Consider the following 144179-nt stretch of genomic DNA (forward strand, 5'->3'; position numbering starts at 1 on the left):
GGAATTTAGGCTTCCAGGGTGTGCTGCTCCTGCTCTCTGTCTGCTGCAGAAGTCCCCTAAATTCCCTTTGTGGGAAACCTTGCTTGTTTTTTGTCATGGAAAACTATCATAGTGGACATACAGTTACACCCTGACCTGAAAGAGTTGTAAGAAAATGAAAGGACATCCTACTGCTACGGATACCAGCTGCTTACTGTATATAGCGCCTTTAATCTGAAGATCTGAAAGTGCTTATCAATAATGGACTAACCCCCCTGCGAGGTAGGTAAGTAGTAGGATCCCTATTTTACAGATGGGGAAACTGAGGCATTAGAGAGGCGAAGTGACTTGCCCAAGGTCACGGGTGAATCGGTGGCAGAGCAGGGATGAGGCCTCTGCAGTCCTGTTCTCTGAGCCCTGTGCCTGCTTCCTCTGGAATCAAGAGTGCACAGACTGAACTGGGGAGTGGTGCCAGATGCAGTCACCCAAACAAGCTGCAGATGTGTCAGGTAATTTCTTGTTTCTTGAACAACTGCTCTAATCTCTGACCTGAGTACAAACACCTCCCAGCTCTGTGAGATGTTCTCAGCTCTGGAGACAGTGTTCCCTCTTGGCTTGGTGATCACATGTTGGTGCTGCTTTAAAAAGCCAGGTGAAAATGACACCAGGGATGGGAGGTGAGAGATAAAGCAACTGCAGGAAACCTAGAGAAAGGGCGATTGAGATGTCTGTTACCCCTCTTTCCTTACTTGTGTATAAGGAGTATCACTGAAGCCACCAAAGAAGGGCTGGTGTGTACCAGCTGGAGCACAGCTGCGTGTCTTCAACCAGAGCCAGGGAGGAGCCCGAAGGGTCCCACCAGCTCCTGCTCTGAGCGGCTGCACAGACAGCACAGGGGCAGCTCACTCACTTCTCTGAAGGGAAGAGCTACTTTCACTCAAACACGGTTTCCTTTTGAGCAATTAAACACGGAAAAGTGCTAGTGAAATCCCAGATCCTGTGACTGCCAGTGAATCTAAAAACCCCCAACAGCCAGGTTTTGCTATCAAATGTGTTTTTCACAAGATGCTTCAATTTCCCTCCCCTGAAGCTCCTGTTTTAGCATAACAATAATAATTCACCAGCTGCTATAAAGTCTATTGCTACCAGAGGGGGTGCATAGATACAGTCACACCGACTTTTGCCTTTTGGGGGACCAGTCTGACAGTTTTGCCCACTCCTGGACACAGCTGTTCATCACCTATTTGTGTTACGTTCTGAAGTCGTGTCCGAGTCGTGAAATGAATCCCAGGGACACCCCAGCCAAGCAGCCATGTGAGGTACCTCACACCTTACAGGTAACTTTATCAAGAGGTTTTGCAGTGTGGCAGTTCCTCCCACTGTGCCTTCAGGGCACAGAAAGGGAACAATGCAGCTTGTGCTGCCTGCACAGGAGGGATTTGTACTTCCCAGTGTCACCTGTACATTTTGGGGGGACATGGCTGCAGAGTTAATTGAGTTTCATCCTGATCTCTGTACCTGTGGATGCAGTGCTGCCTGTGATGACACAATATCCTTGCCAGCAGCGTGATTGCTCTTGCGGAAACCCTCAAAGCCTTTCTCCTGTCCATGGGTACACATCCTGGCTCTGTCCCTGTGGTCTGCATAAACCATACCTGGATTGTTTTCATTCTTTCTTGTTATGCAGGAAATACCCTAAAGCTCTGCTGGCCCCACGGCACGTAGAGTTCATGAACTGCAGTGTGGTTAGGTGAGGTGTAGAGTGGTTCAGACCCTTTCCTTCACCCCCTGTGGCAGCTCTCATTAACACTGATCCTTCTGGAAACATGCCCAGTTTGGCACACTGAGCTGTCAGGCTTTTCCTGGAGCTGCTTTGAGCATCGCTTTCCACGCCTGCCTACCCATGGATTGGCCCTGAAAGGACAGGGCTACTGGGTTTCTTCATCAATGATCAGCAACCTGCCTCTGACCCTCAGGCTTTGCAAGTCTTCTTGTGTAGTGCCCATGTCAGTTTGCTCAGCCTTTCCTAAAGAAGGAAGAGATGCAGCTTTAAAAGATTACTCTGACCCTGCAATCAGCATGGAAGCCTGGAATCTGTTGATAGGAAAAACACTGCCAGGGGCTTAAATGTTTTGGGCTCAGTACTATGACTGGTGTCACTTATAAGCAAGGAATGGGGGTCTGTGCTCCCAGCTGCTGTTTTTTCTGGATGCCAGAGCTGGCCTACAGCTGTGGTGCCCACCTTGTGCTCTCTATCAAGAAGAGCTTCCATGGTGTATTGGCACCTGCAGCTCCTGGAGCTGGCTGTGTCCTTCATGCCCTTCTCTGCTATAGGTGTGCTCTGTCCTGGCCTTTAGCTCATGCTGCCTAGAGGGAAAACCCAACAAGGTGGCTTTTCCCTACCAAGGGAGGGAGCCAGGTTTGCTCAGGCAGAGCATCCCGCTGTGGGGATCCCAGCACTGCTTCCGTGGGGAGCGGCTGCAGTGAGAAATCCCTCCTGCCCCTTGTCCTGCCACGGGAGCAGCTCCTGCCCCACACCAGTGGTAGGTGTTGATCTCCCAGCACTATGCTTTTACAAATGCAGTTCCTAACCCAGCTGACAGTTTTGGCAGCTGCCCTTGGGCTGCGCTCCAGCTCCCATCACCTCTCCTGGGAGCAGAGCCGCACGCGTGCCTGCACGAGCGCAGCAATGAAGCTCTGTCCCAGGGAAAGGCTATTCCCGAGCTCCCAGTCTGGACTTGCTTCCTACAAGACAGCAGCTGACTAATGGCATCTCTGAGGTGGTGGTAAGTAAGTGCCAATCATCTCTGTTTCTTAGCAACACTGCAGAGGAAAGTTCAAGTATCACATTGTTAAGAAAAAAAGAAAATCACTTTAAAATATAACCATTTCACCCTCACTGGGCTGGGGTTGCCTTCTCCCCTCGCTAATGCACCTTAGGACAGGAGGTGTGATGTTGCTAGGTCCTGCCCAGACACTACTGCACCTGGGAAACACACAAGCCAACATCTGCTGCACTGCTTTTTGCTGTGCCTTAGAAAGGGAACCGCAGAGCCTTCGCGGGCTGCCAGATGCAGTTCGAGCTGCTGTTGCTTAGGTTGCTTTTCAGAACTGCAGCTCGCAGGCCCAGGGAATTGGATCTCTCTCTCTACTTGCCAACCATGGGGTTGGTTTCCTTCCTAACGCCTGGCATCCATCAGAGAGGCAGCAAAAAGCCGAATGCAGCGGTGGAAGTAAGATTAAGAGTTTTGAAGCGCAGAGACAGCTCGAGGGGTGGGGTGTAAGGGGAAGGTGCAGGGTTGAGTTTTGGGTTAGCCCATCAGGAACAGGAGAACCACACTGAGGTTTGGGTTTCAAGCAGCCACAGCCAGTTTTGGGTCAGTTCATCTGCACACAAGTCAGTAGCAAGGCCAGGCACTGGCTTCTGCTGTCAGCCTCATGGGAAGGTCATTCTGCTCCCTACAGGCAAACTTCTTACAGGAATTGGGTAAATAAGCAAATCTTAATGAGTTCTAGGTGGATGATCAAAGGGGGATCTTATTCAGTAACAATTTACAATATTATTATTATATTAAACCACCTGAAAAAAGACACAACCAAAAGAATCCGAGGTCGTATTGCTGGAAGGAAACAGAAAGCCGGTTACAAGTCGAAACCCTTTCTGGAAAGATTTTAAATACGATTCTCAGTGTCCTGCTCACCCACTGGCTGTGCCCATGGGGAGTATGGAGCAGGACACAGAGCCCATCCCGTTGGACAGCAGCAGGGACAACCCAGTGGCGGTGGGACGGCGGGGAGGAGAGAGTGGGAGAACTCCTGTCCTCAGCCACCAGCGTGTCTGGAGTCCGTGGGGTGTGAAGACAGACTGCATCTGAGGGACTCCTGTGGTTTGCAGGGACCTTATGAATGGTGAGACCTTTAGTTTACATCTGAGAGTGTAAAAAACCAAGAAAAAGTAACTGAAAGAGGTGGAGCTGGCTGTAAGTGGGCTGATGTCAGGAGCTTTACACTTTGTTTTTCGGCCCATGGACAGAAAAAGTGATGCTGGATGGGATGAGAGCGCTTACAAATACTGGGCTGAGCTGTCCAGTGAGGGTTACAGCCTTACTTATAGCCGAGTTGTAACGTGATCCTCCTGCCCATCTTTCCACTGGTTTATAAACAAGTCACAAGCCTCTCCCCAGGAATCAAACACATCCTCTGTGGAGTCTATCAGTTTAGAATTAGAGGAACAAATACTGGAAGCACAGTGAAGGGAGCTGGTACAAACCACAGGGCACTCCTTGCTCTGTCCCGTGAGTCTTGTGTTCCCACTGTAATCCACCTCATTGAGGTTAAGTTCACTTTTGGAACAATTCTCTTCCTTTCCTTTATCGATCTGAGAATATTTAATGTCTTTCCACATGTAGTGTGGCTGAATAATCCCATCTGAAATAGTGTACATGGGTTCTGAACTTGGTTCAGGTACGTGGCCATTCATCTTGGAGAAGAGCAGGCCCAGTCTCTTAAAGGACTCCTTCTTGGAGCTGGAAAGCCTCTGGACTCGGTTTCCATTTCGGACAAAGGAGCGCTTGCTGATCCCGTTGCTTTTTGGCTTCTCTTCCACCATATCGATCCCAGACATGGTTTTAATGAGAGCAGACACGTTGAAGTCCTTTTTTTTGTTGGCTACATTGAAAGACACGCTTTTGGCTTTGGATTTTTCTCCAGCAACCTCCTCATTCGCTTCATCCTTTTGGGACACCTCTGTGCTGCTGGTAGAATAACTCCTCCTCTGGGGCTTCCTGTTTCCTAAAAGGTCGAGAACTTCATAGCGGAAACTGGAGATGTCCTGTTTCAGCTCCTAGGGCAAGAGAAGAAAGGAATTAGGCTCAGCTGCTTTACTGGGGACATGAAATGATCACGTTCCCTTGGGAATTCAAAGTTGTGCCTGATGCTGGTAGCAGCTCATACGTACAAGAGCGTTGCCTTCGTCTTCGTTACTCAGTGGCACACCACACACATTGCCAGTGATCCTGAGAGCTGCAGACCTCGAGACCTTTGTCTCCAAAGGCTGTGGGTCTTGGCCCTCTTGACCCACCCAGCCGACCCCAAACCCTCAACAACAGGCAAACAAGACAGTTACTGAGAGGGGAAACGCTGCTAAGATTTAGAAATGGGGCAGGGGTCCTGTGTAGTTCGCCGGCCCAGCTTTAATTTTGGAAGTGTTCTCACACTTACTCTGGCTCCAGGTTAGGATTCGGAATGGCATGTTGACTCAAATCAGATATTTCACTGCTACTGTTTTCCACTGCTTTTGTCTATGTAACATGCTGTATATTAAAATCTGGGAGATGATCATAGAAGACACTCAGATAATAATATCCTTTGCTCAAAAAGCCACCACATTCATGTCTCTCACATTCCCAGCTCCAGTAGCAGTCCTGTTTCCACAGCAGGTTACAAATCATCTTAACGAGTTCCTGTGAACTCAGCAAGTGGCTACTTGAATTAATATAATATATTATTATTATTATTAAGAAACAATAAATTACCTTGAAATTTTCTTCAGTTAAGCCTTCGTTGGTTTTGGAAGTTCTTATCATTGCTGCAACATATCTTTTCACAAGATTTCTTATCACTTCCTGGAATGGGAAACAATAGGAGTGATTCGACTGCTGGCTCAGACCAAACTCTGTTCCTACCACGTCCCTCCTGACAGCAGCTCTCCTGACTCTGCTGTCTAAAGAAACTCTCCTCAGGAACACAATCCTTTCTCTTAAGCAGTGCAAACCTTTGGCAAGGGGTATATACACCTCCTGCCTCGAATGGTAACTACAGCCAGCAGGTATTTGGTATTTGTTTTGTGTGCATAAAAGATGGTGAGAATAAATTCTTGAGGTTCTTAAACCCCTTCAAGCCATTTAATCTCAGCTGCTGAAGGATTTAAGACTGTGTATCCTGACAGGCTGAGATTGCTGTTTGAAGGTTGTGTATCAAGCGTCTGGAAGTGCTGCAGTGCTGCAGCAGTGTCTGCAGCCAGTGCTGGAGGACTGAATCACACCCTTCTCGAAGGGCTTCCCCTCCTCTGCGGCACCCGTGCTGTTCCAGGACAGATCTTTGGTGGGATGAGGTCCCTTTTGCTCTGTTCCTGTGCCTCCCTGTAGGCTTTACATAAGCAAACTGGTACTTTGAACTGTGCCATCCTACGTGAGCTCAATCACTGTCTAGAGAAGAGGCTACTCCAAACCTTCCTTTGCTGCCCCAGTTCACAAATAGGGATAACGAGCCTGAGGAGCACCGAGTAGGAAGATGGTCTCTGCACTGAGGTTTTATTGGCAAGTTTTTTAAGAGATCCTACTGCTGGTACCCATAAGCTGTGCTGTGCTGTCAGAGAGTACCAAAGGTCTGTGGTCAAAGGCGACAGTTGATACCAACTTCAGACAGAAATACTCTCCTAAAAGTAGGAGATATCTTAAGACAAGTTACAAGTGGTTTGGACACAAAGAATTCAGGTGCTGATGCTGGTGTTTTTAACAGTTTCATCCTTTTGTAGGTTGACTTTAAGAAGTTCCTGATGACAGGCAGGCTGAGAATAAACAAACCCAGCAACACTCAACAGAGATACCATTCCTCCTTCCTGAGCTGTCCAAAGTGAAAGACAATCCCAAGCCCCATTTGAGCTGGGGATGCCTTATAAAAAAGAGCAGGAGAGGAACAGTTCATCAGCCTGTAAGAATGCTGCAGAAGCAGTTTTAATCAGGATGGTGTGACAGCCTGATCCCTCTGATGGGAACAGGGACGTCACCTTTGACTGCAGCATCCAGGCTGAAACCTGGCAAGTCTTCCCCTGCTTCAGAGGGGGCGAAAGGCTGGGAGGGATTTACTGAACCATCCCACCTCTAATGAGGAAATGTTTTAATCCACCATAAGCAAACATCCCCTTAGAGGACCTACGCTTAGCAAAATACATTCCAGAAGCAAGGAGGAACCAAGGTATTAGAAATCAGCAGGAAGAGGAGTAAAGCTGTCTCGTGCTCAGGAGTTACCTGGTAATGTTGGTTCTGAATCAGGTTGTCAGCGTGCCGCTCCTGCAGAGAGAAAGGCACACACATTACCCCTTGAGCCCCATCTTTAGAGCCCCTGAGCCTCTTCCCAAGTCACAATCCAGACACCTTCTGCTGCACCAGCAGAGCAGGGGCCCTTGTACCCCTGAACATACACAAGCACCCTCTAAAAATGAAGCACAAAACCGTGTGGCTCCTTACAGTGAACGTCTTGAGGTTTTCATGCCTCTTCTGTTCATTGTCGGAGTCGTTGCCTGGGCACAGCTGATTGTGAATCCACTTGCAGAGGTACCAGATTGACTTAGGACTTGGGACGATGTTAAAAGGAGGAGGCAGAGTGGCACCTTCATCAAAGTAACTCATCCAGAGCTTCGTCCGTGCAAACTTCCACTCGATATCCGCGTGGTCCTGTGAGAGAAGGAGAGAGACTATCACCAGCTTCAGGCAGGCTTTCCTGGGGCAACTGCCCACGGCTGAGAAGGGGACCTGAGAGCAGCAAAGAGTTTCTCCAGCTGCAGGCAGAGCCCTATCGCTCCTTCCATCTCCCTCGGTGGGGGGGAGGTAACAAAAATAATCAGCGTGGACTGGAGCCAGGCTGTAAAAATACCAACCACTAAGAGAAGAGGTGAGAGTGATACTCAGCAAAAAGAATTCCACATGCTAAACCCCAGCTGGTCCTTTGGAAGCTGAGCTGGCTGATGTGCCAACCTGAGAAGACGACGCATTTCTTACTCTGCTCTGTATTAGCCCTTTTATTACCACAGGCTGTTCTTTCTCATGTCCAAATCCAATGAATTCTCACATTCTTCTCTGGAAAAGAGATCTTTTGTAGCACTTTTTGATTTGTTTGGGGTTTTAATAGCATCCATTAATTCAGCTCTTGCAAGGAAGTGACATGTTTTACACGTGCCCTGTTTTCAGTCTTGCCTCTGCATTATCCCTGTGCAGACGGGATCACCGTGCTGCCTTGCTGTGCTCCAGCAGCTTTCATCCCAACAGAGGAAAGGTGGAAAGGTAATGGCACCATTAACTCTCTAGAGCTACCTGAGAGGAGGCTGTGGTGAGCTGGGGTCAGCCTCATCTTGCAGATGAGGGGAGGGAAGGGAAGGGCTACATCTTTCTGCACAGTGGTTGGGTTTTTCATTCTTTCATTTAATTTAAAGATCAGCTTAAGGAGCCAATGTGGGTTTGGCTGGGGCTGAAGGCAGGTGCAGGGCAGCACCGTGACACAGCAGGAGCTCCTCACTGGGGATGTTTTGTAGTTGGTCTGGACAAGTCCCAGTTGATCTGAACGTGTCTGTGGGCAAGGCTGCTGGATGCTGGCTTCAGCCCCACCTGTATTTCCTCCTGCCTAGTCTCAGCCAACAAATGCAGTATGACCTCTCTTAAAAGACAGACCCTCTGTACAAAGCTCAGAGTATCGTTTCTCTCTCTCTCTCTCTCTCTCTGCTGCTGCTGTGAATTCCCCAGGGTTTACAAACTCAGCCTGTCTCAATTACTCACCTTGATGTTTTGAGAACCGGAGCAAATCAGCTGAGAGCTCCTGGCAGCAGTTTTGTGTTGGAAATACACAGCAAAGAGGCATTTCAATTTTCCCAAGAATGTCTCCATGTGCCAGGTACCACCATTTCCTGGGTTAGAGCTCTCTCCAGAGCTGTAAGCAGGGAAATCTGCAGCTTTCCTAACTCTCCTCCTTGTGCTGAGTAGCAGGAGTACAACACTTCAGCAACCCTTTGATGCCCAATTCAAACCTGCAGCGCTCGGCAGCTGCAGCCAGTGCATGAGGCATGGCATGGCCCCTGAGGAACGCTGACCCTAGGGCTTTGTGCACAGGATTTACCTTTTGGAGGGCTGAGCCTGCTCTGCATCTAAGCCAAAGCTACCCCAGTGATGGACGAGCCTGGGCCTTGTGCTGCAGGGAAACAGAGCCCAGGGACAGACAGGGGACACGGATGGGACCCTGGGGGGTTTCCAGAGAGAGGGCACAGGAGGAGGTGTAGGTGCTGTCACACCTCGAATGGAGCTGGGTGGCAGTGGGGAGCTTCAGGCAGACCCACTGCACAGAAAGAACAGGATCTTCATTCTTAGGCAGCAGCTTTCTGGTGACGTTTGTAATGAGCTAAAGAAACGTGCCCCTGGCTCTGTGTGTGACCTTGCTGCTTTAGGGAGTCAAACCCACATCTGGATTTCACTGTCCTTTCTTCTAGCTGCTGCTGCCCTTGTTCTTGTCACTGGTTTCTTTCAAGCACTGCTCCTCATTTCAGCTATCAAACAATCTGCTGCTTAAGGGGGCTGAGTCCTCAGCTCAGAGAACACACGAACCCAAAGAAACCAGCGCTCGGCTTCTCTGGGAGGAAAAAGCCTGTATCACTTACAGTGACAATGCCAATGTGTCACACTGGCCACATAATCCTCTTGCAAATCTCTGCCATTTGAAGTGAGAATTAATCTCCCAGGAAGATTTTCCCCTGGGACTGCTGAAGCCATCTTACTGCAGCAGTTGTGAGGATTTTCTAATTCAGTCAATGTGATGTATCCACAGATGTGCCAGATTTTAAATAATTACCTGCTACACTAATTATCCAGGATAATTCAGGCATTAATCTCCATCTTTATCTCTGTGTAGAGAATCTGTTGTTTACATTTTGCAAAATGTTTTCTGTAAAGATTCCCATCGCTGTCTCCTTGCTGGCCCATATGGTTTGGAACACACTGGGCCGTACAGCAGCCAGCCTCTCAGCTGGTGCCGACCCAGACATGGAAGAACGCTCCCATTCTCTGTATGAGATGGCTACAGCTGCCTCAGTCCCTACACTCCTCAGCCTCTCCATGTGTTTAGTGTTTCAGCTCCTTTGTGGCTGGGAAGCTGATAGAGGGAAACATTGGGATTTTCGCCTTGGCACGTAGGAGCTGAAGCACAGGGCTGTCCTGTGGGAGGCCTGTGACATGTCAGGGCATAGGAGCATGATCCCATGATGCTTGACAGCACTGGAATAGTCCTGGGTTGACATTTGCTCAGGGCTGACAGGCTGGAATGGATTACAGCAGCTCCCTGCGCTATGGTACACAGTGGGTGGCACTGGGTGAGGAGCCCTGGTACAAAGGCCCAGCTAACCCTGAACACTGGGATGATGGTACTGCATGGCAGCCAGGCACTCTGTGGTCTTCAAACTCTTCCACTGAGGAACAGCCACAAGATACTGGTGTGCTGAAGCTCCTGTACACTACACAGGTGCACCATGGCTTCTGCCCCTCCCTCTAAGAGGGAGGATGTTCCTGGGATGCAAATCATCCCCATGCCTGTTTGGAAAGAGTTATGTGTAATGATATCCAGCATCTTTCCAGCTGGCCCAAAAAGGGCTGTGTGCACCTTTCTTGTCTTTCTTTGTGTAACAGTCAATGGGTTAAGCTGGAAATCAGGCTGCTGCCACCTGATGCAGGTGTAAGTACCTGTGAGGATGCCCTCAGGACCTGGCTGGATGGCTGTGGCCAAGCGCCTCAGAGGGAGGCATTCCTGGTTTGGCCTGGAGTGCTGCCAGAAGCCAGTGTGATTTCCACATCAGGAGCAGCAGGATTGCTCTTCACTGCTGTGCCCAGGGTTGTCACCAGCAGCCCCACAAGATAAGGAAGTGCCCAAGCTGTAGTACTTTCCTCTAGGAAGGAGGAGATGCAGCATTCGCCTTTAAAAGGTGCTCGCTGACATATGGTACCCGCAGCCTACTGCCCTGCCTGAGGGCACAGGAACTTCAAAGGTGCTTTTTGGCTGCCTTATGAGGTGTAGGAGAAGTCATTAAAGCACTTAGCCTATCTCTATCTTGTGCATCTCTAGCACTCTGCTGAGCCCAGAGCAGGACATGGCACAGGAGGTGCCTCGGGGATGGCTTTCCAGCAGCCTAGCACAAGAAATACACCCTTGTGTCCCTTGAACAGAAAGCAGTGCAGAAACAAGGTCAGGAGAAAGTTAATCTTTACAGAACCTGACACAGACAACTCTTGTGTGTTTCAAAGCTGTTAATTTTGTAATATGTGTTGGGCAGACCAGTAATAACATCAGCAGAGCTGGGGGGGGGTTTAATGACAAGCTCAGAGAAGCAAGCAGCAAGAATCCAAGCAGGTTATTTGAGGTAAATGGTGCTTAATATTTTCCAAAGAAAAAATATGTCATAGAAAGAAAAAAAAAAAGTCTATGAGAAAAATCAGGGATCTACAAAGGCAATTAATGCATAGGTAATTCAGCTGCAGCTGACGACAAATGACTTTGCTTTCAAAGCTGGGGGTGACACACTGAAGGATAAGAACTTAATAGGATCAATCTGAAAAAAATAATACAAGAAAAATTACTGAAGGAGGACAATCTAGCATTAGAAAAAGCAATTAGAACAGTCAGGGAATGAGATGGCCAGAGAAGAGATGAAAATGGCATCCAGCACAAAATCTCACGCTGCAGGAGGTGAAGCAGACGGAGGCCCAGCCGGAACTGGGCACCCGCACGGGGCAGCACAGCACCCCCACACCAAGCTGAGCAGCCTGTGGCCCAGCCCTTGGGGAGAATGAGCCCTCAGCTGGTGCAACCAGCACACACAGAGCAAAGGAGCGTGAGGGAAATGTGCCTGGAGAGCCATAAAGCAAACCCCAGGCACGGGAACGCCACGCAGGCATACAGGCAGGGGCAAGGCAGGGGCTCTCTGGCTCCAGCCCAGGGAAGGAAAAGGATGGTCATGCAGCAGAGGCAGGTCCTGAAGAAGTACTCATAAATAAATGCCAGCACTGGGGGACAAGAAAAGTGAATTCTTGGGCCAGGACACGGGTAAAGACCTGGCTTTGGAAAGGAGCCATCCTTATCTGGTAAAGAGCAGGAGGCAGCAAGGCGAGGAAATCAAACAGGGAGGAAAAAAACCCAAACTGAAAGTTTTACAGAGCAAACTTTTCAGATAAGCCATCAATGGGATACTTGAAAGCTGGATGAAGATCCCTGTCACAGTAGAGCCCATAAAAGAATGCACTAACAGAGGGATTCAGGAAAAACTCGTGCCATGGCTGAGGTCCATGTCTTCAGACAGCTCGAGGGAATGGCCAGTTCAGCGTCAGGGAGACACGTAGCATGGTGACATCCTTTATAATGGGATGGGCAAAGGACTCCAGAGACAGTATGGAAAGGGGGTAAAGCAAACCACAAGTGGCTTCTGAATACACAGGGTCAGGTCATTGCCTCCTGAGTGACCCCCAGCAGACCCATCAGAGGGGCTGGTGCGTTGGCCATCGCTTCCCCCAAAACAGCTGGCTGAGCTTCCCAGCTCTGGGGAATGAGTTTGTTTGTACTTGGAAGATGTGTGCTTTAACATCTCAGCTTCTCTGCTATTTATATCTTCCTTGCACAGAATATTTTTACCATTAACATCTTTGTTATGGCTGCAGTGCACTGCATTCCACAGTGCATTTAGGTGTTGTGTATCAATTACCTTTCATTTCCCATCGCGAGTTGGATGGAAGCAGCTAATGAGAAGGCCAGGGAATATTGTATTTGAGAAAACAGAGAACTCTGGTTCCTGCTTGCTTTAGTGCAGTTAAATTACTGGAACTGACACCTTTTCTTCAGTCATATTGCAGCACAGTTCAGTTTTTATTTTAATAGTCAAATATATCAGAGCAGTGGGAAGGTCATGCAGACAAACAGCTCTCTGAAAAAGTCTCAGCAGGAAGAAACAATGAGAAAGATATCACTAAGGCTTTGTTCTTCCTGCCATCCTTTCTCTTTCCTTTATTGCTGCCTGATAAGAGCCTCTTTTCATGCTAAAAGTCAGAGAGATAAGGTGTATCTGTGCTGATAATGTTAACTACCTCCAGCCAGGTCAAAACCAAGTAATTCACACATGTCTGCAGAGAAATGGTGGGCTGAGAAGGGATATCTAACTCAAGGAACTTCAGTGCTGATGACTTTCTTAGTACCATGGCAAAAAAAAAAAGGGGGGGGGAAGAGGGGAGCTGTGGCTGGTTTCTACTGGCACTATTTCCAGAATATTATCTTTGATTTTTTCCTGCAGAGCTGGCCAAGATGGGATTTGACTCTTCCAAGAAGGAAGAAATGTCTTCAAATTTATTGCTGGACTGGTGGGAGCTGGATACAAAGGAAAGCCAGGTACTTCTCTGTAGCCCTCTTTATTTCTTTCTTTCTTTATTTTATTTTATTCCCCCAAGAAAAATTAGTCCCAAGAAGAAAAATCACAGTTTGGATCCACACATGAATCAAATCCCAGGAAGTGATTTCGGCTGCGAAAAGTGATGTCAGCTGTGACAAAGGCATTTAAAGGGCTATTTAGGTATTTAACATGCTATTTAGGGCCATTTGTAACTGTTAAACCTGAGCTCTGATGGATGGTCTTTGCCACTGACTCTTGTGCTACAGTAATGTTTCCTAGAATACCTGTTCGCACTGTGCTGCCCAGAAGGGCAGTAACTGTAAATTCATTGCTGGCCTGACCCTGGGAGTTCCTGGAACTTCCCAAGTCAAAGCTCTGAGCCTCACCCTCACATCCTTAGGCTTTGCAGCCTTTTTATGCCCACCCCCACGCCCCTTATATCCCTTCCTTAAGCAACCAAACAAATAAAATACGAATTCCCAGCTCCCACAGTAAGCACCGAAACCACGTACCTGTACTCAGGTACCAAAGGCTTTAGTCTTGTGCTCTCTTATGCCTGTTCATAAGCTGCCCTTCCTCAGCAAAGGAGTGGAGCTGGACTCTTATTACTGAGTCTGTAAAGGTCATACAGCACCAGTGGGAGAAGCGGGTGCCCAGCACCTCTGTAAGTCCATCCACTCGCTTGCACAGCGACACAACATGTGACCTCAGCAGAAAAAACTGCTCAAAAATGAAAAATCCCAGCAAAACACCCCAATCGTTTTGTACGAGGTCCTGGCGAGTCCAGAGAAGGGCAACCAGACGGGGAAGGGGCTGGAGGGCAAATCCTCTGAGGACCAGCTGAGGGAGCTGGGGATGTTCAGCCTGGAGAAGAGGAGGCTGAGGGGAGACCTTATCCACACCTCCACTGCCCTGCCAGGAGAGTGTAGAGAGGTGGGCGATGGTCTCTTCAGCCAGGGGACAGGAGATGGGACAAGGGGCAATGGGCTGAAGCTGCCCCAGGGCAGGGTCAGCTCAAATGTGAGGGGAAAAAAATTCCACTGAAAGAGTTGTCAGGGCCTGGAACAGGCTGCCCAGGGAGGGGGTTGAGTCACCATCCCTGGATGTGTTTAACATCCATATGGGTCAGCACAGGCTGGGAATGGTTGGACTTGATGATCTTTAAGGTCTTTTCCAACCTTGTGATTCTGTGATTCTGTGATTTTCTGTTTCGCTGCACCCTTGAGCCACAAGAAAGGGAACGTTATACGTGTATGAGATGGCTCCAGTATCCAAGGGAATCCTGAGCTGTGCAGACAGCAGTGGGTCCCAGGCCAAAGCCCCTTCCTTCCCCAGGCTCCAGAGGCAGCGTCTGCAGCTGAGGAGCTGCAGGGGACCAGGTGGGAGGACAGAAATGTGGGCAAGGAGGCTGCAGCACAGCATCCAGGTTATTAGACACCTTCCTGCTTAATGAATGAGATGCATGTATCCTCTTTCACCTATGTAATCACCAGCAGCTTATTTGCTAGGCTGTAGCATGCTGGAGAGGAAACCTGTGAAGGCCTGGCATCTAAAGAGTCATTTTTCAGAGGATTCTTAATATAGCTGTTCCCGCTGCTCCATCAGGTGAAGGCTCTTCTTCTATAAACCCCTTTTCGTTTCTCACTGCTTTCTCCTCAGCAATATTTCCCCTTTATCTTTCCCTTTTCCTCTTCTGCCTTTTTAAACCAAGTCCCCTCGATGCAGAAGCACAAGATAATGCTAATTGAGCTTGTCAGGCCTAAATAAAAGATGGGATAATGCAGGGGGCTGTAACCTATGTGGTTCCATCTGGATACTTCAGCTCCTATCATGTAGTAAGAGCAAACCTCACTGTGCTGCTTTGCACGTAACGGGCAGGGAGTTACTGACCTTCATGTGGGGGCACGGGGTGTGCAAACTACACCGAAGGGAAAAGAACCTGCTCCTATGAATGCCAGCAAATTCCCTAGGATATCTTAATTTGGGGTCGATTGCAAGCTCATCTTGGGGTTTTTTTACTTAAATGCAATGTTTCAGCTCCTGTGGATGAGCTGTGGAGTGGCCTGGCCATGGTGGTACATGGGGTTGGATGATGTCTGGGGTTTGGAAGATCACAAACAAGAGGAAAGGATGAACCTTCTGACCCCACTGACAACACTCGTATGAGCCAGGGGTTGCAGGACTGGGCCCTAGGATGGAGAATTAGCTTTGGCAAGTCTGCCAACAGAAGAAAGATGCAGCATGTGAAGTCAGGGCACATCGAGTGCTTCCATTTTAAAGGCTCTGCACACACCAGATGAATATTAACAACTTGATTCCAGTCCACGGGTTATATGTAATTAGGCCAAAGCCAGCAAAAAGACAAACAGTTCTACACCTTCAAATGATACTTTAGCTTGCTAACAAAAAGCAATTAAGCTGCCTGCCAGTCTACAGCAAAGCTCCAGGGCTAATTTCACACACAGGCCTCTCAGCGTCTGGTATCTCACAGTGTGCCACCACTGCCATGCATTTCCCTTCACTTCCAAGTAACAATCTGCTGGGGTCCAGTCACAGGCTCCAGAGAGAGCACCTGGCCTTGGGAATCAATCCCATTCCTTGAAAGACATGCTACAGCTCCATGGGAGGGAACTGGAGAGCAGGAGCCCAGCGTGTCTCCCAGGTGTCACTCAGAGCAAAGTGCAGCAGAGATCGGCCTGTCTGGATGCCCCAAGAGGTACCCAGGCCATTCAGGAGAATTTCCCATTCTGTTAATTATTGCTAATGACCCGGGTGAGCTCGGGGAGCACAGTGATTGAGATTCAAGCAATCACAGCTGTATTGTAGAATGAAGAAGACTCCAGCATACAGCCTGGCACCTGGGCCACAGGGTCTGCCCCTGGGCAGTGGGCAGTGGGATGTGGGGAGGGGTCAGTGGGAGCCCCAGAGGGCCAGAAAACTGGGCGACAAACAGTGGTATTTTGTTCCAGTGGCAAACCAAAGGACTACTGTGTAAGCCCCCTTTCTAGAGCCTAGTTGTTTTGCTACACCATAAAAAGCTTCAAGAGACATTAATCCCAGCTCACATTGGCAACAAGAGCGTAACAAGGGCTTAATTTCATTTCCTGCTCTATGACAGAGTTAAAAAACAAACACATCTCAATTTCTGCTTAAGAAATTCAAATTAATGGTTCTGAAATGGGGCCTGTGAGACGAATGCTTCCTGATGCTTTACAATAGCTTAGATCTGAGTCCAGGCTTTGGAGCTGGCTCTACAGGGGGGATGAGCTGCCTCCCCAAATCTGCCCCGTGCAGGGACTATTCAGCTTGTGGAAACTGTTTGATTTGTAAACTTCTTCCTTTGCAAACCCATGAACCAGTAACTGTGCAGGTCATGTGAGCAAAGGAGGTACAGCGGTTTTTTGAGGGTCCTGAGGGTCAGAGCTCCCAGTGGGGAGGAGAATTTCTGCCGCTGGTGTGAATGAAACTGCATAGTGGTTACTGCTGTGCTGCTGGAGGAGCTTGGCTGGTACAGAAAACCAGAGGAATTCTTGTTCATTGTAGATCAAAAAAAGGTTTGATCCTACCTCCTGGGGGAAATGCAAAGTCATCTCGGAAACAATGTAATGGGGAGCTGAAAAACCTTTCTATTCCCCTCTGCTTTAACTTTTAAGCTCTCTGTTCTGCAAAAATGGAAAAAATTCCACATGTGGCATCCCTACACTTCCATTCAAAACTTCCTGACACTGATCCCTTCTTTTTAGCCCCACAGACCAACTGTTCCTGTTTGCTTACAGCTTTTGTTCAGCCGTGCAGAATGTTTATTACTTTCATTCTTGTCCTCCACAATATGTGCTAATCCACTTGATTTCATCCCTTCCTTTGAAGCTGCACTCCTAGCTTGGTGCCCAAGGCCCAATCTCTCCAGTCAGATGCTGGCAGCTACTTTTCCATTTGGTTGTAGAGTTACAGTTTAAAAGTTAAACCTGCAGCTGTCATGTGCAGTGAGGGCTGCTGGAGGTGAACTGGCTTGAGATAAGATACTAAAAAAGCAACAAGAGGATGCAAAGTACAACACACTCTGTAACCTAGTGTGGTGCTGGAGCAAAGCCAAACTGACACCACGTGTTACGCACAGGAAGGGGCAAGACCTTCGCTTCCATGCACAGTAGTCCAAGTTTTTCTCAGACCTACGTTGGTGTGACGCTGTCCCTGGGGAATAAGGCATCGCTGTACTTCCCTAAAACACCTGAGAGCTGCAAGTGCTGACATCTCTGCTTAGCGTGCCAGCGGGATGCCTGGTGCTGCAGTGCCGCTGTGCGCCGCTTATCACTCTAACTCACCTGGAACTCCGATTATGGAGCTCCCAGCCCTACAGTTTCCCTCCTGTGTGATGGGTTTTAGCTGCTCTACTTCCATCAATCTTGCTTCCTGTTGCTCCTGCGACTGCAGAGTCAGAACTGTTGGTACAGTTCCAGTGACTAATTCCTGCCCGACTTCCCAGGACATCAGGGATGTGTCCGTAAGGAACGTGTTTTCAGAAAGTACATGTAGATTGCTCCTTCCCTGCAAAATGCACCTGTGCCCTGGGACCCACTACCACATTGTTCTGGAAAAATATAAGTGAATTGCAAACTGGCAGAAGGATTTTATAACTTCAGGTGAAGCCAACTTGCAATTCGATGAGAAATGGCCTATCACATAAAGGGTCCTCATTACCCACTCTTACTTTCTGCCACTTAGGAGTGATGGAGCCACCTGGCTACTCTCAGATAAGTTCTGTTGTCCTTCCTGCTGTCATTGTGATGTATTCCTCTCTATTCATCAGGCTGATGGTATTTCTGTTTGGGTCTGGGAAGGCATTGAGCTGAGAGACTGGGCAGTGCATAGTGTCCAGTGCTGCTCATATAGAACGTTCTGATCTTCTTCTCCTGTGTTTGGATTTTGTTTGCTTTGCTGGTGAAAAGGTGTCTCCCATAACAGCTCTTGGCAGAGAAAAAAACCAGACTGCATGAAAAAAAATCAATATTGAAACTGCTTCAGGGCACCCCTAAAAAATGTATCTGCTGGAGTCTGGAAGAGCTTAGTGGAAAACCCCAACAAAATCACGGCAGAACAATTCTACCTCCTGTGAGTCAGGAGTCACTCCAAGCTGTGCAGAGGCTTTACTCTCTGCTTGCCACGCTCTGGCTGGCACAGATGCCCTGGCTTCATGCTGTGTGCCCTCAGCGTTTAACTGGCTCCCAAGCCCCTCACCGGGGAGTCAGGCTGGGGTGAAAGAAGAGCAGCTTAGGTTCTCCTTCCCCCAACCCCATAGCAGCCATTCCTGTATCTGTGAGACAGGGAGAAGAGCTAACCTGGAGAGTAACTGCTACAAACGAGTTATGTGTCCCTGGAAGAAAGGAGGGGAGGATGCAGCAGTGCTGCTAGCTCATTAACGAGTGGAATTAATGAAGATGCCCTGGCCACCCCACCGCACAGAACCCAACAAGCTGAGGTGCACTCTCATCCCCCATCCCTAGCTCATTTTGTTTCTCTGTGGAGTCCTGCACATGGCACAGCACTTCCTATTGATGTATTTGAGAAGAAGACCCCACCCCACTCCAAGGACCTCTAGGTCCTCCCCACCTCCCTGGAATGCTGCCATCCCACGTGTGCTCAATGGAACATAGGTGACTGCAGGAAGGAATACCAGGTTGAGCAACCAGTCTGCTGTGGCTCAGAAAGGGGATAGCCCTGATTTCAGGAGGTTGAAAAGTGACCCACAGCTGTGGGGCTCAACATTCACTAATGAGCTGTTTTTCGCAGGGAAGAGATTAATTTGGGGGGAGGCTGGCTGGAGAGCTGTCAGGCAGAGAAGGACCTGGAGGACTTGAGTGACTGCAGGCTGAACATGGGCCAGCAGTGTGCCCAAGTGACCAGGAAAGCCAATGGCATCCTGTTTTGCATCAAAAATAGTGTGGCCAGTAGGTCTGGGGAGGGAATTGTGCCCCTGTACTGGGCATTGGTGAGGCTGCACCTCAAGTGCTGGGTCCAGTTCTGGGCTCCTCACCATAAGGAGGACATGGAGGTCCTGGAATGAGTCCAGAGAAGGGCAACCAGGCTGGGGAAGGGGCTGGAGGGCAAATCCTATGAGGAGCAGCTGAGGGAGCTGGGGGTGTTCAGTCTGGAGAAGAGGAGGCTGAGGGGAGACCTTATCCCCACCTCCACTGACCTGACAGGAGGGTGCAGAGGGGTGGGCGATGGTCTCTTCAGCCAGGGGACAGGAGATGGGACAAGGGGCAATGGGCTCAAGCTGCCCCAGGACAGGGTCAGAGCAGATGTGAGGGGAAAAAAATTCCACTGAAAGAGTTGTCAGGGCTGCCCAGGGAGGGGTCTGAGTCACTGCCCCTGGGTGTGTTTAACACACAGGTAGATGAGGTGCTCAGGGATATGCTTTAGCACAGGATGGGAACGGTTGGACTCGATGATCTTACAGGTCTTTTCCAATCTTGTGATTCTGGGATTGGTGTTTGCTCTTAGAAGGCGGATGAAGAAAGCTCGTCCCCAGAAGGATGCTGTGAGCCTGCCACAAAAACACTGCTACAGGAGCTGCTCTGGCCTGGCCCCTTCAGCGGGTCGTTAGGACGGGTCTCTGTCTCTGCGGGGCTGGTTCCGGTGTGTCACTGCATCACTCCGGAGAAAAGAACGCTGAGCGTTTGAGCCCAGCGAATAGCCAGTGCTGCTGTTCCCAACGACCCGAGGGTTGGGCTTTGTGTCAGTGACGAGCCTGGATGGCGATGATAAAGGAAGGAGAATGGCAGAAGGTGGCCGAGGAGAGTATCTTTGTTTCCAGCCCCCCCGGAATGCACTGAACAAAGAGGAGGCACTTAAAGCTTGGAGACAAACCGCTTTGGAAGGTCAGTGGAGTTCTGAATGGGATAAAGATCCGATGGGCAAGCGCGTCACCGATCGACTGGCTCTGCTGGGACTGAGGGGACAGCTAAACGGGGGCCGCTGGAGCCGCGGAGGTTCAGGCAGACAGCCCCAGAGCCTCCTCCGGGTGCCTTAGCCAGGGAAGGAGCCCACCCAGAGACTTGCCCAGGAAGCTGGGCATGGAAATAGCAGCAGAGCTGGTGCTCGGCTTTCTTATTGTTGTTGTTGTGGTTATTTTATGGGAGGGGGAAGAGGCTTTAAAATTTTTTTGTTGTTGTTTTGGGGTGTTTTTTTTCCCCCTGCTTTATCCTCCATCTTCCAGAGTAAATCCAAGAGTCATCCCCAGCAGAAAAGGAAGCCTCGTCCCTGCCTGTACTTCTGAGAGACCATCAGGACACAAATGACTTTCCTAACTCTTATCTTCACAGATGATGTAACACTTCGTCACCTCACTGTCTCTAAACCATCATGTTCGGTGTCAGAACTGGAAAGTAAACACCTGCCAGTTTACCTTAGGTAGGGTGCACACAAGGCTTAGCTTCCCTCCTTACAGTTCCTGTGCAGTTTACTTGAAGAGCCTTAGGATGCAGAGCCATGCTGCTTTGGTTTCCAATCTGTTGACAAATTTAATCATCAATGTACAGATTGGTTTTTAGGTACACAGAATGAGATTACAGCAGAGAGACCAGCTTCGAACATTCAAATGAAGATAAAGTTGAGTCTGAACCCAGCTCTGGAGCCAGCCGGCAGCCCCGGGCAGGCTCAGCTCCCACCCAGCCCCCACTGAGGTTACTCGGGACCTTGAGATGATGGGTCTGCAGAGCCAGGAGACTGGCTGGTGTTACAGATGGAGATGATCTAACTTCAGTGGGAAGAGTGGAATAAAAAAAAAATACAGGGCTTGGCTCCTGACACACACTGGTTGCAAAGGAGATAAACCAATATACAACACCCACTGCCCGAGGTAAAACCAGCCATCAGGTAACAGGGGGGAGGCTTCCTTGTGCATCCCCTCTGATACAAAACCAATCAGCTGCTAATGACAAGGTGAGGTTACTCTACAGGAGAAGACAAGGGCAGATCACAGCTGATAAGCCTTTTCCAGCTAAGCAGCATTACAAACAGAGCAAAGCCTCCTCCGCAAGCGTGATTCAGGGTAGTGAGTAGAAATCCCAACTCTCTGCTGTCAGAAACTGGGGGCAGCAGTCTCCAGCATCCCAGAAGATGCACACTTGCTGCGAGCCAAACAGATGAGGCACACAGGGAAAAATCCAAAGCAAAAAGAGAGAGCGAAGGAGATAACTCACGGCAATGAGCTGGTAGGAGTTGTTCATCATGGCTATGAGCATGTTCAGCAGCACAACAAGGGAGATGACATTGTAGGTCCCAAACATTGTGGCTCCAACAAATTCTGTGAACTCGTGTCTGGCTTTCACATTGGTGACGTAGAGATTCAGCAGCCCAAACACTGACCAGAAGAGTGACTGGAGGGTCTCAAAAAGCCTGCAAATAAAAGCAGATTTTTTTACTTGGCTACCTGAGACAGGAGCATGGAAAACAATGTCTGGTTCAGGTGAGGAACACACAGACATCCCCGTGAGATGCAAGGAGCCTAACTGCCTGCTGCCCAAGGTTCCCTTTCCTGCTCTACACAGATGCAAAGAACAGCCACAGTACACTTTCTCTAATTAAAATTGCCATGCTGTCATACCACTGTCACCTGAAGATATAAACTCTCCTGTTTAATCAGTGCCTGCATCATTAACCTGCCTGCAGACTACACATTCAGGGAACCTATCCCCTAGCACAGCAGGACTGTGGCACAGCACAGAGACACCAGGACGTAGAGAATGCAGGAACTCAAGTCCCCTTGCACTTTTTGCTCAGTTATAGGCAGAGGGCTTGCAGTTCCTTGGGCTGCCCAGGAACCAGCCCAACGTGCTATGACCCACTCTGACAGCGATGGATGTGGCCGATCGGTCGCTATGGCTGGTGTGTGCAGCAGCCCCCGCCCAGCACAGCGCGGTGCCCTCGCCTGCTGCAGCAACTGGTCAGGAATGACTCAGATGAAAGAGAGTCATCACATTAATTCAGCTGGAGAGGTTTTCTTCTTTTGAAGCCTTCCTTCCATAGATGAACTAGACCTGACCTCACGGTGCTTTACAGCTGATGAGATCATCCCAGGTCTCTATTTGCTTCAGCCAGAGACAAGCGACCTTTCGCAATCACGTCAAATACATAATCAGCAATCTAAATAATTGCTCTATTTGGGCATCTTTGGTTTGGCTTTCCAAAATATGGCATTTATGTAATCAAAAAATGACATTTATATGCCTGTTTAAGAGTTTCCATTCTGGCCTGAGGTCAGTAGGTATGTTCAAACGCTCCTACTAGAAAAATCAATACAAATAATTCAGATATTTCACTTGGTGCACCAGGAATCTGTGCTCCCAGCCTCTCCAGGTGTCTGCTCCACGTGCACCCCACACCTTATATGAGTATTTAGTTTTGTTATATTTTGTTGACATATCTGTGATTTTCACTGGCCACAACTAAAAAGACTCTTTAAAGCACAAATCCTTCCTCCCAAAAGTCAAGCTGCTTGTTAGATTTACTGAGTGAGGTGCTAAAATAAGGATTAACTGAGGAATGCTAAGCATGTCTCTAGTAAAGCTGGTGGAGTGCAAGCTATCTTTTAACTTAGTTAAAAGGAGTGATTAAGCTGTGGGCTTAGACACAGAGAATGTGGACAGTTTCCCATCATAAAGCTGAAATCAGTCTGGGAGTGAGAATGACACAGCAGGCTGTAAGGTGTGACTTCCTCCATCCCATCCTCTTCTTCCTCTCTCCTTCAGTTGCCAGAGTCACAGCAGTAAACCTATTTTCCAATTGTCTGCCTGAGCAGTAGACACAGCTTTCTAAGGGATGGCGAGGCCAAAGCATAAGCCCTTAAATTATTCATGGCTTCAGCTCATGGCTGTCACAAAGGAATATTACTTTTCCATGATCTGTGTTTGCGATGCAGAAAATTTCCTCCTGGAGAAAAGATTAAACCCATCCTTTGGGAGCAAGAGGGGAAAAACACCCCAGTAAAGAGGTGTCACAGTTCAACCACGCTGTACAAACACCAACGGCGTCCTGCTTCTCCTCCTCTTACAAAATTAGACCTTATTGTGTGACAGCCCAGCAACACCAGTGGGAATCAAAGGGTACTGATTGAAGGCTTTTTACATTCCTTCTGTCATTAGGGATGAACTCTGAGCAGACTGGCGGTACCACCAGCTCTGGCTGGAACAGGCTCCAGCCATCGCTCCCCCCCAGCCCAACAGTGTAATTTCCCCTTCTGCAGGCTGCTCCTCCTCAGCCAGTCGCCCATGCTGTGCTTCTGCTCAGGGGCCAAATGTCAGCTTGTGCCGGGGGTGTTAATAACAACTATTTAAACTTTTAAGAACATGTTAAATAAATTTCTTAAGCAAGTCTCAAACAAAAAGGAGCTGCGGAGCATTCTGTCCCCTGCCAGGAGACCTCAGTCCTAATGGATCCCCTCCCGCTGCGATTTTGTTTTACACAAACCTCTGCCATTAAAGGCTGAGCCCCCTCAATTTCCTTTCTGTGCTGGTTCTCCTTGGCAGGGGGCTCAAACTGAATGTTGGGGTGGGAGAAATTGCGGTCTGTATTTAAGCTGAGCACACTCCTGTTAAGTGGTTCTGTATCATTTCTGGTTCCCAAGGTACCACACCACCTCAGAGGCTTGAGGATGGGCTTTTTGGGGTTTATATTTTTTCCTGCTGACCAAATGCTTTGTTCTTTGGTCAGATCCTGCCCTTGTTTTCTCCTCTCACCTGCTGACAGTGAAATCCATGACACAACTGGTTTGCAATGGGGACAGGCCTACAGCAGAGAGGAGACCTGAATCAGTCTGCTGGCTGCAGCCCCAGGGAAAGGCAGGCTCTAGTCCTCAGCTTTGTGGGCTCGACCCTTCCTGAGCAAGAAGCTGCCCTCAGCAAACCGTGCTGCCAAACATTTGCCCCTCTGGCTGCTGCGTTGGTGTGGCCACAGATCAAGGAGCAGTGTTTGTTATTAGGGGCAGCACAACACATTGCTGGGGCATGTGAAGCAATTAAAATAGAAAAAAAAAAGACAGAAGTCTTTAATTCTGTTTTTCATTAGCGCGGCGCAGCTCCATTCACTTCCTCCAGATAGAGATGGGTTTAATGAGAAAATTAATCAAGCCTGTGGTGTTCCTGCTCTGCAGGGCAGAATGGCAGCACGTCTGGTCTACCAGGTCACGATGCTCTTGTAAGGTTGGACTCCATCCCATGAAATTCCCCAGCTTCATTGAAGGAGGGAGCCCACGGGACAATGGTAGAGCCTTTCCTCTTCCAACACAGCCACGTGGCCTGAGCCATCACCTGCAAATCTGTCAGAAATCCCTTCTTAACCTCCAGCCTTCAGCTGAGGAAGGGTGGAGAATTATTGGGCGTTCTGACAAGTTTTATTTAATTTAGCATGAAGTGGTGGACAACAGTTTAGTTTTGCTTGCTTGCAGGGCGGAGGCCCTTTCCTACACCGTGCTTTATTTATTTCTCTTCCCATTGTGCTCTAAGTACTGTGCAAGCAGCAAGGACAATCGGGTGGGGGCTGATCATTATAATTATTTCCACTATTAGTAATTAAAACAAATACATCAGCAAGACAATTCATGTTATTTTTCAGCATGTGCTCTCTCTTTCAGCCCTGCCAGCTGTCATCACAGCAATTTCCATGCCAACATCTCAGGAAAGGATCAGCATTTCCAGCAGAAAGCGTTTTGCTGGGATTTTAGTCTCACCCCACTGCAAGGAAATCAGAGAAGCCCGTGGCATCATGTATGTGCAAGAATGGCCCACGTGAGATTGTTGTTGTTGCCTTTTTTCATAGATTTACCCCCTGTTTTCTACCTTTTGTTTAGCCTCCCCTCTTTTTCTCCTGAATCAGACAGAACAACCATGCTGGCAGAAGGGCAGTGCCTTTCTCAAACATGCTGAAATTGTATGTAACCACTGTGATATTTCAGTTGTGGGATTGTGTCAGGGGACTCTTTGGTCCAGAACTAAAATGATTGTCTCTCACTTCAGAGCAGTCAGTCTGACAGCAAAGCTCAGCAGAATGTCTGCCCTAGTTTGCTCACACCTTTCCTGCACAGCCAACCACCTCCCCTCCTACTGGGGAATGAATAAATAATGGTGCTTGGAGTGCAGTGACAGACAGCAGGCAATGGCAGGTGAGACAGGGGACTGGGGAAGTCAACCTTAAAACCAGAAGGAAAGGGAGTCTTACGTGGAGAAGGCATTGTTCTGTTTCTCACATCGGATCCCCTTGCAGTTGTTGGGTTCCTCCGAGGCACTGGTCTCGTAATAAAAATAAAGCTGGTTCAGTCCATTGGCAAAAGCCAGAAGCACCAGGCAGTAGATAAAAAGGAATTTAAGGATGTCTAGCAGCATGCGTCCCAGAGAAATCTGCAAGGGTCCCAGGTGTGAATTTGCTGTAAACAGGGATATGAGACGCAAGGAACTTAAAATGTTGGATATTGCAAAGAGAGCTTCTGCAATGAGGGTCGGGTGCCACATTTCCCACTCCTCCCTCGGTCGAGAGCCGTTATACTGAAAGAAATAACAAGGGTAGAAAGGTGAATGGTGGTGGAATTAGTCTGAGGTAACTGAGCAAGTCCCACCTGCTCATGCCGCTGCTTCCCATGGGAATACTGACAGGAATGGGTGGCACAAGCAGCACTTGGAAATGCTGAAGCCTCAGCTACTGTCAAACAGTGGGGATTCAGAACTGACGCTGGCTTGATTAGGGCAGAGACTTCATTTTAATGAGGCCTTCTTATGGACTCTCCCTAGGGGATTATATTAACACCCCGCTCTGCCTCCCTCCACAACCCCCCACCCATCACCCTCCCCCCCAATACGGATAGTTGTGGGACCAGCTTGTCTTTGGAGCCTTCTGGCATGATGGCTGTTCTTAGCCTGAATTTGAAGTCAGGCCTTTTGAATTCTGAATTCGTGGTTTGCATGTTCTTCAGGCCCAGGGGCTCATCACACACCCCCTCTCTCAACATTTAAAGGGCCTCACACTTTACTTTAGCAGGTTCAGGTTGAAAAAAGCTCCATCTACCTTTTTTTCTCCTTTTTCCTCCTAAATAGGACTGTGCTTTCAGAGCACCACACATTCCAGGGAGAACATGAGAGAGGGAGGAGGGAGGGATGACGGGAAGCAGTGAACTATTGAGCCTGAAGTGGATGCTTTCCTTCACTAGTAAGCTCAAAAAAAGTGCCACCAGCCCAGAACCAAAATGCTTTCTTCATATTAATTTTCTTATTAGTTAATTTGTCACGGCAGTTTTCGGAGAGTTGCTAAGCAGAGGTCATAATTACAGCTGAAACACTGGATATGTTTGAGTGCATCAATTATAGTATTAACTTGGTTTGTGATGTAGCTGTAAAAGCAGAAGCATTTCCTGAGGAAAAGAGGCAGCACCAAGGGCTGGCTGTGTAGCTGTGCCCACTCCAGCTTAACGGCACTGGCACCGCACCGTGGGGCAAAGGCACTTCAACATCCAGGAGTAACTGTCCTGTTAACATTTGTCTCCACTCATTTAACATGTATGAAAGGGCAGAAATGTGCTTAGAATAATATAGTAACCGGCATGTTTAGGACTCCAGGAAAAGTCCCAGCAAAGCCTCATTCTCTCCACTGATGAGGAAGTGGGCTTGGATGGAGGTGGCTGCTTGGCAGACATCTGCTCCGAGCAGATCAGTCCCATCCTTTGATACTGTCTGTACCATTTCAAAGGAAACGTGGCTGTCACACTGGCAGACGAGTTTGCAGGACTTTCTATGTCAGTCTGAAGGCCTGACACACAAGCTCACAATGTTTTCAAGGACACACGGCTAGAAGCAAGTTGGTATTTCAGGCTGTCCCTTTGTATGGAGGAGCCAAGACACGATCAAGCCATTTCAGCACAGCCTCTGATCGCTGCTGGCATTTCCACACTGTTCTTTACCCCACAAACATCATGGCCTGTGTCAGTTAACTTGAAGACGTTTACAGACAAGCAGACAAGTTGACTTCCCACCAGCACCCAGCAGTGGGGACGGATGATTGTCACTGGAAAGCTTCTCCTTCCCTTCCTCAAGAGCAGATGAGTCATTTGCAATTGTCTTCTGTGTGCTGGCTGGAGATGGCAGCCCAGGGGTTTTCTGCTAGGGTTTGCAGGTATGGGAAAAGGTCATCTTCAGCTCACAGCTGTTTTTACAGCAGTTTGTTAAGGTCATATATAAGGTCCTTTATAAACTGATGGTAACTACCTGCTTGGAAACCAGCAGTCTCTGGAAAGCAGCCTAGCATCTTAGGTAGGTGATAGCAAAACAGAAGATTCCAGAGGTATCTGATGATGCTGGAGTCATTTGCATTAGGCAGCAGAAGGTGAAAGTGAGACACAGCAGAGATGTATGCAGAATAGTACAAATACCTTAGGCCAAGCAGGCACAGTTACCATTCCTTGTTACACAATCACTCAATGCAGCAAATGGAAACTGATTAAGAAAGGATTTTTACCCTATAATTAGCCTGAAGATTTCATTGGCGTTGGACAACATTAGGGCCAGGTCTAAAACCCAGTCAAATCAAGAAAAAACTCTCCATGAAAAGCAAGGATGGAAACATTACTGACAGTATGTGATTTATTTTTCTGGTACTTGGCAGAAAGTGAAATGTCCCTGTGATCCTTTGAAGTTCTGAGAGCGTTAGAATATGGTGTACTGGCATATATACCAGCCGTCCCCAGCTCGGGGCTCTTCTATTAATAAAACCCCTTTAGAAGTCACAGCGCGAAAGGTTTTGAAGCCGTGATCAACCTTAGAAACCCTCGTGTCTCAGAGCACACCACAACCTCCAAGTGACAGAGGTCAGAAGGGACTCTCAGAGTGCTGTCTCAGAACTATTCCTCTGTAAGATCTCACACGCCTCGCAGAATTGTCCTCATCAGGAGGAGACCTTAGACCAGCCAGGTTTAATCTGAGTGGGCCTGATACACACTCAAACAGCTATATTCCTGTAAGCATTCTTTTGTGTGCTGGTCTATAGGTCTTTGTAAGTCTCTCTAGTTCCTAGAGTGTATACAAACAAAGCCCTGCTTCCTTTGTACCCGGGGTTTGGCTGTGAGGTTAACTCTCAGTGTGTGCCTGTGTAAACCTGTAGCTGCACAGCTCTTCTGGTAATTGGTGTGTGAGAAAGAACGAGATTGTTAACAGTTTAGGATTTATTTGTGAAGTTGATGATTTCCAGCTATTTTTTTTTCCCCTTGTATTGCTCACAGGTTAAAGACCAACCTTTCAAGTCTGTAATTTCCTCACTGGTTCTGAATGTCAGGAGAAGAAAAGACATAATCTGTTCCTGCTTTGATGCCGTTACAGAGCTGCCTCTTCAGGGAGCACCAACTTTCTTCAAGCCTTTCCCTTTGAAAAGCTAACTCACCACTCTGCAGCCTTTTGGATTTTCAAAAGGCCCCGTGGCAGGACTGCTTGCTAAAGAGGTTATTTTATAACAGCTTTGCCATTTTGGAGTCAATGGGCTCTGTGAAATGTTCTCCTCTTTTCCTCTCTGCCTGCCTACGTGCTTGGGTGAGACTTTGGGGAAGTCTTGTCCTGGTTATCAGGAGCTGGGATGAAAGAATCGCTCCCCTTCTACCAGAGCGAGCACAGCACAGCAAACTACAGAGCACAGAAGTGGCCAAGGAGCAGACTCCAGGGACTTGTGTAATTATGCTAACTACAGTGAAGTTACTGCTGATTCATGCCAAGAAAAGAACTGGGCCAAGCATGCAGTGCCAACCCAAGTCAGAGCACCGTTGCATAAGGAGGTTTGCAGGACGCTGGTCGTGTTGTGTCTTTGGAAAAGACAGTCAGAAGGAGAGCACTTCAGGCCATCCTCCAGTGTCCAAACATGTGTGTACGTTAACCTGGAGCATCAAAGGGATGTGGAAGGTGGATCAAAGTGGAAGGTGCTTTTGAGGATGAGCTCTGATGTGCATTCTTGCCATAAACAGAACGTGACAGTAAAGAACCTACTCAGTGTCAAAGCTCCAGAATGATCCTCCATCTAATTTAAAACTATATATTGAAGATAATCACTTGACTCCTTTGTATCAGACTGAAGCCTCCTACTAGCAGGCTTGTTGTACTAGATTTTTCACAATCTTCTGCTTAGTAATCTGCAGGACTACAGATTATAAATCCTAGCTGTAGGTGCTTACAGGTAGCCCTATTCTTGCTTTCCCTTTTCTAGTTTATTTAAAAATCATGTTTCTGCAATGTCTTGCATTGTCAAAAATGTCAGTGTCAGTATGGGAAACAGAATGTGTCTTCAGCAACTGAGCAGCTACAAAAGGCTAACAGCATCCTGGCTTGTATCAAAAATAGCGTGGCCAGTAGGTCTGGGGAGGGGATTTTGCCCCTGTACTGGGCACTGGTGAGGCTGCACCTCAAGTGCTGGGTCCAGTTCTGGGCTCCTAACCATAAGAAGGACACTGAGGTCCTGGAATGAGTCCAGAGAAGGGCAACCAGGCTGGGGAAGGGGCTGGGGGGCAAATCCTATGAGAAGCAGCTGAGGGAGCTGGGGGTATTCAGCCTGGAGAAGAGAAGGTTGAGGGGAGACCTTATCTCCACCTCCACTGACCTGCCAGGAGGATGCAGAGAGGTGGGCGATGGTCTCTTCAGCCAGGGGACAGGAGATGGGACAAGGGGCAATGGGCTCAAGCTGCCCCAGGGCAGGGTCAGAGCAGATGTGGGGGAAAAGTTCTTCCCTGGCAGAGTTGTGGGGCTGTGGCACAGGCTGCCCAGGGAGGGGGCTGAGTCACCTTCCCTGGATGTGTTTAAAAAAAGGGTAGATGAGGTGCTCAGGGATCTGGTTTAGCACAGGATGGGAATGGTTGGACTCGATGATCTTCAAGGTCTTTTCCAACCCTGTGATTCTGTGATTCTGGGAAAACAGCACGCAGGGGAAACTGCTTCCCAAAAAATCCACTTCAGTCTTAATCAGAGAGTCAGAATGAGAAGCACAATCATTCTCCAAACAAATTAGAAGCTTTCCAGGTGACTTTTTAAAGCTAGGCTGCTTGGAAAGCAGCTGCTCACTTTGATCTGTGATTTTTGACTTTGACAGTTTCTCCCCTGTGTGCTGCAAGAGCGCTCACAAGAAGCTGCAAATTCTTTCTCCCAAGTTACTGTACCTTGACGTAGGCAACAATTTTGAGGGAGATAGTTGCAAGATAGAGGGAGTTCATTGCAAAATCCATCAGATTCCACCAGTCGTGTACGTACTCATTGAATCCACCATCCCACATTTCCTTGATTTCTCCCCAGATAAAGCCTGTAGAAAGAAAGAGTTTATTGTCAGGATGAGGCATTATTACTTGCCACTAAAGCACCATGTATATGTGATGTAATAAAAGACAGTTCTAAATTAACAGCTTGGGAAAAATGTCTCATGCCTTCTGCCTTCCACAAAGGGTAATGCTGCTGACTATGCGACATCTTAGAGAGCTGTGGGGAATGCAGTCTGGAGAATGAAAAAGGCCTGGGTTTCCTATGCAGAGCTCCAGATTCACACACAAGGAGACTGCTTGAAACATTCCTAGAGAAGTGAAGGCTGCAGGGGGACCTCATTGCAGCCTTCCAGTCCCTGAAGGGAACATACAAACAGGAGGGGAATCATCCCTGGGGGTGTTCAAGGCAGGGGGGTTGGAACTCTGTGATCCTTGGGGTCCCTTCCAACCCAGACCATTCTATGATTCTATGATTCTGTGATACCTTAATCAGAACTTGTATGAGTGGACTGGCTCAGGTGAAGTTTGTTCTCCATGAAAACTCTGTGATCCTTGGGGTCCCTTCCAACCCAGACCATTCTATGATTCTATGATTCTGTGATACCTTAATCAGAACTTGTATGAGTGGACTGGCTCAGGTGAAGTTTGTTCTCCATGAATAAACTATTTAAGCAACTGTATCTGGTATGGTTCCTAACAGGCCGTCCGCTCTCATGGAAACTGTAAGTAATTCATTGCTCAGTTGAACAACACTGATTTTTCCTGCCTTTCTCTGCAGAACACACACCACCAGCACCAGCTTCTGTGTGCCAGCACAGCTTCTCCCTGACCTGGAAATATCATGCCAAAGAAGGCAGAAATGAATTCAGTCCCTGTGCTCAGTGACTGTATTTACACGTCTCGCTGGACGTAAAGCCCCCAGGGGCTGTTTCTGAGCAGAGACAGGGCTCAGCACAGACAGGGCGCTGCAGCCTGGCACTGCCTGGCTCAGCACTGACTCACCTAACGTCCAGCATGGCTATGGGTTGTGTGAGGTGAAGATTTGTTCCTGAGGACACCGCCAGGGCCCATCATCTCCACTCTGAAATGCCTCCTGGTAATCACTTTTGGCACTTGCTAACATTTACTGTTCCTCCTTGCAGCTGGAGGGGTGAGGGACAGCTCCTGAAGTTCATTACCAGACTGCTAAACTCACCTTGAGTACAGTTCTGATTTGAAGTAATGTGTATGTCCTTTAATGCAGAACTAGTTCAGGTTTTTTGAGAGCCTAAGCCCCCATTAAAAAGCAAACAGTGACTAGACTCCATCACCTCCACGCTTCTGAGAATCATTGAATCATCATGGTTGGAAAAGACCTTCAAGATCATCAAGTCCAACCTTTGAGCTGACAAACAGGAGGGGAATCAATTTTTTAAAAGGCTAGACAATGGCAAGACAAGGGGGGGGATGGATTAAAGCTAAAGGAGGGAAGGTTTAAATTAGATATTAGGGGGAAGTTCTTTGCAGAGAGAGTGGTGAGGGGCTGGAACAGGCTGCAGAGAGGGGGTGGATGCCCCGTCCCTGGAGGTGTTCAAGACCAGGTTGGATGGGGCCCTGGGCAACCTTGTGTAGCTCCAGGCCTGGAGGTTGGTGGCCCTGCCTGTGGCAGGGCGGTTGGAGCTCTGTGATCCTTGGGGTCCCTTCCAACCCAGACCAGTCTGGGATTCCATGGTTCAGTGCTACACCACCATTACCTCTAAACTATCTCCCGAAGTGCCACATCTATCCATTTTTTTGAGCAGCTCCAGGGACAGTGATTCCACCCCCCTCCCAGGGCAGCCTGTCCCAATGCTTCACCACTCTTTCCATGAAGAAATTTTTCTTAATATCCAATCTGAACCTTCCCTGGTGCAACTTGAACCCATTCCCTCTTGTCCTGCCACTAGTTATTAGGGACAAATGCCTTCAGAGCCCCCAGATATTTTGAATTACCCAGTTTATAACGTTACCCTTGGATGAAGGCCTGAAGCTTGCATGAAAAGGAAACCAAACCAAACCAACAAAATACACCTCCAGGCACATTACCAATATAGTTACCCAAATTGCTACCCGTACCTAACCACAGGGTACTGCAGAGGTCACTGAAATGCCACTTTTGACTCAAGGTTCAATCTGCAGAGAAGATAATGTTGAAATGAACTGCTGCAAACATCCAGATATCAATCTTAGCTCTTCAGCTGCCAGCCAGCAGGTCAATGGTCAGGCAAGCATAATGTCAAGGCCAATAAGGTAATTTTATTACAGCTGACTCCAAATCTTTGCATGCCCACAAAAACATAAAATAAAATAAATCAATGGAGAGGAGCCTGTTGAAGAACTCGTACGCTGTATTTATAGTGAGTTATCATTGCTGGTTACTATAGTTACAGCAATGCTGCGTGTGCCTGTTCTTTTATAGTGGAAGATATTTCTTAAATAATAACCTTTAATCTGCTGAAACTGTTCTAATTTCTCCATTTAATAAACAGTCCCACAATATCCCTATTTATCTGAAACAAAGGAACTCAGAAAGAAGAGCAGACAGCTGGAAGAGGTGATTTTGAAAAGGGTTTTTTTCAATGGATTAGCCTTCTTTCATCTGCAAATCAATTTTGCTGAGATGCCTACCATTTCCCTCAATTTTAACCATGAAGTTAAGGATAAAGTGAAGAGATCACCTAAGCTCAGGAAAGACATTTAACCTTCCCAGCTGATTCTGAAGTTTCTACCAACACATGCATTTCAGTGCCATGAATCAGGTTAGTAAGATAATGAGGCTTGAGTTACCATTTGTCAGTTGTGGTAGAGCTATGCAAAGAACAAAGTGCCCTGGGTCATGATGGAAAGAGATTTGTGGACATGCCTGCAACTCTTCCCTTCTTTCCTTGTTTTCCATCAGCAGTTTTTGGGTTGGCATGGGGAACAGCTTAGCTCCATTCGGCACAGGACCAGCCTGATCCTGAGCCACTCCAGAAACAAGGAGCTGGGACCCAGCGTTACCAGGAGAGGAGCCAGCAGGCACAGGAGAGCAAAGGGTGGCCCCAGGAGAAGCATTGAGGAGCCATAAGGGGATCTCCAGAGACTGAGGTTTGTGAGAGGAGTCCTCACAAAGCATCAGTGTAGCTTCCCAGGCCACTGACCCCTGCTGAAGAACAGTAGTTCCCCATTACCAGACCTCAAGGACAGTGCACTGAAATGGCCTGGGCTGTAGGGACAGAGCCCAGAGGAGAGCTCAAAGGTGTGGAAACCACTGTCTGTGAGCTGGCCTCCTAGGAACAGACCTGCTTGCAGGGGTGCTACGTGCCAGCGGGACAGCAGGGCGGATGGGAGCTTAATTAGGAGGAAAGATCACGCTTCTGGTGGAACCCACAGGCGTGCGCTTGTGCTGCAGCTCCCTCTGGAAGGACAAACACTTCTCCCTCACCAAAAATATATCCAGCTGTGCTTCTCTGCTCTTCTCCCTCAGCGGCTCTTCCTCCCATCCCAGCTCACTGCCTCAGCCGTACATCCTGCCCGCAGGAACACAGGCACCTCCTCTTCCTCACGGCTGGGGCTGCCCAAGCTCAACCAGAGTAAGAGCCTCGCATTTATCCTTCTGCTAATAAATACTCCCTCCTTCTCCTGCTTACAGTAGAGCTCCTGACATCGATCTGGTCAGTATTTATCAGCACAGGCATCAGGCAGAGTGAGATTTAGATTTTCTGCCTTCCTCTGGGCTACTGGGGAGTCAGGGAGCCCAGGAACAAACAGGCCTGGTCCCTGCACACCGGCTCGGGGAGCAGATTGGTGAGAAGGTGAAAGAAGAGGCTGGCTCTGGGAGCTACCTCCTGCCCTCTACCAGCCAGCAGAACTAAGCCAGCATGAGAAGTGGCACTATTTGTTACTAGCATGACCCAGAAGCTAATTCCTAACCCGTTCCACACATGGAGCATGGGGGAAGCAGGGAGAGAGCTGTGCCTGCTGCGGTTTACTCAGGGTCATGTCCAAAGGCATGTCAGATGGCAACACGAGCAGCAGAAAAGCCCCAGGCCAACAGGATCTGTCGTTCCAGAAGGAGCCCAGCTGTTTTACACAGTTACTGAAGCTGGCTGCCAAATCTCTTTACAGGCTGATGATGCTGAGATCAGGAATGAGTCTCACACAGTTGCTGTGGCTCAGGCACTGCCACGTTTCCAACTTACCTAGAACCCAGGGCAGGATCATCCACTCCACGATGGTGGGAGGTGGTCCCTGCATGTGAAGGTCGGTCCTGACGATGTGCTGCGATGCCAGCAGGAGCATGAAGAGGAAGGTTAGGTAAGAGCCGGTGTGGCAGATAAACTTTATAAATGGCTTTTTAATGAACAGTCCCAGCCTGCTCTTGGGTGCAATCAGATATGCCACAGATAGCACAGGAAATAGCAGTCCAATGGTGACACAGGTCAAGAGTTTTACTGCCCAGTGTTTCCGCCTCCATCCTGGAAAGCCATCGTACCAAAGTGTTGCTAGTAGCTGTTGGCAGTTTGGCTGAGCAACAAACTGAGGAGGAAGAAAGAAAGATTATTACTGACTGGTACTTGGTGTGTGCTCCCCGTCACGTGTGTGTTAGAGCCCACGCAGACCCTCAGATGGAGTCTGGGGCTCGCTGTGGGGTGGAAAAGCCTAGTTTGGACACAGAAGGGAGAAAGGAGGGAGATTTTGCTCTTATTTTTTCCACCTAAGATTTGAGATTTCTTCCGTGAGATCTTTTCTATTTGTAGCATCCTTATGTAAATCAGCCACTTGCCACACCTGAACCCTCGTGCAAAAGTGATACAACAGAAGTTACTACAGGCTCCTTTTCCTCCCATGTCTTTCTGTCTCAGCAGGTTTCTCCTCCGAATGTTTCGGGTTCCAACTGTCTCAAACGAGTTGCTGTCAGCATCTTTAAGAAGTGACTCAAAGCTGAGCTAGGAGGGAAAAGGTGTAGAGCTGTGTGTGTGTGAGAGAGAGAGAGAGCAGGAGAGCACATCTCCAGAAGTGTGTGGGGTGCTGCACGTGGTTTTGTGCAGAGAGGCCGGCATATGTGTGTGTGGGCTGTGCTGGGCATGAGACAGCGTGCAGTAATGTAAGAGTTCAGCCAGGTGACATCTGTTGGGAAGCAGGACAGCACATTCCTTAACGTGCCTTGCTGGGGAGGAAGAAAGCAGTTGTAAAATGTAAGAGATTAAGCAAAGGCAAAAAGAAACCTTTGATCACAGTACTGAAAGTGACACCTGGATGTTTACTTTCACTCTAAAAACCAGCACTGGGATGGTGATTTATCATGTCTTGGTGACTCTGTACCAGACATGCTCAGGTCGCAACTACTTCAGGCTGTTTTAATACCCAACAGCCCTTTGAATTTCACACTCAAGCCAAAATATTTCTGGTCTATGCCAGAAGACTTTATGTTCCTGATTATACCTGGACAGCCCCATGGTTTTCAAAATTTTTCAGACCCACAGTTAATCAGAGATGTCTGCAAGAGCAAGACCACTGTGTTTTTCTTTACATATTTGATTTACAATCTGTCTTAATGAAGTTATACTCATCTCCTAAATTCGGTTTTCTCACTGGGCTCTGCCAACTTCAAAAGAAAATCTCAACTATTGTTCTGAGGTTGCCTGTTATACTCGTTTTGCTGTTATTAAATCAGAAAAAACTATCCCAGCGTGGAAAGTTATCGATAGACACGCCCCTGTAACAATAGAACTGCATCTATGATTGGACACGGCTCCATCAGAAAGAAGCACACTTCCAAAGGACCCAGAAGCACCACAAGAAGGCACCTCTCTTATAAAGCAGACAACGTGGTGAGTGACCTGAAGATGCCAGACCCATTTATTACCCTTGGCTTGTCTGTGTGGCAGGGATGTACTGCCCCCAACAGCCACCAATTCCCATTCCAGGAAGATTTCATCAGGCAAAGCTCTCTTTCACCACTACAATTTAAACCAGGTCTTGTCAGGACTGTGCCATGGGAACAAAGGGGCTGGCTCTCAGTACAAGACTCTCACTGTTTTGCCACCCCAGGTCGGTATGATTTTCCAACCCTGGCAGAAATCACAGAAATCATGGGAATCACAGGATGCTTTGGGTTGGGAGGGACCTCAAATATCATCTAGTTCCACCCCCCCTGCCATGGGCAGGTTGCCCAAATCTCCATCTAGCCTGGCCTTGAGCACTTCCAGGGATCCTGGGGCTTCCACAGCCTCTCTGGGGAACCTGTTGCAGGGCCTCACCATGTAACAGCACTTGGTGTAGATGCAGCCTGGGCTTACGCTGAATCAGCCCTCACATGTGCATTCATGAGACAGTTCTGAGGCTCTTCCCATCATGTCTAAAGCTACCTCAGACTCCTGTAGGTCTTAGTCACCAGGAGATCAGATTCAGCGTGAAAGGGACAAGTTCTTGATGAAGCTTTAGCACACACCCATGTCTTTTTTCACTGCCAAACCTGCCCAGCACTGGGAGGACTTTTCATGCACAGTTCTTGGAGTGCTCTAGACAAGCAGAGTGCTATCACTGCCCAAGGTCAATCGAAAGAAAAGATGAGTTGCTCAGTCTGATAGTGTCATTCATTCCTGTAGGTATTTTTAGATTTTGTGAATATATTTTATATGCTATAACAGGCTGTTTATACCAGAATCAGATAATTTTTGGCCTGGGTAAGTTCAAATATATGGACTGAGCAAAAGCAGTAATGAAAATAAGATCTGCAAGAGGAGTATTTGGCATTTATGAAGCTGGATGTTTATGTGTTATTACTATAATAAACATGACTGCTTCAGAGGGCATCAGAAAAGAAAATCAGAGGCGCGTTTGTTTTGGAATCAGCCTACAGATGCATGCAGCAGGAACTGGATGGTAGCTGATGTGGTGCTGGTCTCCAGAAAAAGCCAAGGCCTTTTGCCTGTAATGATCAGAAAACGTTGTTGTAAAAATTTCTTCCAAGCCTGGGGACCGTGATGGAAGAAACAATTCTACAGAAACTGAAAAAAAACCATCAAGCATCGATTCTTGTTTGGTTGGATGAGTTTTAATCAGTGATTTCAGGAGGGCCAGCCCGTTCTCTCTGGAAGCTAGAAGAAATGCAGGGCTACACTGCTGCTGCATCTTCTCATTTAAGATCCCAAACGGGAGCTGTGACCAGATGTGCTCTGTGGTAATTTGCCAGGTAAATGCTGCTGCTTCTCAGAGGCGAGGTACGGCGCTGTGTGTTCGCGTTTCCTTTAAGGGGGAAAACGTATAAACACATTTTCTCTTTATCACATATGAGAGGAAGCTCTGAGGGGAGAATAAAACTATTTTTCCCTTGAGTCAAAGTCAGAGTCATTTGAGAAATCAAATGACTGCATGTTCCTCTGGTTGCTGTGCAACTTAAAAGTGCCTCTTCTCTGCCTAATAGCTCATTGCTAAAACCCGCTCTCTGCATCGCATCTGATGTTGGTTCCTCAGATGGACAGAAATTCACACGTTGGGAAAAAGCAACTTGAAAGACCAGCTTGGCAAACAGGAATGGAAATGGAAAAAGCCATTAAATTTTCCAGTCAAACCCATCCCAACCTCACTGAGAAGGGCTTAAGGGAAATTTAACCACATTGCAGAAAGAAACTCTCCCTAATGTCACGACCCATCAAGTGCTGCCTCTGTTCAAGGTAAGGCTAAGCACTTACCTGTGTAAGTTTTGCTAATTTGCATTAGTCCAACTTATTAACTGCAGATTTAAAATAAGTAAATACTGCAACTCATATCTCAAGTAGTGCAAGGACTACAGCTGGCTGAGGAGGAAAATTTCCAATGCGCTGAGACACCGAATTCTGAATTATAAGGAAGAAATCACCTGAGCCTTGGTGTGCTGCCTACAGAGCAGATTGCTTTTCAGCAATTCTGGGCTAACTTGAAGGAACACATAAACCAGCTATTCCCCTAAGTGATCCTGTGAATGTTGGCCTCATCTTTGCTTCTAGGTGCTGTTAATTAGACTAAACCATCAAATTCATTGACTAGACTAAACCACTGAATGCTCAACTCATTAAAGACAGTCTAGGATTCATACTACTAGATCAATGCACATAAAACAGAAGACTGTGAAGAAGCTTTAGCTCTTTTAGGTGTGAAGCAGCCTGGAACAATCTTGTAGAACTTTTGTTATCATCCACAATTTCAAATCCCTTCACAAAGTTAGGGAAACTTCTTTCTACTTTGCACGTGGGCAGAACTGAGGTCTGGCAAAGCAAGTTGACTCCTCCAGCAGCACCGATGCCATGGCCTCTCCTGAGTACCAGCTCCATTCCCATGTAACTGGGGTCCCAAACATGTTGTTCACCTTCTTTGCAAAGCCCTTCATGTGTCGTGGATAGAAATAGTGCCTGAGTGTCACAGTCTTTCATTGCTTCACATGAACATACTGTGTCTGGCAGGATTTGGTATCAGCTACAGCTCCTGCACAGTGAAAAGGAGAGACTGTGATTGCTAAAAAAACTCCCTATTGTCCCAGTTTTGTAGATCATCTAGAACTGGAGGCAGATTCACTTCACCAGAAGCTCTCTAGCTGTTAAGGAGATGAGCGTGTGAGTTGCAAGCAGCTTGTTTCTCCAATACACAGCAAGCACAGCACCGAGCATTTTTTCAAGGGCTGCTCCATTAGAGGAGCCTCCAATGTCTGTTACAACTGGCATCACAAGACATCATCCCACAGACATGATGGAGAATGTTCTGACAGCCACACTAATGAAAAGAAATGCTTCCAAAAGGTGGCATTTATATTCAGTGCAGCTAACGTACAAACTAAACATGCAGTGCTGGGCAGCCTGCAGTGGTGCTGGCATAATGTCATCCAGGATTGTCCCTACCTGTAGACAAAGCCCATAGATGCATTTCTGGGGGACGTAACCCAAAAAGCAAGCTCCTTCCCCACTGCCTGTTGAACAGAACTTGTCTCTTTCTGAAGATACTGTTCACCTAATGGCTGGGAGACAAGATGCAACTCAGAGTACCTTCTTGTGAGGACACCACCACTGTGGGCAAGATGCTTGTTCTCTGGGTTGCTCAAAATGGGAATAAGTACCTCTGCCTTTCCAAGAAGTGAGATCAGCAACTTCAATCATGGATGGGAAGCACTTTGAGGTTAGAAACTACTTCATTACAAAGTCTTTTATGTACTCTCGTTCTTCTTTCAGTCTTGCCAGGGTCTTTGTGTAGCATTTGGCTTGCAGCTGGATTGTGCTATTAGAGAATTTAATTTTCAATGTTCATCATACTCATTGTCACCTGATCCCCTACCAAGGGGAAAATATTTTAGGAGAAAAAAGCAGCTGCTGGATGGAGTGTCTTTCTCTGAGTGTCTGATCTTTACTGATATTTTTGTATCACCTAAATTCTACTTCTTGGGAATTAAATGCTTCCTGCATGCTGTGCCATTCATATAAATATCAAATACAGAAATTATGTTCCATGTCCCTCTCCTCCTATCTAGGGGGAAATCCTTTATCTCTCACAGTCACAAGTAATTTAGGATCAGACACAGATGGGCTGAGATGTGAATGCTTCCAGGAGCAACTGAAACAGGATCACAGAATTACAGAATCATAGGATGCGTTGGGTTGGAAGGACCTTCAAAGGCCACTCAGTCCCACACTGCAGTGAGCAGGGACATCTGATCAGGTTGCTCAGAGCCCCATTGAGTCTGACCTTGAATGTGTCCAGGGAAGGGGTCTCTACCACCTCTCTGGGCAACCTGGGCCAGTATCTCACCACTCTCAGAGGGAAGAACTTCTTCCTAAGACCTCATCTAAACCTGCTCTGCTCTAGTTTAAACCATCACCCCTCATCCTGTTGCTACATGCCCTTTCAAACAGCTCCCTGACAGACATCACATGGGCTGAGCATGTTATCTCTCTGCCTTTATCCTGATCATTGTGACAGCTGCCAACAGGCTTTTCTGTTTGGAGTTTGCTGGAGTTCGCTGGAGTTCTTTTCTGTACTCTTGCTGCAGACGGTGATGCTGAATGCTCTCCAAAGATGAATAAGCACTAATTTGTAACAGCAGAGCCCTGTCTTAATAAGCAGGACCAAATTCTCTATCAGACAGCTACATCAGCCCCCGAAGAGGTTACCAGAGAGAGCCAAATGACATAGGAGCCAAATGACATAGGAGGCACGAAATTACCTTTTGTTCCCCTGTCTGACACTGGTTTCAGTAGGTTAGGGCTCACCAAAAGCACTGCAACCCACGGTATCTAAAACATGGCAGCTGGGTACCTGCAAGGTTGCTGCCTTTGGGGGTGTTGTTATATGCATCTGCCTTCTACAATTAAAGCTATTTTAGCTTTGGAAAGGCAGATTTTCACATGATCTGAGCTCAGTTTTGCAGTCTGTGTGACAATCAGGCAGCTGCAGTGTCTGATGCAGTGAGAGTAAGTAGGGATTTTAGCTGGATCTAGAAAGGATGTGTTCTGTCATGAAAAGGATAAATGCCATTGCCTGTCTCCACTCAGCAGAACACCCTGTCCCATCCTGCAGTGGTACTTACAGCCCTGCACCTTCTTTCTGGCTGACTGAGGGGGAGATATCTCTGAAGACACAGGCTGGGGCTGGGAGCTGCAGCCCCTCTCTGCTCCAGCTCTCTAGCAGGGGTGACCTACCCTGCACACATCGATACAACTCAGATGGAGTGGGGAGCACACAGCCTTTCATACTTGAATTTTCAGAGTCAAATGGCTGGAATTTCTTTCCTCCCATGAAGATGCAGGGAAGTCCTATGCTGTCAGTGCTCCCACAGCCTGGCTTTATCAGTGCCAGAGCTTAACACCTTAACCCACAAAGCTTAATACACACTGTCCTAAAGGTCAAACGTGCTGAAACACTTGGCACAATGTCACAGTGAGCAGTGAATCCTCCTGCAGTCCTAAACCCTGCAGATGCTCCCACTAAGAACCACGCAGCACGACACACTCTCAGTGCCACCAGCAAAACACTCTGCCTCTGCTTCATACCAAGAGATGGAATGTTCCAAGAAAGAAAGGAAATGTGGTTGGTGCATCATTGGGATCGCTCTCAAAGGAAATTCCAGTGGGCAATACTCAAAGAGCTGCAGTTCTAAATTAGCCCAAGACAGAAGAGAGAAACTCTCCGTGGCCTAATTTGATGTCTGTTGCAGAGAGCCAGCAAGCCCTGTGAGACCAGATACTCTACATAAGAAACACCAGCCTCCTGGAGCTTGCAGTGTTGCAAACAGTGAGATGAATAAGAAAATCCTCTTTTGGAGCACATTTCTTTTTAAAGTTCAACCCTGTTAATGACTGCAAAGTTATTTACATTCTGCTGCTGAAGTGTGAGCTGTGGAGGGTGAACACCTAATAGCTGTTCATCCTGTTAATTAAGTACTTTCCCCAACAGGTAAAAAAAGGAAGAAACGAGACAAAGAAGTTGGGAATGAGGCTGTATAACTTTGGGAAAAGGGACTACAACTCCACATTCCTCATCAGACACTTCCAAGAAGTGCCTTTCCTTGGGAAAATGCAGGCTTGATATCCTGTCAAAAGCACAGCTGCTGCTCACGTGCCTGTGACTACCAACAGGGAAGCCCTGATGCTAATCCAAATGCAGTCATTCCTGCCATTAAGAAGATCACTCGCTGAGCTGGAAGAGTCCTCTGAGAAAACCAGGTACTGCCCAAATTGCTCAGCCCCTTTGCTGGTGAATACAGCAAACTCCAGATCCTCCACAGATGAACATATGGCCTCAAATTATACAGAGTTCTGTCTAATCTGTTTTTATTTTAAGTGTTGATGACACATGAATCTTAACTAAAGGTCTCCTATCCATAACACATCTCTTGATGGCAGCAGGCATATGAAATCAGCTTAAGCAGTAGCAACTGGGAGTTCACCAGGGATGGGAATGCTGGCGATAGGCAGGACTGAACAATCTCTAAAAGCCTGCCTCAATTCCATCAAAATTCATAGTTTTCACAAATTCCTGTTGGGTTGTTTTAAATATTTGAATAAATGAGGGTCTGCACGCTCTAGGACAAAGGCAGAAGCTTGCACATCCTGGGTACCTTCCCATAGAAGAAGCAACTTGCAAAGTATTTAAGCTTGAAGTTAAATCCATCTCCTTGAGAGCACCTCAATGTGTGTGTAGCTCTAGGTTTGTATTTAGGGCATGTGTCAGCAGGATTTAAGGGGAGGCATGAATTCTGCGTTGAGAAGCGGCAAGATGCTGAGCAGTGCTTCTGGAGGCTGAGCTCTGTTAGCAACACCTCACCAGGATGTGGTTCATCCAAGTCAGACCCAGAGCAAGAGTCTGGATGTGAGCAAAACCATTCAGCATTTATTTCAGCAGAGAGAAGACTACAGCTGATAAATAAATCCCTGTAGGAAGTATTTCAGCAGGATACGGTCCTGTTACAGTGATTAAGTGGGCCCAGACTGGGTTTCCAAAGGCGATGCTGCAGTACAAGCAAGAGCTGAACATGAGTGATAACCCTGAGACAGACAGACAGTGAATTCACCCCACGCTAACTGCTTTCCAAGAGCTGAACAGGGGATAGCGAACGCATCTACGGCAGCACTGAGAAGACACTCAGCCTAAAAACTGTTAAGAGGCAAATTCTGCAGAGTTTCCTAAGTTCTCGTGCCAGCAGCACTTCAGGAGTTACAGCTCGAGCACTGGGAGCTCTCACAGGCTTTAGCTGAAGTGGAGATGGTAATGACTTCTGAGTAACAGGCTGGGTTGATTCTCCCTAGTGAATTTCTAACATTTACATTAAATAAGTGATAAGTAAAGCAAACACAGGAATTTCAAAAGTAATTCACAAGTATTTTAAAACACATACTTACTTTACCCTATTAGAGTTATTTAAAAGTTCTAAAAATATTTTTCCTTTGCTTCCTTTCAGACCTGAGAATTATCCACACTGAAACTATTTAGTTTGGTGACTTCTTTCTTTTACCTCACCTTCTCTTGAATGAGTAAAATGTACCTCAAGATCCAGGGAAGAACAGAGCAGCATACTAGAAACATTTCTCACATTCTTGTAATATCACCATGGTAGGGTGAGGAGGACATATTCTTCACTCAAGGATGTTTACTCAGCCAGCTGAGGTTTGTAGAGAAAGAACAAGAGCACAAAACCTGCAGTCACGGCTTCTAAATGCCATTCTGTACAAGGTCTCAGTTCGGAGAGGTTTTGAGTAACCCATCCATCCGTCTCACTTTTCTCAGAATGAAGAGCTATGAGGTAACTCTGTTCTCCATCATAAGACACCTAAATGGCTCATCGGGGTGATGATTCACAGAATCACAGAACTGTCGGGGTTGGAAGGGACCTCCAGAGCTCATCAGGTCCAACCCCCTGCCAGAGCAGGGTCCCTAGGACAGGGCACACAGGTCGGCGTCCACATGGGGCTGGAATCTCTCCAGAGAAGGAGAATCCACACCCCCTGGGCAGCCTGTCCCAGGGCTCCCTCACCCTCACCAGGAAGAAGTTCTTCCCCAGATTAGTGGGGAACTCCCTGTGCTCCAACTTGAGGCCATCGCCCCTTGTCCTGTCCCCACAGACACTGAGAAGAGGCTGCCCATTTCCCCCTGCATCCCACCCTTCAGATATTGATAACCATTGATCAGATCCCCTCTCAGGCTTCTTTTCTCCAGGCTGAACAGCCCCAGCTCACTCAGCATTTCCTCATAGGGGAGATGCTCCAGGCCCTTAATCGCCTTTGTAGCCTCCTCTGGACTCTCTCCAGGAGATCCCTGGCTTTTTTATACCAGGGAGCCCAGAACTGGACACAACACTATAGGTGGGGCCTGACCAGGGCAGAGCAGAGGGGGAGGATCCCCCCCTGTGACCTGCTGGCCACACTCCTCCTGATGCCCCCCAGGATCCCATTGTCTCTCTCAGCCCCCAGGGCACACTGCTGGCTCATGGCCACCCTGTCACCTACCAGGACCCCCAGGTCCTTCTCCACAGAGCTCCTCTCCAGCAGGTCACCCCCAGCCTGTACTGATTCAAACAGTTATTCCTTCCCAGGTGCAGGACTCTCCCCTTGCTTTTGTTGAACCTCATCTGGTTTCTCCCTGCCCAGCTCTCCAGCCTGTCCATGGCAGCACAGTGTTCCTGTGTGTCAGCCGCTCCTCCCAGCTCTGATAATACTCTTCACTACCGACGCAAAGCTGATTCTGAAAGGCACTCCAGACCTTCAGACACTTGGCTCGTACAATATACAAGGCATCACTTCTTTCCAGTTTTCACTGTCTGTGGAAAGCAAAGCAATCATGTCCTTTAGCTCTGGCTTCCCAAGCCTCTTCTCTTGCTGGGAAGAAGACTGATGGGATACATGAAGTAAAGGAACTGACAGACTCACTAAAACATTCTTGAATGCTCCTAAAAAAGTGGCCATCCCTTTAGCTCTCACCACACTCCCTTGTCTTTGTCCAAGAGATCATTCAAGTCAGAGGCACAAGGCACCAGAAGTGACTTAAAGAATGATCTACGCATTTGCTGTCTGCTACACATTACACTGCACAAGCAGAGTCCTTGTCCTTGACTGACATACTGGTCTTATGTTGTTTTTTCAGATTTGTGCATGACAAGATTAGTCAGAGATGATTTTGCTGTCAGAAGATAGTCTTCTGCAGTTCTGCTCTGTGACAGCTGCAATATGTGGCTAACCTTCATCAAGTTAGAACATTTTAGCGTTACGTGAATAATATACCAAATAATACTGTTTCCTCAAATAAACATCCACGTCCACTGTGTCAAATTGATGAACCATCCGTTCTCTATTTCATCTTCTTCTTCCAAGCTTGGAGAGAAGTTACCCTTAAATGTCACTTGTCCTAATTGTTGTAACACGATGCAATTGTACGGGTCAGATCGCCCAGTTCACCTGAACAAACAGACCTGGCAACCGTGCAAACCCGGAGTAGGGGCTCCAAGATGCACCCCGCTCACCCTGCTGCCCTCCTGCAGATTGGCAGGAAAGACTGTTTTATGGGTGCAAATGTAGACAAGCGTCCCCACCTGCCACCCCAAAATCCATCTGCTGAGCCTGCTGATAGCAGCTCAGTCAGTACCACCTGCATGGACACCCCGTAACGCGGCCGCCTGGCTGCTGGGGCTGAGTCCGAGGGAAAACCAGCCTCACTGAGCACAGGCCACTGCCCACACATCAGGAGGCACCTTCACTGTGTGCAAGAATGAATGAAAGACCACTGATGGGAAACGGAAGGTGACATTTGGACACTCACTGCTTCTGAAACCCCTAAACTTATACTCAGGTTTGTGGTGTAGGACAGATCTGGCCATAGTGTGAGCACACCATCCTCGCCATCTAACCCCCAAGGGATATGGTTGTTCCAGGGCTCTGGGTAAGGAAAAAGCTTCCACAAAGAGCAGCTCTCCTTCCCCCCATCTACTCTTGATAAACATCTTTTCATGACATGGTACGATTTCATTCTAGAAACCTGGAAGTAAAAGCCTGTTTATTACTCTTCTGAGCTGTGCTAGCTTTTTATTGTGCCTTTAAAGAGCACAATACAAATATTCAGCCCTGTATCATTATACCTCCAGGCAGCATGGCAAGAAAACAGACAAAACCACAGGAGAATAACTTAGCGCTGCTTGCGAGCAGAGACCAATCTGCAGCTATCCATCCTGGTACCTGAATGGCTTTCCAAACAGGGAAACGAGGTGCAGGAGATGTGCTTTGATTTTCACAGACCTCACACTTATTATTTCCTGCATCTCTGATGTTTTTCAAAGCTCTCTTTACACACTAGCTGAAGTTAGAAGAGAAGAGAAGGCTGTGGGGGGGACCTCATTGCAGCCTTCCAGTACCTGAAGGGAGCAGAGGAACAGGAGGGGAATCAGCTTGTTAAAAGGGTAGATAATGGCAGGACAAGGGGGATGGATTAAAGCTAAAGGAAGAAAGGTTTAGTTTAGATATTAGGGAGAAGTTCTTTACATGTAGAGAGAGTGGTGAGGGGCTGGAACAGGCTGCCCAGAGAGGGGGTGGGTACCCCATCCCTGGAAGTGTTCAAGACCAGGTTGGATGGGGCCCTGGGCAACCTTGTGCAGATCCAGGCCTGGAGGTTGGTGGCCCTGCCTGTGGCAAACAATTCTCCTGTGCTGCTTTCCTGTTGTTGATTTAGAGTACAGTGAGTAAGAGAGACTAAGGTTAAGGTTTCTGAGAAGGAATTTCAGGCACTCCTTTGATCTAATGCTGTGAAAATGCTAAGCAATACAGTCACAGGTAAAATACAGGGGTTTTTTGGGAGTGTCTTGCCTTGTGTGCACTTCTTACAGAGATATGAACTGAACCTGCACAGTCATCTGCAGTTACCAGTACCAGAAAAACACAAGGCACTAAAACCCCACTGCTGCCATGCTTCAGTTCATTTTGAAGATGCAAGTGACCTGTGGTAGAGAGCAGGAACAGGCTGAATGTGCATTGCTATTCTTGTGGCTTAGCTGGATGTTGCAAACAAGGAGAAGTCTGCTCGCTTAGCCCTGGTTCACTGCTACTCTGTGGGTGCTTTACATGATCTTGGCAGTGTCAAAAAACATTAAAGGTCCCTAAAGATTATGTTCACATTCAGCCTACGCTCTGATTCTCCAGCACTGTGATGGTACTCTGTACACACCACTGGGCTTTACCTCACTGGCAAGATCTTAAGAGATTCATTTTCCCCATCTTTTCTTAGAACGCAAACAAATTAACAAACACAGAGCTAATTTGGTGCCAGAATGGCATAGTGAAGATTGATACCCAACAACTGAGCTGTGCCTTTCCTTATTAAGTCTTCAACACCTTGCTCTTTCCAAAATTAGTCGTGAATAAAAGAATTTGAGAAGTAATAACATGAAGACAAATCCCATATGCTACAGAGCATTCATGAAAACCTTCCTGTCTCTTGGACCATGTATTCCCATGATCTTACAAAAATAATTTCTTTTGGAAGTAAACTGGGAAAACCAATGTGTCTGTGCTGCATCTCACTCATCATGTGTACTAGAGTTGCCCTTATTCTCCTCCTAATATTGTGTGACTGCCATGCAAGCAGTGGTCACAACTGTGAAGACCCTTCCTGTTGTCTAAAGAAACGGTCAGGGCCCTTTTGTAATTAGAAACTGAGGACACAACCATCCTACACTTAAGATGAGGTCAAGATGGAGCTTGTGAACATTGCACAGCTCAGTTTTAACAGTTACCACCATAAAATATGCTGCAAAGCTACCCTTAGGGCACATTTTAATCTTTCCCCTATAATGGAAACTTTCCCTTCTGTGTGAGCAGTAATTTACCTTCTAGGACATGTGGGCTTATTAAGAACAAACAAGAAAAGCAAGAAATTTCTTCTCTGTTGTTTTGGCCCTCCTCCAAAGGAAAAACGTCTCCTTTACCACGAGTGACACATTTGTCAGTTTATAAAATACTTAACAGATGTAATACTGGGGAGAAATAAAACCTCGTCCCTCCCAGTCTTTTTTGTTATTTAAAAAAAAGGAAAAGAAAAGAAAAGAAAGAATGGCAGATCTTTCTACCCTTGAACAAGCAAATCCTCTGTCAGTGTCATGAGCTAGAAACGCACTGGCAGTGGGATTTACCTGGGGATACTGATGGAGGTGGAGCTTGCTTGATGGACAGAAGTCGTGCCCTTGGCTAATCCAGCCCTGGTCCAGGATGCTCACTGTGAGGACTGGGGTACTTGGACAGAGTGAAAGGTGAAGTCTGTGTATACTGTGAGTATGTTTACTGGGTTCAGTGCAGGGAACAGGGATTTCTGCCCATGGTGAGGCTGATTGATTGCTAATTGTTTGCTAAAACAACGTACAAGATCAGGTTTTTCTCCAGTAGCTAGGAGCCAAAGGATGCAGGTGATTCCACAGTGGAAATGCAAAATGCCTCAGCAAGTTAACTGTTACCCTATATATTTAGCAGCCTAACTTGCTTTAAAATTATTTCCCCCAGGGCCTGGTTTGGAGCAAGAACTGCCCACAGACATCGAGCTTTTCCCATCAGAAGTGTTTTCAGTCCTGTGTGGTCACTGCCCAGGATCATCAACCTGCAGGAGAAACCCGAATGCTGTTACTCTGCTGTACCTGGAACAAACCAGCACCTACTCTTCAGTATATGGGGGTTCAGTGGGGGGTGGGAAAAGGCCCAGCAGGTTCATCTGAAGTGCCTTAGAGAGAGGAACACTGAATAGTGAGTCTAGTGAAGAGTACTGCTGAATTCTGAGATCACCTACACCAGTACAAAGGAAAAGTAACTGTAAGATCTACTCCCTGCCCAAAACACAGTGATGGCAAAGGCAAGGATCCACCCAAAGGCAAGGATCTATCCAAAGGCAAGGATCCACCCTAAGGCAAAGATCTCTCCACCAATTCCCTCTTAACTATTTCTCTAGAAACAACCTTGATCTGCCCGCTTCAGCTGAAAGGGACTCCTTTCCTATTTGGGGGGAAATGTTAAGGTTTAGTTCACTCAAAACAAAAAAAAGCTGCAGGGAATTTGTCTAGCAGTTAGTCCAAAATCAATGTGAGGTTAGGCAATCTTTATGCTAAATATAAAGAACTAGCAGCTGTGGTAACAATTTGCAGCCCCAGAAGATAACTAAGGTCCACTCTGGGTTTTTGTCTCAGGATACCAGAGGTTTGCTTGTCACGTTGCTGACGTGGAGATGTCAGAAGCTTCTCCATCCAGCCCAAGCCCATATAATGTTAAGACATAAAAAGCTTCAGCAGAACAGGGAGATCTACTTTTTTGGAAGTCTGCTGTCTCTCTGCAGAACTTTCTTTCACAAGTATTTCTATTATCCTTCCTGCCCCTTGCCCCCCAATTATCTCAGTCTGATGCTCTTCCATCCCCATTAAAAGGCATTTCTTGGTGTTTCCCTGACAAATGTTCAGACTTATTTCTTTCAGAAGCTGGCAATGACATTTGTATCTTGCTTGGCATTTTGTATTGGTCTCATTACCATGGTAAAACCACTGTGACACTTTCTTGCATGCAAAAACTATCCTGCAGGACACAGCAGGTGTTTGTGGATAACCAGGCAGGACATGGGGGTTCAGTGGTGCTGGTTTCCCAAACTCCTTCCGTCCCTGCCCACTAGTATTCTACCTGAAGGCAGCACCCATTTTAGCTGGCAACACAGAGCATATTTGCTATCATTTATATGCTGGAACTGTCGTGAGTATGTCATAAAACATGGAATTTGTCCATATGCTTGGAATTCAGTCAAACACGCCTAAAAACAAAGAGATAAAAACTGTCAAGCAAGCAAGAAAAGGGGGCTTTTAATTTTTCTTTTCCCCTTTAAACCAGGAGAGCTCCAGGACTGCTCACTGCATTTCACACACAGTGAACTCTGTCCCACTCTGTGGTTCCTTAATGCGAGCAGAAGGTAAGGGGTAGCCACAGATTTGTGCTTGGCTGTCAATAGTGGCTCTGAACTGTGACAAGACATCGAAACCAGTGGTGATCTACACCCAGCAGTGCCAGTGCCCTGTCTGCTGAAGCATGTATGTGGATGCAGTGCCTGTAAAATAACCCAAATAACCCCCCAACCCCATAAGTAGAATTTCTGGTCCTTCTTAGAGTCAAGGAACGTTTGACCTGCTGTGTTGTATTATCCCTCCCCAGACTAATTCCTCACTGCTTGTCTGTGTCCCTAAAGCATTTATGGTGTTATATAGCCCTGTCAGCTGGAGTTAAAAAGCACAACCTGACATGGGGGTCAGTGAGCCTGACACTACATGGGAGCAGCCCAGGACGTGACCACATGGGAGATCACAGAAAGCTTGAGGCTTCGCTCCAAGGGGTTGGTACTCAAGATGAGTAACAGACTGAAGGAAAGAAAGGAAAATTGGCATCTCTCACTTCTTGGCTATTTTATCTTGGATGTGCAGCCATTAAGAGAGGCAGAATGTGTTACATCAGGCTGTCCTCATCTGCAGCTATGCATAAAACAAAGCACTACATGTGGGGAAGACAGGGACAAGAGTAGTGTGGCAGGCTTTCCTGCCACCCCTGTCACCCTCTGGATGCAGAGGAATGTAACAGACATTGTAATTCAGTTCCTCAAACAGGGAAGCTGAATTCCTCCTTCAGATAACCTGGAACATCACTGGTCAGCAGTAATATATCACCTACTATATTCTGTCCAGGTTTGGAAAGAGAAAGAAAATCCAGAGCCAACTAATGAAACTGTTGTCAGCATTCTCCTTGGGCTCATGGCCTTTATTGAATCACCTTATAAATCTCTGGATCTGCAGGGCTTCTGAAAGGCTCTGTGTCCTTTAGCTGAAGTATGTCTTCCTGTTCTGGTACTACCAGCAGGAGTTTGAATTTCTGGGAATTGCTTCCTGGTCCCTAAAGCACGGATGAATCAGGGAACAAGAATCAACATGAGGTGTCTCAGGGGTGAAGGGCAGGATCCATGTCCTAGCATCACATGAGCATTTTCACCTAAAGAAATTGTGGGTATCATGGAGAGCTGGGACAGTGAGAGTGCTCTTGATCACTCTTTTGCTGCTGTTGTTTATCTGGCCCTTATGAGTTAGTGTTGAATGGGTGCTAGGAAGTGTTTGGTGGCTGGAGGAAGTGAATTGTATACTGTATTATTTCCTGCAGTCGAGACCTTCATGAGTCAGGCAACCCCTTGTAGCTTTTGGTTCCTGTATAAAAGCAGCAACTGGGACAAGCTTTCAGAGCTAAGGAACCTGGAAATGTCTGAAGGCTCTTCTTTGCAGGGGTGGGTTACAATGAAATGGGATTCAGGTATCTTTGAAGCAGAAGGTGTTGGTGCTCTAGAAGCCATAACCCACTGCAGCAAGTCCCAGTCCTGTTGCCCTTAACTGTGACCACATTCACGCTGTCACTGAGGTGCACCACACCTCCAGGCTTGTGACTAACCCCTCTGCATGTGGTTCTCCACTCAAGCCAAACTCACCCCTGCTTTGCCTGAGCTACCAACCCTGAACAAACCCGTGGAGACCAGGGAAATGAATTGGTTTACCCCATACATGAAGCCTTTGCACACCTTCACATCTAGATGGCTCTTACCTCTTTCTGGTGATACTTTATTGCTACCTTTAGCTTTGCCAAATCATGACATTTTTGGGGATCCAGCTCTTCACTTTGATCATCTCTGTGATTTAGAATGATCTCCAGTTCTCGGGAACTCCGTGCTTGATCCAAAAGGTCCTTAGCAAAACGCTTGCACTGCTGTGAAAGCTCTTCATATTCAGCCTTGAACTCATTCTCCACTTTGCTGAGCTCCTTCAGCTCCCAGCCCAGTCGGAAGGCCGTCAAGATGGGGTCCTCACTTGATAAGGCAATCAACGAAGGGCTGGCTAAGGCTTTGTAGATGTTCAGCCTTGACCTGGAATGCCTCAGGCTGTCTACCTCCGAACTGGAGACACATTCCACACAGTTGCATCTGATCTGGTGTGGGCGTGGAATTGTTACCCGTCTTTGGACAAGGAGTTTGATGATTTCATAGTTGTTGGTGTGAGCCGCCAGCATTATTGGGGTGATATCTGGAGTGAATTCTGAAAACTGGGTGTCCATCATCAAGGTTGGAACCTATAGAAAGGGATAAACCACAGTCATATTTCACGTGGAACAGCAGAAATCAGACATCTCTCCTTCATGTTTTTGAAGTGATTTTTTATAACACCCCATGTTCTTTAAATCCTATTGCATCCCTGTGCACTCACACATACACTGCTTCTCCAGCAAAACCATCTTCCTATAAATGGTGCCTGGGTGCTGCCCAGGCAGTGAGCTGTGACCATTGTGTTCTCGTTCTGATGTAGAAGCTGGCTGCATCCTCACCTGAATGCTTTATATGGCATCGTGCTCTGAAATGGGTACTGGGTCATGTCCTGAAAGGCAGGTTTTTATAGGATAAAAGGAAGCCAAAAGGCAGAGGTACTTACACATGGAGACTTTCTCACCACCTACAACTACCTGAAGGGAGGTTGTAGGGAGGTGGGGGTTGGTCTCTTCAGCCAGGGAACAGGAGATGGGACAAGGGGAAATGGCCTCAAGCAGGGCCAAGGCAGGGTCAGAGCAGATGTGAGGGAAAAGTTCTTCCCTGGCAGAGTTGTGGGGCTGTGGCACAGGCTGCCCAGGGAGGGGGCTGAGTCCCCACCCCTGGGTGTGTTTAACAGAGGGGAGATGAGGTGCTCAGGGATCTGGTTTAGCATAGGACAGGAACAGTTGGACTTGATGATCTTAAAGATCTTTTCCAACCTTGTGATTCTGTGATTCTGTGAAAAGAAAGGAAAGGCTAGAAAAGAGTGAGCACCGAATAGATTTCTGTAACTGTCATCATTGCCACCCTACATCTGCAGCAGCAGGACAAGGGCCTGCCCGTGGCTGGCCCTGCGCAAACCAAACCAAGCGCGGGTCTGCAGTTGAGCAAAGCTCTTCCTCACCTTTTCCCTACTGTTTTTATTTGAAAATACTTTTCAGTGGAAGGATACATTACATAACTGCCCTCAGAATAGATTTGTTGGGTTTATTTTTTTTTTTTTATAATGGGTTTGAAAAAATTTAAATGTAAAATTAATGAGCCATAGTCCACTACAAATAAGACACTCCAGGGTGTGCATTATTCAGCTACTGTTGCACTTCTCAAAAGATGAGCTTAATGCATACCCTGTTGTGTCTTATTACTATATGCAGAGTGCAAAATTAGACCAAAATGCTCTCACATCCCAAGCACGCAGTGTGTTTCCATTTGCAGCGCAGGCAGCTCTCTTTGTTGTGTGTTAATCATTACTCAAGCATACTGTACTCCCTGTGCCCACCACTCTTGCCCTGGCAGTTGGCATCCTGCTGCTCAAGGGGTGATTGCTGGTTTTGGTGAACAGTAGGCCTGCTTCCCCTTGCAAATGTCAAAGGCGTTTCAGAGAGACTATTGTCAAAGAGTCCTAATGACAGGAAACATTACTCAGTCTGTGAAAATCCAAAAGTGAAGCAGCGTTGAAGTAGCATGAAGTAACCAGTTAGAAAGCCTTCTGCAGGGCAGAGCCAAGGCTGGTTGTGAGGCAGGCTAAACCTCTCCACACTGAATCCAAGTTCCCTGGGAGTTAAGTGCCTCAATAGCACTAAAGAGCTAAAGATGCCCAGGCTGTAGCTGACTGGTAAACCTCTGCATAACCCAGGGACAAAACCTCTTCACAACACACAATGCTCTACCCCAAAGGTTGGCACCACACCAGGATGTTGGATCATTGACTGGAGCAAGGCTCACTGGGTGGCTAGAGGGATTTTTGGGAATAATGCAAGTCTGCTACCCTGGATGAGGCACATGAGGAGTTAAATCTCTGGAAGCCTACAGACACAGGTGTAAAGAGGCTTTGCTAAGAAGGCTGGTCCTCCTGAGGCAGTGAGGGTAGCCTATAAATACAGCTCATGGGGAAGAAGAGAGAATGACAGTGAGGATTTGCTGTGGGTCATGGAGGGCTTGGTGTTTCTTAGCAAGGTTGGATAAATGTATCTTAAGATCCCTAGTAACAAACAGTTGAGAGCAGCTCTCTTTGTAAGGTCTCTGACTTTCCTTCTTTGCCTCTGCTTAGCTCGGTTAGGTAGTTTGTTAAATGTCAAGAGGAAGGTGCAGGTTTTTCTTTTTTTCTCTCTCTTAGAAGCATTTTTTAAAGCCCTGATGCTTGAATAACTGCATTTATCTTCCTTCCCCTCCTTTTTCAGTCAGTCACTGGCTGTGGCATTCACAGCCTGTGCCTCAAAGGAAGAATGCTTTCCCCCTCTGTCGCTCCTATTACTGTCAGGTTTAATCTTGGTTTGTGTATGGAAGTTATTGTACGTGGGGCTATGAAAAGGCTTTTCAGCCTCACACAGATGAGGTACTTGTGATGCTCAGAATATGAAACAGGTGCTTGGTGGCCAGGTAGTTATGCTATGGGTGGGGGTGGTGCTGATCTTGTCAGCTTCTGTCTACTCCTAAGGTTTTCTAAATCTGGATCAAGGGCTCTTCAAGCAGTCCCCACAAGGTTTGGAATCACATCAGGGGGGTATCTATCAAGTGATGTCCCATCCCTTACTCTGGCTTGTATCATAAGTTCTTACACCAGAAATGGAGCAGTGCTTTGTAAGGTCTCAGGCATGTGTTCGTGGGCAGCTTGCAGCACTTTGAATTAAGGGCTAAGAGGTGAAATGGTGGTGCAAAGGCAGAGAGGCACCCTGGAGTCCAGGAGCAAGACAGCGTAAGGCCTCAAATCACAGGAGCCAACTGGTTACAGCTGAACAGTGCAGCAACCCACCGATGTGTGGAACGGGAACAGTGCAAGGGATGGCTGCAGCAGCCTCTCTTCCTGTGCCCGGCTGGTCCAAAGACCATCAACTACAAGTTATGTCTTGTGGTGAGTATTTTTGTTGTCCTTTTGCACAGTGCTTTGACAACCTGTGTCTGTGTCCAGTTTTGGGCTCCTCACTATAAGAAGGACATCGAGGTCCTGGAGTGAGTCCAGAGAAGGGCAACCAGGCTGGGGAAGGGGCTGGAGGGAAAAATCCTTTGAGAAGCAGCTGAGGGAGCTGGGGGTGTTCAGCCTGGAGAAGAGGAGGCTGAGGGGAGGCCTTATCCCCACCTCCACTGACCTGACAGGAGGTTGTAGAGAGGTGGGCAATGGTCTCTTCAGCCAGGGGACAGGAGATGGGACAAGGGGCAATGGGCCCAAGCTGCTCCAGGGCAGGGTCAGAGCAGATGTGAGGGAAAAGTTCTTCCCTGAAAGAGTTGTGGGGCTGTGACACAGGCTGCCCAGGGAGGGGGCTGAGCCCCTGCCCCTGGGTGTGTTTAACAGATGGGTAGATGAGGTCCTCAAGGATGTGGGTTAGCAGAGGACAGGGGTGGTTGGACTCTGTGATCTCAGAGGTCTTTTGCAACCTTGTGATTCTGTCTTAACAAACAGTCTTGTTTTAAAGATGGGACTATGCCACAGAAGCCCTTCCTCTGAAGGCTGTATTCTACATACTAGAACTGGAGGGGCAGCAGAGGTTGCATTGCTGCACTGTAACTGCTGCTGTTCCTCCTGCACTACTCTGACATGTTGACTTCAGGTTTATATCCGCTTCTTCCATGTCTTGGGTTAACTTATAGTGATGGAACCAGAAAAAAGAATAATTTATTCTACCTCAAGGGCTCTGCTAAGATCTTCCAAGGTTATTTTCATTAAGTGACCTGATTAACAAAATTCTTTTCCATTAACCTCATCACCTGACACAAGATGTTAAGCTGAGTCCTTCAGAACCTTATTGTCAAAGCTTGCATGGGACCGTGTGCCTTGTCCATATTTCATCTTGGTATTGTTGGCTTAAGAAAGGAATGCTACCATTAACAACAAGCCATTGGATCCTTGCTACCATTTTTCTAGGCTTAATCCTCCTCAAGGTAGGCTGCTTGCTACTGGATGGTACTGCAGTGAGTGACGAATCCCTTTTGTTTAAAAAGGGTGTGGGGAGAGAAATGAGCTGAATTCATTAGAGGAGAAGAAAATGGAGGATTAGCTCATGTAAAAGCACAGTTCAGTATAGCTAAGCTCTCCTCTGGATGGACAAGCAAGTCTTCCAGTGAACAGTGTGCTGCTGGACACAAGCCCTGGATAGGAAGAGTGGGAATCTCTCTTATGCTAGTAACCAGTACAGTGTAGGAGGACCACAACTACAGAGAAAAATAAATCCCAACCACACCTGGCACCGAAGACCCAATGGCCTTCTTGTAGGTCTTCTAGGAGTTTTACTTTGGCCCTACTCTATCTTGGTATCTGAGTGCCCCTGGAGCATGTCCTCTGGTTTAGTGCTGTGCAAAACCAATCCAGCTCGAGTGCTCTGCAACTGCTCAGCAGTGTGAACCCAAGGTTAAGGAGCTACACCTCAGAAGCAGGCTCCTCAACCAAAGGAGAGACTAACCTGAGGTTCTTTTGCCTTTGTGGAACAAGGAGGTAATAGCCAGGCTTAAACTCCAGAAGATTTCAAAGCAAATGACCATGTTTCTAAAGCATCTGTCATCTATTTATGCACATTAAAAAGGACAATTGGGTGGAAAACCCGCTGTTCTGTAGCAAAAGAACTTGCTGGTCAATGCAGTGTCTTGAACTCCTAAGGAAAGAGCCTTGCGCTCTCTATTGACTATCTGGGGGTGGTTTTCTCTTGTTGTCTCTGCATCTTAATGCATTTCTCCCCCTCTGTATTGATAGTTCTCCTGATTATAGTCTGGTAACCCTGCTGAACACTAGTCTCCCTTCATGTTCAGGTTTGTCCTCAGTGTTCACCCTTTACTGGTGCTCACAGCCACAGTCTCCCCAGATAACCCCTCAGTGCTTGAGACCTGAACTGAAGAGAGAGTATCTAGGAAGCAAAGCCAAGTCTAACCACAAAATCCTTTGCTTACTTTTGTTAATCTCTAATTGCAAAATGCTTGGGTCAGAGACAGTCAAAACATGTATCCTGTCTGGCATGGAGAATGCTGCTGCTTTTCTTTGAAAATAACTAACAATGCTTTTACCTGTTACAGGTGGAATTGCTGTGCTTTCAAGTGATCTTCATTCCATAAGCTATCACCTCACCTGGACTGGTGTAATAATACATGGTAAGTATGGCCATGACAAATTGCAAATATATTTAATCTGCATTATTGTCAACTTGCAGAACTTTTTAAGATAACTATATCTTTTGAAAGATGTTCCAGTTGCCAAAACAATGTTTCACTAAATAAAACAAACTCAGGCAACCTCACTGGAACAACTTCAAATGCTTCTAGAAACAGAAGCTTGGGTAACTTACTGAGCAAGGATTTCCTATTTCTAGCTTGGCTGTTTGCATGCAGCCCTATGGGAGAAGCACACACACCATCCACGAGCACAGGAACAGGTACAGCATTTCTGGCATTCTAAAAAGAAGATTTTGTACTACATCCATTTAAGCACAAGGCTCAGTGGTCAAAGGAGCTGTAGTAGCAACTGGGATATTGTTCAGAATCAGTCCTGTGGCACTTCTAGCTGCAGCTCTATAAATAGAGAATGAGAGGCAGAGTCAGTGTTGCTGACTGCCGATCAGCCATGTTACTGGCAAGAGGGGCTTGGAAAAAACCCACAGTGTGAGCTTTTTTTATAAGATGTGGCTCTTGTCTTTCATTGTCAGAACCTTATCCCATGGGCATTTGTTTCCCTACGTGGGACTCTGGCAAAATGTCACATCCTTCTAGAGGTTTCAGCATTCATTTCAGGTGATGCAGCGGTGCTGCTTTCAACAAGGGAACATCTCCATCCGAGGTGCCTTGAGAGGCAGCTTCTACAGGAGTGACAAGAGCATCGATTTTAACAGGGAGGTGGCTTTTTCTCTAAGGAGCGATTCATTGACTGGAGTGATGTAATTTGCCTAATGAAATATAATGAACAACACTAACTGATAACAAAAAAGTAATGTACTTAAAGGGCTTTTGTACTGGTTACGAACAAGTCTGTAACTCCAGCACGCGTGGTTGTAGATGTACTTTTGGGCAAGCTCTGCTGTTGTTATTGAAGTAATCCAGTAACTTAAATACAGCTGTCCCAGAATATCCAGCTGAAGAAAAGGCTCCTTCTGGTCTAAAATCTGCACAGTTACTTACATGCCTGCAAAGCCAAATAAAGTCTCCGTGTCCGATACTGCAAAACAGAGAAAATCAGTGCCTTATCGTGACAAGTGCTGGCACAAGGCTACCAGATGGCACATATTAACACTGAGTTAGGTATCTTTGAATGAAAAATACCACTGTATCATGTATTACTACTGAAATTATGTGAAAAAATTGATACTTGTATAACCAATCTTCTTTCTCTGCAACCAAGAAACAAAAGCAAAATGTGTTAATCCAGATATATCTGCTCTGGATTATTCAAGTTTTAATTTTTCTTCCTATCCATGTGTTTAAAATTGGAGGCAGACCCAAGGGATTCCTTTTTGAGCTGAAGTGAAACCTAGTGCATTTGACAGTGGCAGAACTGCATCAGAGCTTCTTGTGTGCAGTCATGTGTTCAGGACATGCAGCACGGCCAGAGAGGCTGGGGAGAGATGTCAGCATTTGTGGTGGATGCTACATCCCAGTTCCTCTGGTGTTGGGGATTAAAAGGGAGGAATCTGGAGAGAAGCCTTCAGAAGGGGAAAGGAGTTTGCAAATATGCATTTAAATGGTCATGGCAACTTATTCCAGAGAGAACACTCTTTCCTCTAAGCTACTCTCCCCTTCTGATGCGGGTGGAGAAGATAAGCTGAGGCGCGTGACGATGGAATGAAGAGCGCAGTCAGTGTGGAGTTCGTTCTCTGAGTCACAGAAGGATGCTGTTAAAGTGTTTGAAGCTCTAGTACTTAAACCGAGTGCAGTCTTGAGGTCTGCTTTGCCCTGAATTCCTGTGTCTTGCTCCAGCTAACACCTACTGAGTCCAGCGGGAAGAGGGCTGGCGAGTGCCCACCCTTGGGCAGGGAAATAAGGCCAGCGTTGTGCCATGAGCAATTGCACCCTCTCCTGGTGATGACTTCTCATCTGCGAAGGAATGGCTGAGAAGTTCATTGTAGTCACCACTCGTATGTACATCACATTATCTCTGCGATATGACCAACTATGAAGTGAATCTTGGTTTTATCATAAGCTTACGTAGCCTGGGGCTCGCTGAATAATGACACGTGTCTGTGTCTGGTTAAAACAACCAGGGACAAAAGTTCAGGGCTGTTACAGAGCCAGGCATTAAGGAAGCTCCTGGAGGAAACAAGGTGATGTTGAAACCAGGCTCACAGCGTGACATGGACCTACCAACGCCAAGCCACAGAGACTCCCTGGCTGCTTGCTAGATCTGCTTTCTGAGACCCTCAGACACCAACTCAGGTGTAAATCCAGTATTGCTGACAGAAGAGCGAATGGAGCTGTTTCCCCCAGGTGTGGGTAGCTCACACACACCTGCAGCAGGGCATTTCCCAATTCAGACACATCAAATGCTAACTGTTCTTTTTGTTCTTAGCTTTTCTTCATCACCATTTTAAGAGTCACCCTGTGATAGGAGCAGCTCTTTGGGGTAGTAATAAAGACTAAACCCTAACAATTTTGAATGTTTTAAAGTTTGGAAAGTTTTGTTAAAGGGCTTATTTAACCCAGTGCTATGAATTTCTTAACTACACCAAAGGCCTTGGAATGTTGCTGCACCTTAAGATATATTTTCACTTCATGGGTAAGCTTTCCCTGACCCCAAACATGCTGAAACAAAGACAGTCCATGGTTAGCTGGCAATTTGCAGGCTCTATCTTTAACGTAACCTTTGTTTTATTCTATATATATATTCTGGGAGGAAAGAGTTGTCCAGCTTTCTAAATTAATTTTATTTGGTCTCAGTACTCTCATTTCTGCCTTAGTGGTGACAAGGGCAAGATGTGTTCATATAGGCTAATAATCATGCTATCTATAGCCTTTTATGTCATCTTTGTACATAAATTGTCCCTATTTCCTGTAATTTATTACTGCGTGTGGATGAGAGATGCTTCATTAAGCTTAGGTGAGGTAATACATTGCTAACAGGGCTTGAGAAGGGAGGGCTTCTTGCTTGGGAGAGGCGAGGTTGTGCTCTTATTCAGTTGAATTCCTTTAAAAAAGAAGAGAATCACATCTGATCATAAAGCAACATTGCAGAGAGGAGCGAGCGGCTGCATCTGGTGCCAGCCCGGTGCTTTGCGGTGCTGCACAGAACACATCTTGCTGCTCACAAGGCAGGAGGCTGCCTTCCTCCCTGCTTTGGCTATTAAGCTGTGCTTTTGGCACTGTTCTTGTGCCAGCCAAGAAGAAACTGCAGCTTCTGAAAAGACCTCAGAGTTTGTGAGAGCAAAGAAATGAGGATCTGGACAGGTGGCAGGGTCTCACACAAGAGAATCTGTGTGGTTGTGATCTTCCTTTATTACCACTTAGGCTGTGACTTCTGTTGCTGCTTCTAATGCTAGGTAGTTCAAAACATCTAGCTAATGATATGCTCCTCATGCTTCAGAGACTGCCTCTAACTCATCAGCTGTCTGACTGAAGAGTATTTAAGTGGAGCACACAAGCCCTCTCGCACTGCTGTGAATTAAGTACCAAGGATGCACGTGACCCGAGCCTCTAGCAGGCTTCAGCAGTTTTCCAACATGTTCTCCCAAGGCAATGACAGCACAGACCTTGGATTACTGTGTTCCCTTGCTGTAACAATGCAGAGAGGGAGAACGTTGTTCTCAGGGCATTTTGATTCTCCCCATCCTTTGTTGCCACCAAAAGACTGCCCATCCCAGGAGTAAAGAAGCCATAAAGGTGTCCTTCAACTTTGCAAACCCAAGCACAGTTCTATTCATAGTATTGTTTTGGTTGGGAAAGATCTTTAAGATCATCAAGTCCAACCACCAAACCATGTTCCAAAGCACCAATCTATGTCTCTTTTTAAAACCCTCAGGGATGGTGACTGCACCATTTCCCTGGGCAGCCTGTTCCAGTGCTTGACAGCCCTTTTGGTAAAGAAATAATTCAACAGCCAGATAAGGATTAGGGAACTCTGGCTACTCCTGCCATTCCTTATGGATCCCAGAGCTTTGCTTCAGAGAAGCCAGTAATTTCCCCATAGAAAGATGCTTCCTTTGAAAAATGCATTGTGACTATCGCACCAGGCTGACTCTCCTGTGTGGTGTTGTCAGAGGATCTAGGTAGCTGTGTCAGAAACCCCTTTGGAGTTCCAGAAGTCACACAGAGCAGAGGCAAAATGGGTGATGTCAGGGAGCAGCTAATGCTGTGACTGAGGCTTACGAGCAAAGGGTGCAGGGTAAGCTGGGCACATGGGTGCTGGGTAGGTAATGAAATAGGGGGGGTTGAAACTTAACACCTTAATGAAAAGATCTATAAAGAGATGAAATCTTTACTTCTGTGGGCACATGAACAGGATTTATTTTCACTTACACACACTGCCCCCAGCTGAGTCCCAGGCACCCACTGCCCCTGATGCAAAGTGCACCGTGCACTGTGCCACACGCAAGGCAAGTGCTAAGATCACTCCCACCAATTAGTAAAGATAATTCCTGGGGAAGCACCCCTAGAACAGCTCACTCCTGCCTTCTCCACCTGTCTAGATGTTAAATGACAAGCCGGCTGTGTTTGTGCACGCTGTGATGCAGCTCCTGGTCTGACCTCAGCAGCTCTCTAAGGAGCTAATGACAGACTTTGTGTTAGCCCAGGAGAAGGAGCCAGTGACTTATTTGCCCCGTCGGGTGTCTGCTGGCTGGCACTGCAGCCTGAAAGCCCTCGCCCTGATGCTGCTCGTTAGGTCTACGCGATACATCACCCGAGTTCTTCGTTTTGCCTCACACCTCCTCATAGATTTAAGATTATCTGGGGAGGAAGGCAGTGGAGAGGGAGGAAAGAAAGTCTCAGTTAAATGTAATCATTAACTGAAGTGGTCTTTGATTTCTCTGTTGTTTAGTTTAATTAGATGGAATTCATTTCGAAGGCAGTCGCCAATGTCAAAGGCATGTTAACTATAGCTGTGAATTATTACTGCATCAATAAAAATAATGAAAAGCTTGGATGCTAGCAGAGCCATTAGGCTTTGGAGCAGTAACAGCTAGTTTTCTGTTTTCAGACACAATCTTTCTTCCTTATTGTGCCTTGCAAATATTTTCATACCGAGAACTTGTGGCCAGTTTCCCTCAACTGCTTCTGCTCTTCAGAACCTGCGCTTGCTCAGAGTGTATCCAAGCAGGTTCAGCCTTCCCTTTTCACTCCGACCCTCTCACATTACCATGGAAATGGCTGGACTGAGGCACAGCAAAGGGCACAGTGTCTGCACTGAGTCATACCAACCAGCCTGTTACCCTCTCAGCGCTTAATAACAGGAACTCAATGAGAACAGGTCTGACTTCCTTGGCACACACACCCAGGTTTCAGCAACACCTTTCTGAATTAGCTGAGTTTTTTAAGCTCAAGGAGGACCACAGATACTCCTGGTATGCAGTGGCTGATGCTGCAGAAGGGCTACACAAATCCATGTGCACTCTGGGCTTGCTCTCATCACTTTGTTGGACTTGACACCTTTTACTGCTCCGTGCCTGCTGCTGGCACTGGCCTTGCTCCCAGGACAACTACTACCACTGCATAAGCAAGACTTTTTTTGGTCAGCCCTTATGTGAGCAATGTCCCCACATCCATCCTCAGCTCAGCTAGAGCTGCAAGGCTTAGTACTTCCAACTGGAAGTCCACAAGTGTCTCCTCCAGTTCTCAAAGAAAAGTCAGCCATGTACTGACAGAGGCAGGATTACATCTCACAGCTGCCAAGCCCAGATCCTCTGGTCCTGCCCCTGGGTACCTCAGCACACTTTGCCTGCAGTGCAGGCAGATCCACGGTAACCACTTCAGCCAGAGCATGAGGAACACCAGCAGCTTCTAAAACTCTTCTCTTTCTAATTGCCTGCAGGATCTAGCTTTGGCACCTGACAACTCATCTGTTTCCTGTGACTTTAAAGTCTGGTCAGTGTTAGCACAGGGCCAACACTGGCAGCAAGGAGCTTCCAGGACAGTACTAGGTATCAGCAAGTGTGCAGAGATCAAAGGCTGTTGGTGGCAAGAGCTGAACTTTGCACTGGGCTCTGCACACACGGCTAAGACAGCTATGTGAGCAGGAAAACCCAGCTAAACCACGTTGTACTGAGGAAGTTACTGGATTTGGGCAAGAATAAAACACTCCAGTGCAACACAGAATTTCTGGTTCACAAGGGGTGGTCTCTAGGCTGTTATCTCTGATATTTACACAAAGATTAAGGCAGATTTTCACTCATCAGCTCATCTGAAAGAGGATTTTTGAGGTCAAATTTTAAGTTCCCTAATATTATCAAGTGCAGCACCCTTCCCCCAGCAGGTACTCAAGGATTAGTGTCTAAGACTGAAAACTTGCCTTTTATTCTCTCTAGTTTTCCTCTTCACCATCATATTCTGCCAGGGTTTAGTTCTGTAAAGCTCCTTCTTTCAGAAGGCACGTGGATAGGTGTCTGTTGAGATTCATTGATTCAGAGGGCCTTTGGACCGTCGAAACAAACTGAATCACAGCCATAAATACCGAGCTCCCTCTTCTTTTATTCTCATTATTGAGGAATTGCATTTGTAGTCCCATCTGTGAACCAGATTAATTTGGAGCCATCTGCTATGAGCAAATTGCTAATTTTGGCAGAAACCAGAGAGATGCTAGTATCATCCTTATGTAAACATTTGATGTCAGCTCTGATTGTTGTGAAGAAAACAGCTATCTGTAAAGGTGCTTATGGCTACGCCATGAACTTGGGCTAATTCTGATGGCTTACTAGAGTGGCAGTGTCTAGTGTGCTGCAAACACACCCACTGTAGCAAGGCAAAACCCAATGCGAGCTCTGTGCACACTGAGCTTTTTTTAGATATGTGAATAGTAAGAGGATGACTAGGGATAATGTGGCTGGGGTTGACCTGCTGGAGAGGAGCTCTGTGGAGAAGGACCTGGGGGTCCTGGTAGGTGACAGGGTGGCCATGAGCCAGCAGTGTGCCCTGGGGGCTGAGAGAGACAATGGGATCCTGGGGGCATCAGGAGGAGTGTGGCCAGCAGGTCAAAGGAGGTGATCCTCCCCCTCTGCTCTGCCCAGGCCCCACCTGGAGTGTTGTGTCCAGTTCTGGGCTCCCTGGATAAAAAAGCCAGGGATCTCCTGGAGAGAGTCCAGAGGAGGCTACGGAGATGATTAAGGGCCTGGAGCATCTCCCCTGTGAGGAAAGGCTGAGTGAGCTGGGGCTGTTCAGCCTGGAGAAAAGAAGCCTAAGGGGGGGACCTTATTAATGTTTATAAATATCTGAAATATGGGATGCAGGGGGAAATGGGCAGCCCCTTTTCAGTGTCTGTGGGGATAGGACAAGGGGCAATGGCTGCAAGTTGGAGCCCAGGAAGTTCTGCACCAACATGTGGAAGAACTTTTCCCCAGTGAGGGTGAGGGAGCCCTGGGACAGGCTGCCCAGGGGGCGTGGAGTCTCCTTCTCTGGAGATATTCCAGCCCTGTCTGGATGCCAACCTGTGCAATATGAGCTGGGGAGCTGCTCTGGCAGGGGGTTGGACCTGATGAGCTCTTGAGGTCCCTTCCAACACCTGTGATTCTGTGATCTGTGATCTGTGAGTGTGCTGCCCTGAGCTCTGACCTGTGTTGTGGTGGGCAGGCAGGGTTGTTGCAGCCTGCAGCACCACGTGCTCCATGTGGACGTGTCCTCCATCACACTCTGCACCACACTTGCACACAGACAGTAAAAAGTGTGCACCTCAGAGCATGGTGTGGCATCTTTGAGGAGAGGTTGGGTCTGATTTGAAGAAGAGAATGGGTCCTTCAAAGCCCAGACTTTACTCTTTGCCAGGACTGAAGCGCACCAGCTCACCTCTTTGGTCTTCCCATCCCAGCAGAAGATGCTTGCACCATGACAATTCTCTTACTAAACCTACAATCTCCCACAGGTGACAGTATCTTTCAAAACCCCTGCAACTTTATTAGACATAGAGTTATTCTGGCTGTAACTGGTGACGTGGTCTGCCCAGCTTTGCCAAGAGACTCACAGAGCAGGACACAAACCCAGGGCTGTAAGTTGTCAGGACTGGGCAGAGCAGATTCGAGGAGAAATGTGAAGTTCTGAAAATAGCCCTGGCTTGGAGGTAAACCTAAAAGCACATCGCTGTTCAGCACACTCATCTATCATGTGCTTTGTAGCAGCCTTTACGGAGCGGTTGGTTCATGCTCCTGGCTCTTGTGGGCTCCACATGTAAACAGAGTCATTCCTTCCTCTCCTGAGACACCCCTTACATGCATGGCTGCTGTGCTGGAGAAGCAGGTTGTTATAGTTACTGGCTGTGACTTACCCCTGCCATTGTCATGGTATTTTCAGGAAATGGTGCTTAAACAGCAGCCTGGCACAGGTTGGCTGAGCAACCGCTGCCTGCGTTCGCTTAGGAACAGGACACGAGCATCTCTGCCACCTGGTCTCTTCATCCATTTCTCCCTGTCCCTTACATCATGAGAGAGACACTGTTTCTCTTACATAAGGAACACAGCAAAAGTCATCACTTCTTATATTTCAATGTGTTTTTACTTCTCCCTGGAAAGGTCATCATCCAGGGGAAAAGCAGAGCTCTTCCCCTTGGGCAGCACTCAGGAGAACAGGTATGGAGCACCCAGGACACATCCTTTTTTAAAGACCCTGGGGCTGTGGAGTGAAACTGCTTTGCAGGGTATAAGGGGCCACAGTTTTCTGCCTTGTTCTAGGTGTATCTTTTGCCAGCCAGATAGCCCCACCAGAGCCTGGCATAATGCAGCCTGTAACACTGTCACTCAGGATTGTGGCAAGGTGTGAGGTTGTAGGAATGGGCAGCGAGACGTGCCCGTAAAATGGATTACACTGAATGATGCTCCTCAGCTGCTTCTGAGATACAAAGACAACAATTAACTAAGCTGACGTGAACAGACGCAAATAGGAACAGCTCTTCATGCCTGGCAGCAGAGAAACACGGCTTGGGACAGAGTCAAATCATAACCTCTCAGAGGCAGACAGCAGGGAAATGGGAACTAAGAGGTGTTCACAGACCCCAGGCTCAGATGAATGAGGGTGATGTGCTGAACAGTTAAGAGAAAGCAATCAGAAGATGCTGCTTCTGCACCTTTGCCTGGAGTGCAGGAAAGACAGACTAATTTCCACTAATTTGAGTCAAGGAGTTGCCTTCACACGGCTTTGTCCAGGCCAACCGAACCTCTGTACATACATTCAATCAATAGATTATACTGAACCATATATATATATAAAGAAGTGCTGTGGCACTGTCCTACAAACTTCTCAGCCACACAGAAACCCTTCTATGAAGCATGAATTTTTGATACTACTCAACCAAAAAAAGCAGGTTCTCCATGTGTCTTAGAACATTTAAGTAACTGATTAGGACAAAGCTGTACTAATCTGATTTATCAAGTGCTTTTTGTGAAAGCAGTTAGGTAGGGGATTCCCAAAGGACTTTCTGAGAAAGGGTCCAGCAAAGATAATTACTGAATGTGTATCAATACTGCTGCAGAACTAGCATCTGGAACTTGTGCTCAGAAACCCCTCCTTGTGCTCTGTGGTTTGATCAGCTAACCAACTTCATCCCAACTTCACCTAACTAAGCACTTTTTTCCATTTAATGTTATAGCACTATAAATGAACTGAATGTTAATTACTGTCACAGCATGAACAGTCAGTGAAGCTGCTGAAATGAAGTCCAGTCCCACAGCAAATGCTTCCTGCAGTCTACAGAAGAGCCTGAACCACAGCCAGGGAAGTTACTCCTAGTTTTTGCATAGGATCTTTCACCGAGCCAGGACTAAAACGTACTGATGAAATCTGGTCTTGTGACAAACTTTGTAAATAAAGCTGAAGCTGGCACTGCATCTCTTCTCCCACACATGTTCTCCTTCAAGTTGTAGACTTTGCAGCAGCTAGATACAAACCTAGCTACAGAAGGGTAGCTGCACACTGGCATGGAGATAAAATAGAAAGAAACAGACTTACTATGAAATGCACCACTGAACTAGAGACATGGGAGCTGAGTTTCACCTGCCATGAGCCAACCTTATTTCCTGGGCCTCTATCCCTGTCCAGTTAAGCCAGCAAGGCTGTGGATTTGAGTGGTCACAAGTGTTGATATTCAAGAGACCTTGCAGGAATCTGTATGAATCCCCTCCCTTGCTTTCCATGACATTTCAGGAGCAACTGGTCAAAACCCAGCAATAATTACTAGCAGTTCCTTATGCCACTGAAAAAACCTTCTATTTTCTGTCCTTTTCACCTATGGTCAAACCTTTTAGAAGACCAAGAAAAAAATGGCTCATTCTCCATGTCTGGGCCATATTTTGCTACTCAGGTTTTCTCAGGCTAAAACCTGGTACTAATGTTTCAATTTTTAGGTCTCATAGGAGAGATTCTCCATCTCTGTGCTGCTTAAACCCCACATTAGGATCACATTGCAACAGCAGGGAGAATGCTGCTCTTTCTAAACGTTAAGCTGAACACTCTTGAATGTTGCCTGGGTTGATCCTTCCTGCTTGCTGTGGCTACATAAAGTGACTGTTGGACACCTACGTACTGAGGGGCCTACCCATCAAAACCATTTTCTACTGTAATTGACTGGCATTAATCATTTTCTTCTTTCACACACAGGGGGATGTGTTCAAGTAGACTTCAAAATGAGACTTGACATCTGAGGACTATCTAAGTTTTGAATGCTCCTTTCTACACAGTGACCACGCAGACCGTTGCCAGTGGTCAGTAATGTACAGCAGCTGCCCTAGGGGTTGGCAGTGGTACCTGCAAATGAAAAATAAAACAGGAAAAAGGAAAAAAAAAAAAAGAAGAGAAAAGTCTGGGACAGTGTGATATGTGACACTTGAAGTGACAGATTCAGACTTTGTACTTTTTCACAAAGATCCTTAGGTAACTCACTGACGGTTTTACAGCTAAGGATCTTTCCTCCAAGTCATAGCTGTTCATTGCTCAGATATATGGCAGCTCAGCTTCTGCTGTGACATTCTGTACTGCCTCAGCACTTCTGAACTAGAGCTCTCTGGAGATGGAGACCAAGACGATATGTCTGTACTACGGGCTAAGTACTCAAACCTAGCGGACTGCCCGCTTGCTTACAGTTATTTATAAGCTTGTATGTTTTCAGGATATGCTTATGAAAAGCAATTCCACTTAATATCAGTACAACAGCATGGCAATAGTTCATATTTATAGATTGTAATATAATTTCAGGCAGCCCCAAATTCCTTTACAAAGTGCGTGCCTATAAATCAACCTATAAATCAGCATGTTCACGAACACTGTGAGACTGAAAAGAACACTGAGTGAAGCTGGAGATGCTGAGCATTTAAGTCAGGCAGAATATGTTTGCTCAGACTGGCAAGTTGTCATCCAAAGAGGGCTGCCCACGTCTGCTCTGGGCATTTCAAGCAATGGACCTACCATTAAGGACTTTGGTTTACGGCCCCGCCGTGCAGTGCCACTTTCCTAACGCAGGATAATAGCTTCCAACTGAACTGGAACACTCAACTGACCTGTTTTTCACCACTCGGCTTCCTGTAATTCAGCAGCAGCTCCACAGCTCCCACCACCTCTTTCCGTATCGCGTAGAGCAGAGCGTCTCCCACATACACACTGTGGCTCAGAAGCAACTCCATGATTTCCAGGTTTTCATTCTCTATGGCTATTAAAAGGGCACTGCGACCAAGAGGATCCATACAGTTAATGTTGATGTTGTAGTAGATCTCTGCCTCTTGCAAGGCATGTTTCACGCTGGCATAGTCCCCCTTCTCCACAGCGCTGAGGTAGGCCTTCTCCTCCGCTGAGAGCTCTGCCTCCGCTCGCACAATCTGCAGTGGGATCCGATCTCTGTATGGTGAGTAGTTTACCTTTTTGTAGTATAGCTGGGCCATTGTTCATAGTGACTGGGCAACCTGTGGGCAAAGAAGGAGCATGTGTAAGTGATGGAACAGAGGAGCAATCCCTCTCTGCTCCTCACAGGGGACACACGTCCGAAGGCCCATCGCGGTACAGACCTTCCGATCCCCCTTCGAGCTGTTCTATTCTCAACACGGTGACTTGAACATTCCCTGAGCAACCTCACATTAGAAGGCTACCTGGAAAAACAGAGATGACAGTGCTCCTGAGAAGAGGTACACAGAATGACAGACACTCAGTATATTTTAAAATCTGTTTTAAACACTATGCCCTTGATTTCTTGTATCTGGTCAGAAGCATGATGTTCTTGTTTATAGATAATCTATCACATGTTCAAATAAGTGAATTTCTCATCTTTGCTTTATTTCCCACTCAATGGGTTTTTTTCACATTTCACTTTTCACTGCTGAGCCACATCCTCAGCATCTCTGAACTGTCACTGATGGGAGCAGCTTATATACACCCACCTACTTACAGTAATAAGATTTATTTGATTATTTTTGCCACTGCTTCTCTGCTTCCATCTCTTAAAATAGGTTTTTGTTTTCCTCTAATGTTTACTCTTTGACTAGGCCACCATTCCATTTTTAAAGCTTGCATGTTTTTAAATGTATTTTCTTACACTCCTCATTTATAAATAGGACCTGGAAAACAACCCCCCTTGCTCTCCGGAGGCAGTGATGTTGTTTATGGCCTAGGAAAACGGGAAGTCAATCCTGTCCCAGAACCAGTGTAGCAAAGGGAATGAACTGCTGTTCCCTCCCAGTGCTCCAAGAACCTAGCAGGTGACTGAAGTCACAGGAAACATGGGCTGGACAGGTACTCACCTCTAGGAAAAAAGGAGCTATGCTTATCCAGCTCTGTTTGGCATTGATAAACCACACCAAACCAGGACACCCATAGTTATAACTAATTGATGGCTTATTCCTTCTCCTTGCCCAAAGCTCAATGGTTTCCTGCAGCAAATTACTCAGAGTTTTGTTCCATTTTAGTGCCCTATCCAGGAAGGAGAGGAGGATTTGATAAAGAGATAATGAGAAGGAGGATCTTATGGTCAGGTACCGAACCAGGAGTGAGATGCCATGGGTTCTGTTTTTACCCTCCCACTGCATGCCATAAGGCAAACGTGTTCAGCAGAGCCAATTTGAATTTTGCCTTCAGCTCCAGTGTAACGGGCCCGGTACGGCGGGAGTGGGTGGATCTGAGCTCCAGCCCAGCTGACACTGCAAAATAGTGGGTGGTTGTATCATAGAGCAAAGTTACATCTGCGAATTTCCTGGGGAGCCAGAGATCTGTAATGAGTTTGGCATCTCAAAAAATGTGCTCTCTTAGCATCCTGGTTGCCAGCAAGTATGGGGAAAGTTTTTGTTTGTTACACTCAAGAGTTACAGCTCTCAGCACCAATGCTTTAACCTGAAGACACACATAAAAAGGGTTAGAATCAAAAGGACATACAATCTGAATAGAAACCATTGTAAATGTATTGGCTTTTTTGAACAGATATTTTATGCCACTAAAGCTTTCAGAACTAAGGAACAATCTGAAGTGACTTAGGGGCTTGAAGTCTCAATAAATGACATGTATAGCCCACTGCTCTGACTTTCAGAAGGACTAAGGAGCACAGGTCGCTTTTCAAATTTTGGTTTTGGAAATGTTATCCCTGCACAGGCCAGCAAATTCCCACTGAAATACTGACAAGACACAAGCAATGCAGAACAGGTCTGAGAACAAGAACAGATCGAAAAGATGCTTGGGAAAGTGAGGATGAGCCCAGATGGGATGGGAAATTTTGTCCTTGTGTGACAATCTGGCTCACAGGAGCAGGAAATGCCAAGTGGTGGGACTGGTGGCAGAGGACAGTGGTCACCATGTGGAGGTTTCCAGGGGGAATGTGTTTGCTCCAAAAAAACCTGAGGGAAGCTGGTGACAAGCGCAGCTGCTAAAGTGGAGCTGAATATTTTTCACTGCTCTTCAGTTTAATTGAATGTTTTGTAGATGGTGAGTAACATTTGCAATGAGTTATAACAAATGTCACCTTATGAAACATCATGCCAGAATTGGATCTCTTTCCTTTCCAACAATTTTGTAGAAAGAAAGGAAAGCTGCAGATATCTTAACTTCTCAGTGAGATCTCCTCCCCCAGTACAACCCCAGTCCAAGAAAGCAGTTAATACTTCAAACATGTAAGAAGCCACAATAAAACAGACCAGGGAAGACCCACAAACCAGATGATTTGCTTGAATTCTGCCACCTGCATAGCCCAACAAACACACGCTGCTGGCTGGGCTTGGAGATGACAGCAGGCAGCATCAAAGCAAAGCGATGTCTGTGGGGTTACAAAGAAGATTTCAGCGTGTGTGGATGGAACGAATAAGCCCAAGGACATCTGCTCTTGAACTGTCACTTTCTAATACACCGACCTGCTGGAGGCTGCATCCCTAGATAACAGGCCAGACAATGCTGGTAGGCCCTAGACCACTCATTTGTCCCAAAGTTTTACCATCTCCTGCTTAACTGTTTAAAAATGGTAAAAATATTCATGAAATCCAGGTAAGTAAAGGGGTAAGCAATTCATGGGTGCCTAGAGAGAAGATACAATGAAGTACTTGAAAGGTTGAGAAGATAGAAACAGTTACATTAACATTTTGGAATCTCTTCAGAGAGCCTGAAAATGCACATTTTCCATATGAATTCTCTTCACAGGGAGGAATTTTCTGCTACTTGAGTTAATATTTGGGGCAAGGAAAGTTTTTTTCCCAGTCTATGCCTGATAGCAGCTGCACCAGACAGTATCCAATGACTGGCTAATGCAGTGGTGATACCTGCAGCACCCACGGGTCGGGAAACAGAACCGCAGAACGAGCTACACAAGATAAGGGGAAGAGGACTTACCACTCAATTTACACTCTGCCACCTGTCTCCATCTGATTCAACTTTCTCCCTGAGCTATTAGTCCAAATCTTGGAGCCATTTCAGCCTGACACCACTTCTGTGCTGCCTGGCACGGAGCAAGAGCTTCTGCCCTTGACAAGCAGCCATGCCTGGCAGAAGCCGCTTGTCTGGTCTGGGGAAGGAGGGTTTCCAGCCATGTTCCTTTGTCTAATAACATCAAATGGGTTTTCTATGCAAAAATTTCTCTGCATCTTCCAACACGTTGTTCAGATGTATCTATCCCCTGTATCAAGGGCCACTTTGTCACTCTGGAGAGCGAAATGGTGTCACAGGTGGGGTTGCTGGGCTCTCCTACTGCCAGCTTTTGGACTGGCCTCTTGGGATGGACATGCTACAATCACAAGGGAAGGGTATTACTGCAGACAAGGGCTGAAAACAACAGCTTTTGTCAAAAACTAAGAAGTGGCTTTATACATCTCCCTGTCTGTATGAAATCTACAGTCAGCACTCCCTACAGACCCTGCACTGTCCTCAACACCCTTGTGTTGTCTCCCACCCTGAACCATGACTTGATACCGAATGATCAGTTCATCATATTGATGTATCATGCTCAGGGGAACCAGAGATCACTTCAGCTCCAAGGGGAAAGGCAGAGCAGAAAGAATGAAAATTAGCTTTCTTTTCTAATGTTTCTTATCTGAGAGAGAACATCATGAAAACTGTGCAAAGCTGAGAGCGATGTGTGGTAGCATGGGACCAGGGAAGGAGGGCAGCCTGAGTGATGTGCAAGCAGTGAAGAGAAGGCAAGGAGAAAGAACTACACAGGGGAGGCACTGAATAGTAGCCATTAGTTGGAGATGTGGTTAAAGAAGATTGACAGGCAAAGGCTGCTCAGCAGTACTGCCTTTTGCCACTAAAATTCCATGAGTTTTCACTATGAATTATTTTAGCATCTTGGACCATCTCTCATTTCCCACTCTGCACACTCCCACGTGCCACTGTCCTACAGGAATCAGAATGGCCTGTAGGAAATGGGATGGTGTCACTGAAAGGGTGGGAGCCAGTGTCAGCTGATACCCATGTATAAAACAGGACCTTCCTGGCTTTTAGCTGCTTTTGTGATCATTCAAGATGCTGATTGAGAGGTGGAAAAGCACCACTGGTCCTGATTGCTGAGCTCCCTGTGCACTGGAGGCAGCAGAGACTGGAAGGTTATCGAATTGAGATTTAGATGCTCCCAGCTGATGTGAGCATCTGCCTACCTGAGGAACCAAGTACTGGGTCTCGAACACAAGAGCCATAGCCAAGTTAAAGTTATAAGATTGCAGTGCCTTTCTGGTGTATATGGCTGTGTAAATCTGGTGTATCTGGAGTATCTGGCTGTGTAAACTCCGTTTAGCAAAGGCCCCATCATCTCAGGAACTTTATATCCAGCTCGGGAGTTATGTAAGATGCATCATTCCCCTGGAACAAGTGCTTTCCAACACTTGCAGGATTGCAGCACAACATAAAAAATGAGAAACTAACAGCTAATAAAATTGGAGATGAGTAATCTAGTTTCCCTGCCCAAGCTGAGTGAAAGGGAGAGCACTAATAGAGTATGTGATAATAATGCAAGGCTGCAGACATTTGTGATTTACACTGGAGGAAATGTCCTTAGAAAATGCAGAGAAAAAATGTTATTAGAATGTTTTCCACTCATCAGCACTTCAGGCATAGTTACAAAAGATACACCCGGTCACTGGGGTACTGCAGGGAACCTTCCTGGCTGGGAAGTGTTGGGATAAGAAGACAACCCCAAACTTCCCGTTATAAATTTACTGAAGCCCAAAGAAAATTCTTTGCCAGTAACTCAAAATGTCATAATTTGACTCGAGTCCCAGCTGCAATTCTTAACTTCCTGGGGAGGGTTACAATTATCAAAGATATATATGTTTGATTTGGAAAGGCCAAGTCTTTGGTATAATTCTCTTCCGCTGCATAATCAATTGATGAATCATGACCAACCACATATGTGTGTGTGTGTATATATATATATGGATATATGGATAAAAATACCATTACAAAAGACATTGCCTATGCCTCGAGATACTGTTGAGCTTAAGAAAGTGCCTGTTCCTCTCTGAGCAACCAGTGGTCTTAACTAAAACTTTGGAATCAAACTCAGTTTCATCTCCTGGCATTAGGGTGCTCAATCATTTGGGGCTGGAGGGCAAATCATCTGAGCAGTGGCTGAGGGAGCTGGGGATGTTTAGTCTGGAGAAGAGGAGGCTGCGGGAAGACCTTATCACCACCTACAACTACATGAAGGGAGGTTGTAGAGAGGTGGGCGATGGTCTCTTCAGCCAGGGGACAGGAGATGGGACAAGGGGAAATGGCCTCAAGCTGCACCAGGGCAGGGTCAGGTCAGATGGGAGGGAAAAGTTCTTCCCTGTAAGAGTTGTGGGGCTGTGGCACAGGCTGCCCAGGGAAGGGCTGAGTCACCCCCCTGGATGTGTTTAACAGACGGGGAGATGAGGTGCTCAGGGATATGGTTTAGCACAGGATAGGAACAGTTGGACTCAATGATCTTAAAGGTCCTTGTGATTCTGTGAATCTGTGATTCTATGTCAGTCCAGGACATCCACAAGACCGCCTAATGCCGGAGCATGGAAATCTTGGCACAGCTGAATTCTCTACTGGATGAATAAGCTCTCTCTGCTGGACACAGCCTTACTGAGACCCAACATGAGAGCACAAACTCACCCAGGAAGTAAGGCGCGTTGCAAAGTCTACCTGTCTGTTCCATGGGCAAAGCACTTGGTGTGACCTTGCCTTCTCAAGCAGAGGAACACAGCTGCAGCTGTGTTTCAAAGGCAAATAACAAATTCAGACACTCAACCCCAAATGCTTAAACTCATGGGGAGAGCCTAATAGCCAGTATGTAACAGATGTGAATCATGTTTTCTTCGTGAAAGGCTGAAGGGCTGAAGGGCTCTCCCATGGTCTAGTGATGACTAGGGCAGAAGAACCAGAGAGAAGAACACAATGGAACTAGTTTCAGTGTCAGGCAGAACCCTGCCATGGGTTTCGCAGGAGGCTGTGTAGGTACAAGGCTGTACCTCACCACATCTCTGCAGAATCAAAGTCAGCTGGCTGGTAGCCAGCACTGGCATTCAGGATGGAAAAGAGATTTAATTTTGGAGAGATGGAAAGTTCCTTTCTAACTATGCTTGTTCACAGATGTAAGTAAAGAAAAATTGCAGGAGAAGGCTTTTGCATTTTTGTACCTAACTGCTGTAGTTAGAAACAAACCCAGCAGGTTTGCCAGCACATAAACCCTTCTTCACATCTGGATTGACTTGATGTAGAGAAGAACTCACATCATAAGCCTAACCATTTAAAAACACAAGGCATTTAATTTTTCTTACTTTCCTTTTCAAGCCAACTATGAATTTTGTGTCCTGTTCTTTCAAGGTTTCTCTTGAACCTACTGCTCCAGCTCTTGATTCCTTCCTAACACTGGGACAGGAGCAGACCAGGATGTTCTCAAAGGACTTTTCTGTGGAGCAGCAGTGTAGGCTACCACTGATTCACTGCTAGCAATGATGACCTGTAGCAATCAAAAAAAGTTGTTCTTTTTTTTGCCCACAGCCATTCTCTGTCCACCACCTCCACCTGCTAAGCTTGATATTCTCCTCAGCAGAACTGTATGTCGAAAAGGTTCTGTCCAGACATTGAAGTTGTGTACATCTGTTACTCAAACAAGCAGGTTTTTCTTCAACAGGAACCTCCTCAAATGTGTATTTTAGTGTATTTTAGGTATTTAAAATACACAGTGTAACAACATTTGAGTAGATACACAGTCACTACATCTTGTGGGCAGGCTGCTTAATTCATCCAAATGAGTAATGCCCTGAGTTTTAACCGTGCTTGGGAAAACACTTCTCTGGGAGACTCTGCTTGCCACGGGAGAGAGAGATTTGTACTCGCCGGCTTGGCTAAGCATGTTTCTGTTGCCTACTCTATAGCCCTGAGCTTGGAGATGGTGATGGTGATGGTGATGGTTGAGTGTCTGTGGGTAAAAATCAGAGGAGCATGAAATACGGCAGATATTGTGATGGGTCTTTTCCAACCTAGGGATTCTGTGATGCTGTGATACTCCTCCATCACACATGAATCTTAAGGCCTCTTGCCTTAATAGGATGTGCTGGTGTCATCTAAGGCTGAAAGTTACCAAGGAAACTGTATTAGGAACCTCTAGTTTGTCTTATAATCTTCATTAGCTTCATTAGTTTCTGTCTAGTTGCACAGAAGTTGCAGCATTTCATATTAACCTGGACAAGCCCTAGATAGATGGGCTTCACCCAGAGCACATTACCACCCGTGAGCAAGCTGGTACGAGCTGCTCAGCCTTACGCTCCGCAGGGGAACTCACCCCACAAGCAGCACCCTTTCCTGGAAATGACAGCAGAAGGGAACACCAAGCTTCTCTGAATTTACCAAACAGTGAATTCATTCCACATACGCAGAGGGTCTGCCTTCCAGAAACACTGCTAAAGGGTTTGCCTTCAGAGTGCCTCTTCTGGTCTCTGGACAGTAAGAGTCAGGACATCTACTCCTTGATGTTGTGATTCACACACAGCCTGAGCAGCCATGCAGAACATGGGCCAAGAGTCATCCCTCCATTCCGGACAAGCAGCATCCCTCTCAATCTCCAGCTCTGTCAGTGTGGTCTTGGCAGGGTCTATAGGGAGCTAGATTTGGTTTCACCTGTCCTGAAAACAACACACAGCTTCCAGCACACCTTAATGGAACAGGCGAAAGAAACAACCTCTGGTATTGCAAATGCAAAGCTCCTATTTTGGAGGCAAAGGGAGGGGGAAGTAGTGACCCATCCCTGGAATATTTCAGTATTACCTCAACAAAAATCAGTCTGGGCTACTAAAATGACTAAAATGACTTCCTGGTGGTGGCATGGCTGCAGCACATGCTTTTAGCTACTACTACGGTGAAGTATTTACAGTTTGTAATTCTCCCACTTCCTTCCATGCAGCCATGGCACAGGTGTGAATAAATAAACTTGTACCATTGTGAGCCTAAGAAAAAAATAAGCTCTGGAATACATTCATAGTATGTATCTCTGCAAATCCAGACAGAACAGAAAGCTTATTTTATCTGTCTGTCGTCATTGCTCTGTCCCCTGCTCTTTAGAGATGGGCCATCTATTCATTTTCCACCATCTAATAACAAAAAAGAGATGTCAGCTGAACTGAGAAATACTGTCAAGCAAGCTGCCCCATTGTCTTATCTGCTAATGCAGCACTAATGTGGCATGGCAACATTATCTTCTCTGTGCTCTGGGTCCCCTGCTCCTGCGGCTGCTGCTTGCAGTCTCTAGCTGCTGGAGCTAGGGAAGAAGAGGGTTTTTTTGCCTGTTCCCACTCCCGCTCGACAAGCATTGTAATCATTTCTTCAATCAACAAGATAATCTGTGAACATCGTCTCTAGGAGAGCTGGTGGCAGTATGGACTGTCAGACCTGCCTCAGCCTGGCTGGAAGTGTGAGTAAACCCACACAGCCACACAAGGGGAATACAAGACTGTAGCCCAGCTGCTGGGGTGAGGAAAAGGCAGCTACAGCAAGCTACAAACACACAGTGACACCTGCTCAGGCCCTGTTTCTCATCTCAGCAATGGCTGGATTTATTACTGGTTATAGGGTGCCGCTTCTGAACAAGCTTTGCTGGCACTGGCTTCATCAGCACCCAGCAACAACACAGCCAAGACCCAGCGTATGCAGCAGCCACATGTGCAGCCCCCCCGTGCTGGCAGTCTCCGGGGTTACTGAGTGGTAGTCACTCCAGCTCTGGCTCCATTTTATTTTGTTCCCTATTTTGCCAGTCAAACCAGACTGGAGGTTCTTGGAAGGAAGAGGAAAAATCATGTGCTCAATTCCCACAGAAATGGTGCTCAGCTGTAAGGAAAGGTTGGTTGAGACAATACGATGTTGACCTGCATCACCTCTGGGAGGAGAAAAAGCACACAGCCCACCCATAGTGCTTCCCTGACTTACTTTCCAAACTATGATAAATACAGAGGGCTTAAAGCTCAATTCCCAGCAGCTACAGAACACTGGGGACAGGAACACAAGGAACCCCAAGGGCAGCGAGCACACCGCTTGCATTTCACAGTCATTTGCAGAAATGGGACCAGACCCAGAGCTCAGGTGGGCAAAGGAGGGGCTGCCCCACTCCTGTGAGGGTGCTAGTGCCTGGCAGCAACACTCATGTGCCTGCGCACCCTGGAAAGGGGAGAAGCTTTCAGACATGCCTCCTTTCTAAAACCTTCATGGGAGAAAGTAAGATTGCTTAGGGGCTTCCAGGCAGAGGAAGAAAATTCTGAAAAGCCCAAATATTTAAAGTACTTAGAGCAGGTGCCTGGTTTGAATGTGGCGCAGCTCTGCGTGGGGGGAATTACCTCTCTCATTCACTAGCATCAGCTAACAGAGGGCACAGTCACTGCTCCCACACTGCAACCCCATGGCTGCACAGCTTCTGGGCCACGTAGGACCCTGGCTGATTCAGGGACACCTCACCAGCAAATCCTGTGGCCTGGACAGCTGTAGGGCTGAGATGGAGAAACATGTCTACAAGCAAAAGGTCTCGCTGAATGTACTGTCATAAAATGACGGAGACTAAGCACTACAGATTGCCATGGGAGTGCAACTGCAGTTTATCTCAGTCATGGATTTGCACAAGTCAGGCCTGGTCCCACCATCCTTCACTGCCACTTCTGTTGAGACAGTCTCAAGCGACTGCCTCGGCTGTGCAGTAGAGCAGGGTGTTTTATTGGGGAAGTAGAAATGCCATGAAGATAAAAGAGAAATCTTCATAGAAAGAAAGTGGGAGGGAGCTTCCCCTGGCAGCGATAATCACAGAGTCACAGGGTTGTTGGGGTTGGAAGGGACCTCCAGAGATCATTGAGTCCAACCCCCTGCCAAAGCAGGGTCCCTAGGACAGGGTGCACTGGTCGGCATCCAGACGGGGCTGGAATATCTCCAGAGAAGGAGACTCCACACCCCCTGGGCAGCCTGTCCCAGGGCTCCCTCACCCTCACTGGGAAGAAGTTCTTCCCCAGATTGGTGTGGAACTCCCTGTGCTCCAACTTGAGGCCATCACCCCTTGTCCTGTCCCCACAGATAATGAGAAGAGGCTGGCCATTTCCCTCTGTGTCCCACACTTCAGATATTGATAAACATTGATCAGATTCCTCTCAGTCTTCTCTTCTCCAGGCTGAATAGTCCCAGCTCACTCAGCCTTTTGTTTTAGGGAAGATGCTCCAGGACTTTAATCACCTTCGTAGCCTCCTCTGGACTTTCTCCAGGAGATCCCTGGCTTTTTGGTCCCAGGGAGCCCAGAATTGGACACAACACTCCAGGTGGGGCCTGAGCAGGGCAGAGCAGAGGGGTGCCATCAGCCTTCTTAGCCACGAGGGCACAGTGCTGGTCATGGTCACCCTGCTGTCCCCCAGGACCCCCAGGTCCCTCTCCCCTACACTGCTCTCAAACAGATCTGGCCCTGACCTATACTGGTACCCAGGGTTGTTCTTCCCCAGATGCCAGACCCTACACTTGCCCTTGTTGGATTCCATTAAACGTCTCCCCACCCAACTCTCCAGCCTTTCCAAGTCTTTCTGAATGGCAGCACAGCCCTCTGGGGTGTCAGCCACCCCTCCCAGTTTTGTGTCCTCAGCAAACTTGCTGACTGTGCTCTCTGTGCCCTTATCCAGGTCGTAGATGAGTATATTGAATAGTACTGTTTCCAGTACTGACTTCTGAGGGACTCCACTAGATGCAGGCCTCCAGCCAGATTCTGTCCCACTGAGCACAGCTCTTTGACTTCTTCCCTTCAACCAGCTTTCAATCCACCTCCCTACCTGACCCTCCAGATCACACATCCTCAGTTTACCCTGCTGTGGGAGACGCTGTACGAAACGCTTTACTGAAATCAAGGTAAACCCCATCCACTGCCCTACCATCACCTACCCACCTGGTTACGTCCTCATAAAAGCTATCAGATTGGTCAAACATGACTTCCCCTTGGTAAAACCATGCTGACCGCTCCTAATGACCCTCTTATCCCTGATATGCCTAGAGACTGCACCAAGGATAAGTCATTCCATCACCTTTCCAAGGGTGGAGGTGAGGGTGACCGGTCTGTAGTCACCCAGGTCCTCCTTCTTGCCTTTTGTAAAGACTGGAGCAACTGTCTGAAGGCTGTAACTTCTTGAAGACTGGAGTGAATCATAAAGTCAGAGACTTGGGTCAGAGATCTGTAGGAGCAACCACGTTATTTCTTAACCTCTGCATACTTACATTGTCTCTTTGGCTACCAACAGTAATAACACCCATCTCTTACCTGGCTTTTTGGCAACAGATCTAAAAGTACTTTTACAAAGACAGACAGCATTCATCCTCTCCTTGTATGGATGCAGAATCCACAGCCAGCGGATAGGAAATCCAAAGCAAACAGTAGTGAAATGACTTGCTTCATCTTTCCGTGACAGCAAGTGATAACTGGCTAGAATTGCCCAGAAATACACGTACATATATATGTATAGCTTAATAAGTGTGTATGTATAGCTTAATAAGTGTGTATGTATAGCTTAATACGTGTATATGTATAGCTTAATACGTGTATATGTATAGCTTAATACGTGTAACAGATCCTTTGGTGTCTACTGAGACAAGCACAATGCCAGAATGATTTGGAGTCAGCATGCCTCCAGGGGAGCTGAGTCACTAGGCACCATTAGATGTGAAATGCTCTTCCCCTGCCCTATTGTTGTATACAGAGAGCCAAGCAGGAGCTTTGCCTCTGCCCACACATGCTTCTCACCTTCCAGGCAGCCACTGAGGTTAACGGGAATACCGCAGTCTCTCTTCCTTGGGCTCAAGTCTGAAGTTTGCAAAGAGTCCTGGCCCATGATCTATCAGCTGAGACCGGCTGGCACCCTTGCCCAACCTCTCCTGGGGGCCACGCAGCAGTTCTGTCCCATGAAAGGGTGCACAAGAGGTGACAATATAAAGTGGAATCGTCCCACCCTCCTAAGGAAACACCTTATTTGAAATATTCTGCAGGGCTGCCCTGTCACACGCTGAAAACTCTGCAGACCACAATCCTAAAATCAGTCCCTGGTCTTCCTAAGGGAAACTTCTCCCATGGGTGTAGGATGCTTTTTTCTTCCTCTGCAGGTTTTTGTCTGCAGTACAACTTAATGGCACTTTTTTTTTTTTTTTTTAAGAATTTGCTGTCTTTAAGATACTGTTCTAAAATCTTCTCCCATTTTCTTCTGGATTTAATGTTGCAGTTTGCTTTCCTGTTCAGTTAAGTGTTCACTCAAGATGTCTCAGCTTTCGAGAGACATCTGAGGTGAGGGATGTCAGTTTTTCTTCAGAAGAGATTTATTTTGTACGCTCTTGGGCTCAGCCACAGCATCACTGCAGGGGGTTCACGTTTAAATAGAGCTGTGTTCCTCTGGCTGCAGGAGTGGGCCCCTGCAAAGGGAATGTGCAAATCCATAAATAAGGCTTGGCACGATTTCCCTGCTCTACTTAATGCCGACATTTGCAGGCTCTGTTTTCCCAAACCTCTTGCTTCCAAATCCCTGCACCTGCTAATTTGTTAATTCTGTTTTCAGTGAGTTTAGGCATGTGTATTCTTAATTATGCTAATGAAGAATAAACTATTTAAAATACTAATGTTTTGCAAACTTTAAAAAGAAAACAGTTAGCAAATACCCTGCCCCCAGGTCTGTCTTCCCTGTTGGATTCACAGGTCTGTGAAAAGGAATTACTTTTTCTCTCCCAGGTTCTCTCGAGTGGATGTCCTGTCCTCCCTTCATTCCTCCTCCTCCCTCTTGGGTCTCCTCTGACACACCTTCACTTTCTCCTTTTCTGTCTGATCTCTGCTGAGAGACAGATCTTGCAAGATAATGAAAATCACCCCTGAAGTGGTAATTACCACGGCTGTCTCTACTAGTTTTCTTTTCCCCTCTTGATACTGATCTCTCCTCTTCAAGGCTCTGTAAAGGCTCCTTGCTTCTGCTGCCTTCCAGCTAGCCCTCCTAACTGGTGTCTGGAACCTTACTGGGGTGCCACAGACCTCTGTCCCCACCATCCTTTGGGCATCTCATAGCTGTCTCTGCCATGCAGGAGCATTATTCCTCTGGCAAAGGAGTGAGGCATGAGCCAGTGTGTGGCCCCACAAGGCAGCAGCTGTAGCTGCTCCTTCCCATGTGCCTACAATTTTAATGCACAGCTCCTCTGCTTTCCCTGAGCATTGCTTGGCAGAATCAGTTTATGTTTTCCTGGCTTCTACATAAAATGTAGGTCAGATCATGGTAGACATACATCAAAATTGTGATTTACCGCACATGACATGAGCACTGACCCTGCAAAGAAGAAAGGCAACTAATTGCTTAATTCACCCAAATGACATCTACCTGCAGAATGTCTTTGTTCTTGGCTTCTTAGGGTTTCTTCTTATCCGTGCGCTCCCGATGCACCTTTAGCTGTGCTTTTTATGTGCCTGTCTTTCCTGGATGTCTGCTAAATCACAGATATACAACACATAGGATATCGTTGTCACCATCTCCCTGACAAGGCAGCATTGTTTCTTACAGTACAGATGGCTTGCAGGATACTGATCTCTGCCGATAGCGCAGCAATGCGCGAGCTGTAAAGTGACTCCGGAAGGAACCGCTCTATCGTTACGACTGGGGATAAACCACACTGTGAGGATAAACCACACCACGCAGTCAGGGCTGAGCAGGCCTGAGAAGACCGTGTAAGCAGTATCACTCTCAGCAGCAGTGTATCAAGGAGTTGTTTCACCCCAGGGGAGCAGTTTTCCCCAGGGTTGTGTGCTCTCCCTAAGTGTTCGCAGTCTGCACGACTGGAGCACCCTGGATTACAGTCATGCCATGCTTGTCACTTCCTTGGGAGTCTAGCCACATTTGCTGGGGTTTATTTTCAGCCCTGAGCTTTGGGAGTTCAATAATTACATGAGGATGTGTTCTTCTGGGGGAAAAAAAAGAAGTTTGGAGCCTCTAGGGTGTGAAGTAAAGAGTGTGAGTCACCGAGTGAGCTTCATTGATGCAGAAACCAGACAGGAAGTGTCCCAACATCTCTAGGTTTAAAAATCTCAGTAACTTTAAGGCAACGTTTGCAGATCCGAGATATGGGGCATAAGGGGGAGAAATGGGGCTTTGGAGGCTGTGGACTCTGCAGGACTGTGTGGCTGCTTGATTTAGGCATGCCAGACCTTCTCTGTAGGCCGCAGCACCACCGTCTCTTTCCTGGCTAGGTAAAAAATCAGCATGGGATGTCTTTGTGCTGTGCTCTGGTACCAGGCAGGTCAGGGCAGCTGTTGTGTGGTGTTGCACACATGGACTCACGCCCTCACACTTTAAGGATTGCCTGCTCTGCAAGGCAAGGGTGTTACCACTCAGTCACCACTGTGTGGAAATGTCAGCCGGTGCTCTCCATGAAGACAGTTTTCTAAGCCCGTTAAATCATGGGTGCTAGATATCACCACCCTTGTTCACATGTGGCTTGAGAGGATCCCTTTGCTCAATCAGATAAAACAGCCACCATCTTAACACGGCTTTTGGCAGAGGAGAAGTGCATTTCTGTACAGGCTTACTCCCAGCCAAGGCCTGCTGAAGCTTCACTACTGCAAGACACCTCTATTACTGCCATGCAGAACTTAAATTCAGCTGAGAAAATATGTTACACACCAGACAACTTTATTTAAGCACAGTCATAACTGTGGCTACAGACACAGTGCAGACAGCCTGTGTACTACCAGACAGGCTCTATTATCAAATTTCTTTCTTTTTTATTCTTTAAAGCCCAGGACCTAATCGCCCTCCTCCCTCAAATCCTTCCTTACTAACACTTCTGGTCAGGGCTTCCTGCAAAACAGAAATTGTCATCCCCCCATTTTCTAGGGAAAGAAAAGCAGGAGACGCTATCAAGTTGTGATAGGAAGTCTAGGGTTGGCAAAGACCCTCCTTCCACTCCAGGCTCACACCTAACCTCTGATTGACAGCTGAACTACGTGTGGAGGACTGTAGAGGAGAGTAAGGCTGCAGGGTAGCACAGCTGTTTTCCCGACCATTGTTTTCACTAGAACAAGGTGCTGGAGCAGCAGATGTGTGGTGGTGATGTACTCCTGGTCTCTTCTGACAGGCACTGTTCTCTCAAATCCTCAGTTTCTTTTGGCTTCCTCTTGCTTTTTTCCCCCCTTGATTTCTTATCTGAAAGCCTCCACCTATGATGGCTGTGAAGAAACTCTGGAAACATGGGTATCTGATGCTTAGACAGCTACAGGAGTTAGCAGAGAGCCTGGGAAAGGAGCAAAAGGCTCAGAGAGGTTTGAACAGTCCCATTCATCTCAGTGAGGGACGAATTCTGGGGCACAGTCATCAAGGTAGCAATGATTATTACAATTCCAGTCCTTACACAAGAGGGGAAATAGAAAGTTACAAAAGGGTTTGCTTTATTTATGCTTCCTACCTCCAAGCCTGGGCAATGTCTGAAGACACCCTCACCTATTTTGCCCCACCTAAAAGGGGCTGTACAGACAAAATTTGTACAAGAAGTGAAGAGAATGGGAGCTACGCTCAAGGTGTTCACTGAGAGACAGGAAACATGCAGACAGAATGTAAATAACCCTGCAAACTGCTGGAGGGACCACTGCACATGTCAGATGTCGCTCAGGCGCCATTCCACCTGGTGTATGTTACTTTAATGAGTGGAGACTGGAGAGGCACATCCACCTTTTGCTTGCTCAGTCTGAACCCAGGCCTGGACTCTGAACTGCCTCCTGCCATGAACGCAGCCTTGGCGATGTAATCCCCCCTTCTGAGCTATCTCCAGAGGAGAGGGTCTTTTGACATTGACTGGGGAAGTGAGTCTCAAGCTAGATCCCTGCTGTCTGTCTACCCAGGGCTTAGCTTCCTGCAAGCCTTCAGAGCTGTCAGCAGGGCTGGGGACGACCTCTGGGCTGACTGCAGAAGCAGCACAACCACGTCAGCCGGGTGTCTCACACATCATCAGGTCTATGGCCAAACAGGCAGAATTAATGTGTGGGAAATGAGATGAGTCCCCAGCTCTGCTCTGACTCTGCTTCTCCTGTCACTTGTGTGGTAAAATCCTTGAGGTCCCTAAGAGCTTCTTTGAGGTTGAAAAGAAATGGGGATTCTGGCCAGGAGTTTCAGCAGCAGCGTTTGATCCACCTGACAGCCACGTCCCAGTGACACAGCGAGCTGGGGGGTCTTCCACCCCCTTTCCCATGCACCTTGGGCAAGTAGTTTTTCAGATCTGCCCTTGTCTTTGCCTCTGCCATTTGGCTGGAGAGCGTAGGGCATCACTGGTGGTGGCTACAGGTAGGAACATGGAGAGGCCCTGGTCTTGGCTGCTCTGAGAGGAATGCATTCTGTTTCTACAGTCGCTTTTTGCCTTCCTCATAGCTTTAAAACTTCCTCTCACTGCACAGCTCTCCTCTTCAAGATACTGTCAGCACTGGTCTTTCCAGGCACATAAAGCAGATAAAGTGTCTGATTAAAGAACAGATCCAAAAGGCCAAACCCAGCTTGTGTAACAAACAACTGGTGAAGATATTAAATGAAGACCTGAGGATTTTTTTCACTTACACTTTCAATGGACAAGGGCATAATGACCATGTACAATTCTATAATTTCAGGTTTTATGGTTAGTAACAATCCTATTTTACACATTTTTTTGTTCATCTAATTAGCTGGAAGGATTCTTGAGCACTGCCCATTAAATTTTATTACCCACAAGCAAGTTTTCACAACAGAATAGCAAAAAATGACTGCAAAAAGAGTATCCGTGGAAGACATGATACATTACATACATCACTGCAAGGAAAAATTGGGACTCTCCTCAAATTCTGAGCTGTTCCTAGATGGACAGCATGATTGATTAAAATCCTGAGCTTGATTTTGCTTGGGGGTACATTTTCACAAATCTAAAATTAATTCTTTGACTCTTTAGAATAACTCTGCATCCCTACTGGCTTAATTACATCCAGGACCTAATTTAGCTTCATCAAAAGAATTCAGGTCCATAGTTTTCTCAAGACCTTCTTATTTTTCTGGTCCTTTTCTGTAACTATAATGAAGGAGTGGGTTTGTATTTAGTAGCTAGTTTCAGCCAGCACATACATGAACAAAACAAGTAAAACAATTACTTTTTTGCACTGATGAACTAAGGCTAGATTCTTCTCAGTGTGCTGAGGTTACATTTCCTAGGCTCTGTGCTCTGAAGTGCCACGATGGACCAGAAACACCTTTTTGTTTCATGTCACAGTACTGGCAGCCTCACTGTCTTTCCTCTGCTTCTCCAGTCCCTGTTTCTCTGAGATCTCCATCCCCTGCCCATCAAATCTCTTTGCATGGCAGAGCTCTCAAGTGGGAAGACAGATTTGGCACTGAGTTTCCTGTGCCCTCCAGCACTCTGAGGAGCCCTTGCATTCTCTGTTTTAGCTGGATTCTGCTGTCAGTGAACACTTCTTTTCAGCTCTGTCTGAAGCACATTAGCCCAGCTGCTTGCTATTTGCTTCCTTGTTCACATCCCTCTGGCCCAGCAGGTCTGGCTCCTTCCTTCCAGACCTGTTTTTGGAGCTACAGTTCATGTCCATCCATACTGATTTCCAGTCAAAACACCATAGGGTAGCCCTTACTATCAGCATACACCTCTGACAACCACAAACACCGCTCTCCTGTGCAGCATCCCCAGTCAGACCAGCAGCCTGCAGAAGCTGAGCCAAACAGCCACATACATGTTCTCTAGCGCTCATACAGGCAGTGTGCAAGCATGGAAAACTATAGGGCATCTGCCCTACCTACAAAGGGTTCCCTGACTTTAGGTAGTGGCAAAGTTAGCTATCCACCTCTTTGGCGCTATCTACATGAGCTCGAGTACCACCTTTCTCCCCACAATGAACAAGGGATGCTGTGGCTGCTGCCAGTTCCCAGGGCAAGGAACTCATCCCCTCCTTTGTCAGCCTTTCTATTTGTGAGAGGGGTGTTTCATCTGGAGTGAGAGTTAGTTAGTGTATCTCTTAAATGTCTCAGTTCAATCATAGGCACTCAGGAATTTCTCCTGTCTCCTAAAGGACACACTCCAAGTCTTCCACAGTGAATTCATTCCATGTCAGCTCCGTAAGTGTCCCCACTGGATGACTCCAAGCACTTTTGAGTTTGTCAGAAATTACTTATGTAGATTGTTTGGGGGTTCCCCCCAGTGGTTGCCTCTATGTTTCTGTGGGGAGGATGAACTATGGGGAAGGAGGGCTATAAGCCCTGGAATCTACCCATGGCGACTTCACCCTGCTTTTGCTCCGATCTCTACCTTAAACTAAATGAAAGCAGTGCTTGCTGCTGACCCGATTGACCCTGGCACACTCTCAGCCTGCACTAGCCATGTTTCTGTGGTTCTCACTACACCCACGATGCCTGCTTGCCCCCTGCCCACCAGCTCCTGCAGCAGAAGGCAGGCACTGCAGCTCCCACACCTTCCTCCAGGCCTTGAGGCTTCCAGTGGTGTTCATCCAGAGTATGCAATCTGGAAGGATTCCAAGTTGCAGATGCTTTTCTACCTCAAGTCTTTCTTTTTTCCTCCTAGTGCTCTGGATTTTCTTTCATCCCTGAGGTGTCACAGAACAGTCCACCCTCAGTCACGGATGACTTATTTTCCTGGGCAAAATCAGAATGTTTTGCTGAGGATATATTTTGGGCCCTGAAACAGTTTGGTGGGGTTTTTTTCTTATTTTTTCCCTTTCTGTGAGTATTATTGCCCAGTTTCCCTTTGCTTCTGCTTTGAGTTTTCTGTGGTGGATTTGATGACAGCAGCATTCAAGCTCTGAATGAGCAGGGTCCCACTGTCCCAGGGGTTAGCAAGATGCCCTCTGAAGCCAACAGACTGGCTCAACATATCATGCTAATACTAACAGCAGTCCTAAACCTCTGCTGACTTAGCCACGACACCATGTGTTGCTACAGGAGTGAGGGCTCTGGGTCAAAGAAGCCAGACTCCTCCAAAAATTCCTCTGTATTTCAGGCAAGCTACTGAGTGTCCTTGTAAATCTTTAGCAGGATCATAGAATCATAGAATGTGTTAGGTTGGAAGGGGCCTTTAGAGGTTATCTAGTCCAACCCCCCTGCAGTGAGCAGGGACATCTGATCGGGTCTCTCAGAGCCCCATCGAGCCTGACCTTGAATGTCTCCAGGGATGGGGCCTCCAACACCTCTCTGGGCAAGCTGGGCCAGGGATCTACTGCCCTCAGAGTGAAGAACTTTTCCCTAATACCCAACCTAAATCTCCCATTTTCTAGTTTAATCCCATCCCCCCTCACCCTATCACTCCATGCCCTCAGGAACAGTTCTGCCCCAGCTTCCTACAGTCACCTCTCAGGGACTGGAAGGGGCTGTAAGGTCCCCCCAGAGCTTTCTCTTCTCCAGGCTGAACCAGCCCAACTCTCCCAGCCTGGCTTCACAGCAGAGGTGCTCCAGCCCTTGGGTCATTTTTGTGGGCTCCTCTGGACCCGTTCCAACAGGTCCATGTCCTTCCACGGTCCAGGCTGTTGCACCCTGACTATTGCCTGGCATCTGGCTATACTGGTTCCACAAATGTTACTTGGCTGACATTTCAGGATGAAAAAGCCAAATGCTATCCATATGTTTCCCAAATTTCATTCTGGACTTCAACTTTCTGTAAAAGAAAAAGAGGGGCAGTGATAGCTCCAGGGATACTGGATTCCTGCCACGGGTCCTGCAGTACAAGCTCCCCCAAGAGAAGCACAAACGCAGCACCAGATCACGTCACGGAGAGCGGACGGCAAGCTGGCATGAAATGTTCAGCATACCTCAAGTACACTTGAAGCCTCCTTAAAGCCTGAAAAAAGGTGAAACCACTCAAACAAACAAACAAGCAAGCAAGCAAGCAAACACCATCACTCCCTGGGGGGAAAAGCCCAAGATTGCCCACTCTGGTTTGTGTAGTGCCTGATGAGAACTACATTCCCACAGCCTCCGAAACCCGGTACTGCCGATGGAGCTGTTTGTTTGTCATCTCCAGCTGAACAGGAGTGACATTTCTGTTGCAGTGCAGTAAAAGGTTAGCACTTGCATAAGCTGATAAATGTGAAGTCAAGGTGACTCCATGTATTACATTAGCATAGGGCTGCAAATCCTTCGGGCACGCAGAGGAGTCCAAGCAAGCAACAGAAGCCACTACGGCACTGCAGCTGGAGACGCCCTGGGGAAGCCCTCCCTTCGCCCACAGAGAACAGGGGATGAGATCTGGGTGTGTTTACAGGCTGCTGGGCTGAGGGCAATGGCACAGAGCAACCCACGGCCAAGCTACAGGGACATCTACTGCTGCTAAGGCAGGAGATACCTTCCCTCCTGTTCTCACTTTCCATTAGGTGGAATAAAAAGACCGAGCTCTGTACACAGTGTCTGGCTGTAATGCCTGTGTGATGGGATGAATAAATGTTTTAATTAAATGCCTTTTTTATAGTAGACTGTAACAAAATATTGTGAGAAAGCGAGAAGCTGATAGCTGGCTTTGAGATTTCAAGTAACCTTCTCCTAATTAAGCCTGTATATATTTACATGTCATCTGAGTGCTAGAAAATACTTCGAGCACCCCTTTCTTTTAACTTCCTTTTCTATTTTCCTTTCTAGTGTTAGTTATTAATTTACTATGCTCTTCCTTCACATTCCTTCAGCCAAAGGAAAGCTGAGTTGTTCCAAGTGCATCTTGCACACTCTGAGTTTCATTCGACTTAAGCAGATTCACTTGTCTTGCTGACTTCAGTGGCACAATTGCTAATTGCATGGGTAAAACTGAAAAGCCACTGCTCTGGACTCCTTCCTGCTTCATTACACTGGGCTGATGCCACTGACTAGACTCACCAAATTAAAACCCTCCTCCAGCTCAGCAGGGAACGTATTGCAAAGCTTTGGAAGCACATCAAAGTATCTCCATGCTTTGCTTCTTGTTTCATGTACCACCGATGTAGTCTATCACATGCTGTTATTGAACTTCTTCAGTTCTCAGCCCCAAAGCCTGCTATGTTTCGAGTTAGCCTATTGTCACTCTCACTTTCAGGCTCTATCTTCCCTACTCAGCACCCCCCAAAAAAGCAAGAGAAGAGAACAAGTACCAGTTGAGGATTATGTGTGTTGCCAGTGCTTTTCTGAGCTTGGATCTGTGCAGCAGGGGAGCTTCAGAACCTAACAAAGCACAAATCTGCAGGACCATCTCCTGGCACCTGCTATATCTGTAAGCAGGAACAGGGTGCCTTGCTAATGGGCAGCACTGGAGGTGCTCTGTACTGACATTGCTTGGGAGGATAAAGATGTTTAGGTCATGGTACGTTCCTGGGTTGGAACAAATACCCTTAAGATTCTTTATGGAAACAATCACACACAGCTGGTTTCTAGTAATTCCTATGGACTAAATCTCCATTTTCCTGCCCCAGAAGGTCTCCCCAACTGCCCAGACACGCAAGACGGGGTCAGCAGTGCTACAAACACATACTAAGCTGGTCTAATGCAAGCAGTTGACTGGGCTTCCACCAGGAGCAGTCCGTTTCTTTAGTATTCATCACTTCCCATGATGTCAGACACTTGTGTGAAGTGCAGTCACTCTCTATACATCTAGGAAAACGGAGACAGTCAAACTAAAAAACCTTGTGGTATTCAAACACCCTTCTGTGTCTCCAGCATCCCCATTACTGAGAGGCTGCTGGGCAATCTAGGCTATAAAAATTCTGCAGCCTGAGGAGGCTGTTTCCACAGTTCATTCTCTTTAGGACCAACCTGGTGCTCTTGATAATGTTAATTGATCCATATGGACTTAACAAGAGTGTTGGATAAAAAACAGTATATCAGGCCTCTGGATCCAACCCAAGATAAAAAAAGAATGAATTTAAATGAGAAAAGAGTAGGTCTACTTATGTGTTGGTTAATTTGGAAACAAACCAGTACTTTTGAATAGCATCAGTTATCCATGATATATATAAATGATCTTTCCTATAAAAGACTTTGCTTCCACTGAAGGGAAGGTCTGCCCCTACTCCTCACTTTTCACATTTGCAGATTAGAATTCAGTCATTTACCCTTGCTTTGGGCTGACCTTAGCAGCAATAGGATTGACACCTATGCAATGAAGAAGCTCCCCAGAGCTTCATCTATTCCTCATCACCCAGAGAGAGGCAGAGGATCAACCTGCTCACTTGCTTCTTCTACAGACTTATACAGGAGCTTCTCCTACAAACTCTCACGCTTGGATCTTCCATCTAAGAGTGCTTCATAATTATTTCGTAACTATCCTACTTGATGTTCCTTTCCTTCCAACTGCCAGTCCCATTTTAGTCCTGGATCTGTTCAATGTTGAGTTTAAGCTGGTCATAACAACCTGATGTGTGCACGGGGGCTAATGGTCTCTTTGTGGGAAGCAGTCCAGGCTTTGTGCCCCCTGTCTGAACTGTCGATTCCTGATTCTCCACTTAGTACACACAGTGGCAGTGTGTATATGTTTGGGCTATAAAAGATGATTAAAATGGGAAACCATCCATCCATCACAAAATCTAGGCGGCATGTTGGTATCCCTTGTGTAACCACGTTATTAGTAGCACGCTGTTCTCCTACTTCTGAGTGAATAAACTGAGCTCAGTGACGGCTTTGTGTGGCACAGCATCAAGGAAGCGAAGGGCCTGGCTTTGGCTTCTTGAACTTGCATGGTCATGGGCGTGCTGCTGTGTTTCTCTTTCCTTGTCTGTAAAATGGGTGACAACGCTGTTAATCTATCCTAACTCCATGCTAAGAGGCTCAATCCCTAAAGCAGATTTGAACAGCCAGCGCAGCACGGGCACGGTATTAATGCCATTTAACATGCCACAGATCTCCCAGAAATGAACAAGAAGTCTGATCCCATTCCTCTGGAACTCTACACTCGCTCTGTAACGCTTCAGCACTCAAGCACAGGGCCATGCTGCAGACCAGGCCTCGCTGGCCTGCGACCGCACACTGCTGCAGGTGGCCACTCACACATGGCTGTTCCTTGGAAGGGGAGGAGGACACCCCATGCTGTAACAGGTGTGGCTATGCTCAGCTTGCTGGTACTACCGTAGGGCATGTGAACAGAGAAGCTCTCGGGCTCAAGCGTCAGTGTCTGGATCAAGAAGAGCTGTATCCTCTGGCTGCCAGCACCACAGAAAGTGAGAGCCCAGTCTAACAGCCAAAAAATCACTTGGCCAAACATCCAGGCGTACCAGAGCCATTTGTAGAACCTGGATCATGGTCTGAAATGTGTATAAACAACAAGGTCCATCTAAGAGTGTAGTTGCTGAGAATAGGCTGACAGCACTGGAGATCTGACAGGGGTCAGTGATCTTATCCTGGTTCGAATGTAGGAACAGTAAGGCACAGGATCCTCTCACAGCACCACAGCCTCAGCGCTGCAAGTTTGATGGCTAAAAGCCTTCAGCCAAGCGAATAACCCGATTAAAAGACTAAAAGAGCACTGCCATCAAAGGGGCTACGTACCAGGACTGCAGGAATCACTTCTCTGTGACTCTGTTCAGAGCAACTCCTTAGTTCCCTTCGCCCCAGCCTGTCACAGTGTGAGACATGGCACTCTGCTTTCATCCAGCCATTCCTCACTCTGTGCTTACTGAGGTCTGAACTTCTGCACAAGCTCCTGGGCTGAGTCAGCCCCCATTCTGGGAGGGACAGAACGGTGCTTCTGAAGAGGTCACCTTCACAAGTCATCTGCCATGCAGGTGAAGGCAGGTGTCCCTGCTCCACATACACACCTCCAGTCGCTGAGGGGAAGCTCTGTGTGCAGAAGCTGGAGAAAAAGGAAGGTTCTGATCCTAAAAAAAAAGTGACCACACAAAATAGCCCTGAATGGGCCAACTCCACACAGGTTGGTGTCACAGGGGAGGGAGCTTTGTTTCCACTTGATCCCAGCAGACGTGGGAAGGTCATGGCAGCAACCCTGCTCCCTTGTTACACCCCAAATACTTCACCCTGAATTTTGCTGCCTTCAGCTATTGGGCCTTAACAAAGAATGAAAATAAGCTGTTCAGAGGACATCAAGAACATCTGAACTCCCTCCCCCACATTCATCTTCAAGCCCAGATCCAAAGTTCTGTAAAGTTGTGGGGAATTTTTCCATTTCCCACTGTTTTTTCTATGCTCACCTCCTAAGTCCAGAAGTGCCTGCAGATTTCACCAGCAGTTCAACCCGTGCACCCAGTCCCGGGACAGCTGGATTAGAGACACATTTCCCTTCAGCCAGGGGAGAACTGGGAATTCTGGGAATTAAGCTTAGCCTTGGACTGGCAATGTCTCTGAACAGGGACCAAACTGAGCTAATAGCTCTGACAAATCTGGTCCTTCTTCCGTACAAGAAAGACCAAACAGCTTGGGCCAGGCCCACCCGTGCGCTGGTGGCCCGAGTCCCAGCCTTCCCCTTTCTTTCCCCAGCCCTCTGCTGAGTGATTTAAGTACCAGGCTCTTGGCTTCTCTGGATGCTCCATTTTGCATAAATAATTACAAACTTTAGGGCTTGGTGGCTGTTAGGTTTGTAGGCTGGAGTGACATTTTAGGAACCTGTAGGATTCTTGTAGAAAGACTTTTTCTGTCCTTTCCCATTCCCAGGTACATTCCTATCCTTGGCAAAGCCAGAAGACAGCCCAGAAAGCTCTGCTAGCATTTGTGCTACCTGCCCCACTCCAGAGATGTACAGCAAAGTGCAGATTAACTATTTTTGACCTGAGATTGGTCAGAAACTCTTGCATGAAGAGTTAGAAGACTTCCAAAACACCCCTTCCTTTCTCCCTTCGCACTGTCCTGCATATATTACTTTCAGCCAAGCCACTCCTTGACTTCTTTCTTTTCCCAAACTATTTTGGTCAACCAGGGGTTCGTGTGGCTTCTATGGACAGCAATGGGTTTATTTTTGGGAGGGGCGTCTACCATCACCAATTGCATTCTGTGCCAATAGCTAATGTGATGGCTTGTTGACTGCTGATATTCATACCCATGTCTCTGACAGGCAAGGCACCCACTCACCAGCTGCTCAGCCTGTTTGATTAGGTTACAGACAGGGTGCAGGGAAAGCTGCAGGAGAGGATGTGAAAGTGAAGCTATTTTGCCCGTGTGCGCAGGCGCGTGTGCTTGTAGGGCCATAACATCTCACTCCTTGTCACCAACTCTTCATGCAGGCTCAGCAGTGTGTGTGTGTGTGTGTGTGTGTGTGTGTGTGTGTGTGTGTGTGTGTGTGTGTGTGTGTGTGTGTGTGTGTGTGTCTGTGTGTGTCTGTGTGTGTGTGCACCAGCATCACTCCCAGTCTATGGTGAGGGAGCACGGGGAGCTGAATTTATATCATTTCGAGCTTGGCATGACTTCAAGATCAATAGAAGCCCACAGACAAATGTCAGAACATTTGCCCTAACACTCCATAAACACAGAGCTCCAGGTTCAGAGAGAGATGTGCATTTTAAGGCAACACTTGTTACTTCTTAAGCCCTTTTCCCAGCTACAGCACACACCCCTGGTCTGGGTTCAGCTTGTGCCCCGTGTGTCTATGGCACTGCGGGTGGCACTCGGGGTCTGTCAGGAACAGGGATGTGGCCGTGTGGTATCTGTCTCTTGCTGTGCATCCCCCTGGCCAGGGGAGCTGGCAATAGGGTGACAGCCAGGACCTCAGAGGAGCTGTTCTCCCCAATGATGAACCGGGAGGCTGCTGGCTGGGCAGCCCTTTTCTCTCCAGCCACCCCGTGCAGCTGCTGGGCAGAGTCAGCTCCAGATATGGCCCTCATGGAGTCTCCCAGGAGCAAGGTTAGGCTTTGTTTTCTAGCTGAAGAAACAGGGCAGCAAACTTGCAGGAGCAGCAAACTTAGGAAGATTACAGGATTCTTCAGAGACCCACTCTGTCCTTCCCAAATGAGGCTCCTCTGATGCTGTTATACTGGAAAGAAAGATCTGGGTAAAGGATTTTGACTTAAAATTTAGCTTTAAATATACTTCAGGAGCTTCACATCTTTTGTTCAAACAGAAATTCTCTGTGTTCTCCTGCCTTCTTCCTCCTCCCTAGGTTGGGCTTTACTTCCTTTGCCCGTGTAACCCCTCCTCTACTGTTCAAAAATCCCCCTCCTGCAGCAGATGCTTCCCTCTGCAATAGCCTTCCCAGCTGTGCCTTGGGGACCTGTCTCACTGCCCCATGTCCAGTTATTCAGTGACCACATCCCTGTGTCTAACTCGACCTCCCAAGAGAAATGAGTGAAGACTTGGTGACAAGGCACTGACACCCTAGGGATCTTCATTTCTCCTGCTCTCATCAGGAACAATGCTAGGGCATTAGGGGAATTTTATAAACCTGGAGGTCATTCCCCCTGGAAGCTTTCACTCACCCCAACACACACACTACAGATACTTCCATTAACTGCAGCTCCAGGCTAAGTGAGAGATCAGCACCTCCATTTCATAACACAGGAATAACAGGACACAAAGGCTGAGTGAGAGAGTGGAATTATTTCATCCTCTTGTCCCAGCAAGAGCCCCAAGCCCGAAATGGCTTCATCCTCTCACTCTGTTTTGCCAGTTAGGCTCCTTGCAGTGAAATTCCTGCAGATCCCTGTGTTAATCCATTAATGCCTGTGAGAGCAGGCTGAAATCTCTACCCTGGTTCTCATTCTGGAACCAGTAAATGCTATTCCATAAGCTCTGCTCTTCCCTCCTTACTTTACTGAGGAGAAAGCGAGTCGCTGCTTTAGCAAGTGATGTGTGTGCTGGGAGAGCAGAGGAACAGATCAGACCTGTGGCCCTTCTCTTGCAGGGTGTTACCTCTGGGGACGGGCAGCAGCCTGTGGCCACCACGTCCACAGTGACTGTCCCCTCCTGCGCCCTCCCTGCAGCCAGAACTCACAGCGTGCAGAGCCAGAGGTCACATCCAGACCACCCTGTCCCTATCCACGCCCTGTTTGTTGTGAACTCATCTCATCTTTTTCAGCCTGCTGATGCTTCTGGCCTCCACAGCGTCCTGTGGTAACGAGCATTACAATTTAATTACCAGACATGGTGGGGAACGTATCTGGTGCTGTTCAGATTCCTCTCTGAGGGTGCAAGAAGGATGCAGGCCACATGAAAGGGGCCAGGAAATGGCTTCAGTTCTCACTGGAACATGTTCACTGCACAAGGAGGAGAGAAACTGAGAGAAGGGAGAAGGGACTAAGGACAAAGTAGCTTCCTGACTTGACTCCGGAGACTGAACTGAGAATAAATACTAGTACCTGCCTAATGATCTGTCTCCCATGGTGGCCACTGTGACCAACACCACATAAAACCTGATGTGCTCTAAAGAAAATACAAATAGGAGAAATGAGGAGTGAGGTCCACTTGCTATTCACACACAATAGAGAGATACACCTTGTCTGTCCAGTTCCTCCCATTCACAGCCATCACCTCACAGAAGATGCTGCAGAGATGTCACCCCTAGGGCCACCCTTCACTCTAAGGACTCTTCATCACCTTTCAAGAGAGGAAGTCTCAGGAAGAGCACAGATTTTACACTGAACAACTCCACACAACAACACAGCATCCTCTCTTTACCATGATAGTAAAAATGGCCAAAACAGGAGGCAGGTTATCCAGAAGAGAGGCAGGGCTCTGGGGAACTGATCCTTGTGCAGCAGGAGGGGACCAGCCCCAGCTCTCCTCATTTCAACCCTGCATGCCAGCACACTGCTTGCTTCCCCAAGAGGGAACTTAACGTAACTTACCCTGAAAACACACTGAAGCGTAATAGTTCTGACAGCTGAAAGGGATAAAAAACCTGCCCCAGCTTTCCAGCGACTGCAGTCTTCCACACACAGAGACAACTCCATCTTCCTTTGCCTTTTAACTGCACTGGGCCTGGGTGTTCAGAAGAGGACCTGACTGGCAAGATGCTCTGTCGCAGTGATTTGTGCTTACTGGTCATCTTCCTTGGCAGGAAAAACAAATGAGAACAGCCTTTGCCTTGCTCTGATTTTGTGCTAGAGACTCACCTAGCCAAGGGAGAAACCTACAGCTGTTTCAAAGCCGCTGACTTGATCTGGTACTGCTTAATCTGAACCACAAGCCGGGTCTGGATCCTTCTGCAGTTCCTCACACCAACACCGCATTGCTATCCAGGAGCCTGGCTTCAGAAACTTCCAGGAATCACCTCCCAGCTCGTATTTTCCCCCAAGCTAGATATTATAGAGACTACCAGTGAGTCACTGGCAGCATCCTGCCTGTCTGAGGCCGGCAGTACACCTGGTTCCCACCTCCCAGAGCAATCCTTTACGTGTGCCCAAACTCAGCTTTCCACAGGAGCCCTCTCACCTCTGTCCCAGGCGCCAGCCCAAGCCACTGGGAAGCTCTGCTTGCTCCAACAGGTGCATTTAGGCACTCGCTCCTCACAGGTTCCTCATGAACCAAAGGCTGGCAAACCCAGCCCCGAGTTTCTGAGGGCTGAACCCTGCTGGACCCAGCGATCGCTGATCATGTCATTACACACGTCTCATCCTGCAGCCGGCTGTTCCCTGCTCTCCCCTGTTTTCCTTTCTCTCTCTCTCTCTCTCTCCAGAAATGATTTACATGTTTGTTTACTCTGAGCTACATTCATCTGAGTCATTCAGCAGCCCTCTACCCACAATCACATTACAGCAGATTTTGAATCGGAGCCTCAGTGAGTGAGGATTGTGCTGCTGGGAACACCGGGGGTCGGGGCTGGGGGGGGTGGTTCTGGGCCAGATTCTGTCACTGGGCTTCAAGAAGAACTGGCCTTTGCTACCAACATGTCAAAATTCAACAGCATCATAATCCCCTGCGTTCTACATTGCTTCATAAAGAAGGAGAAACTCCAGGCAAAGAGTTACTCTGTATTTACACCAGGGTAACAATTAGGATTTGGCTCAATTTCGTACAAATTATACTACTGTACTTGTAGGAATAATCTTTTCTGTTTCAAACTAATTTTAGCCACCCTTGAGTGGTGGTTATCGAGCTCTTCCATCTGTTGTAGGCAAAAGAAGTATTATTTGCACATGGCTTTTGTGAATTCTCTCCTCTGAGGTATGTTTGTCTCTCTCACAAACAACGTAATCATGTTATTAGCCAGACTCATAGCTCAGCTGACAGCACCTTGTCTGTTAAACCTACAACATGAAAAGACCTTGGAATTGACATTCTAAGATGTTTTTAAGGTTGTCTGAAAATCCATCTTTGCCCAAAGCAAGCTGGCCAAAGGGTTCTGTACCTTGTGCTCCCTCAGACACAATTTTGAGTAGAGACCGGTCAGAGATCCTACCAAAGCAGAAGATGTTTAAGGAAAATAGCCATCCCTTTTGAGAAACACATTCCAAACTCAGTGAGATGTCAGTGTGCTGGAACAAAAGCAATGGACATCAGAATATAGAGAATTCTCTCAGAGTGCCAGTAATAAAAATAAATTCTATGTACTTGCAAGATAAATTAAAGCTGATGAGAGATTAGTATCAAACTCAGGTCCTTTTCCATCTGAGTTCATTTCTCAGCTTAAAAAACCCCCAACAACCCTAACAACCAACCAGCATCTGGACCTTCTTCTTTACTTTTAACGCTAGAAATGTGCCCTGCAGCAGTACCTGTGCCACACACAGCTTTTTCCTGGGAAGACTGGCTCCTGGCTGATAGTGCAGTGATCACTGCTGTGCCTCAGAATACATGGACAGCCAGGTGGAACAGCAGAACCCCACCACAGAGAGCAGTGGACTCACACTGGGGCAGCTTGATGTCACGGTCAGGGTAAGGTTGTTCCTGCCTTCACCCACCACTTACAGCTTGAACAGTCCTGGGGCCGAAGGGTTTCTCCAGCTGGTGGCTACTGCCAAGTTACGCCTGGAGAAACTGGGGGCAAAGAATAAAGAGGTACACATCTCCTAACACCCAAATGGGATCACATCCAATATGTTTTGGCTTTTTCTTTCCTTTGCCTGAGCAATGACACTGGATTTCTTTACCAGGGAGTATAACTCGAGAAAATAGTTCCTCTTGGAAGAAGCAGCTCCTTTTGCTTTGGAGCTGTCTGAGGTGCCATTTAGCTAGTTTCAGTAAACTGACTAAAGATTCTGCTTCAACCTCCGAAAAACACAGTAACTTTCATTTGCACAGTACCTCTCTGGCTGGAAAGTGTTTCCAAGGGCTTCCCAGCAGCTTCACACAGCCCTGAGAAGCAGCAACACAGAGTAAGACGCATTTTACGGAGAGGGGAAACAACACTGGAGATGGTGAGACTCGCCCGGGATCAGGCAATGATGTCCACAGAAGAGAAGTAAATAACCCTCCTCAGATCTTCTCCCGGGGGGAGACACACACACACACAGAGGCACCATAACCACATGACCACCCTCTTCCCAAAACCCCTTCCTTCCATCTCCTCTTGCATTCTGCACAGGGCGCCGCATTGCATAAGCTGGCTCGCAAGGAGGTGCCCCTGCCCCAAAACTTGGGGGTTACATCCCACTAGCAGGAAGATGAAATAGGGGGTTTTTTTATGATACAATGGAAAAGTTAAAAGGAAGTGATTAAACAGACTGAAGCTCAAAGAGACATCGCTCCCTTGCAAGCAGCAGCAGTGAGAACACAAGTCTTCGTACAAGACTGTTCAACCATGTTACCCAGAGCATGTAGCATTTAACGGGAGGCTCGCACATTACCATATTCATGGCCGTGACTAACAAATCTGTTGTCAATGCCACCAGAAATACCACACAGGCAGAATGTTTTTATGCCAGAGAGACCACTGAAGTCACGGCTCCGTAGTAAACAAATGAACTTACAAAGAGTCTGGAAAATCAACCCCGAGTTTTGGGGTTTTTTTTCGGCTGCGGGATTTGATAAACTATAAGCTGCAAGATGCCTGAGAGCCTGCGGAGCACGGGGACGGGGAACGAGGCATCGCTTCTGCGAGCAGCACAGCTGAGAACAGCCCCTCCGGTACCACCGACACCTTCCCTGCTCTGAGGGTTGGCGGGTCAGCGAGACCGGGGCAAAGGATGCCCTAATTAATGACAATTGGCATTTAACCCCTACACGTGAGGATGCCGGAGGCTGACACGGCCCGCGCCGTTACGTGCTGTCATTCAGCGCAAGGACGGCTACAATTCAGCACCGTCCCTCGGGCTCCGAGCCCCGGCGGTGCCGATGGCTCCCGCGGGGAAGCGCGGCCCGGCCGCCCGCCCCGGCCCTGCTGCACCGCGGCCGCGCCGGCGCTGCCAACTTCGGCGGGAGGGAGAAACCCTCCGGGCCGGGGCAAGGGGATGCTTGTGTCCGCGGGGGAAGGAGGGGGGATGGATGGATGGATGGATGGATGGATGGAGCGGCCCCTGTCACACGCGGCTGGTGCGCGGTGTCCGAGGACACGGGGCGAGGTGGGGGGGGTTTCACAACCGCGGCTCCAAGTTCGGGCAGCGCCGAGAGGGGACCGAGGGGGCTCTCGGCCCCGTCCTCCCGCCCGGCCCCGCCGCCGAGGGGCCGCTCCCCGCGCAAGGTGCGCGCCCGCCCGCCGCCCCGTCCTCCCCCCGCCCCGGCGGCCGCTCACCTCCGCGCCGCTCCGTCAGGCTCTACACGCCGGGGTGCCCGCGGGCCCGGGACGCCGGGCCGCGCCGCTCATTTGTAATCCGCTCCGCGTCGAGCGCCGCGGGGGGGGGAGCCCCCATGCCGCCCCGCCCGCGCTGCCCAGCCGGTGCGCCCGAGGCGGGCGCGCTACGCCGCTGCCGGCGGCGCGGAGCTGCGGAGCCGCCGGCGGGCAGGGCAGGGCGGGCGCGGCATCGCGCTCCTCGCCCCGGCAGGAGCCGGGCAGCGCCGCGACCCGCGTCCGAAAAAGCCGGCCGGGTCTCCGCGGTGCTCCCCGCCGCCCCCGCCGCCTCCGCCCTCCCCTCGGCGGCAGCCGGGCCCGAGCCGGAGCGGAGCGTGGCGCCCGGCACACGCAGCGCCCCTCGCACTCCCCCGGGGCACACGCCGCCCCTCGCGCGCACGGATACACCCCCCACACACACACCACACACACACACACAGACACAGACACTCGCGGGGATGCAGCCGCCCCTCGCACACGCCCGCTCGTCCACAGCCACCCGCCCCTCACACACTCGCGGGGATGCGGCCGCCCCTCGCACACGCACACCCTGCCCTCGCACACCCGCGGGGGTGCGACCGCGTCTCACACACCCGCGTAACGCACACTCGCAGACACACACACATACGGACTGCTTCCTCCCTTGCACACACACATGCATGCAGATGCACACCCTCCCCTCACACACACACCCCACACACATGCCCCCACACTCACACACCCCACCTCACATCTACCCTCCCCACCACCGCCACACCCACACATCCACACCTGCACACATCCACAAACACACCCTCATGCACCTCCCCACAGGCACATCCACTCCCCATCCACACGCATATCTACATGCATAAATCCTCTACACCCCTCCTCGCTCTCCCTTGCCCCCAAGGCCACCCCAACACACACACATCCACCCTCACAGACAACCAACACACTCCCTCACACACCCCAGAGATGGCCTGGGTGTCACGCTGGCCATCTGGAAGGCTGGGCCTACAGCTGAGAGGCTGAGGATTGTCCTTCCATCCCTCCATCCTTCCATCCCTCTGTCTCTCCATACCATCATCTTCCCATCCTTTCCATCCTTTCCTCCCTCTCTCCATCTTTCCATCCCATCCCGCCATCCCTCTGTCCCTCTGTTCCCCCATCCCAGCAGCTCCTGTGGTGTGGTGAGAGCAGTTGAAGAGCCCAGCAACCTTGACCTGAGCCCCACCGACCTGGGACATCAACCAGCCTTGGCCGCACACAGCCCTGCCAAGCTGCAGACCTGTCAGCACACCACCCAGCGATCCCACCCAGGGACCAGCTCTCGACTTGAACTTCCCAGCCCTCTCAGGGCTCTGAGTTCCCATCGGTGCTGCCCAGACTTTGGCACATGGCTGTGCAATCCTGTCTGGTAACTGAGAAAATCTCCTAATGTGTTTCCTGACAGACTGAATCCAGTGAAACACAGCTTGTAACATTTCTCTGGCCAGGAAAGCCTCACCTCTGGTCAGCAGGAGGGCTTTTTTCTCCCTTTCCCCCCTTCCCTGTCCCACTGACTCCCCCAGCATCACCGGTTATACTGGGGTGCGCCTCCTAAGCTGAGCATAGCACTTTCTGTATGCCAGAAGAGGGGGGCTCCCGCAGCAGCATCCACACCACCCCTCCCTCCACCATCGCACTGTGACGTTGCCCATGGCCAGACCTTTTCCAGGGAGGATCCCACTGTCCCGGCAGGACCTGTGTGGGAGCACTTTGAGTTTCTTACTTTGCTCCCCCACACCAATCCCCCCCAGCTCAGTCACGGGCACAGCATCTCAGCATTGTATTCCTTCTCCTTTGTAAGCAGCACAATTGCTACAACAAACCTTTCTTACCACTCTGTGCTTGAAACTGAGACTTGACACTCGGGACAGGTTTGTAATTGGCCTTACAGATACATCAAACCCATGTCCCATCCTCTTTAATGATCAGAACTGTTGCCATACTCCCCTGATTTTGCTGTGATATTATTAGAAGATGAATAATATGTATGGAGGCTCTGAACTCGCTGCACTTTGCCAGCACTTTTCATAAGAAAGCACTTTACTAGCTACAGTCTGTGCACAGGGACCACTTTACCTGTCACAGAGATGTACCCACCTGTAAGGTGAAACGCAGCAGCGGCTTTAATGGGGCACAACAGCATTGTGCAGACAACAGCGGGCTCCACAGCTCCAAGCGCCGGCAGCCACGCTGGGAATGCACGAGCTAAATCAGTCAGAGCATCGGGACGAACACTTCTTCCCCTGCAAAACAGTACTACACTCAATATTTTATCACTGCAAATGTTTAGAAGCCCTCCTTGTCCTCCGAGGTACTGAGGAGAGCGCAAGGAAATGATGCAGAGCAAATCATTTATTCAAAACTTCTGCCTGCATTTTGTGTCAGTCCAAGAACATGAAACGATTCCCTCCCTGCTCACATCCAGCCAGCCCCTGCTCAGGAGTTTGGCTGGGTTTGGAATCCAGGGGCTGGGACACGTGATGCGTTGCTGCAGGGGTTTTGCTGTGCAGTATACCCGTGTATGTGCTGAGTGGGTGCACTTGGCTTTGGAAATGACATCCATTTGTCCCCGTTCCAGTGGGGATGGACTGAATTTACTGCCAGGGAATGGCCTTGAGCCCAAGGAGAGAGTCCCTCCAGCAGCCAAGATTAGGTTCAGATTACAGACAGAAAATACTTGCAGCAAGAAAGAAAAAGATTAATATTGCAAAGCAAAAGCCTCCGGTCGTTGTACGGTGACAACACAGGTCAGGGCCTCTCCAGCAGTCCTCTGGTTGCTTTAATTAATTTCCTCTCATATATTCTCCATGGGATTTTTATTCTCCTGCATTTTACCGCAGATCCTGGCCCTGGGTTCTGCCCAGCCAGGGCCTCCTGTGAAGCGACCACAGTCCCGAGGAGCGAAGGGCTGATTTTGGCACATGTAACAAGGGTGCAGCGCTCCCCAGGGGCCAGCAGGGAAAGCTGCTGTGGCTCTATGTGCTGGAGATGTGAGAGGCCAACGCTGGTGTGGAAAATGCTGGTAAATGTTGCTTTTGCAAATTGAAAAGGGTTATTGTACTTTCTGTAGAAGAATTTAGGATATATAGAAACTCTTGATTAACTGAACAAAATTAAACTTTATTCTTGTACACAACTGTAACAACAATGGAAACCAGCCACAACCAAGAACAAACCCAAACTAACAACAGCTCCTAACAGTGCATAAAATTCTATCACACGGCATCGTTCACACATCGTCACGGCATCTGCAACCCTGCAACGAGAAGCATGGGGCCTCTGCCTAGAAGGAAAGCAATAACAGAACAGGAAAACCTTGATTCTTTCTAAACCAACTATCTGAGTTTGAAGAGACCTCTCAGTCTCGATAACACCCACCTCTCTGGGTGCTCTGGGAGGTGAAACTGCACTTGTTGGGTAGGCTGTGACGACCTGCAAGTCTAATGGCAGAGGAACAATACACCACTATAGCCATAGCAAGGACATTGTCCCTACTGCCTGGCTATAGTGCTGGAGAAAGGAAACCTTACCACTTGTGGAGTTGAAGGATGAGGTTCAGGGGAGGGATTTGGGGTCTCATCCTCACCAACACCAGCCTTACAGACTTGCTCCTGAGCTAGTCACGGTTACTCTGTGTTAAGTGACCGAACCTTTTCACATTCCCTAGTTCCTGGTGTTACTGCTGTTAGGATTTTTCCCTTGCTTCAGAGGGACAGAAGTTTTTTCCCTGGGCTCAGGCCCGCGGCCCAGAGCCACCCTGCATCTCAAGGAAACCACCACATCCCTAGATAGAGCTGGGAACGTCCTGGCAAAGCCTTTTCTTTCATCCCATGCCAGCTGGGATTTTTGACAGCAAGTGCTGTCAAAGGCTTGCTGGAGGGGGCAGCGGGAAGGCTCTGCATGGTATCCCCATCCCCAGCCACAGGGTGAGCTCCAGGAGGGACCCCAGAGGCAAGGAAGGAGGGAGGCTCTGGGGCACAAACTGCCTGAAGGTGATTATTCCCGTGCTGGATGGGTCATGCCCAGTGCTTTAGAAATGATGGGACCAAAATTTGCAAACCCCCCCACTTGGCTCCAGTTCAGACCCTCAGTGCTGTCAAAGCAAAGAGGTTTTGAAGCGATCGACTGCGGGCGGTGGCTGCCAGCTGATGTGGATAGGAGAGTTCAGCCAGCTCTCCTCTTCCCAGACAGTGCCTCAAAACACTGTTGGACCCCTTAGCAATATACTGTGCCTGTCCCTATAGAAATCAGCCTCTGGGGAGCTTACCAGCAGACTGGTGGAGCGTATCCTTGTCTGTGTTTAATTAGGACTTGCATACTGGGGACGTCAGATTCCGTGCCCTATCCATGTCAGGGCCCTGCTCAAGCTGAGTTAGAGGAAAAAGGCAGGAAACCACATTGTGGATGCAAGTGGAATGAGCAGCCTGGAGAAAAAGGCGTCCTCTAATCTCTGCTGGCAATCAGCTTCTGTGCTGAAGCAGGAGGGATTATATCCCTTAGAAAAACACAAACTTCCCCTATCTGATCTGGGTGGGAAACTCTGGCTTTACAGACAAACCTCACTATGTGTCACCTTCAGTCTCTTTCCCCCCAGCCCCAGCTCTCAGGCTGATTGCAGGCAGTGGCTTTCTCTGCATGCCCTGTCCTGCAGCTTTGGGCAGAGTGCTCTTTGGTTTTATGTTCCATGAAAATCACAGACTTGGGCAGATCTGCAAATGCAGAATAAGCCATGTGTGGCTCACAACTGCCTGTCCTCCTTTCTGTGCACCTATGCATCACTTCCCAAAACTAATTAATTCCCCTCTTTTCTCTGCCCTCCCCCCCCCCCCCCCCATTCCCCTCCCCCCAGTAAGGATACATATTTTAATTCAGGAATTCACAGGATCACAGAATCACAAGGTTGGAAAAGACCTTTAAGATCATTGAGTCCAACTGTTCCTGTCCTGTGCTAAACCAGATCCCTGAGCACCTGATGTACCCTTTTTTTAAACACACCCAGTGTCAGTGACTCAGCCCCTCCCTGGGCAGCCTGTTCCAGGCCCTCACAACTCTTCCAGTAAAAATTTTTGATTCTAAAAAAATTTCTTTCTGTATCTTCAAACCCCTCGTCCTTCAAACTGGAGCAGGATAGTGGTTACCCAGGTCCCACCAGCAAGGCTGATGGTGTACCCCTGGAATGGGTCACCCACAGGCAGGCCAAGCCTAACCAGAATATTGGTTTTGGTGGTGTTTCTCATTATTTACATTTGTGTAACAGATTTTTTTTTTCCTCCACAAATACCCAATTTCTCTTCTGCTTAATGGAAATAGGGTTCTTCAAGGGTGAATAATTTTGTTCAGAATTTAAAACTGGCTGCACTGGGGACAGGACGAGGGAGCAGAAAGTAACAGTGGGATTGAGTTTACCAAACAAGAAAAAGCCTGACTTTGCACAGCTCAAAGCGTTCTGTGGGAATAGGAACCTGTCACTTTTCTGGTGCAGCCTTTTACCAAAGGGCTCTGCTAAGCCCTCTTTGTGTACCTCCCCCAGTTATTAACGAGCCCAGCGATGGAGCCGCAGTGGAGGGGCGATATGCTGATGGTCACGGATCGGGTATATTACAAACCTGCCAATGCTGTGTGATTTAGTTTTGCACTTGAGGGCAAAAAGAACATTTTTTTTTGTTAAATGTATCAGGATCTCTCTGCATTTTCAAGCCCCAGCATCAAAATTAATCCTTTTGTAGGAGCCTTTAAAATAAATTCCTTTGCTTGTGCAGAACGTCTGCTATCTTGCCCTTAGTATTTCTATCCATTATCTTTTACTGCCTTCTTTCATTTTTATGACCCCATTTTTATTTACAGTACAGCCCTTAATTTAGTAGTGCTGACACAGTTACATTTGCAGTAATAGCTTAATTACCATATATTCATGAACAGGGTGGTTTGGGACAGTAGCTCCGAACGTGACAGGTTCATTTGCATTATTGTCATTAGCATGCTGCACAAATGAGTTGCTGTTTGTGAAGTAACTGTTTAATGGGGCTGTATCCCTTCCCTAAGAACCCAGGGCTGGAGGAGAACGGGGAGCTGCTGCTAACGCTGGGCTAGGCTGGAACTTCTGCAAGCTGCACCATGATCACGCTGGCAGATGGCATGTGATGCCTTCTTCCAACTCAGCAGAAAATGGGAAAGTATAATAAAGAGACTACAGTGATTAGAGTCTTTATCAATGGGACTGGAAATCTAGTGCACCATATGCTTGGTATAAAAAGAAATATTCATCTGAAAAAATTAAAGCAGAGCATAGACTGAACTTATCTGTTATTTTTTGTGGGCTCCGTGGATTGGTTTTAATCCATTATTTTAAGTGTAAATGTAATTGCAGTGAGTAATAACTTCGTGCTCTGGCACATTCCATGCTCTCTAGCATCACAGCCTTCTTACTGCTCCCAAAACAGAACTCTTTCCATGATAAGGTGATGTTGCCAGTGGGAAGTGGGCTGGCACCAGCTGGTGTTCCCAGTCCCTCTCCCCACAGCCTCTGTTGATGGCAGACCTGATCCCGTGCCTGTGGGGGCAGAGGGGTCTCAGCCAGCGTCCATTTGACCTTGCAGGTTGAGAGGCCTTTGGCAAAGGTCTGATGATGCATCTTCAAACCAGGCAGCGCTGGTGTCTCTGCGAGGATTTGTTGTAGCTGCTCTTGTTCCTTGGTGGCAACAGAGGAGGTGTTTGATGGCCTCAGAGTACCTTGCACGTTCACATGCTGCTTGAAATCTAGGCTTAAGAAGAATTCTGCTGCTAAATGCATTCCCTTTAGATAGGATGCAGGGATAGCCATCATTCCTGATAACGTCAGTCTCCAGCTCAAGCCTGTGTGAGTGCTGCCCCACTGTTACCTGCTCCTGTTTCACCTCCATGCACATGTTCACTCCAGAAAGAGAAAATTGCAGCTCTTGATTCACTGAGGTACTTGGGTGCACCTGATTCTCAGCACTTGAAGAGTCCCACTGTAGTTATTGCACTTTCTATAAACCAGGTATTTACTGAAACCTATCCCCTAATCTGGATGGGAATGAAGGTCTGAGGGAACAGGGACACCAAAATATCGCTCTGATTCCCCCTTGAAGATGTGCACTCTATTTAGCCAGGAGATAAGTGTGGCTGGGATGACTGATGCCACAGACAGCAATGTAACCCATCGGGGTATGAGGGAGATTTCCCAGCCTTATTTATGAATTTACAATATACACACCCAACAATTTGAAAATGAAAGCTTGTTATCATTTTCCTCCCTCTTATCCTAGCTGGTAGCTGGTTCTTCAGGGTAGGCATCAGCCTGAAGAAGAGCTCCCTTCAGCCACACTTACATGAGAAAACAGAAATTTGTTTGGAATTGGTAGAGAGGCCATTCAACTAATTTTCATTTTCTCCTGACAATCCAGACTAAGAGGAAAGGAGAGATGCATCCAGTATTCTTATTCATCCACATGAAATTGCTGAGACAGCAAGGCTATTCAGAACAGAAATGGTACCTGGTTCATCTTGAGGAAAGCTTCATCCTAGAGAATAAGGTTTTTTAAAAAGCCACCTTAGAGTATGGCTTGTATGAAAAACTATTCTGGGGGAAAGGAGCTTGCTTAAAGCTGGGCTCCTCCTTTGTTAAATGCTGACATGCAGGTCCACAGTCTCTCAAAGGTCACCCTTAAGTCACTGCTTGAGAAAGGGCATCCCTGAGAAGTCAGAGCATTTGGCACCATATAGTCTAATCCTGCTCGAATCTGGTGTCTGTGGCACGACACTAAAGATATCAATTCCTTATCCACATTAGGGACCTTATAGATTTAATCCAAACTCCTTCTTCTCTTTGTCCCTGAAGCAGAAAGCCTTAAACACCTAAGGCCCCAAATCCTGTAACTCCTTCCCATTTTAGGCACATATCAATTATGTGCAGCACACGTGACAGAGCCCATTGATAAACCTTCAGTCAGAAGAGAGCAGTGACTGTGGTGGGTCGTGCTGAAGATCTGTCTAGCAGATCACAAAAGCGACAAGCAGGTAGCAACACCTTCCTAGGAAATGCTTCCAGCCACTCCCAGTTCGCAGCCCTGGGGCTCCCAGTCCAGAGATGCTCCCAGTCTTTGGATTTCAGATGCCTCAACGATGTTTTCCTTCTTTAACTTTTCCTGCTTCCATCTGAACTGTGTAATCTTCCAGCACCCACAGCACCCCATCTCAAGGACTTCCACTGCTAACTCACATATTCTCTAACAATAAAAGTTGGGAGGTTTTTTTTAAAAAAAGGTTATCTACTTGCTATCTTCCATTCCTGGAGCCTTGGTTAACTCCCACATAGGCAATCCTATGGCCCTGGTTGTTCATGGATTTAGGATGTGTCAGCAGGATGCATTTGGCAGGGTTACAAAAGTGTTTTCATTGGGATAAGACTTGGTCTCCGTGTTCCCAAGCAGCAAAACCCACTGTATTACTCAGCAGTATATTCACACTATAAATACACTTTTTTTCACATTAATTCATCCTTATTTACCACAGCAGATAACAGAACTCCAGGCTGGGATTCATGCAGCAATAAAAAAAAAGAAAGAAAATTCTACCAGATTATAAAGATTTGTCATGTTGTCACTATGTTTATTTTCTCCATCTATTTCTCTCCTCTCTCTGCATTGCTTTATGTTTTTCAGGGCCCTGGGGGAAGGAAAAGTGGGTATTGTTTTGAAAAATGTAAGGGTTTTTTGATTAAAGGATACAAAATTAATTTGCTTCACAGAGCCTGGAAGCAAATTATTTGACAACTGTACTCCACTGAGCAGAGCACACGTGGTCACATTTATCACGTTGGGCACTGGACCAGGGCCTTTTGCTCCTCAGACCGTGGAGTCTCTTTTCCAACTAGAGAATGGGAATTTGGTAAAACACATGTAACCTCAAGTTGCTGGTTTGTCAGGTTCTTTTTTCCCCACTAACTTGCACAAGGTCAGAGTAACGCTGTAGCTACAGCTCTCATTGAACTGGGAAGATCAGAGGAGCACAGCATTGTCCTTGCTGTAGATCCAAGGCACCGTGCAGACCAGTGCTAGGGAATGAACCACCTCTACTGCTAAACCCAAACTTAAGCTTAGTAGCAAGGACCTAGCCCTAAGAGCAGAGGGCAGAGGGCAGAAGAGTCACAGTGGTTTTCTCTGAAAAGGAGATTTTTCCCATTTGAAGGACTGGGAATTGCTGAGGCTCAGAGTCACACCTGGATGGACTCCAGAGCACCACCACTGCCGGTTCACGTCCAAGCTACCAGGCCCTGGACACTGAGGTTATTTTGGGTACAAGGATGCTGCCTGTCTTTTGTGCAGATACCATCAGCAAGCTGGGAAATGAAGCTGAAGATGGACTTGCTCCTTGGGGTATTTGTACACCAGAAAATGGGGGCCAGAAATCGGTGTGGCTGCTCTGCCCCAGGAAGGTGTGTCTGTGTGGATGCAGCTCCACTGGTCCCAGCTGGACCATCTGGCTGGATGTACAGCAGTTACACTGCCTGTAATCTCCTTCTTGCTTTGTGTTTTTCTATGTGACAAGAAAGAGCTTAAAATCACTCATATAGGCAGAAATGTCACTATGGAAACAAGGAGACAGTTTAGTATAGTTTGGCCGGTATTGACACAGCCACTAATGGCCCAGGGGTGGTGAGACCCTGAGTGGGGAGAGCTCCCCGAGGAGTGAACCCGGCTGAGCAGACCACACCACTGCGGTGCTGGCCAAAACAAACAGCTCAGTGCTTCTTTCAAAAGCCTTGGTATCTGTGTCATGAAATCACAGAATCACAGAATCACAGAATAGTAGGGGTTGGAAGGGACCCCCACAGTGCCTTCCCATAGCTAAAAGACATTGCCTGCCCCAGTCTAAGGGATCAGATGTGTGGTGTTTCTGTGTAGTTAGAAATTACACTGCCTTTATGTGCACATGGTAGCTGAGGTCTGCTTTCTGCAGCCTCTGGTGAGCTGTGGTCCTGGGCTCAGGACAGAGAGCGTCCCACACTATCACCAAGCACAAAACACACTCTGCTGTAGGACCAGCACTGACACTCACCACAGCAAACACACCTCGTGTGTACAGCACCACCAGATCCACCAAGCCAAGTGAAAATAACGTTATAAAAACAAGTTGCACAGGGAGTGGTTGAAATCCAGCTGCTCACAAGCCCTGGGGAGAGCAGACGTCCCCATCTCCCTTCTTCCTGTGACTTACTACCTTCCCTTTGCCTCAGGCCACGCAGAGCTTTCAGAGAGATGCTGCTGGAACCATTCTCTCTGCAGAAGTACTCTCTGTGGTGTCTTACTCCACAGCCACTTGACTGCAAGATGAGCATGAGGAATAGAGAGAGATGAGACTCCTTCTGCAGCCGAGCACAAGCTTTCCCACCAGCACAGGCTCTCCTACCTCATGTGCCATGAAAATACAATTGGAAGCAGTAAGGGTGTAATGCCAGTGACTGAAATGCCATCCAGACACCTCCGTATCTCCAGGGAGATACTCAGTGTGGCATCCAAGTGATGGGTCCCAAAGGGTGAGTGGGAACAGGGCCACTAGGACCCCCCTTGGGAAATTTTGCATAGTTCTTCCTGCCCAAGGCAAGGAACATGCACAGGGCTCCTGGTGCATCCCAGGCACCCACAGCTTCAGCCAATTTTCCTGAAGCAAACAAAGTAATTAGTCTGATTGGGACTTTTTAATTACTTTTTTTTTCTTCCTGTTTTTGTTGTTTTCTGGAGCCAATTATTGGTGAAGAAGGAAAAGGTGGTTTTTAACCACCTGAATCTTGGGCAGATCAAATCTCCACTTTCTCAGAATATAAAAAGACCTCCTGCAGCTGACCAGGACCATAACCATTGCTTGAGAAGCACTTTCAGTAATGGCAGGCATTGTAGGGGAGAGCTTTAAGGGAGGTGCTCTCACCTGAATCTCATAGCTCAGACTTGTAACACAGAAATTGCTCCAGTGCTGTCAACCCACCATTCCTTGAACATCATATGAAAGGAAAAACCTTCTATCTCTTCATGACTTTCCCCAGCTCCAATCAAGGTTACTATCCAGGGGCAATTTTTCTCATTCATCCTCTCAACACAAAAGCAGCTAGGCTGGTGCACACATGGGAGCAGAATTTGGGGAGGGGAGCAAACACACACACTCCCACCTGTGAACTATCTCTTCTTCTTTTTTTTCCCCTTTGGTCACTTCTTCTCAGCCTTATTTCCTTCCCATGGATCAGATTATACTTTCCAGTACAACCGAGGAGCTGGGGCCACAGTTTAGCATCGTTTCAGAAAGACATTATGTCCTCCTTTAAAATTAGCTTTTAAAGATAATTAACTGATTCATTTAAGCTTTCAGTTTAGCTTTTTCTTCAGCCCATGTTTCTCACACACAGCCATGTTGCCCTTTACACAACCAGCTTTAATCCTAAAAGGTCAAATGCATTTTGAGCCTTTCTAGAGTCTCCGATCTGATCTGGTCCTTCCACGCCTGTGCTGCTCAAAAGCAGTGGGGACTGCAGGACTCTGCCTTCTCTCAGCCTGGGATTTTATTACCTGACTCATTTAGTTCTGTATGTGAAACAAAATCACAGAAGATGGTCATTTTCTTCCTACCAAAGCAAGGATCACCTCCTGTGACCTGCTGGCCACACTCCCGCTGATGCCCCCCAGGCTCCCATTGTCTCTCTCAGCCCCCAGGGCACACTGCTGGCTCATGGCCACCCTGTCATCAACCAGGACCCCCAGGTCCTTCTCCACAGAGCTCCTCTCCAGCAGGTCACCCCCAGCCTGTACTGATTTAAGCAGTTAAGCACACAGGAAAGCAGAAAAACTGAGCTGGTCCAACCAAGAGCTGTGAAAAAAAGCAAGGGAATGTGCCAGGCTCCTCCATGTTGGGAAACAGCAGCGTTTTGTCTCAGGCTGCTCTAGTAAACAGAATTTCTAATATGTTCCCCCAGAGCCAAAGATGAAATAAGCTCCTGTATAGAATATAATGGCTGTGGGAGGAAGTTGTCTGCATCGTTGGGTATATTGAACACGGTCTCGTTTTCCTGCATTGTGCTCTGCTTTCAAGTCTTAAGTCTCGGAGAGATTCCCCTTGGAGAACATTGAAATTAAAGACTGAATCAAGAATGAATTAATTCTGTTCACTAATTGTAATGCTCACGTTACCTGGTCCTTGGGAACTGTGTGAGGAGCAGCTGCTGCTCTGCCGTGGTGAGGTTCTGCTCCCTGCAGCCAGGGAAGGGCTGAACCCTGGATTTTAATGCATCTTTCAGTCCCCAGTTTCTCAGGGAACACAAGAAATGTTTGCTGGTGCCAAAGTGGTCCCTGGCCTGGGATAAGCCTGGGCAAACTGCAGGGTCCCACTGAACTTTGCTGGGAACATTTGCTCTATCAGTGTCTCCCCTGCTCTAGAGCCACTTCAAATTTAGCCAGAAACGTGCTGGTGAAGAAGCTCCACATAAAATCTTGGGTTTTGGCATCATTTCATAGAATCACGGAATTCCAGACTGGTCTGGGCTGGAAGGGACCCCAAGGGTCACAGAGCTCCAACCCCCCTGCCACAGGCAGGGACACCAACCTCCAGGCCTGGAGCTGCACAAGGCTGCCCAGGGCCCCATCCAACCTGGCCTTGAACACCCCCAGGGATGGGGCATCCACCACCTCTCTGTGCAGCCTGTTCCAGCCCCTCACCGCTCTCTGTAAAGAACTTCCCCCCCTAATATCTCATCTAACCCTTCCCTCCTTCAGCTTTAATCCATCCCCCTTATCCTGCCATTATCTACCCTTTTAAAAAGTTGATTCCCCTCCTGTTCCTCTGCTCCCCTCAGGGACGGGAAGGCTGCAATGTGGTTCCCCCACAGCCTTCTCTTCTCCAGGCTGAACCAGCCCAGCTCCCTCAGCCTCTCTTCATAGGGAAGGTGCTCCAGCCCTCTGATCATTGCTGTGGCTCCTCTGCACCCTCTCCAACAGTCCCACATCTTTCCTGTACTTGGGGCCCCAGCTCTGGACACAGGACTCCAGCTGGGGCCTCCTGAGGGCAGAGCAGAGAGGGACAGTCCCCTCCCTGTCCCTGCTGCCACCCCTCTGCTGATGGAGCTCAGGATCCCATCGCCCTTCTCAGCTGCAAGAGCCACTGCTGGCTCATGTGGAGTTTCTCATCCACCAGAAACCCAGGTCCTTCTCAGCAGGGCTGCTCTCCAGAAGCTCCTCTCCCAGTCTGTATCTATGTCTGGGATTCCTCTGGCCCAAGTGCAACACCTGACACTCATTAGGTTCACATGGGGCCACCTTTCCAGCCTGTCAAGATCCCTCTGACACCACTCAGCTTGGTGTCATCTGCAAACCTGCTGAGGGTGCACTCAATTCCATCATCCATGTCATTGATAAAGATGTTAAAGAGCACCGGTCCCAAGACAGACCCCTGGAGGACCCCGCTTGTCACCGGCCTCCACCTGGACATAGACCTATTGACCACCTGCTTTCAGTCACGTAAGTATCCAGCAACCCTCCAAGTCCCTTTCCAGGCTGGTGGTAACTCTGGTAGGGTGCTGAGGTGGGAGAGAAACTTCATTGCTCAGTGTGACCCCCCCCCTTCCCCACCATACCATTGCAGTGAAAGTTGGTGGCCCTAATTTAAGATCCGAATAGCACTGTGCCAGCTCCACTCCCCCAGTAAAAATCATCCTTCACAACTGCAAGTTGTTTGCTGCCAACAAACGCAGGGAAATTGCTCTGAATAACAAATGGTGATGCTGCTCCTCACCTCTCTGCTGCTCCTCACCTCTCTGCTGCTGAGCTATGCAAACAGTTAGTGTGTTTGCCTTGTCACCCCCTCACTGGTCAAAACCCCTTGTCAGACACCTCAATTTGAAGCACTGAGCTGATGCACTGGGCAGCTGTGGCAGACATTTTGCCCTGCTTCTCTTCTCAGAGCATCATTTGCTTCCCAGGCAGTATTCCACAGAGCTGATTTCAGCTGAGGAGCCTGCAGGAGTGTCCCTGGTGCGTGGTGAGCCTGCAGTGCCCCCGGCATCGGGTGTGCTGGGCACTGCTTGGTAAAATTGGATGTGAAAATAAGAACAGTCCCAGGCACACGTATCAGCCCTGTTTCTCACTGGACCCACCGAGCCGTAAAGCTGGAAGCATTTCTGACGTGTGTGCTCCCAGCTTATCGACTCCTTCATTCAGCACAAGCCGCCTGGGATCGGTCTGGAGATTGCTGCACAGTGTGTGAGGAGGGAGGACAGCTGTAACTCAACTGCTGCTGCAACAAAGTGGTGTCTCTCACCCACAAACCAAGTTCTCCTTGAATTTCTGAGGTGTGCCCTTCTTCCACAGTGAGACATCAGAGCCCCCCAGGTCTCCAGGGAGCATTTCCTCCCAAGACATTGGAAAACAACCCACGATGAGCATATGTTGTTTAAAAATGTCTCAGGGCTGAGCCAACGTTTCAGCTCTGGATGTGGCAGTGTCAAGCCAGAAGACAAGCAGATATGTTGAGCTCAATTTTTTCCCATGAAAGAGCACTTGGAACGAGTGCCACCCGTAGACGTCTGCAGCTTGTAATGAGAAGTTTCACCCCTTTGAAACTAGCTTCACTTTTGACACCTAACAATGCCATTATCCATCACGTCTTTGATTCCTCATTAGCTGCTGGAATTCAAAAACATTCCCCACTTCTCTTTCTTCAGTGTCTCTTAATAACAAAATTCATTTAAAAAAAACAACCCCAAAAGTTTGTCTTCCGACGCGTTGCCGCGCGCGTGCCAAACCCACAGCCAGCTTCAGAGCCGCCCCCTGACATGAAAGCCCTCAAAGATCTTTTTAAAAGCCCTACAATAGCCTGCTGTGGGTTTGTATTTAACAGTAGGTGCTATTAAAGGACATAAAATATGTCAGCGTAGACCCGGAGGTGAGGGGAGCGAAGCGCGGTGGTTGCGGAGCTTTGTGCGCAGCGGGAGAGTGACAAGTGGTGGGTGTTCGGTGCTGGCACGTTCCCCGCTGGCAGGCTCCTTGCCTCGTGGGGGGAGAGCTCCCGTACCAGCTCCTCAGTGATGGGCTCTAAATTTAGATCCTCCTTTTTCGGGGGGACTTTTCATGGAGGAGAAGGCAGGGCGCTACTTCTTGTTTAGCAAATATTGCTCCTCCTGTTCCCAGATGGGGAGAGGAGAGGGGAGGGAAAGGAAATCCCTAATGATACAGGAGTCATCAGTCATTGTTCACACCTAATCAGCCGGGATTGAAGGAGTCATTATCCTATTAGTGCCGTTCCCAGGCTCCAGCGATAGGGTGCTGATAGACATTGTGACAAAGTCGGGGCAGTGATTTTTGCCACAACCTGGGAAACTTTTTCTCCTGTAGTAAACTTGTAAGAGAAAGAAGCAGGAAAAATTCCCAGTTTAGCTCCCATCTCTGAATGGCACTCTGCATTTCCCTGGGTCTGATGTATCCCCAAGGCTGCGGGCTTGGCAGAGCAGAGGGTACTGATACTATGCACATTTCCTAAGGGCTGGATCTGCAACTGAGTGTCACACCTACTGCGGGATTAAAAAATCCTCAGTGGTCTGTACATGTGTGTGTGCATAACCACACACACATATCTATACACATACTCACTCATTCACCCTGTAATTGTTGCTCCCCCTGCTAATGAGTCTTGAGCACAATGTGCCTCTAGCCCGAATTTAGATAGAGAGCAAAACACCCCAGTTTGCACCCTGGCAGTGTCTGGCATCCGTGGTGCATCCACTGATGTTGGTGCCTTTAGAAATCTGCTACAGCTGGGCTCGTGTTCGTATGACACATGTAGCACCAGCTATGACTGAGAATACTCAGTGAGTTGAAAGAAGGAAGGAAGGAAGGAAGGAAGGAAGGAAGGAAGGAAGGAAGGAAGGAAGGAAGGAAGGAAGGAAGGAAGGAAGGAAGGAAGGAAGGAAGGAAGGAAGGAAGGAAGGAAGGAAGGAAGGAAGGAAGGAAGGAAGGAAGGAAGGAAGGAAGGAAGGAAGGAAGGAAGGAAGGAAGGAAGGAAGGAAGGAAGGAAGGAAGGAAGGAAGGAAGGAAGGAAGGAAGGAAGGAGATTTACTGTTAGAAAGAAAGGATGATTCATTTCCAATTTCATTCCTATGGAATTGTGAATAACGCCAATGAAGCACAATGTAAATGGCACCAGGAAGAGCAGCAGCTTCCCCTAAAACACAGTTTCTGCCCTGTCAGGTGAGAGCAGCTCCCTAACTGCAGGCAGAGCAGCTTTGTTAGAGAACAAGAAAGCGCAAGTGACAGCAAGGGGTGTCAGAGAAACCAAGGCATGTGGTATTCAGAGAGATCCAGAGAGGATGTGCACTCTTGAGCCGAGAGATCGTCGGGAGAAGGGGAGTGAGGCTTGTAACAGGTAGGAACCTGGCTCAGGACTGGGAGCTGTACCCTCTCCTGCCTCCTGTGAATCCTATCTCCTGTGCACAGTTTGAAGCGATGAGAAAGTAGGCTCTGAGGGAGATAAATGATGTTGTTAGCTGTTTGTGATGTGTTACCTCCCTCTGCCTGAAGACTGCTATCTTCCACTGACAGGCACTGGGAAGCATCCCTCTAAGAGGGTCTCTGGGGTGTCTGTGGCAAAGCCCACCGAACTCCAGCGTCACAGCAGTGTACGTACGTATATGTGTGCATATAAACACAGTAGTATATGTGTAGGCACATTCATTACACACAGTAGTATATGTCTAGGCACATTTATATGTACTCAGGCCGCTTAGAATGTAGAGAATAAACACTGTCACAGAACAGTGTCCTCGTGGCGTGTCTTATGTGCTCAATATTATGTAAAGAACAACAGGGACAGGGAGGAATCAGGGTGCTCTGCTCCAAGCCAGATAGCTGCAGCTCTTGACACACATTTAACTGAGGAAAGGCAGAATGGTATTAAAAGAGTAATAACACAGAAAAACAACCCCTCATTTTTCAGGTTAAACACATATAACAGCACAACTTCTTAGTAGACATCCTTTGAAATGCACAGTTACTGCTCTTGCTTGAAAGCTGAGTAGAAAGCACCTCCTTTATCTCTGCTCTCCCAGCCCACCTGCTCTCTCTAGCTGTCCAGCCTCAGCCCAAAGGAGTTCCAACAAAGCACTGCAAGGGGAATAAGGCAGGGAAAAGAGGGTGGCTCTGCTGTCCTGCAGCCAAGGATATCCCAGAACAAGACAAGAAGTCAGTCATGGGATAACCTTGGTGTTTGGTGCAGCTGTGCCCCCTGAGAGCCCCAAAGATCTCGAACATGAGTAGCCTTCAAATAAAAGTGGCCCCACTTTTGCCTGTGCCAGGATGGGTCAGGAGCCAGCTGGCCTGATCGCTATGAACAAAATGGCATTTCACTATCACTTAAAAAAGCGATCCATTTCCTGCAGTCTGTTTCATCCGAGCCTTTCCAGATGCTCCTGCTGAGCATTAATCATCAGCAGAAATCCCAAGGAGAACTGGAAGAGCTGTCTGCTTTTGAGGCAGGCAAAGACAAAGAGCTGCTACGGACAACCTGGAGATGTCTGCAGCACAGCGTGCTGCAGCCATGCTGCAACCTTTGGTTTGCCTGTGGGTTAAGATCATAGAATCACAGGGATTGGAAGGGACCCCCAGAGATCATCAGGTCCAACCCCCTGCCAAAGCAAGGTCCCTAGGACAGGGCGCACAGGTCAGGTCCAGACGGGTCTGGAATCTCTCCAGAGATGGAAACTCCACACCTCATGGGCAGCCTGTCCCAGGGCTCCCTCACCCTCACTGGGGAAAAATTCTTCTGCATGTTGGTGTGGAACTTCTTGTGCTCCAACTTGCAGCCATTGCCCCTTGTCCTGTCCCCACAGACCACTGAAAAGGGGTTGGCCATTTCCCCCTGCATCCCATACTTAAGATATTTATAAACATTAATAAGGTCTCCCCCTTAGTCTTCTTTTCTCCAGGCTGAACAGTCCCAGCTCACTCAGCCTTTCCTCACAGGGGGAGATGCTCCAGGCCCTTCATCATCTCCGTAGCCTCCTCTGGACTCTCCCCAAGAGATCCCTGTCCCTTTTATCCCAGGGAGCCCAGAACTGGACACAACAGTCCAGGTGGGGCCTGACCAGGGCAGAGCAGAGGGGGAGGATCCCCTCCTTTGACCTGCTGGCCACACTCCTCTTGATGCCTCCCAGGATCCCAAAATGCACCAGTTGTCTTGAGGGGCAGTGGGCAGCACTGGGACAAAGGTGTTAGCACTTCTGAGGGCTGCAGACACATGTTTGAAGCAGCAGATGGTATCTTGGGTACTCCTACAGTTATCACGGGCTGTGTGTTGAAGAGGCAGGAGCACACCTGCACACCTCACCCAGCATCACAGGAAGGGTTTAGTTTGAGGACGTCTGTAGCAAATGTGGGCTATTGTCTGGTAATGGTCCCTGTCAGTTTGTCTGTCCCTGCCAAGCTGCTGGCACGTGCTGTGAGCAGGTGGGTGCCTGGAGAAGCAGGGGCGATGGGGAACGACCTCCCTGGGGGAAACTCCCTCCGGCCTGCCTGTCCTGCCATCCCTGCCCTCCTCCCTTCGCCTGGCACAGCCACTGCATCCCTGAGTTCGTATTTCAGAGCCCATTTTTGGAGCAGCAGATGATGGGTACCAGAAGGGGCCGGGGTACCACGGGTCAGCAGCACACCTCCTCACTAAAAAGCCGAGAAATCCTGCTAAATGCAGTGATATCTTCCTCTCACTCACAACAGGCAAACTTGCCTCCTTTTTGCCCTCAATCCTGGTATTTTTGGAAATTTGCAGAACACCCTGTGAGCCCTCACAGACCCCCTGCATAAGCTTGGGGAGAAAGAAACCGGCTCTGCATGCAGAGCAGCCGGGCACATGGGGACTGCTGCCTGCGTACGGGCACAATCCCCTGTGAGGATACCAACAGACAGGGGACTGGAAACAGGAATTATTTGGGAGCTGGAGGAGGGACAGGGAAAGCCTGGTGAGGTCAGGGGATGTGGATGCTTTAGCAGGGCTGGAGCAGTGGGCAGAGCCCAGGGCACTGCTTGTGTGCCTGGAAAACGTGCCACTTAGCCAGACACTGCAGTTTCTGAAGCCAAAATCTTCATCATCTTAACTTCACTGGATTCAGTGGAAGGAGGCCAGAGGCTTTCTGGCTCAGCAAATGTGTATCACTGGCCCGTAAAATATCTGGTGAGGAATATGGGCTTGATAATGCTTTCTATGCATGCTGGCAGCAGATATTTTTAATAGGGTCACCACCCGGCACGCCTGTAATGATATATTGTACACTCTGGAGGGAGCATTGGGTGGAATTGTCACATTTATGAGAAAATCAATAACATTTTGAAAATGCTTTTAATGTTTTACACCACATCTCCAGCTGAAGGAAAATAATGGGCTTTATCCTCATTTACCAAGATTGACATCTTCTTATTGGAAACTGAAATTTTAGAAGCCTAATTCGAAACTGGATAGTTGATGTATAGATAAGAAGGTATTTGATGAATATTGTAATCCCACTGTTCATAGAGCAGTGTTATTAATAACGACATGGAAAATGGAGACATTCTTTCATGCAGGTTTTCTAATGGAAAAATTTCTTTGAAAGTTTATCTTCAAAACAACAAGCTTTTCATTTAAAAAGAAAAAGTTAATTTGCAGCCTGTTATCCTACCAAATATCTCTTACTCAGAAATGTTTTGCTGAGCTAAGGGTTATTTCTTTCATCATTTCTCCATCACTGCAAATTCTCCCGAATTAAAGCACTGACAAGAGATGCAGATAGACATCAAAATCCAGAAAACTTCTACAAGCAGCTGTCATGGAATGTCATTATTATCCAATTTCTTGTTTCATTGTCACCCCAAAGTATACAAAATCTTTATGGACCTCGGTGATGACCTTTCTTTATGGAGGTTCCTATTCACAGATCTAATGAGCTACAAAACGAGACCTGGAACCTGCCCATGGCTATGGGCAGAACATCTCCCCAGCTGGGTTTCAACAACATGACAAAATTCTGACACAAAATTTTACTTGAAGGTGTGAGGAAGGACACTGTTCTGTGAAAGGTATCTCTCAAAATCACCAGCGGTGAGGAAGCTGGAGAGGGAGCTGGGAGTGTTGGGCTAGTGAGCTACGTGCTGCTCTGGTTGTCAGAGGTGCATCAGATGTATGATGTAGCACGTGGCTCTGTAATTGTCTGCATAAATAACAATACAGGTCTGGGAATAAAAGCACTTAGCTGTGATTTGTATCTCCTGCAGAGCCCATCACGGGCAGTTCAGTGCTCCCCCAGATGCCTGTTTGATGGGTGGCAGGGTACCAAGCCCTCGCTTGCCAAAACAGTTTTAAACTCATGCAAAGGTTTCTCAAGCCCTTTCTCCACAACAGATGTCCCATCTCCACCCAGCAAGCACCTCAGAGCAACCTACACGTGTGTTGTGGTTTTACACAGCGAGGTTTTGGTGGAGAAGGGGGGCTGCAGGGGTGGCTGCTGCAAGGAGCAGCCAGAAGCTCTCTGCAGCCCCACAGAGCAAACACCGGCCGGCTCAAGGCTGGACCCGCAGCTGCCCAAGGCCCAGCCCATCAGCGACGGTCACAGCGCCTCTGGAAATCCCAGTGAGGAGAAAAACCCACCAGCAGCTGCTTTGTGCCCCAGAGAAGGGAGTGAGAAGGTGTGAGGAGCTGTGCAGGCACCACGGGCAGGGAAGGGGGGAGGAGGTGCCCCAGGTGCCAGGGGGAAAGATGCCCCTGTAGCCCCTGGAGAAACCCATGGTGGGGTGGGTGTCCCCCCACAGCCCATGGACAAAGCCCAGACCCCACCTGCAGCCCGTGGAGAGGCCCCACGCTGGAGCAGGGGGAGACAGACAGGAGATGCTGTGACCCACGTTGGAGCAACCTCCTGGCAGGACCTGCAGCCCGTGGAGAGAGACAGAGACACAGAGATGAGCGAGAGAGACCTGTGCCATAGGCTTGCTGGGGAGGTTTGTGACCCCATGGGGGACCAGGCTGGAGCAGTCTGGGCCTGAGAGATTGAGAGACATTCTGTGATTTGTGACTGCCCCCATAGCAGTGACCCACGCTGGGGCAGCTGGGGAAGAGCTGAAGCCCCATGGGAAAGGGTTCACGTTGGAGAAGTTCATGGAGGACTGTCTGCTGTGGGTGGGACCCCACGGTGCAGCCCCATTGGCTTCTGTGCTCTGGAGAAATAAAAGCAAGGAAACTCATATAAGCTCTCAACCAAGCCACAACAGCTTGTGCTCTATTCAGTTAAGCAGAGACAGGTGAATGAAATAGAAAAGTAGTAGAAAATTGCAAGGAAATCATATTTCCTTGCTTAAAGTACATCCCCAGGCTCATCCCCAGCAGGCAATGTTGGTCTGTTAAAGCATCTTCCTCTCAGATCTTCTCTTGCAGGACCATCACGGTGCTTTCTGGGTGCTGTGGCCACTGCTCAAGGGGCTTCTCTGTGGGGCTGATGTGGGTCCAGGTGAGCCCAAGCACCAAACACCCACCCTTCCCTGCCTGAGGCTGGCAATCGCAGCTCAGCAGCTGAAATCAGGAAACCAGGGGTTTCCAGCCACAGGGAGGTGGTTGAAGCCAGAAGGAACCAAAACGAGGATTTAATCAGGGGAATGTGCTTTTAATTTTGCCTTTTTTCTTTTTGTAACAGGCCCACTGAAGAGCCTGGAAAGAGGAATAATTAATACATGAGGCCTGAGAGCAGCAATTGCAAAATTTAATTGTGCCTGCTAGCCGTCTTCCAGGAAATCACTGCTGCAGTGAGAGCTTTGGAGGAGAAAGGGAATGGTTTGCTGAACTGCTTTGAAGTTCTGGGCTTTTTCAGGATGCCCTGGAGAGGATTTGGTGGGTTTCTGTCTCCAGGGGAGCCCCAGAGAGCTCCGGCTTCTCTACCTGGGTGACAGAGCTGAAAGCTGGGGAGATGGGGGAAGTATCTGTGGTGTGAACCCAGAATGGCACAGAGTTTTAAGGAATGAAGACAATAATGACCTAAGCTATTTCCTTACCAGTAAAGAAAAAAAGCTGGTGTTGCTTTCTGTGGTGTTTTTGAAAACTAATCAGGGTCGATTTTCTGTAGAACAATGTGATTTTTTTAAACAAGAATCCTGAAGATTTTGAACTTCTTAAAAAACCCAAATTCCCAACCTCCCTCCAAGCCAAAATTATCAGATATGGTCAAATGAGATTCACTAGTGTTGGTCCTCTGATCTGTGTTTTATGATGAATAAATTCACCTCCAAAACTCTCCTGACTCTAGGTGAGACCAGAGGAAAAAAAACAAAGGAGCAGAATTCAGACATGACACTAGATTAAAGGAACTACTTGTGAAAAATGAAGGCTCAAAGATGCGGAGGCAAGATTGTCCATCACCCAACTGGAGAGTCCTTACCAGGCTGTGATAATGAAGCTGTTGGGATCTACCTGAGAGCCAGGCACCATGCTGCCACTTGTTCTTTAAGAGGGAGTTGCTGGTGGAGGAGAATTGAGAGAGGGGGAAAGGGAGGGAGAAGAAAGCCCAAGTAACCAAAACCTCAAGGGTTGGGATAAGGAGAGTTTACTGGGACAGCAGAGAGACAGATATAACAATAATAACAGGACTTTATAGGAAAATATATGAAACTGGTGCTACACAATGCAGTTTCTCACTGAACCACACAGCTCAGGCTGTACAGCTCAGAGCTGTCCCAAAACTGGACCATCCCCAAAACCATGCAACCTGGAGCTGCCAGCTCCTCCCCCCACCAGCCCCCCCTTTTGTGGTGAGCATGAGGTAACTGGCATGGGATACCCCCTTTGGCCAGCTTGAGTCACCTGTCCCAGCTGTGTCCCCTCCCTTCTCATTAGCAGCGAAATATGAACAACTGAAAAGTCCTTGATTGCTCGGGAACAACTGGAAACATCCCTGTGTTCTCAGCACTGCTCCCATCCCATCTCCCACACACAGCATTCCACCTGCTGCTACAAAGGAATTAACTCCACCCTGTCCGACACCAGGACACTACCATCACCCTACCCATGCTCTGTGTGCCCCGTGAATGCTTCGAGTCTCTGGAGCATGTAAATGGTGGAAGGGAGGAAGGAGGCTGTGAGCACGGTGTGCTGCACAGAGATACTGTGTTTCTCCAGAGGCAGGGGAAGGCTCTTTGCTCAGCTCTCAGTCCTTGCCTTCCGCAAACTCTCTGCAGCCGCGCTGCAACAGAAATCAGCTCCCAAAGGACATGTTAGGAGTAAATAGTCCCAAATACATTCCTGGGAGGCAGGAGAGTTTGCTGATAATGGAATAGATTTAAATCCAAAGTGCTGGGTTTGCACCTTGACCTGGGGCTGAAGCCCCTGTGAGCGCGGCGAGCCGCTGGCAGCTTCCCTCTGCTCCCATGGGTTCTGTGGTTGGTGCGATGCCATAGCATCATGCCAGGGCTGGCATCAGCCAGGAGCTTCCCCCAAGGCTTTAATTAATGCCCAGGTAATGAGAAATTCCATTGTGGAAACCCTCCAGCAACAGAAGGCAGAGTTAATATTTGGCTCCCGGTGCTGCGTCCTCCCAAATGCACCGGTACCCCCACTGCTTGTTCCCAATTGCTGAAATGTCAGAAGAACTGGCACAGTGGACTTCCCAGTCAAGGCATTCCCACCTGGGAATGCTGGCATCAGGCTGATGCTTGGCTGTGGGCTCCAAGCTGAGCAAGGACAGAGAGAAACAACCCAGTGAGAGGGAAGAGCAGGACATGAGAGCACCAGCCGTGGTGACAACCTGAAGGCAGATGCATCCAGAGAGGAAACAGTATTCAGTGGTGAAGTGATTTGTCTGGAGACACCACGTCAAGTGCCCTGGGAGCCTCTCTGAACTCAATAAATGACTGTACTCTATATTTCTACATGTTTTTTCCCAACATCCTCTAGCGTCTTTGTGTGGCCACTTCAGAGGGTCATCAAAATCCAGAACAAGGCTGACTATTTGAGGCTCTTTTTCTGAAAAACATGGTCAAGTATGACCATGGAGGACATGATGAGGGAGGGAAATAAAATGCACTTTTTGAGCAAGATGTCATTACCTGCAAGACCTAGCTACAACCTTCACACACACACACACACACACACACACCCCCACTGCTACCACAGTGCACAGTCTCCCTTTATAACAACAATATGATTTTACAGTCAAGCAGAGCTTTTTTTAAGGAGGAAAGAGCTGCTATCCACCTTCAGGAGAAAATGGAGGTCAGTTGTCCAGGGCTGCACAGTGAGACTTGGCAGAGACAGCAACAGATGAGGGACCTGGGCTGCCAGGTCTGCAGCCGGGCTCTTGGCTGTCACAGCCAAATTGCTGGCAATTCAGTCATTTTTTCAATTTTCTTCCAAACCTTCAGCAATTGTGGGCTGTGGGACTAAGGGCAGTGTGATCCCTGGACCCAGAGTCTGATTGGGCTTTTCAGTTTCTGAATTCTTGGGAAGATGAGAAAGTCATTTTCGTTGTCATAGTTAGGTTCATTAGTAGCCTGTCAGAGAAATTATCTCCGATCCCGCTGATAACACTTGGTTGGTCTCCAAGCACACCATGATGCTGCTGACAGCCGCCTGTGTTATTCCCAGCCAGTTGTCAGCAGGAGAAAAAAGATCATTACGGATTTTGTCACTGTCATTTGGTCCAGATTGGACGAATTATGATGGAAACTCTAATGTTTCATGAAAACGGAGCCACCGACTGCAAGTGGCGTTTGCTGGCGCTTGCACTCTGTGCTCGTTAGAGCCGCCTCTGGTGTTTTCTGAGCAGCAAGGATGGGAGTTGAAAGGGCTGTCTGATGGCAGATGTGATCACCAGAGCTTCACCTCTGCCTTTAAGCCGTTGATGTGCAGTTGCTCTCCACAGCCATGGCTTTGGGGGGGGGTTTAAGATGAAAGATGAACACAAGCATCTCCCGCCTTTTAATTTATTTGGGACCAGCAGCTGACTCGTTATAACCCACTCACATTTTAAAAAGCATTTTGGCATGTTTCCACCACCTAATACAATACAGATAATTCTCTCACAATGTACCAAAGATAATGCAATTAGCATGGAGTTTCCATAGACATGTTTTATATTATCTACTTAAAATAATCCTATTTCCTTGCCGTAATCTAATCTAGCTGTGACTTGGTTTGCCCTAAATGAGATATATGGTTAAAGACAACTCAGAAATAATAAACAAGGGGAGGATAAATGCTGTATCATTGCGTTTTGATTGAGGCACTATGGATTTGGTTTCATGGATGTGGCACTATGTCTGGCTCGGGCAGTATATTGGCTGATCACCTGATGGTGCATTACTTAAAGGCACTGGTCTCCAAGTCACTGGTCCCCAAAGGCAGGCTGTGGGAAAAGCACAACCGAGTTGTGGGGTGCTATATGTGACCCCAGCCCCACTGCCTGGACCTACAGTCCCTAAAGGCATGGGGTGGGACAGGGAAGGGGAATTCCAGCTTCAGAGGTGTGTGCGACCTGTCAGGGGCCACACTGGGGCTGAAATGAATGCTGTGGGGTTCAGAAAGGAGCTGAAATCACTCGGGGCAGGAATAAAGACAGTGGGGCTCAAAGTAAGTCTGTGAGAAAATAATGAGCTGGACCAGTGATCGTGGCCTCGACTATCCCCTTTGCCTTGCAATGGCACATGGCTGATCCTGCCTTTGGTCAGGGCATGTGAAGCAGTGAGCCCCAACACAGGTGGCATCCTTCAGCAGCATCTCAGCACTGCCAGGACTCAGCTTTCCTGTAAGCTCAGCTGGGATGCTAATAAATGTGGCTCCACCAACCCCCAAGGTGCAGGAAGGGCTCAATGTAAAGTAAAATATTAACACTTATTAGTATTGGAATAAGATTTGACAATCTGGTTAGCAGGTTAAATAAGGATTAATGAGGCTTAGCTGCCATGCTGTATGTGTTTGTTATGGGAAATCATATTCCCCACGTTGCCTGTGTTGAAAATCTCAGGGACCACGTGAAACATCCTGTTCTGTGCCCAGGAGCTTCCCAGCGATGTGACAAATTCCCTCACCTGCATCAGAAAAGGGGTTTGGGATGTTCTGTTCCTTTCTCATCCCCTAGTGATCTGTCTGTCATAAAATGTGTTTATAGCTGGCTGAAAACATAGATCGGCTTTCAGGAGCTATCAGAACTTCCCAGCCTGACACCCCACCTCTGCAGTGACATGCATTCATCACTTTGCCTTCTCCTGTCTTCAAAGCATCATATCCTGGATGGGCAGGGAGCATGGAAACTCAGGTGATTTATATGGAAAGAGAGAAGGAAGGAGGGAAGGAGGATGGGAATCAGGGAAGGAAGGAAGGAAGGAAGGAAGGAAGGAAGGAAGGAAGGAAGGAAGGAAGGAAGGAAGGAAGGAAGGAAGGAAGGAAGGAAGGAAGGAAGGAAGGAAGGAAGGAAGGAAGGAAGGAAGGAAGGAAGGAAGGAAGGAAGGAAGGAAGGAAGGAAGGAAGGGAGGGAGGGAGGGAGGGAGGGAGGGAGGGAGGGAGGGAGGGAGGGAGGGAGGGAGGGAGGGAGGGAGGGAGGGAGGGAGGGAGGAAAATACCCTGCTTTCATAGCAGTCCAGATTCTGCCTCTCATTCTCATGCACCCCATGTAGCAATCCTTGGGGTGTGTCTCTGGTGGGATCTGAGCTTGAGCCCTCCAGGCAGGGCGTCCCAATTGCACCCCAGGCACAGCGCTGGGGTCCATCACTCAAAACCCCAGGAACGGGTGTCCTGAACTGCACAACCCACTAATGTGCTTTTCTTGTAGAAATGTATTTTTAATAAGCCAACATTCAGCCTACTGACTCCAGGCATCCTGTTGGATTTGTTGCCACAGCTGAAAAATGGGGTGGAAATAAGAGGGCTTTTTGGCATGAAACAAGTGGTGGCTTTGCCACAATCTAAAGTCAGCTCAGTCAGTACAAACATAGGGCCTGATCCTGCTCACAGCATGAGATGCACCCTCTATTCAAGCCTCAGAGGATCTCGCTCAGCTCAGCACTTAAGCATGTGCTTATCTGGATGGATGGATCCCATCTCCTGCACTCCGTGGGATCCGTGGCTGTGCTTAGAGATAAACACTTCTCCAAAGTGCCTTAAGTACTCAGCGAACAGAGACGAAGCATCTCATAACCTCACAGCCCTTGCCAAACCAGAGCTTTAAACAGAATCAGCTGCTTTTAAGAGGTTTGTGTTTCCCCCCAACACGGACGAGGTCCTTCGAGGTGCAACAAAGCCTGAGTACCTGACCCCACCACCAGCTCACTGTCTCCAGGAGTCACATTTGGCTGATACCTGTCGTGTTGCCACGATGGCCACTCGAATCCCACCACTGTGACCATTAGGCAGATGCCTAAAACACGTCTGTCTTTCCCAAGCTTCACTTGCATCTCTGTCCAAGAACACAGTTTGTTTCACTGCCCTCCATTAGGAAGCTGTGCTTCTCCATGTTTGGCTATTTCATGGAGATAAAGTAACGTACCCCATAAAAATAATTCCAGGGTTAAGCTCCTGCAGTCATAGCATTGCCAATAGCTTTTTGTGTGTCTTTAAATGACTCTCTCACCACCGAACTGCAGCATCTCTAATCCGTATGAATGAAGATGCAGGAAATCCAGAGCACATTATTAATATGCAGTAATTTCCAAAGCACTAAGAGCAAAGACATCTTATGGCAGAAGCTGGAAACCAGCAATAAAGCGTGGTAACATGTGAAGCAAGAGCAAACCGTATGTGGAAAGCTTTCTACAAGCTGAAGGATGATGTAAAATACAACAGGCAGGAGCATCTGGCGTTGAGGGGAGCACAAGTCAACGGGTGTGTTGAAATGCTGTGTGAAAATGCTGAGTGCATCCCTTGCTCAGCTCTACTGCAAATTAACTCCCGGGTCGGGCACTGCAGGGAGCTTCACTCTGCATGTCCCTGACTTTGGCAGCAGGGTTGCAAGGGGGACCCAGACCTTCCCTGCAGCCGGCCAAGGCTCCTGTCCCAAAGGCAGGGCTAATGGCAGGATTTATCACTGCCATCACACTTCATTACAGCAGTTTAGTGTTTAATGGAGCAAGCAGGACTTCTTGGTTGCACTTGTCCCCCTGGGCTGCTGCTGGAAGGGCAGTAGGAGGGAGATGCTGCTGGTCCTCTGCTGATCAATATGGGCTGAAGTGTTTTTAAAGGCTAATTTAATGACCCCATTAGCACAAGAGCACAGTTTATCTGCATTTCACCATGAGACCGTTCTTCTATGCCCCTCGGGTGGGGTGAGCAGAGCTCAGGAGGGATGGCAGCCGGGGCTGAGACACACAGACCCCGGGAGTGATGACAGGTCGTGCCGCCCTGTGGCATGGAGGAGGCAAAATATGGCAACAGAAGGGAACAGGAGCCAGGCATCATATCCATGGCTGATGGGATAAATCTCTCTCTGGCAGCACTGCCATGGATTGTGACCGTGACAGCTTTGCGGCAGCGTGCTCTCTGCAGAGCAGCTGCCTGCTTTGGGAGCATGGAGAGGAGCATAAGGGTGCAAGGAGGCTCAGTGCTTGGCACCGTGGGCCAGGTGTGTCACAGCAGAGACGGTCAACACACGTGTACACGTGGGTGTTGGAGTCAGTCTTCATGCTCGGTGCGTCCTGGAGATTTGGGGAGGATGTGCCTGATCCCCAGGGAGAAAAGGGGAGCAGGAACAAGGGCCAGATGGCAAAAAGGGGACTGAACGGTGCCAAGAGTGAAGCTGGTTGGTCAACCAACCTCCCAAAAATATCCTTCCCCTCTCACTGCTCTGGCTTATTTGTCTTTTCTACCCCAAAGGCACCGGCGAGTGCTGAGCTCCTGTGCTGCAGGTCTCCATCTCTGTCCTGGTGGGAGGCAGCGGGGGGTTTATTGCAAGTCTCTGCTCCAATCAGGGCAGGTTTATAAGAGTATGAATGTGAACACTCAGTGATGAGACCACCATGAAAAACCCTCCCTAGAACAGAATACAATTGTACAAATTGTTGAACAAATGACGAGTGGTTTGGAAAAGTAGAGGCAGCAGGCAAAAGCCCCAGCACATGAGAGCGTTCAGGATGCTGGCTGTCACACGTAGTGACCCATCCGGGTAATGCTGCCTTCAGAACCAAAACAACTTCATTTTTTATTGCTTGAAATGTTAAATTGGTGCTTTTGTACCATCTCTGTTGTGCCCTGGGAAGAGAAAGCAGTGATCCCTACGCCCTGCTTCCCCACCACCTGCCACTCCACTGTGGGGCGATGCCAGCCTCAGCCAGCTTGAGACATCCCAAGATCTCTGATCTATTGCTCCTGCTATTTATCCACGTTCTTCTGGCTACTTTGGTGGTAAGACTGAAGGGGACTTAAGAGAGCCTCAAATACTGCATCCGAGTCACGTAACGCACGCTGATGGGCTCAGAGAGTTAAGCCCGCCTCAGCTATGCCATTTTAATATTTTTAATGCCAGAGATCCCCAGAAAGCATCATTCAGAAGGGTTACTTACTTAAATCCTAAACACTAATAAAAATGCTATTTAAAACATTGGAATATATGGGGGGAAAAGGCACTCCAAAGCGGATAAACCAGATTTAGCAAAGCAACTGTGCACACACATAAAACACTCGCCCAGCACACACTTCACTGGGTTCACATTATGAGCTTCAAATAATGCCCTGTGAATTAATGTTGAATATAATGTGAGAGGTTATGCAATTAAATAAAGTGCAGTAGCAACAAAACAAAAGCCAAACAAAATAAATACAACCTGCCTTCTGTCCTGCTGCATCCCCCAAACAGACACTCCTGTTTCACCCATGAATCACAGTGCCTGGTACACTGGACACAGGATTTCATTCCATTATTCCACCAAAGGAAGATCGTAAAGCCTGGTTTTACAGCCACTGCACAGAGCCTGAAAAATGCCCAGAGAGGAGATAGATGCTCTTCCTACCTGAGTCAAGCCAATTAAATTGATTTAATCAGGAGGACAATAAATATTAACCTCTTCTCAGGGTCCATGCCTGTGATAGAGTGGGTTGCAGCAGCCCAGACATGCAACATCCTGAGGAACATCCTGCCCTCCCTGGGAAAGGCCTGGTGCCTCTGTTTTCCTCTGCAATGCTCAGGGTTTCATTTAAGATTGAAAAATAAAATGCCAAAATATTCCCTGCCTCATCTTTAAGCTCAGCCTCTTTGAGAGGCCACTTTGTTTGTAAAGTGAACTTTCCTCCCCTCTGCATGGGCAAACTTAGTGGAAAAGGGAGGGTGGGGAACACAGCAGAGGAAGAGAAGCAGAAAGGCCACCAGATTGCTTTCATTACTCAAGGACCTCTCTGGGGACACTCAAGTCCTTTGGCTCCAAGCAAAGCCCTGGCCCTGGTCTCGTGCTGCAGAAGGAACACGGAGAGATTTCTTAAGGGTTTGCTTGTCTTGCTTGAGATGCAGTGCCAGAAACCCAAGTGGAAAACCCTACTACCATTTAGTAAGTGGAGGCTTGAGGCACTGTGACCAACCCAGCTCTATTGTAGGACCTCCTGATAAGCTGTTTCCACTTCAGTTACTGAGCTGGACCTCCACTTTCACTGAGTTTCCATTCTGGTCTGACCCTGCTGATAACATTTTCAAATATTTCTGTATTTCCATCAATCATTGCAAGACCTTAAAGGGCTGCCCAGGTGAATTCAGAACCAAATCATGTAAGGAAAAGGCTTTGCAATGGTCCTGAGTTTGAACTTCATAAAAATAAAGGTAAAATTCTTGTTGGTGTTTGCAGACGCTGAGCTCTGAGCGATGCTGTGCCCTCAGCTCACTCTTTAAATGGGTTTCTTCCCCTCCTTTGCTTGCACATCACCATCAAAATTCCCAAGCTCCACACCATGGGGCTCTTTGCCAACACTTTTTGGAGTTTTCTCCATGCCCAGTGCTATCAGCAAAACAAATAATTCCCTGCCAGGAAGCTGAGAGCTGGGAGATGCTGGTGAGGAGGACGATGGTCTCATGTTCAAGTACCCTGGGCTACAGTCTGCAATTTTCCAGGGAAAAAGGGGAAAAGAGAAGGATTTGATCACTGTGCATGGTCTAAGCTCTAAGTCCTCATGCTTGCCTGCTTCTGAAGGAGTCGTCCCTCCAAAACCAGGCTCTGAGAGATGGGGAGGGACGTGGCACTGCTTCCCACAGAGGGCAGAGCCCCAGACACACCTCCGGCAGCAGTCAAGGTGTGCTCACAGCTCCCCTGCTCCTTTAACAGCTGCCTCCAGCTCCCGGGAGCTGGGGATTGATGTAGGGGCTTCGCACGCTCCGTGTGCCAGACAAACTGCCTCTAAATAATTTAAAGTACATTTTCTCAAGGCATTGAGCAGACTTGAGCACACCTTATTTTTCATTGCTTTGTATTATGCATGTAAGAGACTCTAAATTACAGCTGTGGGTACCCTGATTTCTTCAAAAGGAACTGCCTGTGGGGCACAGCAAATAGACTTGTATTTTTCTTCAAAGTTAAATAATCTTAATTTTGACAGGGATCTCCAGCAGAGAATCTGACACCCATGAACCAGGAGATATTTGTCACTCTTCTACAAATGTGACTCAAATATATACTGACTGTGGAAATTATTTCCCACCTGGAAATAAAGAGTTGGAAAGAGATGGCATTTACACTGACAGATGTCCTGGACTTTAATATTAATGCCATCCCCAGGTTTACTCCCGGGAGGCACCACTAACAGTTGTTGACTTAATGATTTTTTAAAGAACAATAAGTCATGAGGTGTTATGTCATTTATTTTAAGGTATCATTTATTCTGGGTCAGGGGAAGAAAAAAACCCCAAACAATGCTCAGGACATGCAAGACTCTGACTTCATTTGGTTCCCTTTCTTTTGTTTTAACAGTTCAGTCCCACAAGTGAGTCTGGAAACATTGGCCAAATGACTTGTCCTCTCACTCTGAGGCTGTTATAATTGAGATTTATTATTTCCTTGTCCTTGCAGACAGTTCAGGCATTCCATAGGCAGGCGCTTTGGCACTCGCTGGTTTTTAACCATCTAAGTTGGGGTTTGGGGCTGTCTGCACAGTCACCGGGAGCCTCCGTCGGGCCAGGCCTTGCAAACAACTTCAGGATTCCCCTCCCTGTGGGTGTGCAAGTTGGACACAGTAAAGACCACTGTCATGTCACATCATAGAATCATAGAATGGTCTGGGCTGGAAGGGACCCCAAGGATCACACAGTTCCAACCCCCTGCCACAGGCAGGGCCACCAACCTCCAGGCCTGGAGCTACACAAGGTTGCTCAGGGCCCCAGCCAGCCAGGCCTTGAACACGCCCAGGGATGGGACACCCACCACCTCTCTGTGCAGCCTGTTCCAGCCCCTCACCACTCTCTCTGTAAAAAACTTCCCCCTAATATCTAATTTAAACCTTCCTTCCATCACGTCACGTGCCCAAAAGCAGCCTGGAGCACAGCTTGCATTACGTGACAGCCTGTGAGATTCAATTGCTTGGAGAACAGCAAAACCTTTTCCTTGTCTCCCTTTCTTCACCCCCAGCACTATTTTAACCAGCCTGGGAGGAGGAATGAGGTCTGCAAGGCATCTATCACCTGTTTATTTTTTTACAGGTAAACATGTATAACATGGCAGGTGTTTCTTTGGAGCCTGGACTCCCACTGGTACTTGAGAAGTTGAAGAAAATTAGAGCAGGGGCTTAGAATGGGTAAGATCTCCCGTGCCCATGCTGGAGTGATAGAAAACATCCCCCCCCCCCCTTGCTTTGTGAGCCGGTTTTGAAGGGCAGAAGTGTCAGCATCTGTAAAGCCCTGGTGAGGAGCAGTGCTGCAGGACGGATTGTTCTGGATCAGATCCTGTTCCTGATGATGACAGCAGCAAAACTGGGGCCTGAAAAGAATTTTCCAATATTTCTAGGTGCTTCACCTGCCTCCTTCAACAATGTTTAACATTACACACACATCCACACACATATACATGAAAACCAATAGATAAGATTTAATTATTGCTTTCCCTGCAATCATACAGCCACAACTATTCTGGGAATCGCTTTAGTGCAGCATTTAGGGACAAATTAGTCTTGTCAATAACTGCTGAGTGACAAGCGTGTGAGGTGCCATCTCCTCCTGGATATTTCCTTCTCCCCCTCCCCTGGATTTAAGCACACACCAGCACTTTTCCATTGCTGTTTCCCTGCACTGAGGAGCAGAGCTGTGATTCTTGCCTCACCCGACCCTCTCTTCCCAGCCAGGTTTCCACCAGGGTAAAGGATTCAGTGGTTTAGCATGGGGATTCAGCTGCTCGGAGACAAGCCCCAGTGCCACCCCAGGAGCCCTGAGGATGCTCAGCCCAGGAGCAGGGTATTTCCATCTCACGGGGTGTCCCAGCCCTCAGAGTCCAAACACTGAGTTTTTTCCTCTGAGTTTTTTCCTCACATTCATCTTGCCACCAAAATACCTTTAAAGCGAAACCCGATGGAAACAGCCATGGGAGAGCTCCACTGCCCAGGACATCCTCTCCCAACCCACACCTTGAGCCCACACGATGCTCTCTCTCTTCCTAGACTGGATTTTTTCACTGGAGGGGTTTGGAGGAAACCAAACCTTTGGCTAAGAGCCCCTTTGCTCTGTTAGTGAGGACACAGGGCTGACGTTGCTGCAGCCGAAGCCTGGGCAGTGTTAAAGCTTGCACAGAGGCACGTGCTGCATTTCTCACTTCAAAGCCATAGGGCTTTAGGGTTGTTTTTCTTTTCCTGCCCACAGCAGCAGCCCACTGTGGAACAGAGAGTTGCAGAGGAGGCCCAGCCAGCATGAGGACAACTGCTTAAAAGCCCCACGGGACTTAGGGAACGCAAGCCAAAGCACCAGGACATGGTGCGTGGGTTTTCCTACATGATGCTAGCACAGAAAAGGGAGTGATGTCTGGGTACTAACCCTGCTCCTCTTCCCAGGGGGATGGGGCATCCCTCTGCGAGATGAAGGAGCTGAGTGAGGGAGAAGCCACTCCTGCTGCCCCCGGCCTTGCGTATGGCCACCTGCAAGGCCTTGGTACACACTAAGCTGTATATATGGTGTCTATAAGAAGACCTGACCACAGGCTCGGGTCCCACATGAAGCCAAGAGGTGCAAACACAGGGCTGATGAAAACCTGGCCAAGAGGAGGGAGCTGCTCTGTGGGATGCCAGAAGGTACCCATAACGGGAGAAAGCCCTGGAAACCCAAACAAGGCATTCAGGTGGGCTCGGGGTAACCAAGCCGCAGCAGGGGCTGTGGAGAGGCTCTGGCAAACTGGTAACTGTGCAGGAGCCAATTGCTTTAAGTGCTGAACTGCTTGAAGCAGCCTGCCAGGAACAAATGCCTGTTCTTCTCACACACTTCTTATCAAATTAAAGATCCAGCGCTGTTCACCGAGTGCTTTGAGCTCATTAGGGAAGGGATGGGGGGTGGCTCAGAGAAATCCATCATTTGCTGCAAAGTGCTATTTAGTACAGGGGATTCGATCTGTTCCTGCTCATGAGAACGGCAGAAAATCATCCCAGCTCAGGCAGAATTCATTAGCACGAGCCTGCTGTCACTGCGGGGGTCAGGGTAGCCCCTCACTTTGCCCTTCCACACAGCCTGCCAGCCCAGGAGGGTCTTTGTCCTCTCGCAGCAGCTGACCCCCATGAAATGCCAGCAGCCCTGGCTCTGGGGTGATTGGCTGGTCCCCAGCTACCCCCGGAGCTGGTGGGCTGCAGCACAACGCTCTCCCTCCTCAGTACTCCACTCTTCCCACACCACATCAAAGTCAACGTTGGACAGGGGAGTTTGCATCCTCTGGTGTCCCCAGCACACTCGGGGAGGTATGATGCCTTTTTGGGGTGACAGTTGCAACAAGTTCACTGCTTATACCAAAATCTGAGTCACAAAAATGGGGCATTAGGAGGAAGAAAATTCCCAAACCTTTAGCCCATCGATGGAGCATGTTTGGTACCTGTGGATGACAGCAGGATGTTTGTTTCCTGCTCCTGGAGATGAACTCCCAGGCCGGGTCGGGGTGCAGAGCCTTGCTCCCCTCTCCATTTTCCCTCCCTAATAAAATCAGAGCAAGCTTTTGCCTCCAGTCCCCCTATCCTCCGCAGCAGGCAGGGCTGCACAGGCTCAGGCTTTCCTTCCAGGCACCGGCAAATGCTTTGTGTCAGAAAACCCAGCCTCCCCTGGAGCCTCATCCTTCAACATCAAATTTTGTTCCTCGCCCGAGGTCTCATTACACTCGCTGCTGCCTTGTTGGATGTCCTGCGTTGCAGGCAGCCACATGAATTCTCCTACCCATACCTGCAGCTCAGATAAAATACTTCTCTCTCTGTAAAGGAAACACTTTGCATGAAGCTGATGATCGTACCTGCAACAGAACCTGCTGATGGGGACTCAGCCCCCAACAGCTCCCACTGACAGCAGCAGGTCCCACCATGCCCTAGGCCCTCATTTGGCTGGGACCACGCTCTCTGCCCGTGCTGTGGGATGCTGTGGGATGCTGCCTTTCTGGGTGTCAGGGCTCGAGCTGCTGGGGAGGAAAGGTCCTTGATTTGTTGTTCTGGCAGCTGCAGCAGCGCCGCAGCACGAACACTTCTTCCTGTGGGAGTTTTCACTTGAGATATTGGACTGTTTAAGATGAGCTGGGGCTGAGCTGGCTGCAGATCATTGTGACAGAAGAGGCTCAGTTCTCCCTCAGGCACAATTTTGGGTCAGTAAAAGTTGTGACAGAGCACACGAGCGCCGCAGCCAGATCCTTCCAGCCTCTCCCTCGCTGTCGGTGAGCTGCGGGGTGCTCGGAGACAGAGATGCTCCAAACCACCATGTAGGAAACAACGGCAATTTGCAATGTTTGTGTTTGGGCTCTTGCAGGAGAGGCTGGCACGCCTCACCCCTCACCCGTCCTTTCAAGCAGCCCCCGCCAGCCACCACTCTCTTCTCTCTTGCAGCCTGCCAGGAGAATGGCACCGATTTGATCCCGCTGTTCTTTAGTCTCTTGACGAACATTATTTCCAAATTACAGCCCTGGGAAAGATTTCACCAGCCCCAGCAGGAGCAGAAGGGAAGGAGGAGGAGATTGTGAGCCCAGCCCCATGCGACTGTGAATGCGAAAGGAGGAAAGAGCTCACGGCAGGGTTAAACCTGGAGCCTGCGTCAGGCGAGGCATCGTGAGCCCTGAATTTGGGGGACTGAGAAATCTGCCAGGCAGGGAGCACATCTGTGGGCTTCATGGACTCTTTTCCCTGAAAACATGTTCTGTAGTATTTGTAAGCCTGAATACTCTCAACAGATGTATGAAACGGCCATGTCTGCTTAATGAGCAGAGGGAGCCACAACCCCTTGGGCAAAAGCATTCCCCTGCATACCCAGCACAAACCTCACTGCCACCTGTAGCAGCCCCGTGTCCCCTCAGGTTTATTTAGGAGGATGGTCCTTTGCACACCCTGCCCCCCCCCCCCCCCCTAAAAAAAAAAGTAAAAACCAATGACAGCCCCAAGCATTGACCAGTGGGGACAGATCCAGCCCCAGAAAGGCACTGGGGGATTCTCCCAACAATGGTAAGCAGTGATTGATGTAGCGAAACAAAATCCACCCCCCATCATTTATTTTAAAGATCCATTTCATCTGCCTGAAGTGCTGGGAGGTGCTGACTTCTCTGTGCTTGTCACTGGTTTATCCAGGTGCCCGGAGTGCCCACCTCCACCAGGATACACAGCTCAGGGACCCTGGAGCTCCCCTTTCCACCTCTTAAATCAGCAACCCTTCCTCTGGGCGAGCCAGGTTAATATTTCCCAGCTTCTCTCTCAGTTCTTGCATTATTAATACAGCTGGAAAATAAAAGTTGTAGGTGTTTGTTTTCCTTCCCAGGAGACTGTTGCTGTTCGGTGTGGTGGTTGTTGTCTCCGCTCTCTGCCCGCTGCACATGTGGGGTTTGTAACCTGTCCCTCCACACATCCCAGGACGGGCTGATTGGGTACTTAATTAGGGGCTTAATTACTTTGAAATCTGCCCTTGTTTCTAATGATCAGCCATAGCCCAAAATTATGGCATTACCTAAGGAAAACCCAGGGTAAAACCATTTTGGTTGCCTGTGAGAAACTGGAGGGGAATTGTCTGAAATAATCTGCTAAAATGGGCCCAGAATTAGGGATAATCCACCTATATTGTCACTTCCTGATGCACAAAGCACAGCAGACCTCTGCCAGACCCAGTCCTGCTCTGACACCAGTGTAAAGCCAGGCACTGCACATCACAGAAAGGCATCTCGGAGGATGAGCAGCACCGTTCCATCAGAACCAGACCCTTCCTGATCACTCCTGATGGCCAAATAACTTCTGAAAAAGCCGATAGTGCTTTCTGGAGCAGTGCTGACGCTGTGCTTCTCTGTAATTCCTCTAGTAATTATCATTTATCTGGCCTGTTGTGGGTTGGCAGGAAGGCAATAATGTATCAGGTTATTAATTATGTTGCTTTGTCAATTCTCCACCGTATGTACAAGCAGATCTGTACCCCACCTCTGCCTGTGCACACAGTCACAGCAAGTCACTAGGTATTATTAATGGCACCACGTCACTCTCCACAGAGATCCAGCCCCATTTCCATCCAGAAATGGATTAAATGAGTCCTTTTCCATAACTCTGTGTAAAAAATGAACCTAAGATGAAGATCTCCACAGGGATGTTATTTTTAAGCCGGAACTGCATATTCCCCACTATGGCCATGTCACCCCCACAACAGGGGTAACATTTGACCAAATGACACTTTGAAAATTGCCCTGAAGTCAACCAGCTCCCATGGATGAGATGTCTGCAGGGAAAGATCACCAGCTGTGCTGTGGCGTTGGCAGCTCTCCCAGAGAGGGAAGCTCCTCTGCTGGATCTGGGTCAGGAGATCCCCTCCCGACCCCAGCTAGCCCTTATCCCCAGGGAGAGGGCACAACATGACCTTTCACTCTTGACTGTTTTGACAGCCTTTCAACATCACTAGGCAATTAGACAAGTGGGAAATGTGTTTTTAAGGTGATGAGGGCTCACATTTCTCTGATCAGAAATCACCCAGAAAAGCTTCTGCCCATCCTGGAGTCCATCACCATCCTTTTGGTGGTCTTTGGTGGTCTTTCCCAATCATGAGATTCTGTGATTCTGAGACTCCGGCCTTGAGCCAGCTGATGTTTTCTTTATCAGTATACGGAAAACTTCCAAAAGGCACACAAAACCACATGTGCCAAGTTTTCCTCTGGACACCATCCCTTCTGTCCAGTGTATAAAGTCACCACACAGCTCAGTGTCACCCACACCTTGCTGAGGGTGTACTCGATCCCACTGTGCGTGTCACGGGTACAAATATTCAATAGGATGGGTGGCAGGATGAACCTTTGAGGGGCAGCACTTTGGAGCGGTTTCCACTTGGACATTAAGCCATGGAGGGTAACTCTTCCTGTACCCTTTGTGTTAACCCTTTCCATGCCCATGGAGGGCTGGCAAAGCTGTCGGGGGCAGCAAAGAACTCTGGGAGTGCCCCCGTCGCTACCAAGGAGACGCGCAAACAATAGCACCCAGGCACCATTCTGGAGCTGACCCTCCAGCGACCATGGTGCTCCCACCTCTGTGGTGCCCTTCCTGGGGTCTCTCTGCCCCCACCACGATGCCATCCATCTTCCCCAACCCCTACACTGGAGGTAAGGCCTGTCCCCACTCCTGGCTGCTCAGGGACACACTCTGGGCAACTCCACAGCCCCTCTCGCCCCTCTCCCTGCTCCCTCTCAGGGCCCTCGCGCACGCTCCTGGCCCAGCTGGGGAGATGCTCACCAGCGTGTGTTCATGGCTCTCTTTCAGGACCCACCAACCTCCACCAACTGCCAGGGCAGCAGCAGCAGCAGCCCTTCCCTGCACCCTCCCACTCACTTGGGACACATCAGAGGTTCGTCCACGCTTGGGCCCTGCTGGGCGGCTGCCTGAGGGATTCCCTCCGACCCCCAGCCTGACACAGCTCCCTCTCCCCCCTGCAGATCTGCAACACGGCAGCTGATCAGAGCTCCACAGTTCCAGTATCAGTCAGCCTCTGTCAACCACCTCAACCATCAGTCACAGCATCTCTCCTCTGGCTGGCACTGTGCGTCAGGGACCACACAGCTGCAGACACCCAGCAGCCTGCTCACACCAACCGCCACCCAGGGACAACCACAACTGGTCCTGCCCCACATCCATCAGGGGACAGCAGCATCACTTCCCCAGTACCACCCGCTCACTGTCTCCACACAGACCATCCCCTCCAGCGGAGCCACAGACAGTCCGGAGCCCATGGATGTGGACAGTGTCTCAGGCTGTGACACCTGTCCTATCCCTATGGATGTGCACAGTGTCACAGTCTGTGACATCTCGGTGGACACAGATGTCCCCATGGAAGATGACAACGTCCCAGGATCTACCATCTCACTTCGCCCTGTTGCAGGGATGGGGGGGAAATGAGAGGGAGGGAGGGAGGGAGGGAGGGAGGGAGGGAGGGAGGGAGGGAGGGAGGGAGGGAGGGAGGGAGGGAGGGAGGGAGGGAGGGAGGGAGGGAGGGAGGGAGGGAGGGAAGAAGGGTGTTCATTCTGTAGTTAGTACCGTTGATTACTGTTTTGTTCTGTTTTTTCATTAAAAGCCTTTTATTGAGATCCTTTCTGTGTCTGCATGGGATGGGCAGGGAGCGCGGGGGGCACCAGGCAGCACAGATCCACACAGGCTTCCCTTGGGCTCTGCTCTGCCACTCGGGTCTTGCTCAGGCTCAGAAACCTGCAGAGCAGCCTGGAGGGAAAGGACTTGGTGGGACTCGTGGATGAGAAGCTGGACATGAGCCACTAATGTGCATCTGCAGCCCAGAAGGCCAAGCCCATCCTGGGCTACATCCCCAGAACTCTGGCCAGCACAGGGAGAGAGGGGATTCTGCCCCAGTGCTCTGCTCTGGGGAGACCTCACCTGCAGTGCTGGCTCCAGCTCTGGAGCCCTCAGCACAGGAAGGACATGGACCTGTTGGAGCGGGTCCAGAGGAGGCCATGAGGATGATCTGAGGGCTGGAGCACCTCTCCTGTCAAGCCAGATGGGAGACTTGGGCTGCTTCAGCCTGGAGAAGAGAAAGCTCTGGGGGCACCTTACAGTCCCTTTCAGACCCTGAAAGGTGCCTGTAGGAAGCTGGGACAGAACTGTTCCTGCGTCACCACACAGCTCAGTGTCACCCACACCTTGCTGAGGGTGCACTCGATCCCACTGTGCGTGTCACGGGTACAAATATTCCATACGATGGGTGGCAGGATGAACCTTTGAGGGGCAGCACGTTGGAGCGGTTTCCACTTGGACATTAAGCCATGGAGGGTAACTCTTCCTGTACCCTTTGTGTTAACCCTTTCCATGCCCATGGAGGGCTGGCAAAGCTGTCGGGGGCAGCAAAGGACTCTGGGAGTGCCCCCGTCGCTACCAAGGAGACGCGCAAACAATAGCACCCAGGCACCATTCTGGAGCTGACCCTCCAGCGACCATGGTGCTCCCACCTCTGTGGTGCCCTTCCTGGGGTCTCTCTGCCCCCACCACGATGCCATCCATCTTCCCCAACCCCTACACTGGAGGTAAGGCCTGTCCCCACTCCTGGCTGCTCAGGGACACACTCTGGGCAACTCCACAGCCCCTCTCGCCCCTCTCCCTGCTCCCTCTCAGGGCCCTCGCGCACGCTCCTGGCCCAGCTGGGGAGATGCTCACCAGCGTGTGTTCATGGCTCTCTTTCAGGACCCACCAACCTCCACCACCTGCCAGGGCAGCAGCAGCAGCAGCCCTTCCCTGCACCCTCCCACTCACTTGGGACACATCAGAGGTTCGTCCACGCTTGGGCCCTGCTGGGCGGCTGCCTGAGGGATTCCCTCCGACCCCCAGCCTGACACAGCTCCCTCTCCCCCCTGCAGATCTGCAACACGGCAGCTGATCAGAGCTCCACAGTTCCAGTATCAGTCAGCCTCTGTCAACCACCTCAACCATCAGTCACAGCATCTCTCCTCTGGCTGGCACTGTGCGTCAGGGACCACACAGCTGCAGACACCCAGCAGCCTGCTCACACCAACCGCCACCCAGGGACAACCACAACTGGTCCTGCCCCACATCCATCAGGGGACAGCAGCATCACTTCCCCAGTACCACCCGCTCACTGTCTCCACACAGACCATCCTCTCCAGCGGAGCCACAGACAGTCCGGAGCCCATGGATGTGGACAGTGTCTCAGACTGTGACACCTGTCCTATCCCTATGGATGTGCACAGTGTCACAGTCTGTGACATCTCGGTGGACACAGATGTCCCCATGGAAGATGACAACGTCCCAGGATCTACCATCTCACTTCGCCCTGTTGCAGGGATGGGGGGGAAATGAGAGGGAGGGAGAGGGAGAGGGAAGGAGGGAGGGAGGGAGGGTGTTCATTCTGTAGTTAGTACTGTTGATTACTGTTTTGTTCTGTTTTTTCATTAAAAGCCATTTATTGAGAACCTTTCTGTGTCTGCATGGGATGGGCAGGGAGCGCGGGGGGCACCAGGCAGCACAGATCCACACAGGCTTCCCTTGGGCTCTCCTCTGCCACTCGGGTCTTGCTCAGGCTCAGAAACCTGCAGAGCAGCCTGGAGGGAAAGGACTTGGTGGGACTCGTGGATGAGAAGCTGGACATGAGCCACTAATGTGCATCTGCAGCCCAGAAGGCCAAGCCCATCCTGGGCTACATCCCCAGAACTCTGGCCAGCACAGGGAGAGAGGGGATTCTGCCCCAGTGCTCTGCTCTGGGGAGACCTCACCTGCAGTGCTGGCTCCAGCTCTGGAGCCCTCAGCACAGGAAGGACATGGACCTGTTGGAGCGGGTCCAGAGGAGGCCATGAGGATGATCTGAGGGCTGGAGCACCTCTCCTGTCAAGCCAGATGGGAGACTTGGGCTGCTTCAGCCTGGAGAAGAGAAAGCTCTGGGGGCACCTTACAGTCCCTTTCAGACCCTGAAAGGTGCCTGTAGGAAGCTGGGACAGAACTGTTCCTGCGTCACCACACAGCTCAGTGTCACCCACACCTTGCTGAGGGTGCACTCGATCCCACTGTGCATGTCACGGGTACAAATATTCCATACGATGGGTGGCAGGATGAACCTTTGAGGGGCAGCACGTTGGAGCGGTTTCCACTTGGACATTAAGCCATGGAGGGTAACTCTTCCTGTACCCTTTGTGTTAACCCTTTCCATGCCCATGGAGGGCTGGCAAAGCTGTCGGGGGCAGCAAAGGACTCTGGGAGTGCCCCCGTCGCTACCAAGGAGACGCGCAAACAATAGCACCCAGGCACCATTCTGGAGCTGACCCTCCAGCGACCATGGTGCTCCCACCTCTGTGGTGCCCTTCCTGGGGTCTCTCTGCCCCCACCACGATGCCATCTATCTTCCCCAACCCCTACACTGGAGGTAAGGCCTGACCCCACTCCTGGCTGCTCAGGGACACACTCTGGGCAACTCCACAGCCCCTCTCGCCCCTCTCCCTGCTCCCTCTCAGGGCCCTCGCGCACGCTCCTGGCCCAGCTGGGGAGATGCTCACCAGCGTGTGTTCATGGCTCTCTTTCAGGACCCACCAACCTCCACCACCTGCCAGGGCAGCAGCAGCAGCAGCCCTTCCCTGCACCCTCCCACTCACTTGGGACACATCAGAGGTTCGTCCACGCTGGGGCCCTGCTGGGCGGCTGCCTGAGGGATTCCCTCCGACCCCCAGCCTGACACAGCTCCCTCTCCCCCCTGCAGATCTGCAACACGGCAGCTGATCAGAGCTCCACAGTTCCAGTATCAGTCAGCCTCTGTCAACCACCTCAACCATCAGTCACAGCATCTCTCCTCTGGCTGGCACTGTGCGTCAGGGACCACACAGCTGCAGACACCCAGCAGCCTGCTCACACCAACCGCCACCCAGGGACAACCACAACTGGTCCTGCCCCACATCCATCAGGGGACAGCAGCATCACTTCCCCAGTACCACCCGCTCACTGTCTCCACACAGACCATCCCCTCCAGCGGAGCCACAGACAGTCCGGAGCCCATGGATGTGGACAGTGTCTCAGGCTGTGACACCTGTCCTATCCCTATGGATGTGCACAGTGTCACAGTCTGTGACATCTCGGTGGACACAGATGTCCCCATGGAAGATGACAACGTCCCAGGATCTACCATCTCACTTCGCCCTGTTGCAGGGATGGGGGGGAAATGAGAGGAAGGGATAGGGAGAGGGAAGGAGGGAGGGATGGAGGGAGGGAAGAAGGTTGTTCATTCTGTAGTTAGTACCGTTGATTACTGTTTTGTTCTGTTTTTTCATTAAAAGCCATTTATTGAGATCCTTTCTGTGCCTAATGGGATGGGCGGGTGTGCAGGGGGCACCTCCCTGCGTCTGTGGTCTGGTCTACATATAGGGCCTTCTGTCCCTCCGAGAAGGGAATCCCCTGCTACAACCACCTTTCTCTCTT

The 144179-nt window shown here is 48.5% G+C and overlaps 1 protein-coding gene across 1 annotated transcript; it reads right to left on the reverse strand.

Moving 5' to 3' along the window:
* Positions 1-4087: 4087 nt before the first annotated feature.
* On the reverse strand, positions 4088-68962 carry TRPC5 (transient receptor potential cation channel subfamily C member 5; the record flags this gene model as incomplete). Its single annotated transcript, XM_084268973.1, has 10 exons — positions 4088-4822; positions 5514-5603; positions 7008-7049; positions 7227-7433; positions 21364-21559; positions 25376-25698; positions 30330-30469; positions 34625-34961; positions 51521-52042; positions 68585-68962. The coding sequence occupies 10 exons, from the start codon at positions 68960-68962 to the stop codon at positions 4088-4090; spliced, it is 2970 nt and encodes a 989-aa protein (XP_084125099.1).
* Positions 68963-144179: the final 75217 nt, after the last annotated feature.

The sequence above is a fragment of the Gallinula chloropus genome (assembly GCF_964237585.1).
Source record: "Gallinula chloropus genome assembly, chromosome: 11".
Classification (NCBI taxonomy): Eukaryota; Metazoa; Chordata; class Aves; order Gruiformes; family Rallidae; genus Gallinula; species Gallinula chloropus.